Source organism: Choloepus didactylus, chromosome 5 (assembly GCF_015220235.1).
Source record: "Choloepus didactylus isolate mChoDid1 chromosome 5, mChoDid1.pri, whole genome shotgun sequence".
NCBI classification, from domain to species: Eukaryota; Metazoa; Chordata; class Mammalia; order Pilosa; family Megalonychidae; genus Choloepus; species Choloepus didactylus.
Window position 1 is genome coordinate 162,523,747 of NC_051311.1, and position 144,179 is coordinate 162,667,925.

Consider the following 144,179-nt stretch of genomic DNA (forward strand, 5'->3'; position numbering starts at 1 on the left):
AGTGAAACGCCCCCAATAGTGATTATTAGCAGATGAGAGTGCTGAAACAACAAAAAGCAAACAAAACACAAACACATGCAAACATATATATATATACACACACACATAAAACAGAAAAAATTAGATTAATTCTAACATAGCCAGAAATTACTTTGAAGCTGGTAATTGTCAACTAGACTATAGCAATTAGCATTAAGAAGTAACACTGACTCTCAAATGTTTCTTTTATATACACAGTCACAAATTTGGGAAATATGCGTCATTGACAAGAAGAAATGACAGTTTTGTATCATCACATTTTGTCTGTACCATTTAATTCCCTAAAACAAATTGAAACCCAAAAGTTTAAAGAAATTGTCCCTAGAAATTGTCTAGGTTATGTATTCTGAATACAATTTCCTACTAAAATGAGCCATTTCTCCTTAGAGAAATTGCTGATTCCAAATCTGGGGCAGGAAATGTACAGACTGACTAAAAAAACCAGGTTATAATGTGGGATATGACTCCTGGGGATGAGTCAGAACTCAACATCATGGGATTGAGAAAGCCTTCTTTGCCAAAAGCAGGAAGAGAAATGAAATGAAGTAAAGTTTCAGTGGCTGAGAGATTTCAAATAGAGTTGAGAGGTCATTCTGGAGGTTATTCATATGCATTATATAGATATCCCTTTTTAGTTTTTAGTGTATTAGAATAGTTAGAAGGAAATACCTAAAACTGTTGAACTGCAGCGCAGTAGCCTTGACTCTTGAAGACGATAATATAACTATATAGCTTACACAGTGTGACTGTGTGATTGTGAAAGCCTTGTGGCTCACACTCCCTTTATGTGGTGTATGGACATATGAGTAGAAAAATGGGGATAAAAAAGTAAATTAATAAGTAGGGGAGATGGGATGTGTTGGGTGTTCTTTTTTACCATTATTTTTATCACTTTTTTTTGAAGTAATGAAAATGTTCAAAAATTGATTGCTGTAATGAATGCAAAACTATATGATGATACTGTGAACAACTGATTATACACTTTGGATGATTGTATGGCATGTGACTACATCTCAATAAAGTTGCAAGGAAAGAAGCAAAAAAACAAACAAAAAATGTGTTATACTAGAAACCAAGAAACAAATGTCTAACTATCCTTAGAAACCAAGGATGCTATCAAAGACTACTCGGGTAATAGCCAAAGGATGCAGACGCCAACTTGAAGAGGCTCCCACTGCCCAAAGACAGGACAAAGTGAGCATCAAGAAGATTTCAGTAACTGAAACAAACAGGACACCTCCCCGTATGTTTAGAATCACGGGTTCCAAATGGCACCCTCACACACAGGCACTAAACAGATCCCACATGTCATCTTGGGAGGTTATTAGGGATCCAAATTATTGAAATGAAAACTAGTAGATAAATGGAGATCAAGAATGAACCCACCTTTCCTACGCGCTACTAACCAAATAGTTGATAGAGGTTAACTGTTTCTTCATAAAAATATTTCAGCTAATAAATGACAGAGGAAGGATTTCATTAGAATATTGCCATTTTGCAGCTTCTAATGAGATAATAGAACCACACAACATCCATCAATGGGGATCATGTCACAAAAAAGGGAGACAAACAGAATTCCTGATGGACATACCCTCCAGCACGTATGCTGAATTTTTATTATACATTTCAACTTGAATCAGATGTTTAGAAGTAACTGCCAAATTTGTAGGAAATATAGAGGCCACAGTAATATGCAAATTAACAACACAAAGTTGCAATCAGCGAATCTAGACTCTCAGAAACTGTATGATAAACAATCTGTTTTCATCCACATATAAATTACAAGAAGAAAAATAAAATAGAGGAAAGGGAAAACATGTATATTTAAAGAAGCCTAAAGAACATACAGACCTATTGCAATATACTCTTTCTTTTTTCTGAGTTTAGTCAGTTGCGGGTGACTGAGCTTGTACCTCGGCTTACCAGGCCTGGGCCAGGGGACCTGATATCACCCCCTGGGGAGGGTAGTGGGTACGGGCGTTTAGTGCCCTCTGCAGCCCCCCCGAGCCTGGGAAGCGAGGTCAAGGCAGCTCCCTTTTCCTCACCCAAAATGCCACTGGCAGGGGAGGCTTGCCGGAGGGAACCGCCTTTCTCCCAACCGCCCTTTCCCCACTTCCTTATCTTGCCCGCACACTCCCCTGTGCCAAGGCAACTCCTGCCACCGCCAGCGCGCATGCACCGTGGCCAGAACAACTCCCGCCCGCTGCAACGGCTCCTGCGTCCTCTCAGAACCAATCCTAGCCCCTCTCCCTTCAGTATTGCCATTTAAGGCTACTTCACCTCCTTTCCAGCCCTGCCTTTCTTACCAGCCTATATAACCTGTAATCACCCCTGAATAAAGCCTCTTTGGCGCATACTCCTACTGGATGAAGAGTGTCTTGTCCTTATCGCCGCCCTCCACACCTTGTACGCCTCCCACCGAGGACCTGGCCAAGTCCTCCGCCTCGCCCTCGCCTCCGGGAAAGAGCCCCCGCCGCCGGTACCCTTTAAGCAGCCCCGAGAGCTGAGGGCTCAGCTACCGGCCGCCACTCCCCCCAGAAGCAGTAATTGCGACACCAGTCAGTCAATATTGTCCCTTTGAATTTCAGTTTAATTTATGCATCACTTTCTCAATTATAGAGACATCTTGGCATTTATTAATAACCTGAAATGCTATAGTTCTGGTTTTCAGTGTCTGGCTTGTTATGTTATTTGTTCCAAATCCATGTTGAAAACTGCATATGGTTTGGGGCCCACCTTTACCCTTTTGGATGGTGTGAATAGACTTTTATAATCCAGGGACCATTTGAATGCAATGTATGATGTGGAGTTCGTCTTCTCCCTGCTGACTAGCAAGTACAAGGGCAATTTTCTCTCTGAATCTGAGTTGGGGTGGAGACATGTCAGGGACTGCATACATGGTCCATGTCCCTCCATGCAGATTACAGTTCAACAAATCTCACATGGAATTTTTGTTCAGAATGCATTTTTCCAGTAGTAGTTTAAATAAGAAATGGTAATTACCTTCTTATCAACAATGCATGAACCCTTCACATCTAGTCATCATGTAGTTTTTAATTTTGTTCCAGTTATTCTCCTGAGATTCACAATTGGATTCTCGGCCTATTGGGCATCCCAAAACAAACAAACAACATATCCAAGTCTGATGCCATTTTTCTTTGGGGTCTTCATCAATTCAATGCATCAATAGTCCAGTCTTCTCGGTATAAACCCAACATCCTCTTGATGGCTCCCTATCCAACTCTATTTTCACATTCAACCTTCTTCTTCATCACTACAGCCATGGTATAACCCAGTCCCTTGACATCTTTTATGAGACTCATTGAACCTCCCTCCAAATATGTCCTTTAAATTCTAATATTTCATCCCACCCATTATTAGAATTTGTGGCAGTGGACACAAGACAACATTTTGCCCTACTTCCCCACTCTTGTCCTGAGTCTGGTGCTTGCCTACGGCTCCCACCATTCTTAGTGGGACATTCAAACCCCTTCTTGAAGCCCTACTTCTCCAGGCATTCTGTTCTCCAATCGCCAAACAGTCCTGCACTTTCACTCCTCCCTGCCTTTACATAGGCTGTTCACTTTCCCTAGTCTTTCCTTCTACCAAAACCCCATTCAAGCTTCAAATCTCAGCTGGAACAGCCTTCTTTCCCCTTTTCTCATTTTCTTTGATTCCTTGAGGCTTGAACCTAGAGGATAACTTGACTTGTGTTTGTCTACTCTTGGCCCTGTTTGTCTTGACATCAGAGATAAGATTCTCCTCTTTTGTTTTCTGAATTTTGAATTTTGTCTTCCTTTATCCATTGTCTTATTCTAATAACCACAGATCACATGTACTAGGGAAATACCAAGTGCTGAGTCCCAAGCATTTATGTTACTTGACCTTGGTACAAACCTGCAGGTTTGTAATTATTTTTCCATTTTATAGGTGAGGAAGCTGAGCTCTGAGACATTAAATTACTTGACCAACAACATCACAGAGATTACAGATACCCTAAAATTTGAAGATTGTATTCCAAAGTTTTTAAACATTTTATGGCCATTAAAACAACACCATCAATATTTATTGATATTTTATGACTTCTTTGTGCTAATGACTTTTTAGATATGAAATAAATAAAAAGCCATAGAAATCCCAAATGCCATCTCCAAAACTCATCTCCAGGTACATTTTGTTTTTTATTTGTTCATTTCTTTGTTTTCTATTCTTTTTCTGTGTAAACCAGAAACATTTTGCCATAGTAAATTATAGTGTACCGGATTACTATTGGGTGCTTATTTCAGCTCTGCCACTTACTAGGTATGTATGACCTGGGGAAATTGGCTGAATTTTCTGTTTTGTAAAAGAGAAAAGATAATAATACTTCTCTAAAAAGACTGCTGAACAATTAAATGAATTGGCATGCCTAAAGCAGTGCCTGGCATATCTTTCATTCAATAAAAACAGGCAGTCATGGTCATACTGACATTTGTTTATATTATTGAGCACATTGATCAATTTTAGTAATAAGAATATGGGGCAGAGGGAGCATGAGATCAAGTGTATTTGTTCAGCACCAACTAGCTTTTCTGAAACAAAACTCAGAAATTAGTCTTTTAAAATTCATCATGTGCCATTTATTATATCTTTGTCAAATGAATGGTTTACAAAATGTGTTCTCAGGGAACTGGAATTCTATAAAGGATAGAATTTCTTTATAGAAATTCATAAAACACTCTGTTTCCAGAAAAACACACCCACAGAAATTTTTTGTGGAAAAAATATTTTTCAATGATTGGAAAATGTTTTTGAAAACTACCAAGATACATTTTTCCCTTTTATAAAAAAAACTAATTGCAGCAAAAGATGTGCCCTAGAAATGTGACCATTCCCCTTTCTGAGTCCTGATTTGGTGGGGGCTGTGGTTCTCACTGAGCCGTTATCTTCATCACACTTCCTTTCCCAGGAATGGACCATGCTCACCTTAAGCCAGAGGTAAAGGAGTATTAGGAATAAGACTCAAAGAGGACAGCTGGTACCTAAGAATAGGTAACAATCAGTAGCATTTCCATACAACTTATCAGTCAAACCAGTATCCTATGCTGAATCAACAATTTCCTAATTCATTATATCATCATGTAAATTTGAATATAAACATAGATAATCAATTTACTGGCTGCAGTACAGACAGAAGACTGTGCTGACAGGGAAAAGCACCCATATGTTCCCATTTTCACAAGTGATGAATTTAAAAGTTTTCTTTGAAAATCACCAGTGGTCAATATGGGTCCTTGGGAGTTGCACCAGTTGAATGTATTATGTCCCCCAAAATGCCATTATCTTTCATGTAATCTTGTGTGGGCAGATGTATCAGTGTTGACTAGATTGTAATTCTTTGAGTATTTCCATGGAGATGTGCCCCACCCAGCTGTGGGTGATGACTCTGATTGGATAGTTTCCACAGAGGTGTTGGCCCGCCCATTGGATGGGTCTGGATTAAATTACTGGAGCACTATATAAGCTCAGACAGAAGGAGCAAGCTGCTACAGCCAAGAGAGACACTTTGAAGAAAGCACAGGAGCTGCAGATGAGAGACATTTTGAAGACAGCTGTTGAAAGCAGACTCTTGCTCCGGAGAAGCTAAGAGAGGACAAATACCCCAAGTGCAACTAAGAGTGACATTTTTGAGGAACTGCAGCCTAGAGAGGAATGTCCTGGGAGAAAGCCATTTTGAAACCAGAACTTTGGAGCACACACCAGCCACGTGCCTTCCCAGCTAACAGAGTTTTTCCAGACACCATTGGCCATCCTCCAGTGAAGGTACCTGATTGCTGATGTGTTACCTTGGATACTTTATGACGTTAAGACTGTAACTGTGTAACCAAATAAACACCCTTTATAAAAGGCAATCCATTTCTAGTGTTTTGAATTCCATCAGCATTAGCAAACTAGAACAGGAGTATTATCTGAATTACTGGTATTTGTAAGCTGATTCATCACCAAGGTTAAAAGAAAGAGCTGTTTCAGCTCTTCAGCTCCCACAGTTGATAAATCACCCCCCTTCCCCTGTGCACCTGTGTCAAAGACACATTTGCCACCCTATTCTTACCAAACTGGTGCTCCACCTTGCCAGCTCTAATGCAACACTTTCTTAAATCTATTCCACCCTTTTGTACTCCTCTGGTATGGAGGCCTTTCCAGGCTCTCATTAACTGAAAGGTTTAAAGCAATTGCAATTGTCTTAGAACTACTTTATCCTCTTTCCAGTTCACATAAACAAGACTGACAGAATTCTCTACCGAAAGCATGAGTCTCATTAGCCTTTAAAGATTCTCCACTGTCTATAGATTAAGGTTCAAAGTCTTCTCCAATGTGAGATCAATGGCTTCCAAGAGCACCCTCCTTGCTCACAGCCTCCAGGCCCAGGAGAATACTGGCTATAATCTGTCTTTCTGTCCTCGGTGACTTTCACTGCTCATGTTGTAATTCTAGGCCAGAAAACTCTCTCTACCTAAAATGCTGCATTTTCCCTTTCTCTTCAGGATTTAGCCATCGCAGCCCTTCCTAACCAGAGCCCTCATGACCCCTACCCAAGAAGTTGGCATCATCTATCCTTCTTTGGTGCTCTCTCTCCACTCTGGTTTTGCATTTGCTTGTAATAATAAATATCTTAAAGTCATTTTTCTTTAAAAAGAGAATTTCACCTCCTGTGAAAGGGAAATGGATATTAGGACTTGCTTTAAAATTCCTAAACCGTGAATTTTCCATGAGCTCAGAGCTCATGGAACATTTTCTCATTCCTTGTGACTAATTACAAGAGAGAAAGAAAACTAACGAAGTGTTCAGCAGCCACTGAGCACCTGAGCTGTCAGCTATCAAGCTGATTCTGTTTTAAAGACTTACCCATGTGTGGGAAGAAAGAGCCATGCCTCTTTTGTGTCTTTTATTCTGGCAAACATTTCCTTTTGCAAATATGGAAACTCTTGCAAAATTCATGAATAAAACAAGGCTGCAAAGTTTCCATTTCAAATTACAAGCCAATATTTCCTTGGAACTTGGGACCTCTATAAAATCACATGCTCCTCTTAGACTCCAGTTTGAAATCATCTTGCCCCTGTGCAATCTGTGGATGAGAGGTGATCACCTGAGGGGCAGCCAACATTGAAGAGATGTTAGTGGTTTTCCCATATGTACCCAGTTCTCTAATAATCATCTTCAAGGAGATTGTCTGGGGGAGTTTGTTACAAAGGCTGATTCTAATCCCTAAGCACAAAGATTATGATGCACAAAAATCTTGGGCTGGGCCTGGGCCTGTTGATTTTAAGAAGTATCCCAGAGAAAGTGATAAAGGTGATCCATGGTTCAGTTACATGTTTGAAAATAATGGTCAGAGCCAAAGCTTCTTAGTATAGGTTCAAATTTGAACCTAACCTACTGTTTTTGTCTACATTTCTAATCTCATTTGTTATTGGTCCAATTCACCTACTCAAAGAGGGCAACTCTGTGTTTGCAAATTACCTTACAATTTCTCATCCCAGTCCCTGACTTTTGTCCTTACTGTTGTTTGATTTGTAACGCATGTCCCCATGCCTGGCTCTAACTTCCATACCTGTTTTCATACCAGTCTGCAAGGCTCAGATCCCTTACTATCTCTTCTTCAAAATTCAGAAGCGCTTTCAGAATCAGGCTCTGCATAAGTTTCTTTAAGAGTTTCCCATCATAAGTAACAAGTAATATGGAAAGTATACATCTTTGTTTTATATTGCACTAAATATTTGCATAAGATTTCATTTGAAAAGGGCTAAACTGCTAAATCAGAGGCTTCAACCCTCTTGGAATCTCTGATTTGTCATTCTAAGGAGAGAGAGACAGAAGAATGGAAAAAGGAAAAAGTTAAAGCCAATGGAGAACCATATGGGTAGGGCAGTACAATTGTGCTAATGATATCTTCAGAAAATAATATAATGAAATTCAGTAAGGATAACACTCGAATGAGAGATGAAAAATTAAAAGGTAACTAGAGGGTGAGAGTATTTCTATGAGAATTGCTTTCTTCCTGTCTAAAATGGAGTGGGGAGCAGTTAACCTAGATGATCTCTCCAAGTTTGTAGCAAATCTGTAAATAACTGGGGCTCTGTGTCCTAAAGCATGAAATCCACAGGGTGCTTAGTGGGTACAATAGAGAGAATCAGGTTACACCATAATGCCTGGTCAAGGAGGAAGAAAGGAAATAGATTAGAAAATCATGAAACTGTTAATGAATATACTGCCAAATAAGCACAAAGCAGATTGCTGTGAACAGACCCCTAACCCAGAATCCTATACTCCTAAATTGAGTTTCCTGTACAATGGGATGGGGTGCAGATTTGTAAAAGGGGTAGTGTTTGGAGTATGTTGCAAGCTTTAGGAATGACAAATTTAAAGTTAAAAAATCAGAGAAGTAATAACCTGAGATGAACCCAGCTAAATTATCTGGGATTTATGAATTTTATATACAGAGACTAATCTAACAGGGATATAATGAAGCTTAAGCCTCAGGGCTCTTCACTTATGGGGGTACCTCCAAGATCCCATACTTAATTTGGGGTTCAAATTTTGTATTCTTCCTCTTAAAGAGAACTCCCCGAGCTGTATAAGCTCCATGCCCTGCAAAACCTGGCTCAGTGACAGCATGCAGGTGTTTGTTTACAGGAGGCCACTTCCTTTAGGCCTGTGTCCTCTAGTTGTGCCAGTTTGGGGTGCAACACTTCAAGAGAGATTTGTTGCCCCAGCCTCTAAGAGTGTTTGATGGCAAGTGTCTCAGTGTTCTATGCAAGACTTCACTAAGAGGGTGACATGATTACCAGTGAGACATACGAGATACTAAAAAGTTCCGTACAAATTTTCCTTCACTGCATATTTAAAATTTCCCAGAAGAGTCCCTTATCTAAAAGAGATATTGGGTGTTCTTCTTCCTGAAAGCGGAGTGATATAATATCTGATTTTCTAAAAGCCAGATTCTTTTTGTCCAGGTCCTTTTCCCCAACACCACTTTGCTTCCACAATCCTATAATCCCATTGTACACCTGTCCTTTTCCACTAAGCATGATACTTAAAATTATAGTTTTTCTTTTTAATTAAACAATAGCTACTGAGTTTTCATTAATTGCTCACATTGCCTCAGGCACTTAGGGGAAGACAGATAAACTGTGTGAGCCAAAGGCATATGTTTGCTTTTAAAAGAAAACAACACGTAAACAAATGTCTTATATTGTAAAATATAGGGAACCTAGAGATAAACAGCAACTAGTAAAGGGGGAGCAATAATCTAATAAGAACAGATAAGATATTGCAGGTAATCTTAATGATATAGTAATGCTCAGGAATGACTATGGTTCATTAATTTTCTTGGGGTATGGTAAAAGCACATTGGAAGCAATGTAGTTATTTTAGGATATTTGTTTTTCTTATTCCTTTGTTTTGTTTTGTTTGAAATGTTTTTTTTTCTAATTTTTTGATAAAGTTTTAACAGAAAAAAGAAGAACTTATAGACTAGTAGGAAGCTTAGAAACAACAGGGTGTTGACTACAATTGAACACAACTGAACATAAAATTAAATGTCTAGATTCAAGGATGAGCACAATTGTATTCAAGCAGATGAGGCCCAGAGAGTCAGAACACATCAGGAACATGGAAATTCAGAGTTAGGATGTATCCTCACAGCACGATATATTCCAAAAATTATTCAGCATCATGGGTTAGAAATATAGAGTTCAAATGATGACTCAATTGCTTATAAGATGTCACTTTGGCAATATTGCTAGTGCTTCTGTGTCCCACTTTGTAAAAAAAAAAAGTCCTTAGGCTTTGTAAAACATCCCTATATCTTCTTTCAGTTCTACTATTACTGAGGCTTAGGGAAGAGACTAATTTCTCAGATCAAATTCCCATGTAAGTGGCCTCACCTGTTGGTGACAGGTGGCACCCACCTGTTGGCCTCCATCTCAGCCTCTGCAGAAACCTGGTCGATAACTCACACCTCCCGAAGCTGTAGCACAGATGACAGGTTAAGCTTCATGTTGCTCACTTCAATGGCCCAATCATTTATTTGTGTTCCTCTTGGATGCAAGGAGAGCCCAGATGGTCAGGCAAATCACCAGCAGGACTTTGAAACATGGCATCAGTTTTAAGATGAGTACCAGAGATCACATACATTCGGGGCATATTTTGGAACACCTGGAATGAGCGGTGCATGGACCAGGTGCTGGGGAGATGATACAGAGATGGATAAAATACTGGTCCTTCCATGCCAAGTATAGATACAGTTATACACCAGGCGGACATTAGAATAACTGAGGGGAAGTCACTGGTGACTTGGGTTTCTGGGCAAATGATATTTCTCATTGTGATAGAGAATAAAAAAGAGGAGCTGGGTTTGGCAAAGGGAAATGATGCATTTAGTTTTCCTTTGATGTCTTAGGGTTTGGTTGAGTTTAAGAGCTTGTTGATGAATTGAACAAACTGTAATTATATGTGATAGAGTTTTAGTTATTTGAAATCCAAGAAAGGAAGACTTGCTAAGAAGTGCCTTTCTTCTGAGCTTTACATGTTGCTTGTGCCCAACATGTATTGATATGGTATACAGAGGGAGTACAGATAATTTAATTCTTAGCAGGAGTCAGAATTAATATACCCAAGCTGCCATGCTCAGCTGGAATATGAAATAATATACACCAGCTGCCAAGTTAAACTGAAGGTGTTTCTTTGTTAGAAATATGACAGACATAGTCATCATTCTGAAGTAGCTATACTCCAACTAGGAAATCAACACATAACCAAGGGGGCAGCAAGTAAGAATAATAGGATGGGAAAGTATCAACACAGGGAAAGCCTCCAGAAATTCTACAGAATTCACTTTTAAATCCATTATAGAGGTCACCCTTACTCGAAATTATACGGGGAGAGGGCAGACTAACCAGCTTCATAAAAGAGCATGATTTAAATTGATGTTGAAAAATAAGAGGAGTAGAAAGTGTGTTGAACTTCACAAACAGTACCAATATAGGGAAAGGCCTAAAACCCCCTGGTGTCTTTCAGAAGAGAGTGTATAAGGGGGACTGGAGAATGAAAGTGCAACTAGGTTAGTAGAGGGAGAGGACTAGTAAGATAGGGCATCGTCAAACCAAGGGCACTTGCAGGAAAATGAAAGTGAGCAAGAGAAAACCGAATATACCTGAACTTGACTGTACACTGCTGAGAGTTTTGCTTTGAAAAGATAATTCTGTTCTAGACAAGGAGGTTGGATAGGAGGTGAAGAGGCTAATGGGAAAGGGAAGGAAGTAATAATCAGGAGGAGACATAATGGGGTTGGGGACTGGACAAGTTGACTGTGGGAAGAGAAGTTGAAATTGCATTCACAAAAGGTGTTGTAAAGGAAATGGCCCCGAGCAGGGGAGTTAGTGGGAAATGAAGCTAGCTCAAGGTGGAGAGTACGTGTTCTAGATATTTTGTATTGAGAAGATAGCGTGACATTAGAGGAGAATCTTCCAGCTAACACTCAGTGAGAGAGTAAATCTGTGTGTAGAGAGGAGATAGTTATACATCTATCTACCTAGATGCAACCATTGCAAACATAGGAGAGCTTGAGATGACAGAGAAAGGACTGAAAGTTGAGGAAAGCTCACTTTAAAAAAACAAAATCAGAGGAAGCTGTTCCGATGAAGCCATATTCCAAGGGGACACATGAATTCAGGATCATTTTTCACTGCTTGTTACCAGACCGTGGAGATGGACAAGATTTGAGAAACTCTCAGACACCAGTGTTTGGCCTTCAAGACAGCTTAATTGTGTTAGTAGTCAGGTAGGAGCCAAAGGAGAACTTTCTCTATTTTATGGGGCTGTTGGTTTTCTGGACCACTCTGGAATGCAAGCACCACAGATCGTTTGTCTCTTGTGTCATGAAGCCTCTTTTTAATTGGAATGGACACTCCTAAGAATGGAAAAATTCATCTGACTTGGATACGTGTCCTTGAGCATAGAACTGGCTTTGATTTCTCTAAAGGAAAGCCCCCACCAATGATTTCTTTTCCTCCATTATCCCATCTTCTGCAAAATGTTTAACCTCTAGGCTATGACTGAACCTACACATGCTTATGTGTTTTCTCAGATTGTTTACTTCTGTTGATTTCAGGATGCGGATGGAAGAGCCCATAAAAAAGCAAGCTGCTTTTCAATATTCAACCAGTTCAGATGGGATCACAATTAACCCCAGACTTTCCGGAGGTTATAAAACATTCCCGCAAGGGTTTCAGCTCCACTTTGATGCACCCTTCTTTCCAGAGCTAAGGAGAAGAGCCAGCAAAAGAAGTGGGGAATTTGAGAGCTCTCAGTATTTCCAACCTCACTGAGACAGAAGCACTGTAAATCTCTGGGAAAAAAAGCTGTCCTCAGCATGCAGACAGCTCTGCTTCGTTTGCAGACCAGCCGGTTCTCAGTAGTTTAGATAAGAGTAAAGATGCTCATTGCAAGGCCTCATTTGACCTAACTCCAGCTCCCTGCAATGGCTGAAATATGAATTATTGGGAAGCTAGTGGTCGGGGGTACTATTGGCTTTAATTCTACATAAATATGTATGTTTTGTAGTATTTGAAATTAAATGAGAGAAAGTGGAAATAGGCAGAAAAGAGAAGATTTTAGGAAAACTTAAAATAAAAAATGGTCAGTAAAATCAAGGTACTTTAAAACCTGGAAGCAAGCTCTAACAGCATATTTGTGGTAGTGCTATTTTTATGTGAGAAAGCAGTTTCCCATGTAAACATTACTTCCAAGTCTCTCTCGTGTGGATGACCTTAGCTTATAAATCTTTGCAAAACAATTTTCATTTTTATGGCTATTTTTAAGTAAATAGGAAAAGTGAGTCCAAATCAACAAGGGATCCAATTTTTTTTTTCATCAGTGTCCATGACCTCTCTACTTCCCACTTCTCTCTGTATTTGACCATGTGTTCGTTCCCTCTCACTTCCCCCTACCCAGAATGCAAACACACTTAGTTATACTTTCCTAAAACAAAACAAACACATAAAACCTTGCCTGACCCCTCGTGTCTCCTTATCCTTCCTTTAACAAACAATATTCTTGAGAGAAAAGGCTTTTTCCCCCTATGCTTGCACACACTTCTCCCATCTCCAGACTTTGCAAGGTTGAGTTCTGCTTCCCAATTCTGCTCCATCCTCATCATCCTAGAGGAACCCACTTACTTACTTACCTTTCCCACCTGTGAAGGCAGGGATTGTCCTGCACACTGTACTGAAACTGGTGACTTGCACAATGCCATGGTGGTCTCCAATACATTTTGTCAAATGAACTATGATCCTGATAGGCTGTAACATTATTCATTTAATTGTCACAGAGAAAAAGTGTACTCTGGTTCTTTTGTTGTTCTGTTTTCTAAGTGCTAGGCTGTTTCTCTTTCTTGAGCTAACCCCTGAGGAGGAGCTCTAATGCTTTCACACCATTCTTTTTACACAGACATGGTCACAGGTAAGTATCTCCAGATCACAGGCAATTCTCTCCAGACCTACATATAAAAGCTGAGAAAGTGGAATCCGTGATGTGTCCCAACCCACAGAGCCAGCAGGTGGTGAAGTGGGAAATTCCTTGCTTTTTTGATTGCATTTTGCTTTTCCCACTGTTCATGCAGTTAAGTCCCTCTTTGCTCTGGGAAAGTGAGATAAGTCTATCAGGACTGCCCTTTTGTTTCTTCAGGCAAGAACCAAGGTAACGCAATGGCCTAGGATCTATCACCACCAACCTCCAATGGTGTTTTCCAACCCCTAGCCATAGGGGACTCTCCAAACCCTAGCTCAGCACTTGCAAGGCTCTAACCATGAGACCCCAATCAAAGGAAACCTAACTCCTATAGTTAATCACAAGACCCTGTTTCCCTCCTTACCCAAGAAAACCAACCCAAACCAGCTTTAACAGCACATGCAATCAAATAAAATCTTGAACTAGGGTCACCTTAGCTCATTAAAATAGTAAATTCTCCACCTCTGGGTGGGATTTAGATGACATTTTTTTTGAACATGCAATTTATGTAGAAACACGTTTTAGCTTGATTAGAAGCTGCACATGTGCAAGGTAACCCCTCCCTCGGTCGGCCCTTGACACGTCTTCCTAACCCCACCTACCTCTCACTAAAAAAGTCAGTATAATGCTGATACACTGTAACTCAGGGAGACAGATCTGAGACAAGTTCTCCTGTCTCCCGTGAGGCTGCCTTTGCTGAATGAACTCTTTATCTTCTCAAAATCTCAGTGTCACTCAATTGACTTGGTGTACATTGGGCAAGGACTCACTTCAGGTTCATGACAGTAATAGGTCAAGTCCAGAACACTTTTCCATTTGAGTGATCCACAGATTCACCCCCTTTTGTTTTGACTTGGAACAGCAGTGCAATCTGCATTCAAAACTAGAATAATATGAACTGAACATATTATAATGTTAACCATGACTCAACAATGTAGTACAGATGAGTAAACTGAGGTATTGGATGTGAAGTGTTTCTCATGCCACACAGATCAGGGGGCAGGCAGCCAAAACCCAAATCCAGCCTCTGACTCAAGGACAGCTTGGCCCAGAAAGTCAGGTTGCGACCCCATGTGATAGCACATATCGAGTCCCCAGGTCAGCACACGCACACAGTAGGGCCTCAATAACTGGCAGCTCTTATGTTTTGGTCTCACATTGTCCTGTGCAGACAAAGAAGGAAAAGACAGTATCTTTGAATATTGCTTTTGTTTGTAATAACCAAGCTACTTCCTAGCAATACATTTAATTTAGAAAAGCTCAAAAAACCATCTTTAAATATTTTAATTGAGGAAACCACCTGAGATACAGGTCAGTATCTCTGGCCCAGAGATGACTCTGCACCATCTTCTATTTCATGTTATTCTCAGCTCTCTCTGGTAGCAGCAGCTCCTGCCCTCCCTGAACCATCCAGAGCTCCCGTCAGCATGTGCCCTGGGTCCCTTCGGTTGCAATTCCAAATGATCCCAATACCCTACTCTTCCTCAAGAATCAAAAAGGCCATTAGGAAGACCAGGATTCTTAGCTATAAACTATAGAACAAACTCTGGCTGTTTAAAGGAAAAGGTGATATAGCACAGGTTATAAGGGCAGCTCTCAGAGAAATTGGAAGGGTTAGAGAAAGATTTTCCAGGAACCACATCAAAGTCATGTCATACATAAGGAAAGAGTCATTGCCCCTCTCCCACCACCCAGGACTAAATGTCAGGAACTTCACTGCACCTGCAGCCCGCACCATCAGCACTTACACCATTCCTCAAAACCCTGAGAAGCAGCTATTGCTGGTGTTGCTGCCATGGAAAGCCTGCTCTTCTGCCCCAACACTATGTTACTTCATGCTCTCCACTTCAGAACCAAAGTGGAAGGCTTGAATAACTGAGTGCTGGAGCCAGGGTCACAGACCTGCATCCTAGCTGAGCAAGGGAGGCTGAAAATATGGGTTATAACATTCACAAAAAAAGGAATCCATCATCTGGGATGTTATTAAGGCATAATAGAGAAATATAGACAGGTTATTCAAAATGGAAAAAACAATCATGAATATGGCAATAGACCATAGCAGGCTTTGGAGTTGACACATCTGGGCTAGCCCAGAACCCAGATTCTATGTATACTGTGTAACTCAGACATTGTGTACACTCGTCCTGGTTTCCCACCTTTATCTCTGTTGTCTACCTTTCAAGGTGGTAGTGATGGTGAAAAGAGATGGTCTATAAAACCTCTGTTACAAAATTGGTGTCTGATGAATGGTAGTTGGTAGTAAGTATTAATACTTAGAGTTCAGGGCTCTCTTACAATTTCTTCACCTGTCTTGGGATTCAAGGCCACTCTAAGCTTTATTTGTCTCTTTTTTCAGTCTGAAATCCATGACTTGACAGAATAAAAGACCCAGAGAACCAGAGTAGGAAGAGAAGCAAAGTAGAGAGGGAGAAGGCCAAATTTTTCTCTGTCGTCCTTTGATGTTACACCTTTGGAGACACAGAATTGAACATCCTATTATTTTCCTGCCCCAATAATAACCATAGAGTGCCTTTTTTCTTCTCACCATTTTTCTATACTATATATCTACTTTTGTTATTCTTATATAGGCATCAACTAATGAAAGAGGGTTTTAGGCAAACATGGGGTAGATCATGTTTACGCTCCAAATCTACCACTTATTAGCTACATGACCTTGGCAAAATCACTTCCTGCAGTTACCTCATCAGCAGAGACACTACCAAGAGGCCAAAAGATTTAAATAGGATAATTCATGTAAAAGTATCTGGTACTCACAGGAGCACAAAACAGATTGGCTTCATTCATTGATAATTATTGTAAAATTACCTGGTATAGTATGTGGCCTGCAGAAGGAGCTTGCAGCGTGCATAATTAATATGGTGTATTTTAAATTAAAAATGTAAGTATTCTAGGAAAGTGTGCCCATTTCTCTTATGTCTCTTGATAAGTTAGAAGCATCTCCTTTGAAGCATATTGGTTATAAACTTTGTACAGAACACATTCTCCTAAGTCTCTACACTTAATTATAGGAAAGAACTGAGGTTCTAAAGATGGAAACCTATGATCAAGATGGCCATGGAAGAAACAGGAGGGCCTAGGAAACTGTCTGACCTTCTAGGAGTTCATGAGTTATCTGGCAGTTAGAAGATAAACTGTCTACACAAGAGATCGGGGACTTCCACTGAGAGGATATCAAGAATGTGCAATACATTCAATGAAAACCAAAATTTGGGCTGGGGCTTTAACAAGACGTGAGTCTAAAAACATGCAGTTTATTTTGTAAAAATCTCTTCTAGAGAAACACTTATCTAGATATAGATAATAATCTATTATTAAAATTCCAGGAGCCAAAATTGACTAGACAACCCATAGCCAGCATAGTACTCAATGGTGAAACTGAAAGCCTTCCCCCTAAGATCAAGAATGAGACAAGGATGCCGACCGTCACCACTATTATTCAAAACTGTGCTAGAATTTTTAGCCAGGGCAATTCACCAAGACAAAGAAATAAATGGTATCCAAATTGGAAAGGAGGAAGTAAACTATCATTATTTGCAAATGATATGATCATTTTTGATATCAATTTTGATATTTGGAAAATCCTGAGAAACCATCAAGAAAGCTATTTGAGATGATAAATTCAGCAGAGTTGCAAGATAGAAGATTAATGCATATAAGTCAGTAATGTACCTATACGCTAGTAATTATCTAACTGAAGAGGCAATAAAAAAATCCATTCACAATAGCAACTAAAAAAATCAAGTACTGAGGAAGACATTTAACCAAGGATGCAAAAGACCTCTACACAGAAAATTATAAATTGTTACTAAAAGAAATCAAAGGGGATCTAAAGAGGTGGAAAGAGATTCCATGTTCATGGATAGGAAGGCTAAATGTCCTTAAGGTGTCAATTCTACCCAAACTGATCTACAAATTCAATGCAATTCCAATCAAAATTCCAGCAACCTAATTTGCAGACTTGGAAAAGCTAGTTATCAAATTTATTTGGAAGGGAAAGGGGCCTCAAATTGTCAAAAACATTCAAAAAAAGAACAAATTGGGAGGACTTATACTTCCAGACTTTGAAATCTGCTATAAATCCACTGGGGTCAAAACAGCATGGTAGTGGCACAAAGATAGACATATTGATTGAAATCGAATCAAGAGTTTAGAAATAGACCTCCAGATCTGTGGTCGACTAATCTTTGATAAGGCCCCCAAATCCACTGAACTGGGACAGAACAATCACTTCAACAAATGGGCCAGGAGAACGGGAAATCCATATCCAAAAGAATGAAAGAAGATCCCTTCCTCACACTCTTTACAAAAATTAACTCAAAGTGGATTAAAGACCTCAATATAAGAGACAACACAATAAAACTCTTAGAAGATAATATAGAGAAACATCTTCAAGACCTAGTAATAGGAGATAGTTTCTTAGACCTTATACTCAAAGCACAAACAACAAAAGAAAAATAGATAAGTGGCAACTTCTCAAAATCAAAAGCTTCTGTGCCTCAAAAGACTTTGTCAAAAAGGTGAAGAGGCAACCAACTCAGTGGTAGAAAATATTTGAAAACCATATATCTGATAAGAGACTGATATCCTGCATATATAAAGAAATCCTACAACTCAAAAATAATAGTACAAACAGCCCATTTATACAATGGTCAAAAGATATGAAAAGGCATTTTTCCAAAGAGGAAATACAAAGGACTAAAAAACACATGAAAAAAAAAATGTTCATCTTCCCTAGTTATTTGGAAAATGCAAATCAAAACCACACTGAGATACCATCTCAAACAAATAATAATGGCTGTCATTAAACAAACAGGAAACAGCAAATGCAGGAGGGAGTGTGGAGAAATTGGAACCCCTATTCATTGCTGGTGGGAATGTATAATGGCATGACAGCTGTGGAGGACAGTTTGGTGTTTTCTCAGAAAACTAGATATCGAATTAACCTATGATCCAGCAATTCCACTTCTTGGTATTTACCCATAAGATCTGAAAGCAATGACGTGAACTGACATTTGTACACTGATGTTCACAGTGGCGTTGTTCACAATTGCCAAGAGATGGAAGCAATCCAAGTGTCCTTCACCAAACGAATATTTAAACAAAATGTGGTATCTACATATGATGGAATACTGTGCAGTAGTAAGAATGAACAAGGTCTGGAAACATTTGGCAACATGGAAGAACCTTGAAGATATAATGCTGAGTAAAATATGCCAGACACAAAAGGAGAGATATTGTATGTTACCATGACTACAAACTAAATGAACAATGTAAAATCAATGTCTTGCCATGTAGAATATTGGTGATCTAGAGACGGACAAACTAGTGAAGGCGGAACAATAACCTATTATGTTCAGATACATTAATAAGGGCAAATTTAAAGGTGTGGGAATGGATAGGGTGATGATTGTTTGTTAATGAGCTGCATTGAAGGTGAACAGGATGTAAAAGGGTCGTTTAAAGTCATGTATCCCACTGATCAGCACTACAAGTTTAGATAGGTGCTTACATGATATATTTCTAACGTATGACACTGGTACAGAGAGTTGACAGCAGAGTGGTATATGGAAAAAATCTACCCATTGCATACTAGGGACTATAATTAATAGGAATATCTTACTAGTACCACACAAATACTAAGGACAGATAATCAAGGGCCGAAAAGAGCTATGGGGTGTTTTGGGTCATGAGAATAGTTTAAAATGGAGAGTGATGAGGATTGTACAACTAAGTCCTGATAATCTGAAATATTGATTGATTATTGTGGACAGAACATATGCTATGTGAAATTAGGAATCCACTACTTTATAAGCAAGCCCTCAATCTTGAGGCTTGTTCTTGTGAAATTTATGGTTGTAAAGGGGAGGCTAAGCCCACCTATAATTACGCCCAAGAGTCACCTCCAGAGAACCTGTTTTGTTGCTCAAATGTGAACTTTTTCTCTCTAAGCGTAAGTCTGCAAATAAATTCATCACCCTACCCCCAGTGTTGGACAGGTCCCCCCAGGTGAGTGAGTCTCCCTGGTAACATGGGACACAGATTCCAGAAATGAGCCTGACCCTGACATCAAGGGGTTGAGAATGCCTTTTTTGACCACAAGGGGGGAAAAGAAAGGCAACAAAATAAGTTTTCAGTGGCTAAGAGATTTCAAATAGAGTCAAGAGGCAGTTCTGGAGGTTATTCCTATGCAAGCTGCAGCTAGATATCCCAAATGGCCACAGTATGAGAAGCCCAAGTCAGTAGTAGTCCCTCAAATCCTAAAGAATATCCAGGTCTCTATCAGAGACTCTATAAAAAGTTTCACTCACTAACTTTATTCTTCAGAAACTTAAATCCTCTAGAGAGCTCCTATGCCAGCTAAGTCAAAACCCAGAGGCAATAACCTCTTCAAGAACATCAACCATTTGCATCCACTTTTCCCATGATGTCGACACCTCTTTTCAACATGAACAAGTTAGAGTGGTCACTGCCCAGACATCCCTGAATATCAGGAAAGTGATTAAACTAGAGGAAGGGGTAACAACAGACAAGATAGAATTTAACAAAGGATTATGAATACTGAATCTCTATATAATTTTCTTTTTCTTAGTTGCTAGGGTATAAGAATAGCTAGAAGGAAAGAACTGAAATGGTAGAACTGTAACCCATAACATTCTTTGAAATTTGCTATATAACTACTTGTTAAATTGTAATTGGAAAGTTATCATCTTTTTGCATACATGTTATATTTCACAATGAGGAAATAACTGAAACTGTGGAATTGTAACCCATAATATTCTTTGAAATTTCCTAACTACTTGTTAAATTGCACTTAGAAAGTTATCACTTCTATGTAATTATATTTCACAATAAAACATATGTATCTAACAACTATAATCAGCCCAGGACCACATGTTGCACTGAAGAGCTTGCAGCTCTAGAGACTTCCTCTCACCATTGCCTTTAAAACCGAACTTAATATATTAAATTCATTAAAAATTATTCTCATAACCACCTCACAGAATTCCTGCTTACCCCTTATACTATTTTTCTTTTTGTCCAGCAAACTCTTCCAGTCAGCCTTTACTGAATAACTATTATTTGAGCAACAGAAAACAAAAATGAATAAAATATAATTTCTAGTCTAGATAAGCCTATCTCCTATTACGCTCACCAAACTGGAAACTGATTATATAATTGAGTGTCATGTATTTTACAAATGTAGGTGCAGAAAACTTAAATGATTAACACAAAGAGTCAGTGACAATGCTTGCCTGGAATCTTGACTGATGGATCAGCATCTTCTATCATCAAGAAATTTTTTTTTTAGCATGAAAATAATTTATTGATTAGACATCGGGTTTACTGAAGCATTAGGCCTAGTGAAGATAGAACTAACCCAGCTCATGAATAGGAAAGAATTTTCCATCTAGCACCTGCTTCATTTCAAATTTCTTGGGGGACAGACTTTATGCATTCTGTATTTATATCCTCTCTCTAAATCATCTACACGTCCTTGATGTCAATTATTAACTTGAACAGGATATAAGAAACCTTGTGTACACTCAGCTTGGCCAGTTATCATTAGTGATTCAACTTTCAGAAACATTCTTAGGCACAAGAAATAGCACTGCCTGCAGTGAGAGTCTTTGAAAATCAGAGAAAAGAAGTCCATTAAATATAATTATCATCAATAAATTTTAAAATGCCAACATGATGTTCTCACTTTTTTCCAAAGAAGTAACATCAGCATCATAGCAGTGCTATAAGACACGACAATAATTCAAAGTATTGGTAATTGCAGTCATAAATCTAGCAGAAAGGTGAAAATTTACTCCAGTAATGGGGAGAAAGTCAGTTGTACTGAAGTAGGGTGAAACTGTTAAGATAGGAATTATCTGTTAAAATTTCTTCAAGGAGAAATATGAGAAAAGTCTATTTTTTTCTCCACAATAAAAAAAAAAATTGACTTGAGGTCTCCTAACTGAAACGAGATGTGTGAACTCCATCTCTGCTATTCATGGATGGGTGAGCATATTTAGGTTCCTGGTTTGGAACACAGGGTCATGACCAAGGGATGGAATCAGGAAATTTAACCAGGTGTCCCTGGACTGGAGAGTCAATATCACTTTGATATGTGGGATAGGCAACCTGTTTCTCATTAGAAATGAAGCTGCAATATTTCATATGATTGTACATATTTTATTGGTTTCAGTTAATGTGTAAGTCAAATTATCAGTCTATTTCACGCTGTCAGCTCTTTCTTATTAACATTGGCATAAGTCCTAGCATATAAAAATCTTCCAGGCTCTTGGCTATAATGGGCCTCATCCTTTACAGATGTTGTATATATATAAGAGTCACCTGATTTTCAGGAAAACTGAGATTATTCTCAGATGATTCACACATTTACAAATTCTGGGAATGTTAAATAATTGTGAAACAAGTAATGGTTTGGTCATGAGTGCATAACTTAACAAAATGACAGGGTAATTCGTGGGTAAAGTAAATAGGTTCCCAGATTCTGGGTAGGAACAGTGAGTAGCGGTGACTTGGGTGGCCAATGTATGTCTTTATTCATGATTAAGCTGTGACTAAAGAGCCTATTAACCCTGCCTTGTCCCATCTCTCTGTTAGAAGTAGTATTGATGATTCAGCGCAGACTTCAGAAGTTTCCAAATTTAAATCATATTTAGGAATATTTTCTCAATAACCATCTTGATGCTTTAGTCTATGGAAATTCTGTCTCTTAAGTCCACAATACTGGGAACTTGTCTTATCGTCTTCTTTTTTTAAATCCTCTACAGCTGGTTCAGAGTTACTTGAAAAAAAGTAATTAATATTTGTTGACGGAATTTGTGAATCTATGAACTGTATATAACAGACAAAAGCAGACTATGCTGTTTGCATAAAAACTTTAATGTTGATGCAAGTTGATATAATGATGCAAGTTGATATAAGAAACTAAACAAATATTTTTATAAAAGTTTAGGATTTGAGTTTTAAAATAATTCACAATGGGACTTGCAAAACTGCGTATTCAAAATGCTAGGTAGGTGATTCCTGAGATAATATATGTCTATTTCTATAAATTTTACTCCCAAAAGAAGCAAAAATAATTCCAATTTGGCTATTTAAGTTTATTGGACACCAAATAATCTTTTAGCATATTTTGTTATTGCAATATATGTATATATTATTACATTCAAATAATATTGAAATAAAAAACAGAAAGGAAATGATTCCTAAATTTTTCCTCCCACATTCCACCAGAATAATCACCACTCTGACTGATGCAGAATTTCTACAGATTCATACTCTTGGTTTTAATAACAGTTTTTTGCATGTACTGTCCAAAAAATATCTGCCTACTCCAATGCCAAGAAGATATTCTCCCATGGTTTCCTCCATAAACTTTTCCATTGCTCTTTCTTTTTTGCATGGAATAAGGAAGAGGTCAAGGTTCATATATTTTCATGTAGAAATCCACTTATGTTGAAATGACTTTCCTTTCTCTATTGAATTAATCTGGTGCATTGATCAAAAATCATTTAGCTAGTATTGTTTCAGTTCAGATACATAAGGAACTTGTAAGGTTCCAGTCCCATCCTTACAATAACAAAAGGTGAATAAAATAAAATCAATAACTTTTCTCACACCCATGTGAGAACTGAGGTCATATGGCAAAACGCCACCTGGAAATTTGAAGAGACAATTGCTTCTTTAGATATGATGTCAAAAAAATAGAACACACAGAGAAAAAAGAAAAACAGATTCCCTAAATTACACCATATACCCACGTGGAGTCTAAACATGAAATGGAACACAATACAGTCAATAGAAATTAATGTAGGAATATATTTTGACCTACAAAAGAAAGTTCATAAAGCAAAATATTGGTTGATGTGATTACCCCCAAATTAAAGATTTCTACTCAAAATTAAAGAGATGGACCTCCAGTTTCAGCTCTAACATGTAGGTATCTTGGAAGTTGTCATTTCCATCCTGACAAGAAGAAAAAGCAGAAAAAAACAGAAAGCTAAATGACTTTTCTTGGACCCATCTAAGAAACAAGGTTGCAGGACAAATATCTGGAGAGATAGGCACATCCAGCTGAAATCTGCTTATTTGGTATGGACACCATGGGACACCATAAGCCCATTAAAGTAGACGCTGAGTGTGGGGTAGGGTGAGAGGGAGAAGCTCCTGGGTCTGCAGTTGTAGGAGGGTCACCAGACTTTCTCGGGCTTTTCCTTCAAGTACCCACTACACTCTCACAGGGAGTATTCCCTTCTTCTCCTCTCTCCCATTCTCCCTGCCCTGCCCAGCCCTGGCAGGTAGAGGGGAAGAGTAGCCCTTGTGAAGCCCTCCCAGATGCTCCCCCCTTACAATACAAAAGGCTTAATCTCCAGGGGTACCAGAGAGCAGGAGAGAAATCCAGTCCTAGCCAGGAACAGGAAACTGTACCCTGCTCAGGGGAACAGGCTTCAAGGACGCAGACTTCAGATACCTGCTGCAGCTTGGGAAGAGTCTAGGAAGTAGGGGAGCTCTATCCCTGAAGAGGGACAGAAACACTTGCAAAGGTCACATCCCACTGTGCACACTAAAGACTGCAAACTAATGGAAGACAAGAGACTGGCACTCCATCCCCATCCCACTGCCTGTTCTCAGGTTGGGAAGCTTCTAGCAAAAATAACAGTAGGCTAGGAGAACTGTAAGAGACAGATTTTCTCTGGGGATCAAAACAAAGGGAAGTCTCCAAACCAAGAGAGGAGGCAGAAACAAGAACACTAGAAATATTTGAAGTCTCTGGTGCCCATAACAACAACAAACATCAAACACAGACCAACTCCTAAAGTCCTATGTGCCATAGTATCTATTGCCCTATATAACATTTATGGCTTTCATCCAAAAACACACAAACAAAAATCAACAAAGCAAGCCAAAAGGCAAGAAAAGCAATCACCAAAACCAAACTGCTGTATGACATGACTGTTGAAATTATCAGACAGACAGAATTTATAACTATGGTTAACATGTTAAAGAATCTAACGAAATGTTAGCAATAAAAAGACACAATAACAGAAATGAAGCATGCCTTCACCAGCCGCATTGGTAATTCCATCAGAGCAGAGGAGAGAATCAGTGAAATTGAAGAGAGGTCAACAGAAATTACCCATACTGAATGCAAATTCAGACAAAAGGAGGGAGCCAGGAGGGCAGAGTAGAACTTCTAGATGCTGTGGCACCATATCTAATGGTTTGACATCTGCCTGATTGGAATACCAGGAGGAGAACAAAGAAAGCACAGGGCACAAGAAATATATTTTTAAAATAACAGCCTCAAATTTTCTCAAATTAGTGATAGATACCAAACCAGAGTTCCAAAGATGTCACTAAGCAAATTTTTTTAAAAAGTACACGTGCACGCGCACACACACACACATACACACACACACACACACACACACACACACACACACACACACCTGGGGATGTCATATTAAAGATACAAAAAATTTTATTAACTGTATATTTAGTCCTTTTTGGGGATTTTCATTCTGTCTCATTGATCTATTTGTCTATTCTTATGCTAATACCAAATTTTCATGATTATTTTTACCATTATAAGAAGTCCAGAAGTCAGATGGTGCAATCTCTTCAACATTTTACCTTTTCAACTTGTTTTGGCTGTCCTGATTCCTTTTCATTTTCCTTAAACATTTTAGAATTAGCTTGTTGAATTCTTCAAAAAAACCCTGCTAGAATTTTGATTAGGGTTGTGCTCAATTTATCAATCCAATTGGGAAGAAAGGACTAGCACATGCTTTGTTTTCCCCAGGTAGTTTGCATTTTCAATGCAATTACACTACTACTATTATTATCACTTTCTAAACATTAGAATCTTATTTTTTTCCTTTTACTGTTATAGTTTGGTAATTTTCCCATATCAGTACATACAGCTCTATCTCTCTGCTTGTATAAAGATTACAAAACATTGCTCCATATATATGTATCACAATATATTTATTAGTCTAAGGACTCAGAATGTGACCTTTTAGGGGAAGAATTAAAGGAGGAGAAACCTCTACAGACTCAGAAAGCACAGGAATTGTAGTAGGTGATCATTCCCCTCCCACATTCAAGGAAGACTTTGCTTTTGTCATCTTACAGATGGAGAACATCAATATAAGCTTGTGTAAAAAGCAAGTGATTCAATTTCTGGAATACACAGGTTCACATTTCATTTTAGCACTTGCTGATTTACTGATCCTGGGAAAATCAGCTCTTTGAGCTTCGGTTTCTTTATCCATAAAATACTTCATTAGGTTATCCTTAGGGATCAGATAAAATTATGGATATGCAAACTGTGCTCTCTGAGATGTGAATAAGTTGCTAAGGTGAAAGACCATTACTGTTTCAGTTGTGTTTTTGATCCAAGAATTTGTTATGTGATCTTCAGCTTGCTCAGAATCTAAGTTTTGTCATTTGCAAAGTAGAAAAAAACTTTAAACCCAACTCAGTACTCACACTGATGACAGCATGATTTTATCTTATGAAAAAAAATGTCTTTTTTGTGCAAGCTGCTTCAGTGCTTCTATGAATAATAGCAGACAAGCTCCCAGATATCCCTAAGCATTATACACAGAGGAGAAATAAGGCATTGGACATCCAGCACCAGGGCCAGCAAAATATGAAAATATGGAGCCTCTTATTCCAAGAACAGGGGAGAATTATCACTAAAAGATAAAACTTTTGCCTTTATTCACACTCTGTGACTGCTTATGGTGTTTTTTATTTGTTGTTGTTTCTTTTTTTTTGGTCATTGTAGGTCAAGAGAAACTAAAAATTTCAATCGTTAGCATGAATTTTATGGTCCATTTTTATATTGTGCAATACTAGTTTTAAATTTTTAAATGCAAATATAGGAGCACTTTTATGTAGAATCACAGAAATGGCAAAGTTCATCTTTTGTAGCTCATAACACATATGTATTTCTTTCTTACCTCAACAGCGCGAACACTGTGCAAAACTAACTCACATGTTTTTATTTCACCTTTTATTACACGCGTGATCTCCCAACACTCTTCCCTTTGGCTAATTGATGAGGATGAAAGGATTGAAAGGAAAGGAAACTATTGATTGCCCTGTCTTTCCTTTTCATTCCATATTACCATTTTCAGTGTAAGGAGTTGGCTAGTGCTGGGAAGAAATGCAAGTAAGAAAAAATATGATGGTGTTCCTTGGTTTTTTGTACTTTTTCTAATGCAGTTCCTTTCTTTTCTGCATCTGAAGCAAGTTCTAGTTCAGTTGAAAAGCATGGATTCTAGAAACTGTCACTGCCCCACTTACCCCAGTTGTGGATGTCAGACCTTGACCATATAATCATTTTGAGTCTCACTGAACACTCACTCATCACAGTTCCACCAAATTTCTGTATTCATGGGGCACTGAGAACAGCATTTGTGAATGGAGTGGTAAGAAACCACATATCCTATTGAAGATCTCCCTTCTGCTCTCATGCATGCACAATTGTCCATCAGATTTCACTTAAAAACATAAAAACATAAGTTCAAAGATAGAATTACAGGCAGCCCTCATGTTGCACAGGTCTGATATGCATGGCTATCAGTTATCATGGTTCCCCATAAATAGTTCAAATTTCAATTTCCCTGGAACACCAAGTGTGGGTGATTGCATAAAGCACAAACTTCACTGATAGCTGCTCAGTCCACCAATCACATAAATAACAGATACACAGCATGATCAGTGACAAGTCACGTCACTTCTTTCAGAGTCTGCAGGTGATTGGTCACTAAGGGTCTGTTATTGGGGTTGCACACAGGCAGCAAAGCATGTAGTTGTGTTGTCTCTTTGTCCTCCAGTGGTAAACCCACATGACATTTTACAAAATTGGATCAGAGAAAGAGGAATTGTCCAATGAAGGTGAACATGCAGCAAAAAAATAGAAAGCAACAACAGCAGATGTGAAATTCAAATAATACATAAATCAAGTTAAAGGGAAAATAGCCAACCATGGAAATGTTGACACTGTCATTATTCAAAGGGCAAACTTATCGACCTATGTTAGGAAAGAGTTATAATGACAATGAAGATGTCCTAGAGCAAGTAACACTGGCCGAAAGCAAATTTCCCATTAAGGGATCCCTTCGACATATTTTACAGCATTGAAAACACAAATAGGCAAAGAAGAAGGCAGGACTGATGAATATACTCTTGATAAGTTTTAATGTAAAGAAAGGAAACACTTTAATTCTCAGTGTTTCTAATGCTTTAAATGACAGTGTCCTAAGTAAATAGTTTTTTCAATTTACCATACCTTTATAAATCATGTTAAGAGAGATCTTACTGGTTTGACAAAAATTATTAAATGTCATAGAATAACAGTAAGTTTTCCCATGGATAAATTAAGATCATTTTGCATGGTTTCAGCTCCTGCTTGCACAGTTATTTTTATGGTCCTACAGGACTACACAAAGTGAGGGCTGCCTGTTTTATGGATTTCAAGATGGCAAAGAGGAGCAATAACCCAAGCTCAGGGCCCATCTGATATGGGGCCTTTGCAATTACGTCACCAAAGGGGCTAACCCTGATCCTCCCTCTACATGGTATTAAAATGGACTTTTATAAGTAGCAAAAACAGACCCTCCATGATTCTGGCCCTTGCCTCCAGCACCCCAACTTCATTTCTTGTTGCTTTTTGCAAACATGCTATGTGCTAGCTGGCCACGCAGAGAAACTTGCAACTGTCCTTTAATCAGTGCACACCTGCAGGATTGCTAGGAATTAAACAAGAAAATCCCTGGGAATCCCTGACCACAGTGACCTGGAAATTGTCTGGGTTTGTTTATGCCTAACACTCCTCCAAAATATGTTTGATGTACTCCATATTCCACCCCCACTTTTCTACCCTGTAAACAACCTGTCATCCATCTCAACTCAAGGTAAGTCTTCTCCCTTCCTCAAGGCTTTCTCTGGCTTCCCCAAGTAGATGTGATGACTACTTTAGAACTGCTGTGTGCCAACGTGGTGCCACCCACAGGGTTCAACCTCACAGTGACCACCAGTGAAAGTCCATAGAGAGGTGGAAAAATAAGCTCACAATCACAAACACAGTTTTGGAAGCAGAACCCTGAAATGCACTGAGCTTTGTGCTCAAACTTGGTTCCATGTACCACAGCAGCCACTTTGTTTTAGGTGCATTTAGTAGATATTTTAGCATTTTCATTTTAAAGATGAGGAAATTGGGATCATGTTTTGTTAAGTAATTTACCTCAAGTCACATGAGTAGCACTTTAGCTGGTGATAAGGGTGCAATTTATTCTTGCAAGTAAAAATATAAAAAAAGGCATATGGAGTAGACTTGTGGGCAAGATAGCTGTTTTGTTACCCAGAATTTAACGGGTTTCCAGGCTAAACTTCCTGTGACCAATGGTTTGCAGGCTAGTAGTTTAAAAATTTCTATTTAAAAAATTGGGAGTTATGGTGTAAAATGTACAGAGTTTCTAATTGGGATGATGGAAAAGTTTTGGTAATGGATAGTGTCGATAGTAACATAATATTGTGAGTGTAATTAACAACACTAAATTACATATTTCAATGTGGGTAAAGGGGGAAGTGTTAGGCTGTATATATGGTACTAGAATAAAAAATTTAAAAAAAATTAAAAAAAATCTCTGGACTGCAGTTAATAGTACAATTATAAAATGTGCTATCATCAATTGTAACAAATGTACCACACCAATACAAGGTGTTAAAAATAGGGTGGGTGGTATATGGAAATATTGTATTTTATTCATGATTGCACTGTAAACCTACATCTCTAACAAAAATTTACAAAAGGAAAAATTCTAACACATAAAAACAAAACACACAAAAAACTTAAGCATCAGATTATTTTATTTAAATAGCTCTTATAGAGAAGCTAAAAGAAAGCAGACCTTCTGTGTTTGAAGCAGGGTTCCGAAGATCTTTGGAGGGCTGCAAATACCCCTACCACATCACAGCCAGTAGCACTCCTGACACATAAATGCACACAAATGTGTGCTTGCACATACATGTACAAACACATACACTCATGTATACATGCATGCACACACAGATGCATGTACACACTCAAAATATTTTGGCTTCTGACTATTGAAGATAATTTTAGGTCTTTGCAAAAACTAATTGCTACAGTCCTAGCACAGATTTTGAGGCATCCATTGCACATTTATCCTTATATTGGAGCACATCCAAAAAGTTATTTCGAGGAAAATCATGACCAGTTTTCTCAACAACTAGGATGGGGAAGCTTTTACCACCCACACTTATTCATTGATGATCATATAAATTTCAGACATTTTTAAGGAATGCCTAAGGAATATCTGTATATGCCGGAGGTATTATTTCAGTTCAGACCATCAGAAAATCATGTTTCTGGATTGCATCTGTTCCCGTTTCATAGAATAGCATTTTCCGTGTTTCATTTTGGCCTCAGATAATTGTCAGGATTTGAAAAACACTGTGGGAAAGAGCCCCAAGAAACACATTAATTTTATGAATGTAGGGAGGATATGTTGGGTTGATTGGCCCTTATTGAGTGCTCTGTGCTCTGCCAGATGCTTGAAGGTTAATGGTGAAAAAGGTAGACATGGTTCTTCCTGGCGTGGTTGTGAACGAAGATCATTCAGCAGCCACATAAGTAACTGCTTAGCTTTGGTGGTGTTGATTGCCTCATGCTGCTCACGGAAGTTCTAAGAGCAACACTCAACTTGTCTTGGTGGGCCAGGGAAGGCTGCCATGAGGAAGAGGCATGTAAATTCAGCCCCAACGGTGAGTAAGAAATGGCTGGATTGGGGATGGTGGGGGACCTTAGGAATGCTTCTTTATGCGGATTTTATGATGATTTTTATGAGGATGTGTAGGAGATGGTTCAACCCCCAGTGTTAGAATAGCAGAGTTTTGTTCCAACTGCCAATTTGTTGTGATGGCATGGAAACACAGAAATGAGTAATTCTTTTGTGGATGTTGGCTTTTCTTTCCTTTCCTTTTCTTTTCTTTTTTTTTTTTGCTAGTAAATTAGCATAGACTTCCTGTAGAATAGCTCCTCAGATCCTTTCCGAAGAGGGTAGTTTTGACAGAGATGAAAGGGATCAAACATTGTGGGAAAATGGCTGAGTTTCAGGCCTGGGAATTGCCCCAATTAGGGAGGGCTTGACTCTGCGCCCCTCTTCCCCCATCAGAAGACCAGTCACTGAAGTTGCAGAAGCAAGTATTCCCACCATCCACCGCCCAACCAACCATAAGGGGCTCCCGATCCAAAAGAGGCACCCACAAGCAAGTCATGAAAATATAGGAAACCCCCACATTTGGAAGTGGGCGAGATGATTTATTCCATCTGTGCTGGGGTGAGGTCAGGCAAAGCGTCACAGCACAGGGATCAGAGAGAACAATACAAGTTTCCAGGCAGCCAGAGTTAACAGCTAGGCTGGTCCCATAAATGCCGCAAATGCCCAAGAGCAGATAAGTGTCCTGCATTTTTTTCCCCATCACTGCTATTGCATATTATCACAAGTTTAGCAGCTTTAAACAATAGCCATTGATGATCACACGGTTTCCATGCATCAGAAGCCCAGGTACAGCATAGCCCATCAGGTCCTCTGCTTAAGGTGGAATCAAGGTGTTGGTGAAGATTTCACTCCCAACCTCATTCAGGTTGCTGACAATTCATTCCTTGCAGTTGTAGGACAGAAGCTGCTGGTCTCTCCATCTTTTAGCCACCAATGGCAGGTCAAGTCCTTCTCACACTTTTCTTGGACTTCCCCATCGGTCCTCACCCCTCTGCTTTTAACAGCCCATGTGATTACAATGGGACCATCTGGATAATCCAAGATATCCTTCCTATCATGAGAGCAATTTATTATAACTTCAGTTACATCTGCAAACCCCCTTTTGCCGTGTAATATAATATAAGCATGGGCAGTATCCCAGAGGATGAAGGTCATGGGGGACAAAATGCTGCCTGCCACAGGCTCTTTCTTTCTTCCAACCCAGCCTAGAGACCTGCTATCAAAGCAAACTACGTAACCTGTAACCCCTCCTGCTACATCACTGCCAGTGTCAAAATGGGTGGAAGTGAAATTTTCAGAGACAAACTTATAGCTGTCTTGGAAGAATATATATTTACATTATATACAAAAATAAACTCAACATGAATCAAAGACCTAGATGTAAGAGCTAAAACCAGGCAACTACTAGAAGGAAATGTAGAGGAAATATTCATGACTTTGAATTGCACCATGGTTTTTTTTTAATTGGACCATGGTTTCTTAAGCATGACCCCCAAATTACAAGTGACAAAATAAAATTTGATAAATTAGACTTAATCAAAATTAAAAACAAAACAAAACAAAACTTTTGTGCACCAAAGGACACAATCAAGAGTGAAAAGACAAACAATCAAATGAGAAAAAAATATTTGTAAATCTTATGTCTGATGAGCCTAGTATCCAAGATTTTGTAGGGTTCTTTACAGCTCAATAATAGAAAGACAAACAACCCATTTTATAAATGCACAAAGTAATCGAACAGATGTTTTTCCAAAGAAGATACACAAATGGCCAATAGCACATGAAAAGATGGTTAACATTTTAAGTCATTAGGGAAATGCAAATCAAAACTACAATAAGATACCACTTCAGATCTACAGACTAGTTTAATAATAACAACAAAAACAAAAGACAATAATAATAAAACACAAAAAAGAATAAGTGTTGGGGAGGAATGTGGAGAAATCAGAACACTCATATACTCCTGGTGGATGTGTAAAATGATGCAGCCATTATGGAAAATAGTTCGGAAGTTTCTCAAGAAGTTAAATTTGGAATTACATATGACTCAGTGAGTCAACCCCTATATATATACCCAAGAGAACTGTAACATATGCTCACCCAAAAATTCATACTGAATGTTCAAATTGCCAATATTCATCATAGCCAAAAAGTGTAAGCAATCTAATTGTCCATCAACTGATGAAATAATAAATAAAATCTGGTGTATCCATATAAAAGAATATTATTCAATCATAAAAAATGATGAATTACTGACATGCAAGCTACATAGATGAATTTAGAAAATACAGCATGGATGAATCTTGAAAATAACCTAAGTGAAAGAAGCCAGTCACAAAAGATCGCATATTGGATGATTCCAATTATGTGGAATGTCCAGAATAAACAAATCTACAGCTACAGAAAGCTGACTGTGGCTGCCAGGGGTGAAAGGGTGGAGAGGAATGTTATTCCTTATTTGGTATGGAGTTTCTTTGGCAGGAGATGAAGTTAGATAGCATTAGATAGCTGTGAAGGTTGTTCAAGATTATGAGTACACTGGAAAACACTGAATTGTACACTTTAAGATGGTTGAAATGGTGACTTTTATGTCATGTGAATTTTATCTCATTTTTATAAAAAGAATATTAGTTGAAGGAACCTGGTAGAGTTAGCCTAAAGAAGAGAATAATCTAGATGTCCTGATGTTTTCTTCAACCTCCTGATGTTTTCTTCAACCACCTGGAGAGGAAGAGTTATCAACCTCACTTTGAGCAAACTAGATCTAAGACTGGGAACAAGAGAATAGCAGCTAAGGAGGAGAGTCAAAGGAGGGTTCCAAGTTAGTGGCTCTCAGAGGCCAGTCTCCAAACATCAGCACCACTGGGAACTTGTTCAAAATGCAAATTGGATCCTATCCAGACTAATGGAATAATTGTATGCATCTACGTATTACCTGGTTTTCCTTCGTTAAACAACTGATTTAATGAATTATGCTTGTATGCAATATATTTGTACTGTTCACACTTGCATTTGGTAGGTATATATGTGACCATAAACTATATGTAGCGCTGCTTTATTTTGAACAGTTCTAACATTTCCCAATTTGTTATTTTGAAAATATTCAATTGGACAGAAAATTCTAATATCACAGCAATGAACATATGTATACCATTCACTTAGACTCACCAACTGTTAACATTTTGCTGTTTGTCCTCTCTTTCTCCTCTATCCTACTTGTACCCTTTCTTAAATGTGTTAATTTGCTCCATTACTTCCCTTGCTTCTCACTGTGGGTTCTAAGTTTACTCAGTAAACTGGTCTGTGAGCCTTTCTATTTCATGACAGATCTGCAAAGAGCTCACCTGAAAGTGGAATGCAGGCTACTATGTATCAAGGTGATTTCTCACATGACTATCGTATTCCTAAATTAAAGGTCAGAGGTAAAGACAGTAATCATCTAATGACTCTGTCAGAAAGGTTTTGATATTCCAATTGAACATGTATGCATAAAATGTGAAAACGCTTTTCACGAAATATTGTCTTTAAAACTTGACCGCCTGAATTTGAATTGCAGCTCTTTCCCCGATTATTGTGTGAAATGGACTTGCCCTCTCAGCTACTCACAGCATAGAACTGTTGGGAAGAAGTCACAAAATTAAAAAGATAAAACATTTGGAAAATTACATGGCATGTAATCAATGATCAACATATGTCATTCTTACTTTCATATTTAGCTCTGGACAATGTTAGATTTTTTGTGGTTTTAAACATATACAATAATATGTTATCAAACGTTGGGAAATAAACTGTCAGAATTAATTGCTCTCAACAGTTTCAAATTGGTAGGAAATCTTCACATATTTTATTTGTAACAGCTTTATTGAAGTACACTATTAATATTATAAACTACATGAAATTAACTTGTGTCCTTTGTTAAGTATTGATGCACATATCCACCAATTAAACTATCCATCACCCACAAGCTTCCTCTCATTCTTTGTAATCCTTTGTTCCTGCCACTCCCTGCACGCCCCCTGCCCCCAAGATAATCACTAATCTGCTTACTGTTACTATAAATTTGCATTTATGAAAGTTATGGAATCACAGGTATGCACTCTTTTGTCTGGCTTATTTCACCCAGCATAAATATTTTGACATGATTCCATGCTACTATATGTATGAACAACTCACCTCCTTTAGTTGCTGCATAGTACTGCATCATATGGATATACCAGAATTTTTTAAAAATCATTCACCTATTGGTAGGCATTTAGGTTGTTTCTTATTTGGGACTATTACACATAAATCTGCTATGAACATTTTGTACACCTCTTTGCATTGGCATATGCTTTCTTTGCTATTGGGAAAATGCTTGGGAGTAGAATGGTTCATGTGGTAGGTCTCTGTCTAACTTTATAAGAAACTGTAAAATGCTTTCCAAAGTGACTGCACCATTTCACATTCCCACCAGCAGTGTATGAGAGGTCCAATCCCTCCACGTCTTTGCTAACACTTTTAATTTTATTCATTCTAATAGGTATGCCATGATATCTAATCATGGCTTTAATTTCATGATGTTGACCATCTTTTCAGGCACTTATTTGCCATCTATATGTAATCCTTGGAAAAGAGTTTGGTCATATGACTCTTTTTGTCCATGATTATTGAGTTATTTGTATCTATATATTGATACATTGAGTACTGAGATTCATTTATATATTCCATAAACAATGGAATATTTTAACATACATGTATTATGTATGTTACATAACATACATCTATAGAATACAAATAATTTCTCCCAGTTGGTGACTTGGAAGATTTTTACCTATAAATTCTATTTTTCCAAGATATAGGACTATTCAGGATATCTGTTTTTCCTGAGTGAGTTTTCATAATTCGTTTCTTTCAACAACATTTAGCATGTTTTTAAATTTATAGTTATTGATTTGTTTTTAATATTAACTTTTTAAAAAGTACTTTTTTATTGGTGTGTCTGCTAAAAGTTAATCAATTGTATGGCTTTTTCCTAGATCCATATTCAGTTTCATTGATTTCCTCAATTATTTTCTTTTATTTTTCTATCTTAATTAATCATTGATTTTCTCTTAATTATTTCTTACCTTCTCCTTTCTTTGCATTTGCATGGCTCTTACATCTCTAGTATCTTAAGGTGGAAGTTTAAATTAATGATTAGATATGTTCCTCATTTTTTAATATAAGCATTTAATATTATAAATGTCCCTTTAAGTACTGCTTTAGGTGCATCCCATGAATTTTGATATGTTGTATATTCATTTTCATTTAGTTTATAAAATGTTTTAAAATTTCTTTTGAAGTGCCATCTTTGAACATAGCTTTTTAGAAGTGTGTTGTTTAATTTTAAACTACCTTGGGATTTTGCGGCTATTTATTATTTCTCATTTAATTCCACTGTAGTCTTAAAGCATACTTTGTGTAATTTAAATTATTTTAAATTTTTAATGTAAATTTGTATTATGTTACAAACATTTTATGACACATAATTTAGTCTATTTTTGGCAAATGTCCCATGTGTATATGAAAAGAATGTGTATTATGTATTCTGATGTTAGATAGTGTCCTTTAAAGGTCAATTTGTTTAATAATATTGTTCTGGTATTCTATATTTTCTGATTTTCTGTCTTGTTGATCTATTTATTACTGAAAGAGCAGTGTTAAAGTATCCAACTAGAATTGTGGATTTGTGCATTTTTTTCTTTCAATTCTATTAGTTTTGCTCATGTATTTTTACATTCTATTATTGGGTGCATATACATTTAGCATTGTTATGTCTTCTTGGGGAATGAATTCTTTGTTATTATGTTATGCTTCTCTGATAATATTCCTCATTTTGAAATATAATCTGATATTAACGTAATATGGCAGAATTTGCTTTTGTTTATTGTTATATAGTATATATTTTATCATTCCTTTAATCTGTAGCTGTTTATATCTTTATATTGAATGTGGGTTTCTTATAAACAGCACATAGTTGAATCTTGCATTTTCATGCAGTATGAAAATCTTTCTCTTTTAGCTGATGTGTTTAGATCAGGAATCAGAAAACTATGTTCTGTGAGCAAATATGGCCTTCAGCTTGTTTTTGTATGCCTCATGAGCTAAGAATCCTTTTACATTTTAATAGGTTGTAAAAAAATAAAACAAAAAGGAAAACAGAAAAATATGAAACAGGATCATACGTGACCTGCAAAGTCTAAAATATTTACTATCTGGCCTTCTGATAAAATATGTTTGCCAACCCTTGGTTAAAAGTATTTATCTTCATTATGATTAGAGATATAAATGCATTTAAATCTACCATCTTGTTTGCTATTATCTATTTGTCCCATCTATTGATTTTCTCCTCTTTTGCTGGCTTCTCTAGGTATAATTGATGATTTTAAAAATTTCTATAATTGCTGCATTATTTATTTGTCATTCATACCTCTTTAAACTTATTCTAGTGGTTTTCCTGGGTTTACAACATACATTTTTAGTTACTCGGTTTCTAAATTCAAATAATATTACTCTGCATCACAAGTTGTGTAAGAGCCATATGCTTTCCCCCCTCCCATCCTCTGTGCTGTTTTGTCATACATTTCACTTTAACATATGCTACCCAGGATGCTAAATATTGCTCATATTTTTGCTTTAGACAATACATTGCATACAAGCAAATAATGCATAAGAATAGCTATTTTATTTTACTTTCATTCAATCCATTTCTATCACTCTTTAATTAGTGTGTAGATCTAAGTTTCTGCTTTTTGTAGTATTCCTTCTGCCTGAAGAACATCCTCTAACATTTTTTAATACCATAGTTCTGCCAAGAATGGATTATTTCAGTTTTGGTTTATTTCCTTTCCATTATTTTTTATTAAATTAAGTTTTTATTTTGGAAGAATGCAAACTCCCCTGAAATTGTAAAAATAATACAGAGGTGAGGCAAGATGGCAGACTGGTGAGCTGTATGTTTTAGTTACTCCTCCAGGAAAGTAGGTAGAAAGCCAGGAACTGCGTGGACTGGACACCACAGAGCAATCGGACTTTGGGCATACTTCATACAACACTCATGAAAACGTGGAACTGCTGAGATCAGCGAAATCTGTAAGTTTTTGCGGCCAGGGGACCCGCGCCCCTCCCTGCCAGGCTCAGTCCCGTGGGAGGAGGGGCTGTCAGCTCCGGGAAGGAGAAGGGAGAACTGCAGTGGCAGCCCTTATCGGAAACTCATTCTACTGATCCATACTCCAACCATAGATAGACTGAGACCAGACACCAGAGAATCTGAGAGCAGCCAGCCCAGCAGAGAGGAGACAGTCATAGAAAAAAACAGCACGAAAAACTCCAAAGTAAAAGTGGAGGATATTTGGAGTTCTGGTGAACATAGAAAGGGGAAGGGAAGAGCTCAGGCCCTGAGGCGCACATGCAAATCCCAAAGAAAAGCTGATCTCTCTGCCCTGTGGACCTTTCCTTAATGGCCCTAATTGCTTTGTCTCTTAGCATTTCAGTAACCCATTATATATGTGAGGAGGGACTTTTTTTTTTTTTTTTTTTAATCCTTTTTTCTTTTTCTAAAACAATTACTCTAAGAAGCCCAATACAGAGAGCTTCAAAGACTTGCAATTTGGGCAGGTCAAGACAAGAGCAGAACTAACAGAGCTCTGAGACAAAAGGCAATAATTCAGTGGCTGAGAAAATTCACTAAACAGCACAAATTCCCAAGAAAAGGGGGGTGTCCGCTCACAGCCATCATCCTGGTGGACAGGAAACACTCCTGCCCATCGCCAGCCCCATAGCCCAGAGCTGCCTCAGACAATCCAGTGTGACGGAAGTGCTTCAAATAACAGGCACACTCCACAAAACTGGGCGTGGACATTAGCCTTCCCTGCAACCTCAGCTGATTGTCCCAGAGTTGGGAAGGTGGAGCAGTGTGAATTAACAAAGCCCCATTCAGCCATCATTTCAGCAGACTGGGAGCCTCACTACACAGCCCAGCAGCCCAGAACCACCCAGGGGGAATGTCACTCACCTGTGACGTAGCACAGTCATCCCTCAACAGAGGACCAGGGGGTGCAAGGCCTGGAAGAGGGACCCACTTGCAAGTCTCAGGAGCCATACGCCAATACCAAGGACTTGTGGGTCAGTGGCAGAGACAAACTGTGGCAGGACTGAACTGAAGGATTAGACTATTGCAGCAGCTTTAAAACTCCAAGATCACCAGGGAGATTTGATTGTTAGAGCCACCCCCCTCCCTGACTGCCCAGAAACATGCCCCATATACAGGGCAGGCAACACCAACTACACACGCAAGCTTGGTACACCAATTGGACCCCACAAGACTCACTCCCTCACTCACCACAAAGGCAAAGCAGGGGAGAACTGGCTTGTGGACAACAGGTGGCTCGTGGACGCCACCTGCTGGTTAGTTAGAGAAAGTGTACTCCATGAAGCTGTAGATCTGATAAATTAGAGATAAGGACTTCAATTGGTCTGCAAAACCTAAAAGAACCCTATCAAGTTCAGCAAATGCCAAGAGGCCAAAAACAACAGAAAATTATAAAGCATATGAAAAAACCAGACGATATGGATAACCCAAGCCCAAACACCCAAATCAAAAGATCAGAAGAGACACAGCACCTAGAGCAGCTACTCAAAGAACTAAAGATGAACAATGAGACCATAATATGGGATACAAAGGATATCAAGAAGACCCTAGAAGAGCATAAAGAAGACATTGCAAGACTAAATAAAAAAATGGATGATCTTATGGAAATTAAAGAAACTATTGACAAAATTAAAAAGATTCTGGGCACTCATAGTACAAGACTAGAGGAAGTTGAACAATGAGTCAGTGACCTGGAAGATGACAGAATGGAAAATGAAAGCATAAAAGAAAGAATGAGGAAAAAAATTGAAAAAATCGAAACGGACCTCAGGGATATGATAGATAACATAAAACGTCCGAATATAAGACTCATTGGTGTCCCAGAAGGGGAAGAAAAGGGTAAAGGCCTAGGAAGAGTATTCAAAGAAATTGTTGGGGAAAACTTCCCAAATCTTCTAAACAACATAAATACACAAATCATAAATGCTCAGCGAAATCCAAATAGAATAAATCCAAATAAACCCACTCCGAGACATATACTGATCACACTGTCAAACACAGAAGAGAAGGAGCAAGTTCTGAAAGCAGCAAGAGAAAAGCAATTCACCACATACAAAGGAAACAGCATAAGACTAAGTAGTGACTACTCAGCAGCCACCATGGAGGCGAGAAGGCAGTGGCATGATACATTTAAAATTCTGAGAGAGAAAAATTTACAACCAAGAATACTTTATCCAGCAAAGCTTCAAATTTGAGGGAGAGCTTAAATTTTTCACAGACAAACAAATGCTGACAGAATTTGCTAACAAGAGACCTGCCCTACTGGAGATACTAAAGGGAGCCCTACAGACAGAGAAACAAAGAAAGGACAGAGAGACTTGGAGAAAGGTTCAGTAGTAAAGAGATTCGGTATGGGTACAATAAAGGATATTAATAGAGAGAGGGAAAAAATATATATGACAAACATAAACCGAAGGATAAGATGGCTGATTCAAGAAATGCCTTCACGGTTATAACGTTGAATGTAAATGGATTAAACTCCCCAATTAAAAGATATAGATTCACAGAATGGATCAAAAAAAATAAACCATCAATATGTTGCATACAAGACACATCTTAGACACAGGGACACAAAGAAATTGAAAGTCAATGGATGGAAAAAAATCTTTCATGCAAGCTACAGCCCAAAGAAAGCAGGTGTAGCAATATTAATCTCAGATAAAATAGACTTTAAATGCAGGGATGTTTTGAGAGACAAAGAAGGCTACCACATACTAATAAAAGGGGCAATTCAACAAGAAGAAATAACAATCATAAATGTCTATGCACCCAATCAAGGTGCCACAAAATACATGAGAGAAACACTGGCAAAACTAAAGGAAGCGATTGATGTTTCCACAATAATTGTGGGAGACTTCAACACATCACTTTCTCCTATAGATAGATCAACCAGACAGAAGATCAATAAGGAAATTGAAAACCTAAACAATCTGATAAATGAATTAGATTTAACAGACATATACAGAACATTACATCCCAAATCACCAGGATACACATACTTTTCTAGTGCTCACGGAACTTTCTCCAGAATAGATCATATGCTGGGACATAAAACAAGCCTCAATAAATTTAAAAAGATTGAAATTATTCAAAGCACATTCTCTGACCACAATGGAATACAATTAGAAGTCAATAACCATCAGAGACTTAGAAAATTCACAAATACCTGGAGGTTAAACAACACACTCCTAAACAATCAGTGGGTTAAAGAAGAAATAGCAAGAGAAATTGCTAAATATATAGAGACAAATGAAAATGAAAACACAACATACCAAAACCTATGGGATGCAGCAAAAGCAGTGCTAAGGGGGAAATTTATAGCACTAAACGCATATATTAAAAAGGAAGAAAGAGTCAAAATCAAAGAACTAATGGATCAACTGCAGAAGCTAGAAAATGAACAGCAAACCAATCCTAAACCAAGTAGAAGAAAAGAGATAACAAGGATTAAAGCAGAAATAAATGACATAGAAAACAAAAAAACAATAGAGAGGATAAATATCACCAAAAATTGGTTCTTTGAGAAGATCAACAAGATTGACAAGCCCCTAGTTAGACTGGCAAAATCAAAAAGAGAGAAGACCCATATAAACAAAATAATGAATGAAAAAGGTGACATAACTGCAGATCCTGAAGAAATTAAAAAAATTATAAGAGAATACTATGAACAACTGTATGGCAACAAACTGGATAATGTAGAGGAAATGGACAATTTCCTGGAAACATATGAACAACCTAGACTGACCAGAGAAGAAATAGAAGACCTCAACCAACCCATCACAAGCAAAGAGATCCAATCAGTCATCAAAAATCTTCCCACAAATAAATGCCCAGGGCCAGATGGCTTCACAGGGGAATTCTACCAAACTTTCCAGAAAGAACTGACACCAATCTTACTCAAACTCTTTCAAAACATTGACAAAAATGGAACACTACCTAACTCATTTTATGAAGCTAACATCAATCTAATACCAAAACCAGGCAAAGATGCTACAAAAAAGGAAAACTACCGGCCAATCTCCCTAATGAATATAGATGCAAAAATCCTCACCAAAATACTTGCAAATCGAATCCAAAGACACATTAAAAAAATCATGCACCATGACCAAGTGGGGTTCATTCCAGGCATGCAAGGATGGTTCAACATAAGAAAAACAATCAATGTATTACAACACATTAAAAACTCGAAAGGGAAAAATCAATTGATCATCTCAATAGATGCTGAAAAAGCATTTGACAAAATCCAACATCCGTTTTTGATAAAAACACTTCAAAAGGTAGGAATTGAAGGAAACTTCCTCAACATGATAAAGAGCATATACGAAAAACCCACAGCCAGCATAGTACTCAATGGTGAGAGACTGAAAGCCTTCCCTCTAAGATCAGGAACAAGACAAGGATGCCCGCTGTCACCACTGTTATTCAACATTGTGCTGGAAGTGCTAGCCAGGGCAATCCGGCAAGACAAAGAAATAAAAGGCATCCAAATTGGAAAAGAAGAAGTAAAACTGTCATTGTTTGCAGATGATATGATCTTATATCTAGAAAACCCTGAGAAAGCGACGATACAGCTACTAGAGCTAATAAACAAATTTAGCAAAGTAGTGGGATACAAGGTTAATGCACATAAGTCAGCAATGTTTCTATATGCTAGAAATGAACAAACTGAAGAGACACTCAAGAAAAAGATACTATTTTCAATAGCAACTAAAAAAATCAAGTACCTAGGAATAAACTTAACCAAAGATGTAAAAGACCTATACAAAGAAAACTACATAACTCTACTAAAAGAAATAGAAGGGGACCTTAAAAGATGGAAAAATATTCCATGTTCATGGATAGGGAGGCTAAATGTCATTAAGATGTGAATTCTACCCAAACTCATCTACAGATTCAATGCAATCCCAATCAAAATTCCAACAACCTACTTTGCAGACTTGGAAAAGCTAGTTATCAAATTTATTTGGAAAGGGAAGATGCCTCGAATTGCTAAAGACACTCTAAAAAAGAAAAACGAAGTGGGAGGACTTTGAAGCTTATTATAAAGCCACAGTTGCCAAAACAGCATGGTACTGGCACAAAGATAGACATATAGATCAATGGAATTGAATTGAGAATTCAGAGATAGACCCTCAGATCTATGGCCGACTGATCTTTGATAAGGCCCCCAAAGTCACTGAACTGAGTCATAATGGTCTTTTCAACAAATGGGGCTGGGAGTGTTGGATATCCATATCCAAAAGAATGAAAGAGGACCCCTACCTCACACCCTACACAAAAATTAACTCAAAATGGATGAAGATCTCAATATAAAAGAAAGTACCATAAAACTCCTAGAAGATAATGTAGGAAAACATCTTCAAGACCTTGTATTAGGTGGCCACTTCCTAGACTTTACACCGAAAGCACAAGCAACAAAAGAAAAAATAGATTAATGGGAACTCCTCAAGCTTAGAAGTTTCTGCACCTCAAAGGAATTTCTCAAAAAGGTAAAGAGGCAGTCAACTCAATGGGAAAAAATTTTTGGAAACCATGTATCTGACAAAAGACTGATATCTTGCATATATAAAGAAATCCTACAACTCAATGACAATAGTACAGACAGCCCAATTATAAAATGGGCAAAAGATATGAAAAGACAGTTCTCTGAAGAGGAAATACAAATGGCCAAGAAACACATGAAAAAATGTTCAGCTTCACTAGCTATGAGAGAGATGCAAATTAAGACCACAATGAGATACCATCTAACACCGATTAGAGTGGCTGCCATTAAACAAACAGGAAACTACAAATGCTGGAGAGCTTGTGGAGAAATTGGAACTCTTATTCATTGTTGGCAGGACTGTATAATGGTTCAGCCACTCTGGAAGTCAGTCTGGCAGTTCCTTAGAAAACTAGATATAGAGTTACCATTCGATCCAGCGATTGCACTTCTCGGTATATACCCGGAAGATCGGAAAGCAGTGACATGAACAGATATCTGCATGCCAATGTTCATAGCAGCATTATTCACAATTGCCAAGAGATGGAAACAACCCAAATGTCCTTCAACAGATGAGTAGATAAATAAAATGTGGTATATACACACGATGGAATACTACACGGCAGTAAGAAGGAACGATCTCGTGAAACATATGACAACATGGATGAACCTTGAAGACATAATGCTGAGCGAAATAAGCCAGGCACAAAAAGAGAAATATTATATGCTACCACTAATGTGAACCTTGAAAAATGTAAAACAAATGGTTTATAATGTAGAATGTAGGGGAACTAGCAATAGAGAGCGATTAAGGAAGGGGGAACAATAATCCAAGAAGAACAGATAAGCTATTTAATGTTCTGGGGATGCCCAGGAATGACTATGGTCTGTTAATTTCTGATGGATATAGTAGGAACAAGTTCACAGAAATGTTGTTATATTAGGTAACTTTCTTGGGGTAAAGTAGGAACATGTTGGAAGTTAAGCAGTTATCTTAGGTTAGTTGTCTTTTTCTTACTCCATTGTTATGGTCTCTTTGAAATGTTCTTTTATTGTATTTTTTTTTTCTTTCATACAGTTGATTTAAAAAAGAAAAAAAAAGGAAAAAAAAAAGGAAAAAAAAAATATGTAGTGCCCCCTTGAGGAGCCTGTGGAGAATGCAGGGGTATTGGCCTACCCCACCTCGATGGTTGCTAACATGACCACAGACATAGGGGACTGGTGGTTTGATGGGTTGAGCCCTCTACCATAGGTTTTACCCTTGGGAAGACGGTTGCTGTAAAGGAGAGGCTAGGCCTCCCTATATTTGTGCCTAAGAGCCTCCTCCTGAATGCCTCTTTGTTGCTCAGATATGGCCCTCTCTTTCTAGCTAAGCCAACTTGAAAGGTGAAATCACTGCCCTCCCCCCTACGTGGGATCAGACACCCAGGGGAGTGAATCTCCCTGGCAACGTGGAATATGACTCCCGGGGAGGAATGTAGACCTGGCATCGTGGGACGGAGAACATCTTCCTGACCAAAAGGGGGATGTGAAAGGAAATGAAATAAGCTTCAGTAGCAGAGAGATTCCAAAAGGAGCCGAGAGGTCACTCTGGTGGGCACTCTTACGCACAATTTAGACAACGCTTTTTAGGTTCTAAAGAATTGGGGTAGCTTGTGGTGGATACCAGAAACTATCAAACTACAACCCAGAACCCATGAATCTCGAAGACAATTGTATAAAAATGTAGCTTATGAGGGGTGACAATGGGATTGGGAAAGCCATAAGGACCACACTCTACTTTGTCTAGTTTATGGATGGATGAGTAGAAAAATAGGGGAAGGAAACAAACAAACAGACGAAGGTACCCAGTGTTCTTTTTTACTTTAATTGTTTTCATTGTAATTATTATTCTTGTTATTCTTGTGTGTGTGGTAATGAAGGTGTCAGGGATTGATTTGGGTGATGAATGTACAACTGTGTTATGGTACTGTGAACAATCGAATGTACGATTTGTTTGGTATGACTGTGTGGTATGTGAATATATCTCAATAAAATGAAAAAAAAATAAAAAATAAAAAATAATACAGATAGATCCTGTGTACACTTTACCAAGTTTTACTAATAGTAAGATCTTAGAAAACTATAGCACAATATCATAACTAGGATATTGACACCAATAGAGGCAAGATGCAGAACATTTCCATCACTATAGGGACCATTCATTTTTGTCAATTATAACCAAGCCCATTTTCCTCCCACCACTCTCACTCCAGGCAATGAATAATTGATTCTGCATTTCTGTAATTTTGTCATGTCAAGAATATTTTATATACAAAATTGTAACAGTGTGTAACATTTTGGAATTGGCATTTTCTCTCAGCATAATTCTCTGGAGATTCTTTCAGATTATTGCATTTATCAGTAGTTTGTTCTTGTTATTACCAAGCAATAATCCATGGTATGAATGTACCACAATTGTGTAACCATTCACTTATTGAAGGCCTTATGTATGCTTCCAGTTTGGAGCTATTATGGATAAAGCTGCTATGAATAGTGTTGTAATTTGTTTGTGTGTACACAAGTTTTTATTTATCTGGGATAAATGCCCAGGAAAGTTATTGCTAGATTTTATTATACTTGCATATTTATTTTGTTAAGAAACTTCCAGGGGGATTCCAGTCAAGGTGGTAGAGAAAAGACACTCCAGAGTTCCATCCTCCCAAAGAAGCTTTAAGCAACAAACAAGAGCTAGTAGAACCAACTTTTTCAAAGCTCCAGAAAACCATTAAAGGATTGAAGTAAGAGGGCAAGTTCCAAATCAAGGAAAAGGCAATTTAAAAACCATAGGAAATCCTCCTGATAGTGCCCAGGCTAGCCCTTCCCCTTATCCCTCACTGGCTCAAAGCAGAGCTGGCTTGAAGTTTCAGTGCAGGTTTCTGGTCCTGGCTCAGGAGGGAGCAGAGAAAAGTCAGTGCATATACATGCCCAGGGAATGTGTATGCCTGTGCTATTCTGCATGGTGGCATCCTGAAGGACTGAACCGGAACACTCATCATAGGCTTGCTGTCCCAGAACTTGCCTTTTGTGTAGGAGGCAGCAAACAAAGCTCACTTACAGAATGCTGTAGAGGAGCAGTCAAGTTATAAATTCCAAGGGAAAGGGTAGCTACCTATGGGGCATGCAGTGCAGTGCCTGGGACCATAAGGAATCACTGTTTCCAAGGGAAGAGTGGACATTCAGATCTGTTGAAACAGGGGAATTCCCAGGGCTCTGTACTCATGCCTAGGACAACTCACATGTGCACCAAAGACTGGAGAGGACCCTACACTTTTGCCTTAGGTTATTATTTAAATTTATTGTTAAGACAGCTAAGCTCTAAAGGAAAGCACTCACACAGGTCAAATCTACAAATCTTGAGAAAGGAGTAGATTTTCTTTTTCTTTCTCTTTTTTGTCATCTTCTGGCATTTGAAGATATCCCTTTCAAAACACTAGCTGTACACAAGCTTAAGGAACAGGTGCCCCAGCATCTACATTTCATAGGTAACATACTGAAATATTAAAATTTTCAAGTTCAACAAAATATTGCAAAATATACAAAGAAACAGGAAATGATGGCTCATGCAAAGGAGGAGGGAAAAGGATTAGAAACCACCACCAAGGAATATCAGACCTAGGCCACACCAAAGGCTTTGAAAAGGATAGTCTTAAATATGCTCAAAGAGCTAAACATGGACAAAGAACTAAAGGAAACTGGGAAAGCAATAGATGAATACAAAGATAGTGTTAATATAGAGATAGAAATAATGATAAAAAATGAAATAAAGCCGAGGACCAGAAATTTATTGATTGATTGATTGATTGATTGATTGATTTAACAGAAATTAAAAATTCTCTAGAAAGGTTCAGCAGTACATTGAAGCTGACAGAAACAAGAACCATTAAACCTGACTGTAAGAATATTGAAATTATTCAGTCTGAGGAGCAGAAAGAAAATAGAATGAATAAAAGTGAACAGAGACTAGGAGATCTGCAGTACACAATAACAGGTACAAATACACATGTTGTGGGATTCCTAGAAGGAGAGGACAAAAGGGGCAAAAAGAATATTCAAGTAAATAATGGCTGAAAACTTCCCAAACTTAATGAAAGTCATAAATGTATACATCCAAGAAGCTCAACAAACTCCAACCAGGATAAACCCAAATAGAACTACACCAAGACATATGATAATGAAACTGCAAAAATTCAAAGAGAAAATTCTGAAAATTATAAGAGGAAAAAATGTGTCATGTACAAGGGATCCCCAGTAAGACTGGGTCAATGTTTCATGGGAAACCATGGAGGCAAGAAGGCAGTAGAATGACGTATTTCAAGTGCTGAAAGCAAAAAAAAAAAAAAAAAAAAAAAAAATCCCCAACCAAGAATTCTATATCTGGTAAAAATGTCTTTTGAAAATGAGTGGAAGATTGGGACACTTCCAGATAAACAAAGGTTGAGGGAATTTGTTGCCATTAGACCAGTCCTATAAGAAATGCTAAAAGGTATACTTTAGGTTGAAAGGAAAGGGCATGAAACAATAGATTGAAGTTGCATGAAGAAATAACGATTTCCAGTATAGGTAATGACATGTAAATATAAATGCCAGTACAATTATATGTTTTGCTTTTAATCCCACTTTTTATTTTCTACAATATCAAAAATGAACATGTATAAAATGTATTTTTAATAAATGGTAAGGATTATAATATATAAATATGTAATTTGTGACAAGAACTACATAAAGAAGGGGAAATAGGAGGGTATAAGAACGTTATATATATATGCTATTGAAGTCAAGTTGCTATCAAACTGAATGACATTGTTATATACCTAGGATGTTAAATTCAAGCTCCATGGTAACCCTAAAGAAAATGTTGAAAAAATATATATATACAGAAATAAATGAGAAGGGATTCTAAATGGTTCACTGCAAAATGGACAGAGGACTTGAATAGGCTTTACTCCAAGGAAGATGTGCCTATACATGTGATGGAATATTACTCAGCCCTAAAAATTGAAAGACATTTTGATACATGCTACTACATGGATGAAGCTTGAGGAGTGAAATATGTCAGTCAGAAAGGGACAGATAGGGTATGATCCAACTTATATGATGTAGATAGAATATGCAAATTCATAGGGACGGAAAGTAGTGTATGGGTTGAAAGAGTGGGGGAACTTAATGCATAATAGGTACAGTGCTTCTACTTGGGTGATGGGAAAGTTCTGGTAACAGATTGTGGTGAGGATAGCACAACATCACAAGTTTAGTTAATCACATGGAATTGAATGCTTAGGAGTTGTTGAGATGGGAAAGTTCATGTCATATATATATATATATTTCATAATTTATGAGAGAGATTAAAGAGACAATAACAACTAAAGACAATACTGATCCCAGACTGGTTCTGAAAATGAAGGAGAGAATGCCAAAAAGGACTTTATTAGGACTATGAAAAAATTTCTTGAACTCAATAACTATATTTGAGGTTTTTGCAGAAGTGAATATCTTTGTTCTTTGGAAATGTATATGTAAGTATGTATAAAAGTTACTCTCGAATGCTTAGAAAATTGATAAATAGAAAGACAGATGGATAGATAAACAGAATTATATGGCAAATATGGAAAAATGTTAAACATTGGTGGATCTGGGTACCTGGATAGAGGGTATGTTGGAGTTCTCTGCATGGGGTTGGTATTATTTTTACAATTGTCCTCTATTTGTGAAATTGGTTCACAAATAAAAAATAAAATAAATAAACCACCAAACTGTTTTCCAGAGTTGCTTGACCACTGTACATTTCTACACTAAGAGTAGGAATGTACATTGCCAACATTTTGCTTTGTTAATATTTTTTTTTTCAATTTCAGCCATTCTTGCAGGAGTATGATGAAGACATATTGTGGTTTTAGTTTGCATTTCCCTGATGGCAAATAACATTAACCATTTTTTCATGTGTGTATTTGCCATCTGTATGTCCTCTCCTGTGAAATATTTCTTCATGTCTTTTGCCCATTTGCTAATTGGTTTGTTTGTTTTTTTAACTGTTAAGTTTTGAGAGTTCTTTATATAATCTCAGTACTGGTCCTTTGTCAGATAAGTGATTTGCAAATATTTTCTCCCAATTTGTAGATTGTCTTTTCACTCTCCTCATGTGGGCTTTCCTAGAGTGAAAATTGAGGCCCAATTTCTCAATTTTTCCTTTTATGGATCATAATATCAATGTGAAGTCTAAGAACATATGGTCTAGTCCAAGATCCCCCAAATTTTCTCCTAAGCTTTTTTCTACAATTTTTATAGTTTTAGTTTTTAAGTCCATGATCTGTTTTGAATTAATATTTGTATAAGGTGTGAGATGTATGTTGAGATCAAATTTTTGCCTGTGTATGCCCTATAGTTCTAGCATCATTTTTAAAACTCAAGCCCTCCTCTATTTAATTGCCTTTCACCTTTGTGAAACATCAGTTAGGCAATATTTGTGTGGGTTTATTCTCAGTTCTTTGGTCTCTTCCCTTGAATCTACGTGTCTGTCCCTCTGACAATACCACAGTTTTGATACTGTAGTATCAAAACTTGCAATCTGGCAGATTGAATTCCTGCCACTTTTTTCTTATCAAAAGCATCTTAGCTATTCTGGTTACTTTACCTTTCCATATGTATTTTAGAACTATCCTGTCTGTTATTATAAAAAGTTTCCTAGGATACTGTTAGGAATTGCAGTAAACATATGTATCATTTTAGGGAGAATTGACTTCTTTACTATGTTGGTTTCTGCATGTTCATTGTGAGTATATAGAAAAGTGATTTCTTTTGGGTGTTGACTTTGTTACCTATGACCTTTCTGAACTCATTTATTGGTTCTAGGAGTTTCTTATTTTTTTATTTTTGGTAGATTCTTTCAGAAATCATGGTATTTGTAAAGAAGGGCAGTTTTATCTCTTACTTTCTGAACATATGTATTTTCCTTCCCTTCCTTACCCTAATGAGTGGTTAGAACTTCTAGTGTTACCTTGAATAAGAGTGGAGAGAACAGATATCCTGGACTTATACTTATCTTAGAAGTAAACTATTCAAGTATTTGGTCTTTTACCTTAACTATAATGTTAGTTGTAAGCTTTGGCAGGTGATCTTTATCAAGTTGAGGAATTTCCCCTCTGTCCCAAACTTACTGAGAGTTTTATGATGAGTGCTGAATTTTGTCATATGCTTTTTACATCAATTATATTACAGATGATTTTTCTTCTTCAGCTTGTGGATATGGTGGATTGATTGCTTTTCAAATATTGAATCAGCCTTGTAGACCTAGAGTAAAGCCCACTTGGTCATGGTTTACATATATTTTTATATATTGCTGAATTATATTTGTTAATATTTTGTTAAGGATGTTTGTGTCTATTTTAATGCAGAATATTTGTTCATAGTTTTCTTTTTGTACTGTCTTTGACTGGTTTTATCATCAGGGAAATACTAACATCATAAAGTAAGTTGGGAAGGGCTCCCTCTTCTTTATTTTCTGGAATAGAGTGTGTAAAATTATTCTTAATTCTTCTGTAAATGTTTGGTAGAATTTCTCAGTTATAACATCTGGACCTGGAGCCTTTCTTGGAAGTTTTTTAGTTATAAATTTAATATTTAAATAGTTCTAGGAGAGTTCAAATTTCCTGTTTCATATTGAGTGATTTGTAGTAGTTTGTATTTTTCAAAGAATTGCTCCATTTCATCTAAACAGACAAATTTACACATGTAGAGTTGTTTGTAGCATTTTATGCCTTCTCTCTTTTTTCTTTGTCAATTTTACTGTAGGTTTGTCAATTTTATTGATGTTTTAAAACAACCAATGTTTGTTTAATTTTCTCTCTTTTATTTCTGTTTTCAATTTTATTGATTTCTGTTCTTTTTACTGCTCTTTCCTTCTACTTGCTTTGGTTTAATTGTGCTCTTCTTTTCTAGATTCTTGAGGCAGAAGCTGATACTGATTTGGAGTTTCCTTGTTTACTAATGCATGCATTTAGGGCCAAAGATTTCCCTCTCCGCACTGCTTTAACTGTGTCCCACAGATTTTCATATATTGTATCTTCATTTTCATTCATTTCAATATATTTTTTTAATTTCCCTTAAGACTTCCTCTTTGACACATAGCTTATTTAGAAGTGGGTTTTTAGATTCCAAGAATTTGGAGACTTTCCTGTTATGTTTCCGGTATTGGTTTCTTGTTTGATACCATTGTGTTAAGAGAATGCACCCTGCATGACTTCAATCCTTTTAAATTTGTAGCCCAAGATTTGGTCCATAGTGGAATATGCTTTGTGGGTACTTGAATGTGTACATTGCTGTTGTCAGATGAAGTGTTCCACGAGCGCTGATTGGATCTTTTGCTTTGATTCAGCTCTGTCCGTGGAAGAAAGGGAGCCTGCTTTGGCAGAGCACTTTTTTTTTTTTCTTCAGCAGTTCCTTGTCTGTCCTTGCATCTCAGGGGTGTGCTCCTCAGTGCACAGTGCTCCTGCTGCATCCCAACTCTATTTGTAGACCCAGCATGTATTCCTGGAGCCTGCCCAGGGGTCAGGTTTCTGTGTTCCCTTTCACATGCTGCCCTGTGTTCCTACCAGTGCACTCAGCCTGGCGGTGTTGGTTGCCTCGACCCAGATATCAGGCTTTTGTTCCACAAGGGATTTTTCCTAGGAAATTACGTCCATGTCCCTCTTGCATGGGCTGCTATTCCTCTACCAAGGGAAACACTTTCTCAAAACATTCTCCATGCTTTTCTGTGGACATTGGATAGAGTTTGTGGGAAACTGCCGTGTACATGGTACAGATTCCTTCAACTTCTGCAGCACTGAGAGACTTCACACCCTTTCACCATTACGTATTCAGAATAATCCACCAATTTACCAACCATGCCAGCTGAGCTTTTCTCACCTGTGCCTAGGTGTATCGACCCCAGGTAAGCTAGTGATTGCATCTCATCTCTCCCTGCACGTGCCTGTCTCTCCATAGATTTTTGAGCCTTTTGGTTTCCCTGTAACAGCAGCTCACTGATACATTCAGGAAAACTCAAAAATTTTCAGTCTGTCAGATTTTTATATTTGTAAGGGTGAGAGCAAGTCTCTTTTAAACTCTCAAAATTCAATGGTGTTCTTGTTCTATTTGATAAGTTTCATGACATTCAAAATCTTGGGGACCAGAGAAAATTGGATCACCTGACAAACACAATCCTGTTTATAGATATGCATTGCTTTCAACTTGTACCTACTCTGTGGTTGGCTTCTTTAACAAAACATGTTGGCATGCCTATAGAGTTTCACATTTAGTATTCATATGGGATTCATATCCATTATTTGTGTTTAACACTATTTAATGCATCAATGGGCCAGTTTTTATGAAATTAAGATATAGTATATCAAAATACACCAGGGACAAGAGCAGGGGACAAACTCAGGATCTGACAAGATGGCAGAGCTGCCCAAAAGGATTATCAAGGAAATCCAGCATTTTCTGGCAGAACCAGTCTCTGATATTAAAGCAGAAGCAGATGAGAGCAATGCTTATTATTTTCATGTGGTCATTTCTGGTTCCTAAGATTCCCTCTTTGAGGAAGGGACTTTTAAATTTGAGCTATTCCTTCCTATTCTTTAGGCAGGCTCTAAAGTACATTTCATGACCAAAATTTATCACCCTAATGTAGACAAATTGGGAAGAATTTGTTTAGATATTTGGAAAGGTAAGTTGTCCCCAGCACTGCAGATAGGCAGAATTCTGCTATCGGCCCAGGCTTTATTAAGTGCTCCCAATCCAGATGATCCATTAGTGAATTATGTTGTGGAGCAGTGAAGGAGCAGTGAAGCCCAAGCCATAGAAACAGCTAGAGCAGGCACTAGGCTGTATGCCATGGATAATATTTAAATCAAACTGATCATCAAGTGTGCATCACTTCTCCTGTCCTGCCAAGATTTCATCCTTTTTTTTTTTTTTTTTTTTTTGCATTGAATGGACCCAAGTCTTAGAAATATTACTGCATAAAAGCCCAGACACCTTCAGTCTTTGGTAATTAAATGCAAATTAGCAAATCTATGTCTTGTCCTGAATCACTGTTACAAAATTTGAGCAGAGGTTAGAAGTATCATCTGGATTGTTGTGAGATGTTGAAAAGCAGTGGCCCCTCTCCTTCTTTTATTCATTTCCCCCATCATGGTTTAAGTATGAAGTGCCATGAATGAAGGTAATTGTCAGGGTTGGCTGCAGGGGTGGGGGTGCTTTTCTTTATTTTATTTTTATTTTTGAGGAGGGAGGTAGTTGTATTTTATGAGCTCCTCTCACCCTTTTTATGGTGATCTAATTAAATACTTTTGGTTAAAAGCAACTAACCAGTTATTCTTTAGAATATACCTTCTAGCCAAGTCTAAATTTATTTAAATGCTATAGATGAACAAGCTTGACTGTTTGAACCAAAATGGGAACATTAAACAAACATCACAGTCCTCACTAATAGCCTTGTGACTTTATTGTCAACTGTAGAATCCTTCCCTTCAGAAAACAAGCTCATGACCATTTTGAATGGTTTGTCTGGAAGCTTCAAGTCTTATGTTTTAGTAAAATATTTTTTGTTATTCTAAAAAATATATACCAGGGATAGGATTCAGGAAGTTGCTAGCCATCAAAGGTATATTCTCAGAAAACACAATATATAGCTAAAATATTTGTAATGAAAAATTATCCCCATAAGAATCAGTTTAATAATCTAAACATTTCCCTGGCTTCTTAATATCCAGAACATTTAGTGTATTATCATTGTCTTATACTTGTAATATGCTACTTAGATTAAAAGAGAAATGGAATAGAAAAATGTTATCCTTCTGTCTTAGTTTGTGTGAGCTGCTATCACAAATACCACCCAATGGGTTTCGGGGCTAGAAGAAGTCCAAAATCAATATATGGGGAAGGCCTGCTTTCTCCCCTGAAGGACAGTGTTTCGGTCTGGCTGCAAGCCATCATTGGGGTTCCTTGGCTTGAATTCCAGCCTCCCTGTCACAAGGCAATATCCTCTGATTTCTGACTTTCAGTTTCTCCTTATAAATTCTCCAGTAATCTGGATTAACACCAGATTCAAAGTTGCTAGTCTTGGAGATAAAAAACATTTAAAAATTTTGTAAACAGGATCTAATAATGGAGGAGAAAATGTTCAAAAGAACATTAGTGGGACATATGAAAAATTGAAATACAGACTGTAAGCTTTGTATCCATGTTAAATTTCTTGAACTTGATAGCTGTACTCAATGTAGTTACATAAGTTAACATCCTTGTTATAAGGAAATATACATGGAAATATTGTGTTCAAGGAATACGTTATCTACAACATACCCCCAAATGTTTACAAAATTAGACAGATAGGTAGACAGACAGACAGACGGATGACAGTTAGATAGATATAGATATATGGTATAGATACATGATTAGATAGATACATGTGACAAATATGATAGATGATTAGGTAGATACATAGGTAGATAGATGATAGATGATAGGTAAGTAGGTAGATAGCTAGCTAGATAGAGATAGATGGATGGAATGATATGGAAAATGTACAAAAGTTTAAAAGTTGGTATATCTGGGTATCAGGGTTGGAGGTAACATTGGAGTTCTCTGTGTGGGTTTTGTATTATTTTTGCAACTATACTTAAAGTTTGAAATTATTTAAAAATAAAAAGTTTAAAAAACTAGTAAATGAATGAAATGCTCAGAAGAGAAAATAAACAGAGTAGGGACTACAAAGCCATGTTTCTATGAGGTCTACCCTCAAGAGCTAGAGCTCCCTTTCTTAGAGTTGAGAAAACCCATGGTGCATAATCCCTGTTTGCAAATATATCAAGGCCTACTGGGTGGAAAAAATATGAGAGCCTGTTTATATGAGGGAGAAATGTGACATGGGGTTTCGCTAAGAGAGCAAAATTTGGAGGAACATTCTGTTTTAAATGCACATGGCACATATTAGTGAAGGTAAGACCGAGAATCAGGGTACATCTGGCCTGAATACTCAATCCTTTTTGTTTTTGTTTTTCAAAAGAAGGAAAGTAAACATCTATCATGCAGAAAGAATATGTGGAATGAGAAGAGAAGAGAGCCAATGGCTGAACATGGTAAACAGGATTCCAGCAGCACATGGAAAGCCAGGACTCATCAAGGAGGGAAAAGTAGAGCTGAAGCGGGCCATCTCAGGAACGGCTGGAGAAAAAAATTCTAGAAGATGAGAACAGTATTTATTGGGAAGCAAATTCTCCGTTTGATTTGCAATTAGATTATTGGCAGTGGAGGTGGAAGTCTCAGTATATAAGTCAGAGAAAGGGAGGAGGCCACGAAATTGACAGAGAGCTATTTTTTTCCCAAATACCTCCATTATGATGAGACAAAAGTGGACAAAAACACAGAAGGATATAGTGATGAAGACTTCGTTGCATCACATCATCTTAGATGCAGAGGAAATACAGTGGGACAAGGCATGAGACAGAGGGACTGATTATATCTGCGTAGGTGAAAACAAGGCACAGAAAGAAGAGCAAACTTTAATCAGAGAGCCAGGAGAGTAATGCAAAATCTTGAAATGACCTGGTTTCAGGTGATGGTAATTTGCCCTGAGAGGGAATTGGGAAGTACAATGGTATAACAGAAGGCCCCGGGTCTGAAATACTTCATGGAACTTCAGATTTTGGCTTTTGGCTTGGTCAACCACATGTACTGAAATTCAGGGCAGAAGTCAAAGAGCAAAGGGAATCTGAGGGTGTTCCCAAAGGCATGCACCCAAGACAGCTTTCCTTTCCATTAAAACAAACAAACAAAGGACTCCTGGACCTGGCCCAAAGGATTCAGAGCACTTTATCATTTTGTTTTGTAAATAAACCAATAATTGTATCTGAATTGGAGAGAGCAAACATTGTAAATTCTTCCACTTCCTGACATTTTTAGGTTGTTATCTTTTGAGAATGGGGGCTGTAAATGAAGCATTAATAATTACAACACATTCAGGCCTGCTTCCTTCTCCTCATTGAAAGCCAAATTAGCATCAGAATAAACATGGAAACAAGAAAAAAAAAAGAAAATTATAAAGTTCTTTTTTTCCCTAAATAGTCGCTTTGGGGTGCAATTTCCATAATCATTCATTTAATGGGCACTTTGTGATGAAATTCATTTCTAGAGCAGAAAATGTGCAACATGGTACTATGCAGACACACTCATGATTCTGGAAAGGCAGAGTTTCAAAAACTTGAAACACACATGTTTTTTAAAATCCTGAAAAAACTGAGAAAACTATCCATAAGAGAAGTAGGAAGGTTGGTGTAGAATCAGTGAAAGGGATACCTTCTTCAGGTCCACAGCTCTGCGTCTTTGGACAAGTCAGAAGCTCATTCAGGTATGAGAACTCTGAATAGTGTTGTGGCTGGTTATAAGTCATCGTCACTGAATGCAGTGGTTTGAAGCCGTACATACCCCAGAAAAGCACATACTTAAAATTAGTCCATTCCTGGAGGGTGTGGACCTGTGCCAGTTTGGATATATTATGCCCCCCAGAAAAGCCATATTCTTTAAAGCAATCTTGTGGGGGCAGACTTATTAGACTTTTGATTAGGGTAGAACCTTTTGATTAAGTGTTTCCATGGAGATGTGACTCACTCATCTGTGGATGATACCTTTGATTAAATTATTTCCATGGAGCTGTGGAACACCCATTCAGGGAGGGTCTTGATTAGTTCACTGGGCTACTTAAGGGAGTTCAAGAGCTGACATAGATGCTTATGCTTGGGGATGCTTGGAGATGTGGACAGAAGGACATTTGGAGATGCTAAGCTAAGAGATGAAGCCCAGAGATTGCCCTGGAGAAGCTAAGAGAGGACCCTCAGATGCTTAGAGAGAAACGCCCTTAGAGAGAAAGAAGCAAGGATGCACAGGAGCTGGGAGAGAGGAACCCAGAGACATTTTGGAGAAAGCCATTTGAAACACAACCCAGGAGCAAATGAGCAGCAGACAGCAGCCATGTGCCTTCCCAGCTGACAGAGGTATTCTGGATGCCATCAGCTGCTCTTCAGTGAAGGTATCCTCTTGTGGATGCCTTAGTATGGACACTTTTATGGTTTAGCACTGTAAATTTGTAACCTAATAAATCCCCTTTATAAAAGCCAGTCTATTTCTGGTATTTCTCATAATGGCAGATCTGGCAAACCAGAACATGACCCATGGTAAGTAGGATCTTTTTGGTGAGTAGAATCTAAAGTTGAGATGTGACCCACCTCATACAGGGTGGGTCTTAATCCTCTTACTGGAGTTCTCCATAAGAGAATGAAATTCAGATAAAGAGAGAGAAAGCCACAGAAGCAAGAGGCTGAATGTAACAAAACCAGAAAGAAAAAGGAGAGACCAGTAGATGCAGCCATGTGTCTTGCCGTGTGAGAAAAGAGTCATGACCGCTGGCAGCTGGTCCTCAGGAAGAAAGCACTGTCTTGGTGAAGGCTTGATGTGGACATTTTTACAGCTTCAAAACTGTAAGCTTTGTAAGCTAATAAACTCCTATTGTTAAAATACCATTTTATGGTATCTAGTTCCCGAAGACTAGAACACTGAGATACCTGGAGGCTTCACTGCTCTTAAACCAATGAAATTCGGTTTAGTGATTTTGAATAAGCTTTAGCAGAAAATATTTACAGAAAGCCAAAAAGTCTGCATAGAGAACTCTCCACTTAATGAGATATCAGAAAGGCATGGATAAAAGATGAAAATGGAGGGATGCAGTTTGGTGACGCTGAAGCTTGAATAAACATAGAATCAATCAGAAAGGGTCTTAACCATGTGTTTGAGGAATGGCCCATACAGAATTGGGTGATCTAGAGTTGTAAAAACAGTATAATTCTCACAGCAAAAATAAAAGGTAAAGTGCTCTGAGCATTGTTTGATTTCCATTTTAATGCCCTGGCAGATGGTTTCTCAACCTCAGCACTGTTGGCATATTGGGCTGGATATTTCTTTGTTTTGGGGGGCTGTCCTGTGCATTGTAGAATGTTTAGCATCATCCCTGTCTTTTAATTACTAAATTTCAGCAGTATCATGCCAGTTGTGACAACCAACATGTCTCCAAACATTGCCAAGCCTGCAACAGGGGCCAATATTACCAACAACTGAGAACAACTGCACTAGAAGAAGAAATAATTGGACATAAGAAAGGAAGAATGTAAAATGGTAAAAGAAAATTAAAGTCCAACACGATGAGAGAGTAGGAAGAGGTATCTGGCTTCTTCAAAGACATTAAAAATACCTCAGAGCTGAAAGCACACTGTAGATGGAGGTTATTGTAAGGAATGTTTTCAGTGCAAGTTAGGGAGAAAGCCCCAATAACCACATTCCAAATAGCAGGAAATCCAGGTATGGACAGTTGGGGGCATTGAAGGCTTTTCTGTCTTCCTCTTTTCCATCTTTAGTTGGTTGCAATATGGGTGCTGCAGTTAAAACCTTCAGTCCATATTGAAGGGAGAAAGATTGAAATATAGAGCAAGCAAAATTTCCTCATAATACTGACATAAAATCCATTCCCAGAAGAGTGTCCTGCGATGGCTCTAAACAAAGAAAAACTAGAAAATTAATTTTTCCAACTTAATATCACCTACACAAAATGGGGACTGTATTGAAAGAAAAGTGAGACATATTAACAACAAAAGCCTATAGTAAGGTTTAATTGTCCAGACACCTCCACCCCCTCTCCAGCTCTACTGCTGCAATGGGATGAAAGAAGATTACATGTGATGGTCTGACTTCTGTGTCCCCCCAGCAGTGAGACAGATGATGGCTTGGAGAGCTGAGTATGCAGGATACAATTGCAGATCTCCGATGAACCCGGTCCTCTCTTGCTAGAGGAGGATGTATTCTGGAGGCAAGCACTAATCCTACTTATCTATATATTCCCCTCAGCACAAAGGAGACATGTGAGATGGAGACAGGTATTAGAGTGGCAAGTGCCTGGACTTTGGGGTAAACCAGACCATTCTAACTGTACCACTTTTTTACCTTGCAACCTTGACCAAGCAACTTAGATTCTCTCAGCCTGTTTTCCTCAGAGTCCTATTGTGATAGTTTGAAGGTTTTATTGACCCCAGAAAAGATAGTATTCTTAAAGCTAATCCATTCCTGTGAATGTAGTCCTATTGTGAGTAGAACATTTTGATTAGGTTATCTCAGGTGATGCATGCCCCAGGTGGGTCATAATCCTCTTACTGGAGCCCTTTATAAGAGCATGAAATGGAGAAAAAGCACAGAAGCTAAGAGAGAAAGAAGAGAAGCTGAGAGAGGAGTTCTCACACAGAAGCTTAGAAAGAAAGCCACAGGCGGAGAAGCCAGAGACTGAAAGTAATGAAGCTTGGGAGAGAAGGACCAGCGGATGCTTTCATAGGCCTTCCCACGGAGTCTTAGATGCAGCAGCCTTTCTTCAGGGAGAGCGTATCATCCTCTTGATGCCTTGATTTGGACATTTTTACAACCTCAGAACTATAAACTTGTCAGCTAATAAATCCCCATTGTAAAAGCTCACCCATTTCTGGTATATTGCGTTTTGTCAGCTTGAGAAAACTAAAACACATATCAAGAATGACTTAAACATTGTCATATTATTGAGCGTGCTGCACTTTGCCTCTTTCCTCTCAGATCCCATTTCTCCAGCACTTGCCTGGCTCTGATCCTTTTCAGAGAGACTCATATCCAGAAAAGTCTGCCTAATGGGAAGCACTCACAAAAGACTGCGGAGTAGGCGGAGGGGAGAATTTGGAGCATTTCTTCCCCTCTCCTCTGCCTGGAGATGACAGCGTCATTTCTGTAGCTTCAGTTTGCACCAGACGATCCCTGCCTCTATGTTCCCAGCTCTGACCAGGTTCTAATGTCCTCTGGATGGTCTGCTTTTGGATTATGGTCCCACCAAAGCACATCTCATGAATGGTGCCAGCTTCCTGCTCTTGTTTTCCTCTAGTTGCCTCGTGGTCCGCTTTTAGCTTCTCAGCATTTGCATCCCCTGTGTAACCGACTCCTTTCATGGAATTTCCTCTGTTGAAAGACCTAGAATGGTTTCTGATTTCCCACTTTGGATCCTGACTTAATTAAGCCTTAACATATAGGAAGATCTCAGCTAAGAAAATGAGGGAGGAATTTCGCAAATCTCTAAGAAAACAATTATGGGAATTAGTAAAGTTTTACTCTATAAAATCATATACTAGAATCTTGAGAAGCTCTTCTTGATTTAAAATGATATACGCTTTTTTCACTAGTAGCAAAGGAAGTTTTGCAAAATATCAGCTAATGCAAGCATCTCATTTACTTACCAGCACTTTTAGATGAATTACATTTATAAAAAAATGTCCATACCCCCGTGTCCCTCCAACATTTGATCTATTGTAGCTCTGATCATGATTACTCTTTTATACTGAACTTCCAAGAATGTTGGTTAAAAATGCAGAGTCCCAGTTCCCCATCTAAACCAGGAGAAGTCTCACCCTTGGACCAGAACCTGGGAAATCTGTAATTTGAACAAACTGAACCAGGAGGTTTGCATGTCCTCTAAATAAGGGGCTCCACGACCGCTATGGAATGAGCAGATTCAATGCTTCCTTTCAATAGACACGATTTGACCACCCCCTTTAAATTCTGTAAAGTGCCCCAAGATTCTTCTGTTAAAGGACATTCCTAACTTAAGCCAGGTCAAGTTCATACTTTGGCAACTACAGCCCTAAGATTACTAAATAATTTATAATTTAGCAAAAGGGACTTGGAATGTAACAGCAAGGTATACTATAGAAAGGTCATTTAAATACATATGCCAGACATGGGATATCAGAGAACCTTGGTCCCTGAGTCCCTGACAATTCTCGATACCTTCTCTCCTTTATTTTCTTACATTTTTGTCAATTTCTTTGGCAGAAAAATTGTCTCTCATTGTACATCTTTATTTACTTGCTTCCAAATTTGGGAGAATTATTTACCATATGTCTTTGGCCTTTTTCATTTCTTCTCTTGTAACTTGTTTTGCCCATTTTTCCATTAATATGATTGATTTTGTTTTCAATTGTTAAGACCTTTTAAATATTAAGGATATTCAATGTGCAGCTTTGTTTTATTTTGTGTCCCATCAAAATTTTTTTTTTAATTAGTAGCATTGAATCTGTCAGTCTCCCTTATGGTTTCTTAGACATTATATTTTAAGGGGTGTGTCTCCCATATTCTAGTATCCCCAGCAGAAGCTGAATGTTAAAGCCTACAGTGTCGGATGAGAATGCCAGAGCTGGAAGGACAGCATACTTCACCTCATCCATTCACCCAACCCCAGTCTCCTTAGCTACTGAGAAGGACACCAGGCTGGCAAAGAGGAGCCCACCTTCCAGTGGGACGGTTCTTTTTGTTACATCAGGCTGCCCTGTCAGGGCTTGCCAAAAGAAAGTCAGTTCCATGGTTATTAAGTTTTTTAGATAGTGTGTTAATGTCCTGTGGCTGGATAGCAAATTAGCAAACACTGGGTGGATTACAACAATAGAAATTTATTTTCTCACAAGTCTGGAAGGTGGAAGTTGGAAATCAAGGTGTTCTCAGGGCCATGCTCCTTCTGAAGTCTGCTGGGGAGGATCCCTCCTGCCCTTTCCGGCTAAATGTAGGTGCTGGCGAGCCTTCCTGGAGCACCTTGGCTTTCTACTGCGTTACTCTAGAATCTGCCTCCATGCTTTCATGGCGTTATCCCTGCATGTCTCTGTGTCCCTGTGCCATCCCCTAGCCTTACAGGGACATCGGTCATTGGTTTAGGACCCACCCTACTCCGGTATGGCCACGTCTTAAATTGGTCTTCACAGCCTCTTTACAAGGTAAGATCCTACTCACATTTACTGGGGTTTGGACTTCAGCTTAACATCTGAGGGATGCAATCCAGCCCATGACAGCTGGGTATGGATTTAGTCCCCAAACAGAGATGTCCCATATGCAAGGGCAGAAGTCAAGGCAGAGACGATTGACGAAAAACATCTTGGCATCTCTAAGCTTGCCTGAAAAAGTACCTTGTACACAAGTGGAATAAGAAAGCAAAAAGTTGGTTTGTGTCTTTCTATTTTAAGAAAGGGCTTTAGATTCTTCAGCAGCAAAGCCGAGGTAATTTCAAAAGTGCCAGTGGGGGATAATGACCTTTGGAACCCACCTGGAGGGCTCTGCAGGAGAGAAGGCAACTGAGCGAGCATGAAGGGGCAAGCAAAGAGGATGTGTGAAGGTTATCTTACTATCATCTAAGAATTTTGACGTCTCTTCCCCTGTTGGTTCACTCACTCCTCACAATTAAACTATAAAATAAAACACTCGTACCCCAATTGTCAGAATAGAAAATTAAGGCTCAGGGAAGTGTGATTTGTTACAGGGCTGGAAATTGTCAGAATCCATAGTATAGGTTGCTCTCATTTCTGGGGAACGCTGAATTGTGCTCATTTCTTAAGACATCAAAGAACATGATTCACAGACAGGACTCAAGGTAAACCTGAAAAGGGTAAAAAAATCACTTCTGGTGAAAGTCAAAATGCTACTCTGTTTTCGTTTCTTCATTGTATGTAGATTCTACAAAAACAGTACTGTCAATATAATAAACTATTTTTGAAGCAACTACCATAAATGGTGGTGGCATCTTGGGTGCTTTACACAGGTGTCCTAGCACCAGTTAACTCTGAGGACACTGGGCTAGACAGTTTAAGTAACAGCCCAGGGCTCAGGCCCCTAAGTAGCAAATACTGGCTCTTGTTTTCAATGAAATATACACTCCCTGCTGGAGATTATCCCACTTCAAACATTTCCTTGACTCAGCAGGAATGTCGCTCCTGGCTCTTCTTGTGCAAAATAATCGGCTCATGTTTTAAACAGCGTAACTACAGAAGTAGCACAACTTTAACACTCCAAACCTTCTGCTTTTCCAATCAGGAATTTACAAAAGCCAAGCAGATTAACCAGGAACTTAACAATTCTTGCTCCAAACATCCCATCCAACTTACGCTTTCCTTGAGTCTAGGGAAGATTTCCTATGTTACCTTTGGCACTAAAACCTGTCAATTTTTAGAAGATATTTTGCATATAATGCTGGCAAATCAATCTAAAACAATATTGGCATATTGAAAAGTTAGGATGAGAAACTGATTTTTCTTTTTCTTCTTTCTTCCTCTGTTTCTCCCTTCTCTGCCTTCTCTTTCTCTTAAATTTATAGTATAGCAATTAATTTTAAAACAGATGGCCATGGAAACACTACACAGTCATGATATAGAAGCTCTCCTATCTCCAAAGCCCCTATGCATCTTTCCTGATGGCAAAACCCACTCCACCTCTCCCACCTTCTTCAGATAACCTATCTTCTAGAGTAGCCATTTCCTTGCTTGACAGTTTTGCCACTTTGTATGAACCCTGCCTTTTCTGGAGTTTATATAAATAAAATCAAACTGTATATATGTTTGTGTCATGCTTCCTTCCCTCAAAACAATGTTTGTGAGATACATCCATAATATACCACATTTTTTTTTTTCATTTTCCTGGACACACACACACACACACACACACACACACACACACACACACACACCTATTCTACTTTCGGCAATTGCTTATAACACTGCTATGAATATTCTTGTGTGGTAAATACATGTGTGAGCTCCTCTGGGCCATACAGCATCTAAAGTGGGAACTCTGTGTTTTAGGGTCTGGTATCTTCAACCTCAACAGAAAATGCCAAAATGTTTTCCAAAATTGAACTAATTTAAATTCACAACAGCAGTTTATGAGAGTTAAGGTCATGCCACAGCCTCTGTTTAATTTTTCTTCTTTCATTCATTTATTCATTTAAAAATGAATATTTTTAGCATTGTGCTATGTGCTAGAAATAAGGGAAGACATAAAGCATTCACAATTCCCAGCCGTCACAGAAATTTCCTCCACGTATATGATAGAAAGATATGGTAGAGATTCCTAGTTAATCCTCGATACCATTCTTCTCTCCTCTTAGAAGGTAATCACAATTTTAGTTGTGTATAAGTTGTGCCTGGCTTCCCTGGCAGTTAGGTGTGGCCGTGCTTCTAATTTCCTATCATGTAAACAATGATTTAAAGAGATAGAGCGTAATAAGCATCCCCCTCTCACCTCTCCACCATTTTCAGAATGCAGATGAGAAGGCAGGATCTGTAGCAGCCACCATAGATCAAAGGAGATGTTCCCAGAATGGATCTGAAATAAGCCTGGGCCTTTACTTGACATAAAAATAAAATTAATATTTTATTATGTTGGATGTTACTGTTTCAATTAGTGGTCCTATTTTGTTTTTCACTAATATAAAAACCCTGGTCACTGTCATGTCCGTGGAAACACCAGTTTGCCTCTCCGAGCCTCAGGTTCTTCACAGGTGACATGGGGATGGAAACACCTACCTCAGGAAAATGTTATGAGGATTTGAGATATTGCACATAAAAGTTTATTTTTCATATCTCAAAAGGTGCTTTAACCACTTGTCTAGTGTTATACTATATCACTTGAATGGGAGCCTTACTTCTCTTTTAATAATTTAAAGGGGATCAGGAAAGTCTTACTGCTAATACAGGGATTAACTCAACTCCTTCCTTTCAAATATATATATGCCAATATTTCAAACATCTATGTAAATGTAAAAGCTAACGCATATTCTATCTAGCTAGATTTAGCATATTTTTTCTAAAGAATCAGAGGTAACTTCTTCCTGGGCAAATTCTTGAATCTCTCTGAAGCACACACTAAGCTCTCCTCCTTCTGCACCACCCCTTCAGCGTCTTAGGACCTTCCTCCTGTAGCCAGACCAATGAGGTGTCATAAGAGGAAAGCTAGGATATTGACAGCAAGCAGGCATCCAGTCCCAGGTCTAATTGGCTTTGAAACATGCCAATTCTGAAACTCAGGCTCAAACTTTTCACAGCAAAACTGCATGCAGCCATGACTGTTAGTTTGTAATTGGACAACAATGGGTTTTATAAACTCACAGTCATTTGCACAAATGTCATTTATTTCCATCCAATATGCACTAAACAAGCAGGGCATCTTCCCATACCTCTCCCCACACTGATTGTCATCCTTCATCAGGGTAAAATTTCCTTCAGTTTTTATCTTTGTTCCTGCCCTCTCCATCCTGCTTTCCTGTTGACATTTAGGCAGACACAAACCTCTGCCTTCCATCCCACTGCTTTTCTGAGGGCTGCCTCCCTGGCGAGTATCCATGTACCTCCTTCCTTTTGCTCCCCAATTCCTACAAAATTTAGCCTTGACTCCACAGCCCCACTAACTCCTGTAGAGTAAACCCCAGTATTTGCAAAAGGGCCAGTGCTAACGTGGTGTTTTCCAACACCACTGGCTTCTCCTTGTCCTCATCAGCCAAAGAGGTGTTTGAGATTTGGTCCTTGCCTCTTTTCTAAAAGGATCAGTAATCCCCTTTCTATCATCTTCTCTTCTCACCCTGTTCTTCTTTCTTGCCTTTGCAGGCCTGGTACATGGGAATTGTGAGGCTTTTGTTTCCTCCCTAGACTCACCATCTCCAGGTTTCATCCATTGTGGCTGTTCCAAAAATCAGCTGCCCACAAATCTACATCTCCAGCCTTAGCCAGAGCACTGTGTTTCTGATAGCCCCAGATCCTTTCATCAAATGCCCCAATCTCAACTAAAAGTCCAACCCAAGTCCCACAAACCCAGCTCCTTTACCAATGCATTTCCTTTCTGCTTCTAGGAAGAATCATAACCTCAGTGTCCCAGACTGAGGTTAATTTGGAGCCTGCTGGAATTCCTTCTTCCTGCTCAAAGACAGTCAGCCCTTGACCTGCACAGAAGGGGAGAACGGTGAGAGACGTGTGGCCCTGGTCTGAGCCGGCCATGAGCTCTTGACTACGGTAAACCTCTCTAACACTCTAGGTGGGAACTTGGGGAGGTGATTCCTGAGCAGGTGATCTGTGATTGTTTAGCCTCCTTTGTCTCTAAGTTCCTGCAGAAATGACTGGAAGCAGTTGCATAAACCCTCAATACGCAGGTGCATGTGGGACAGCATGGCCAATCATGCTCAGAGGCAATATTCTCAGACTAATCTACTAAATAAGAACAACACTTTTTTATTATTTTATTAAACTAAGTGGCATACAGAGCTGACCAAATGAAAACACTTCCTTGGAGAAGAAGATATGTCTCACACACTGGTAATTGGTAATTTTTTCCAAGTATTAAAAATGACTAATTCAATTTATTAAGAATCCCAAAAGCATTAATTTTTAATTAAATTAGTTAATTCTAAACTTTGACTGAAAAAATTAAATGCACAAACCTAGCCAAAAATCTTTGGAAATAAAGAATAATAAGAGGATACTTGCCAAACCAGATGTAATACTTAGAAAAATGTCACTGTTTTGAATGTGGGAAGTGACATCTTAACTATTGGAACAGTATAGAGAGCACAGAAATAGATTTTTGAATATAGCAATAAAATACAGGGAAGAGGTATTGTGGTGGATTGAACTGTGTACTCCAGTTTAGACTTGCTCTTGGTTTTTGTCCACATTTGGGTGGGTGTGGACCCCTTGTAAATATGATCTCCTGAACATGTTAACTGCAGTTAAGGTGTGACCCACCTGAATCTGGTTGGCTTTAATCCAAATTACTGGAGTCCTTATAAGCAGAATGAAATCCAGCCATAGAGAGAGAAAGCCATGGGAAATATCTGGAAGTCAACCTGAGGGAGATAGGAGAAGACACCACCATGTGACATAAAAGCCCAGGACCAAGGATCACAGCCAGCCAGCCCCAGAGCACCACAGTCTTCAGGGAGAAAGCATCACCTTTCTGACACCTTGTTTTTGGACTTCTTCTAGCTTCAAAACTCGGAGAAAATAAATTCTTGTTAATTAAGCTAACCCATTATATGTTACTTGTTTTAGTAGCCAGGAAACTAAGACAGGTATCATTCCAAATCAGGTAAAAATGATGGATTATTTAATGAATGGGTTGCAATATTTGACTATATGTTTGGTTTTTAAAAAGATTTGTTTCCTTTATAATACAAAATTTATTAGTAATATATTGCATTAAACTAAGTATTTAAAGTGCAACCAAAAACTAAGGAAAATAAAGGAAAACCATTTATAAAACTTTATGAAAGCAATAGCTTTCTTAAACAAGAATCATAATGAAAGAACTTCAGAGTAAAATGAAAAAGTGAATAGTACCATATAAAGGAAGTTAAAGGAAAAGTATCAAATTTTTGCTATTGTTTATATACTCACACTATGTACACACAAACACTACACATACACACATGGATAATGCATGTAACAAAAAGGTAATGTATCTAAAATCAAATGAAAAAAAGCAAATATCTTGTGATAATTATTTGTCAGTTCACTTAGTATTTCCAACTTTCCAAGCTTCAGGTAAAGTTTCCCATCTTTTCCCTCCTTAAAATCAAGTATGGCTATGCATCTTGCTTTGGACAATGAAATAATGAATAGATTAAAATACATCTGCTACATTAAGGCACTGAGAATTGAGTGTTGTTTGTTAGCGCAGCTGATGCAAACAGGCAACTAATAAGAAAGAAATGCCAATATAACACATGAAAAGATATACAACTTTACTAATTTCAGAAATGAATTCTATTCTATATCAATTGCATTGGATAAAATACAAGAGACTGATGACAGTAATTGAGAGAAAATGGGAAAACACAGGAATTGTCATTCATAGTGGTAATATAAATTGGAAAGTAGTTTTGTAGTCAGGATTAACTTTCAAAATCTAAAAACCATGGGAACAGCTATCTACGTCTATGGATCTAGTTGCTGGAAATAATAGTAGGAGTACATTAAGGATAAAGGTGCAATAAATTTCTTGCAACATTGCTTGTAATAGCTTATAGCTATTTATAAATTTTAAATATGCCAATAGAAGTTTGATAAATAAATTCAGAAACATACCATTAGTCTAATGATACGGCATTAAATGAACAACTTGCACATAATATGTTACTAAGTTAAAAAGGCAAATTAAAACCAAAATTTCTTAATATTTTCAAATCAAAACAAAAATGAGAGAAACAGAGTTTGAATATTGAGAGTATCTATAATTATATGTATCAAACTAATAAGAAAATTAAATCTGGGGCATAGAATACGGGGTGGGAGTACAGAGAAAGAGCCCTCAAGAGTTATGTTGCATAATTTTAAGACTTGATGGTATTTGTGGTGATTTCTATTTTCTTAGTTTTGCTTTTCTGTAACCTTCCCCCCCCCCCCCAAGAAAAACATATGCAAGATATAGTTTAAGCTTAATAGCCAAAAGGGAAAAAACTATACAATGCAATGTAATTAAGTCCTAAATTTTACCTTGTTTAATCCAATGATTCCTTAAAAGAAATGCTATTTTGGATGCCATATGTACCATTTTTCAGATGTAGATAGATACAGTAATAAATAGTCTACACATTTAAATATATGTGAAAAAAATTATTTGTGCACTCAATTCAGTCATTGGTAAGATGAGAGGGCTGGGCTGTGGAGATTCCTCAACTTTTCCTCCTTAATGAGTTTGATAGTGTAGAGGATAGCCAAATCATTTATTTCCCATTTGCCTAATTATTTGGATAAGATGTCTGCCATCAATACCCGGGGACTACTCTAAAATCCCATTGATTGGCCAGCAGGTCCCTTGTTCTTCCTCTTCTAGAAAGCTGTGTCTCTGTCGGCCTCCTATTCCTATCAACAAAACTATGGAGAATTTCCCCTTACTTAAGCAAGTTTGATAGGAGAGCTAGAGACAGGACACCCAAGGAAATTAACTCACAAGATAACCAGTTAGCCTGCCATAGTTCCATGAATGCTGATGCAAGGCATGAGTTTCCTGGATCAGAGACAAAGGACTTCATTATTCATTGCAAAGCAAACAGCAGGGGCACCAGCATGTATGCGCTGGTCCCCGTTCCCCCCACATCCCCGGGTAAAACATGATGGGCCCAGATGGATGATACTTGTGAAGTGGGAAGTACTGCAGCTGACACACCCTGAACTTAGGGAATCAGTTGCTTTTATAGTAAGCTGTGAGCAAGTCTGTGCAGCACAGACCTCAGAAATGCATTCTTGAAGGAAGACAGCTCACTTTTCAATACTACCAGCTACATAAACAATACTGAGAAATGGCCTAGGTCAAAGAACAGTCAAGAACTTGGGATTTGAACTTGCTCAACAAGATATATAGGAGTTCAGGAGACCCATGGTAGACTGCCTCCCATCTGTGACTTGATGATTCATTAAGGAATTTTTTTACAAGTCTTAGGGTTCTAGTCAATCAATTATATCAAATGTCCCTTTACATTGTCTTGAATTTACTTGCATCAACTCCTCTCCCCTTGTGACTCAGGCAGTCATTGCTCCATGCCCAGGCCACCAGAGAAGTGCTAAGGTAAGTGCTCTGACTTTTGTCTGTCTATTCTTACCTTCCTTCAACACACATTCCTCACCTGTTCCAGGTTAGGGATAGAGATGAATCAAGTCCTGTCTCTGTCTTCAAGGAACTCACAGTCCAGCATGGAGACAGTCACAACATAGTTGGCACCTCATCCCAGGGAAAGTGGTTAAGTCAGGGAAGGCTGGAGAGTAGCATTTATGAGCTGAGTATATAAAGTGTGGGTATACATTACAATGCTGAAATAGAAGAAAGGATAACACTTGCTTTTATCACTAAAAAAAGAGAGGAATTAGGTTCCCAGTGAGAAGGGAAGAAATTATAGACCTGAAAACTGAAATGCATCAATGGCTTCTCTTTGTGTCACTGCCTGCAAAATGAGGTTGATCATCCTCATAGAGAGCTGAGGAGTCAACAAGTTCTCCAAGCTTATGCCAGTTTCCTGAGCTGTGGATAAATCTGTCATGCTCAGACACTGACTCCAGGCTGGGGTTCTCCTAAGCATTGAATCTGGCTGCCTTTAGGGAATAACCCTAATCATGACAAAGTAATTAAGTCCCCGTGACACTAAATGTACCTGCCTCTCTGCATGCCAATGCTAAAAGAAATAAAACAAAACAGATTTTCTATGGTTAAGGGATTTAAAATGGAGTTAGGAGGTCATTCTGGAGCTTACTCTTAGGCCGGTCTCAGCCAGATATCACAAACTCCCAAAGCATGCAAAATCTCAAGCAGCTGTGCTCCTCAAAACCTTAAGGACATTGGGGCACCATAAGCAAATTCAAGATAAGGAACTCAGTCAACTACCTAACCTGAAGGAAAATTAGAGTACCCCAAACATCACTAACCACACACTACTTGTCTAATCTTCTTTTTCTTTTAAGACACTTGCTGGAAATGCCAGGATAGGACACAACTTGGGTTGCTACCTGAATCTGTGCTCCCAGAATTGCAATTCTAAGACCCCATACAAATGCCTTTATTCCTTGCAGCTTGATTTGTAATTCTCAACTGACACCAGACACTAAACTCCTCTAGGTAATTTTCCAAAAATTGCACTCTTTCTCCAGATAAGTTGCCCTGCAGACATACATTTATTGGTAAAGTCAGGACTGGATAGCAGAGAATGTTCACTAATTCACTATAATTTTTTCCTTTTACTCAGGCCCCTGGTACTTTGTCTTTGGCTCTCAGCACTTGAGTTTCTGGTTGCTGTCGCCTGAGAATTTGTTCCCTGAAATGAATGAGTCTGGGTTCCATGGAAGCCACCCAGAAGAAGTGGTAGCTCTGTTCATTTTGAAGAGTAGAGGCATTGAACGCATGCTTTAATAAGGCAAAATGCTTTAATGTTTTTAATTATTGCTGTTTATTTTTTTCCTCTTCTGGAGTACTTTATGATGTGTTACAACATAGACAGAGAGTTCCGACCCACAAAGCGGAGCTTGCCAATGACAACTTTTGAGAATGGGGTGCTGTGAGGTAGTTGGGTATCAAAACAAAGAATAGATGGAGACCCCTTTGTTAAGGATGCTGAAGTAGACTTTGGTGACCACTGGGCATGTATTTTACAAATGAATAAACTAAAGTTTGTGAATCATAAATTTTGCATATGAAAAAAGAAGTATGGGGTACATACCTAAAGTCACAAAGTTAGAGGCAGAATTCAGAACTCATAGGGCCTCCCACCTGACATCCCAGACCAGGAGTCTTGAGACTTTACCAAAAGATTGATGTTGTGAACTGGGATGAGCAGTGAGCTTCCCTTGGGTACCCAGGGAAAAGCTTCCTAGATGACCATCTGAGCATCTTTAGCAGTCCACATTGGACAAGGCTCTCTCAAGCAAGCCCGCAGATGAATCTCTGCCCTCACCCACTGATTCAACCCAACTGTGAAAATTTGGGACAGAGAAAACCAGCAAATGAAGGGAAACCACCCTCCTTGTAAGCACATTATTAAGCTCAGGATAACTTCCTAGAATAGAGATGGGCTAATTGCCTTATGACCAAAATCTGTGTACAAGCTTTTCAAGGGAAGCATAATAGTATTTGTTCACTCACACAGCAGATTGGAAATAGTCATATTTTGTTGTTTGCCTTTTTCATTGAAAATGAGATTTTGTTCAAACACAGTTTTCTGAGGAGATAGAGTTTAATGATTTCAAATTTCAGCAAAAAGTAATTTCTTCTGGTGTGGGGACGGGGATGTTTATAACTTCTTTGTTCATACTTGTAGCGTAATTTCTGCTGGTGTGGGGAAAGCAATGTTTATCACTGTGTTATTCATACTTGTATCATTAATTGACTCATACGTTTATAAACCAACTGAAGTGCTTTTAATCCTCTCTCTGAGACAGATGGACATAGGACATGCTCTGGAATGAGGAGGCATCCTTCATCTAACTGTTTTTTTGTTAGTACTAGTAGGTGAATTCTGCTACAGTTCTGATTGCACCACCTGAGGGAGGATGATAACCCACAGTTGTTCTTTTTACAAGACAGAATGCAAGCAATTGAATACTGCTGGTGAAACTTACATAAATGTCCTTTCTGTTAACAATACATTACATGTTAACCACCTCAACCTGTTACCAGCAGAGCTCATCGAAATGATGCTTTTCCAGAATCAACTCACCTTCTACTCTCCCCAAGAATGATTTTAATTACCCACTTTGCTCTAAGTTTTTCCCACGCCAACCCACCCAACTCCCACCATCACTCTGAATACACAATCTGCCCTCTTTCTTCATGGAAAGGAGACGCCACAGTACATTCAACAAACAAATTGACCCAACTGTCAAGAAATGATGAGCTTTCCTCAGGAGGTAGTTTACTGATGGTGATAGTAGTGTAGCAACTCTGAGAAGCTATAGTAATCTGTAGTAAGCTGTGTTCTTACAGTAGGGGAGGAGAGAAGAAAATCTGTAATGGGGAACGAAAAGAATCTTGAGGTATTGGTTAAATTAAGCGGATAATGTCAGATTGGATTTATGATTTAATTTATGTATGTATACACATATTTCCCCTAGCTGTGTCTCCCGAAAGGACCAGAAAACAGTGCCAACCTTGTAGAAATGCATATAGAGTCCAGACTTGGAGAAATATGGCTGATTCCATGTATGAGGTAGGAAAAGCTAAATCATCTTATACTAGTCATCTTGTACTAGAAGGCAAGGAAATGCTCAAATAATAATGGGCATGTGTACAAAGGACACTTAAAATGGGTTCTTGCTGGTCAAATTGGGAAAATTTGAGCATCAGGAAGAATAATGAAATAGAGGGTAGAGATGATAAGGGAATTGGGAGGAGGGCTTCTGACGTGATGAGAATTTTCGATTTCTTGTCCTGGGATACGTGGGCATGCTCACGTGCAAACAAATACACAGCAGTGTGTGTATTTTTCTGAAAGCGTGTGCTACTCAGGGACCCTGTGTACTAGTATGCCCTCAGCAGATGAGATCGCTGCCAGCTATCCCAACTGCCTCCATTCACTCTTTGTTTCATTAGAGGAGTTGGAGGTTTACAGAAAAATCATGCAGAAACTACAGTGTTCCCATATACTGCCCCCCACACATAGAGGTGTTTTTTTTTTTTTTTTATTAGAGTGGTACCTTTGTTATAAATGAAGAAACAATATTATTATATTTATACTATTTATTATAGTCCATCATTTATATTAAGGTTCTCTCTTTGTATTGTTCAGGTCTATATGTGTTTGCTTTTTTAAGAAATTTTTGTCCTGGTAACATTTATACAACCTAAAATTTCCCATTTTATCTACTTTCGATTGTACAATTAATTGGTATTAATTGCATTCCAAATGTTGTGCCGCCATCATGATGCATTACCAAATCTTTCCCATCACCTCAAATAGAAACTCTGTGCCAATTGGGCATTACCTCCACAATCCCTACCCCCACCCCAGCCCCTAGTAACCTGTACTCTAGTTTCTGACTCTATAAGTTTGTGTGATCATACGATATTTGTTCTTTGGCGTTTGGTTTATTTCACTCAACATGGTGTCAAGGTTTACCCATATGTCATATGTATCAGAATTTCATTCCTTCTTACAGCTGAACAATATTGAATTGTGTGTGTGTATATATATATGTGTGTGTGTATATATATGTGTGTGTGTGTGTGTATATATATATGAAATTTTAATTATCCATTCATCTGTTGATGGATGCTTGGGTTGCTTCCATCTTTTGGCAATTGTGAATAATGCTGCTATGAACATTGGTGTGTAAATATCTGTTCAAGTCCCTGCTTTCCTGCTTTTAATTATTTGGGGTATGTACTTAGAAGGGTCATATGGAAATATACTTAATTATCTGAGGAACCATGAAACTGTTTGCCATAGAGGCTGCACCATTTTACATTCCACCAACTTTGTGCAAGGGTTCCTATATCTCCACATCCTCTCCAAGACTTGTTAATTTCTATTTTTTTAATATTAGACATTCCAAAAGGTATTTCAATTTTTTAAATATTAGACATTCTAAAAGATTTGTAGTGGTATCTCACTGTGGTTTAAAATTGCATTTCCTTAGTGGCTAACAATGTTGAGCATCTTTTCATGTGATTATTGGCATTCATATATCTGCATATGGTGTGAGGTAGGAGTCCTCCTTTCTGTTGCAAATGGAGATCCACTTCTCCCAATACTATTTGTCAAGAGATTATTCTTTCCCAATTAAGTGGTCTTTCCCACCTTGTCAAAAATCAGTTGGCTATAAATGTGAAGGTTGATTTGTGGGCTGTCAATTCTATTCCACTGTTCTGTATTTCTGTCCTTGTGCCAGCAACATGCTCTTTTGATTACTTTGGCTTTGCAATAATTTTTATGACTGGGAAGTGTGAGTATCCAAACTCATTCTTCTTTTTCAAGATGACTTTTGCTATTGGGGGCCCCTTCCCCTTCTATTTAAATTTTATTATTGGATTTTCCATTTCTGCAAAGAAGGTTGTTGGAAATTTAATTGGGATGGCATTGGATCTATAAATGTCTTGGATAGTGATGACATCTTGACAATATTTAGTCTTCCAACCCATGAGCATGGACCATCCTTTCATTGATTTAGGTCTTCTGTGATTACTTTTAACAATGTTTTGTAGTTTTGTGTGCACAAGTCCTTTACATCCTTGGTTATATTTATTCCTAAATACTTGATTCTTTTATTTGGAATTGTGAATGGGATTATTTTCTTGATTTATTCTTCCATTTGTTCATTGTTTGTATAGAATCATTACTAATTTTTGCATGTCAATCTTGTACCCTGCCACTTTACTGAATTCCTTTATTAGCCCTAGGAATATTGTGGAATTTTCAGGAATTTCTGCATTTAGGATCATATCATATACACATGAGGAAATTTTTACTCTTCCTTCCCAATTTTACTTCATTTCCTTGCCTAATTGTTCTGTAGTGATGCCAGTACAATGTTGAAAAACAATAGCGACAAGGGGCATCCTTGTCATGTTCCTGATCTTAGAGAGAAAGCTTGCAGTCTTTCAACATTAAGTAGGATGTTAGCTGTAGGCTTTTTAAATATGTTGAAAAGGTTTCCTTCTATTCCTAGTGTAGTGTTTTTATAAAAAAAAAGGTGTTGTATTTTTCAAATGCCTTTTCTGCATCAATTGAGATGAATTTTTTTCCCCTCATTTGTAAATGTGGTGGCTTACATTACCAGAAAGCAAGCTAGGATGTCAATGTGGCATTCTAAGTACACAATGAAGAGGCTAAAGGAAGGTTAGCAACTGGGATGATGTGGACAGTGAATATATTCGAGATGTATTTTGAAGATGTAACAAACAGTCTATGATGACAGATTAGCTATAGAATGTAAGGAAATATCAGGAACCTATAACAAACACTGTTAGCGATGGTGTGGGCATGTGTGTGGGCTGCTGTGTGTTCACAATCAGAGCAATGTTCACATATGTCAACCTCATTTTAACTTATCACATGGTCTCACCAGGCAGAACTTAGAGGTTTACACATGCAGAGGTGCGTGATCCATCCCCTGAAAATCACTAGTCAAAGAGTGATTCCTAGTAACCCACAGCAACCACCCTGCACCAAATCAGATTTCTCCTTTACTGTGCTTTCTAGGATTGCCTTATCTCTAGCATCCTCAGTTGCTCACCTTTGCTGGATTTCATAGCAGTAGGAAATACATTTCCAGTGTTCTGGAACGATAGCCTGGGGCCATCTTGGAGCTCTCATATCCACAATGTGAATCCAGTCTGGTAAAGGAAAAAGGACTTTTATTTTTCACAACTGAGAGACCCCTACATTCACCTGCCTTCCTCCCATGACCACACCTTCCCTGCTACCCCACACTCTGCCTGAAAATGAATCTGACCTTCATTTTCCTCAGCCTTTTGATGAATGCTATGGGTTGAAGCAGAAGGCATGCAAGGCACACTAACCTGATTTTCCTCAACACATTTCCAAGAGGTGTTCCAGGACAGTGCCATGTACCCTGTCTCTCTCTTTCCTTAGAACATTGCTAGTCTACACATTGCTCACCACTCTTAGGAGGATGGAGATACTGGTTCATCTTTTTGCCATGGAGTCTAAAAGTCTGTTCAGCACTCCCCCAGTGTCAACCCTAGGAGCCTTATGGCCACAAGTAAACATGGTTTCTCACAGCCATGGTCCCATGGTTTCAAGACAAGCAGATCAGTTTCTCCCCTGCAACATACAACACCACTATGCATATTGCATATTGTGCTAATAATATCTTTTAACTTCAGTTTTTCTGTCTTCTCTTCAGGTTTTCTCTTCCTCCTATGTTTCTATTTATTTGAAGAAAATCACCATCCTCTGCTCACAATGTGCATAAAACCTGGAAGTAACCTCTTCCCTTCCCCCTTAAATACTAACCCACACCTTTAAGCTAGCCTCCTGCTGTCCCTCTCTAATCTGCTCTGAGTTCTCATTGCCTTTGTCCTAAAGGAGAACAGTCTCTTTTGAAGCCAGATCCTCTCCTTCCCTGAGCCAAATTCGTTTTTCCAGGAAACAGCTTGATCTTGTCACCTATCCCCTTAAAAACGAACTAAATTTTCTCTAGTGACAAAGATTACTTCCTTTTAATCAGAATTTCCTTCATGTGATCTAATAATCAGGCAGATGTTTGACATTGCAATTACCCAGGAAAACTGAGGGTGAATGGCCATGTCACCCTTAGCTTGACTGGAATGATGGGTCATGGTGGCTAGAAAAATTGTGGAAGGCCACAAAGTTCAACCAGCCCAGCGAGGTCAAGGGACTTGTGGAAGTTCCCAAGATGGTCACAACCTCCCCTTCCCCCTAACTTCATGGCCTTTCCTACAGCTTACCCACCCAAACGTCCAGTACCTCTCTGCACCTTTCCTGTACTAGATATTTCAGTAAAATACATAAAAAATTGTGCAGTTGCCTGACTCCTTGCCTTTGATTAGGACACTTCTTTCAAAAATGTTTCTCCTACTTCCATTTCCTGTCTAAATCACTCGATTCTTTCCACCGTTCAAGACCCAAGTGGAATATCACCATATATATCCCTGCAACCTTCTGTCTCCTTCAGCCAAAAGTCATCTCCCCATCTGACCATCCAGAGCTCTGTTTCCCTAATCCTCAACTATTTTTCCCCCTTTGCATCTTGTGGCATAGATATTTAGCTGCTTGGTTTACCTCAGATCCTCTCATTTCTTTCTTTACCATACCAAGCACCTCACACAGTACCCAGGGAGTGATCTATAAATACTTGAATGCATGAATTGGCAAATGTCCCATAAGCTTTATTAGGTTCTAAATTTCTCTTGAACATGAAAAAGGGCTTCTTACTTTTTTCCCCTATAGTTCTCTACTCTAATCAGAATTTCATCACATGATCTGATAGTAGAGCAGACATTTGAAATTGCAATTAGCCAAGAAATTACCTTGTCTAATATATTAGACAAGTTTATGTTGACCATCTTTAGCTGTTTTCCTAGGTTCAGCAACTCTAAAAAGGGTAAAATTCATAATCTAGTACTTGTACTGTATTCTTAAAAGAGGCACAGTATTTTTATTTTTCTTGTTATTCTTTTGAGAGCTAGAACTCTTTGATTTGTGCAATTAAAATGTGTATTTTTAGGGACCAATGAATCCAAGCCCTGAGATCCAATCTCATGAGTTACCTGGGGCTTGCCTTCCTGCATCTACTTTTTTGGGAGGCATTTCCTTCAATAGCACGTGCCACTAGGTGCCAGTGTTGTTCTACCAAAATGACCCTCAAAAAGTACAGGTGGTCCCCAATTTTACAGGCATGCATAGCATTCTTGAAAATGGTGGCTTATAAAGGATGGGAAGGGCAAAATCTATCCAGCGAATATACTGTTGTAACTTATGTTTGTACGTATTTGATATCATCACACAAAACAATCCAGTGAACAAAAAGATTCAGTAAAGTGAAGCACGGGTGCTTATTAGGTAGCATTAAGTTAATTCAGAGGAAACTGTGAAGAGTGATCCAGGCTAAAATGCTCTTGACTTTGTAAATCATGGGTGCTCAGTTACTGGTCATTGAGTAAGGGCAGAGTTTTTTTCCTAATCGAACAAATGCAAATGAATTGAAAATTCGTATTCGTTGTATAACCCCATTGCACAAAGAACATTATTTCTCACTCCATTTTTTAAAAATTTGACTTTGAACTTGCTGGTAAAAATTTCCCTGGAGTATATTTCAATAAATCTTGTAACTGAGTAACTTTGTTTAAAAAATTTATCTAATTATAATCAATTAAAGGCAAGCTGATAACAAGCATTTTTGTGTTTCTAATAAATATGTTTTGCCGCTCTTTCTTCCTGTTTCTTGGTACGTACAGAGTACCAAGTTTTGTGATCAATTTGCTATAGACCTTCCTGCAAAGATGGATAAAGGCTTGACATCAGCAGAAACGAAAATGTACAATAATTACCAAAGTTATTTTTTTCAATGTGTGTGAGAATTCATCTTGGCTCCAGTATGTTTACAGATACAGCAGCATAAAAATGTATGTTTTCTGAAAAACAATAAACTTAACAGCTGAATTGTATGGGTCAAAATGTTCATTATTAAAAATAAGATGACTTACTACATTTCCAACAGAACAAGAGAACAGCATGTCACTTTTTTGATTCAAGGTTATTTCTAGAATATATCCTATATTACCAAGCTAAGCAGAAACAGGTTAAAGTTCAGTTTAGTATATTCCCTGCAATTTCAGGGGCCTTTTCAAGACAACAAAAAGCATTTTTTTAAAACCAGTAGCCAATGCTGCAATAACGTGGTACCATTTGCCTGGTTTATCTTTTTCCATCCTTTTACAGGAAACACATTGCCCCTCAATGCAAGGGAACATTTTTCAAACAGGTGATAAAAAAGAAAAGTTCCTGAATTTGAGACTTTCATCAATTCAGAAAAGTTCTCATTCTTACTTATATGTTTTAATATTGTCTTTACTGGTTCTTTCTCTCCTTTGGGATCTAATAAGATTTATATTTAACTTTCTCATTTTATTCCTCATTTACCTTAATCATTTATTGGTATTTTTAATATCTTTATTTATATTATATTCCAGAAGCAATTGTGAACAAAAAGTTTGTAAAGATGTTGGTAATTTATTCAAGTATTGACTAAAAGTAAAATCAACAATAACAATGATTATTTTTGTGGTGAAAATAATTAAAAGTGGAAAATGCTGGTCAAAAATATTAAGTAAGAGGACAAAACACTCAGAGTTAACAATTTCTAAGATTTTGGACTCTTATGTAAACATATAGTTAAGTTTGCATGGTAAAAGAAATAGAATTAAAAGAGAACATAATACAAATATAGGTTATGGTTTCTAAAACAGCAAGGGAAAGATGGAATTGATCAAGCTCAGTTAATAAAACTGAAGACAGAAAGAGAGGAAATATAGCACTTAGAGTCTTATTAGAAAACACCAATAAGCTGACCGAAATAAACCAAACTTCATCAGTAAGCAAAATAAACACATCAAAATTGCTGAAGAAGCATGATTATCAGAATAGATAAAAAAAAGAAAAACAGTTCAAACACTGTGCTGTATATAAGAGAAACACCCAGAATGTAAGAACACAAAAAAAGGCTAAGTTGGTAAAAAGACATACCAGACAAATGACAATCAGAAGAAATCTGGGGTAGCTGTATTGATACCAATCAAAATAGATTCCAGGGTAAAAATTAATCATATAAATGTAGTCAGAATGATAAAAATATTAGTTTCATCAGAAAATATAGCAATTCTAAATTTAACAGTATATTGATAAGCTTAATTGCATGACAGGATAACATATCTTTAAATACATAAATCAAAAGCTCAGAGAAATACAAAATGGAAAGAACTTATCTCCGCAAGCCATTTAAAAATTAAGTAATTAATCTGATCAACACAATTAACAAATTTATATGCAGTTTATATAAAACCATGCATTCAACTATGGGAGAAATCATATCTTAAATAAACATGAAACATTTATAAAAAATGGATCATATAATCATTTCTAAACCAAGTCTCAACAAATTTCAGCAAAGAGCTAGCCACAGTACCACATAATCTGACTTCAGTGCAGTTTGGTTATAAATTAACAATGATAAAATAATTAAGTGGTTAGAAATTCAAGTACTGTGTTTAATAAGAGTGGTGAGAGCAGACATTCCTGCTTTGTTCTGAGTCTTTGGGGGAAATCATTAGCTCTTTCACTATAAAAATTATGCAAGCAGTAGGTCTTTCATAGATGCTCTTTATCAAGTTGAGAAAATTATTATCTTCCCAGTTTTCTGGGATAAAATAATATAGAAACACACACACAACTTACATTTGCAGGGGAGAATCTAAAGAACATATGGGTCAAGGAAAATAAAGTGGAAAGTATAGAACAGATATAATTAAAATAATAGAATTGCTAAATATAAAAATAAGTTAGAGGCAGCTAAGAACAGAAAGTTAAACTCTTAAATTCTTTTATTGGTAGACTGTGAGAAGTTCAGGATTAAACTGGAAGAATCTGTATAAGGAGGAAAAGACAACACTAAGAATAGGAATTAAAAAAAATGTTAAGCAAGATACAATAAGGAGTATCCACAAAGTCAAAACTTGGCTCTTATTAAAGGCTACAATAAAATAAAAATAATAATGAAATAAATATAAGGAAGGAATGAAATATAGAATATAATCACAGAGCAAAATATTTTTCAGTAATCAGAATGATATGATATCTTTTATGTTAATGAAATTTTTAAAGAATTTTTCAGTTGAGATAATATACTTACCTGCAGTTCTAAGAAAGAAAACAGAGCAATCACACATACCCTAAACCTAATTTCTTCCAATAATCACAACTTGGATATTGATATTCATCCAATCCACAAATCTTATTCAGCTTTCCCATTTTACTTACAATCATTTCTGCATATATGTGTGTGTTCCAGACAAATACCTATACAAATATATTTGTAACTGCACCTACCTACTCCACTGCCCCACCCCCTTTCTTAATCCTCAGTAACCTCTAAACTCTATCCCATTTTGAAAATTTTGTCTTTTCAAAATTATTTTGTAAGTGGAATCCTACACTATGCAACCTTTTGGGATTGACTTTTTTCACTCAGTTCATGCAAATTATTTCTTGTATCAATAGTTGATTTTTTTTTTTTTTTATTTCTGAGTAGTATTTCATGGAAAGAGTGCATCACAGTTCATTTAATCATTTACCTATTCAAGGGCATCTTGGTTGTTTCCAGTTTGTTTGTTTGTTTATATTATGAAGAAAAACATGGCATGAACATTCCTGTATAGGTCTTTGTGCTAGTATAAGTTTTCTTTTCTCTGGGAAAAATACCCAAGTTTGCACTTCCTGGATTGTAGAGTAAGCACATACTTAGTTTTGTAAGAAATTGCCAATTATTTTCCATAGTGCCTATGCCATCTTATATTCCCACCAGCAATGTATGAGTGATCCAGTTTCTCTATATCCTCTCCCATATTTGCTGTCACATTTTTTTTTAATTTTTATTTTAGCCATTTTGATAGATGTGTAGTGATATCTCATTATTCATTTTGCATTTCCCTAATGGCTAATGATGATGATCATCTTTTCATCTGCATAACCTGTTTGGGGATATATCTTCATATGTTTTGCCTATTTCTGGTTGGATTGTCTTTTTGTTTGGTTTGGTTGTGTTTTGTGATCCATTTTGAGTTTATTTTTGAATAAGGTTGAGATGGGTTAAGGCTAATTTTGTTTGTTTTGTTTTTGCCTATTGATGTTCAATTGCTTCAACCCCATTTGTTTTAAAAGCTATCTTTCCTCTATTTAACAGCTTTTGCACCTTTGTCAAGAATCAATTGAGCATATCTGTGTGTGTCTATTTGTTGATCTGTCATTCTGCTCCATTAAACTACACTCTTGCCCCAATGCCGTTACCCCATTTAGTCAGATTACTGTAGCTGTATTGTCAGACTTGATGTGGGGTACAGTGGATTCATCCCACTTTGTTCTTTCATCTCATTATTGTTTATTTTAGGTCTGAGCTTTTCCATATAAATTTTAAAATAAGAATGTCATCTTCTTTGAAATGATTTAAAGTGGTATTTGCTTTGATTTTTGTTTCCTCACATTCATTGTTAGTACATAGAAATGTGATTGATTTTTGTGTGCTAATTTGAGATCCTGTGATCTGATGAAATCACTTATTATAGAAGTTCTTTTGTAGATTTCTTGGGATTTTCTACATCAACAGTCACGTCATCTCCAAATGGAGACGGTTTTATTTCCTCCTTTCCAAAATCTGTTTCTTTAATTCCCCTTCTGTCTTTTGTAGCGGTTAGAAATTCAAGTACTATGTTTAATAAGAGTGGTGAGAGCAGATATTCCTGCTTTGTTCCCAGTCTTTAGGGGGGAATCATTAGCTCTTTCACTATAAAAATTATGCAAGCAGTAGGTCTTTCATAGATGCTCTTTATCAAGTTGAGGAAATTATCTTCCCAGTTTTCTGAGAGTTTATATCTTGAATAGGTGTTGAATTTTAGCAAATGCATTTTCTATACCAATTAATATGATCATGTAATTTTTCTTCTTAAGCAGGTTATATGGCAGGTTATGCATTGATTAATTTTCTTTGTTGTACAATTCTTGTGTATTTAGAATAAATCATAATGTGTCATGTCATATAATTCTTTTTTTGCTAATATTTTGTGGAAGAATTTTATCTCTTACTTCATAAGAAATATTGGTCGGTAATTTGATTTTCTGGTTTTGATATCAAGGTAATACTGGCCTCAGGTGGGATTTGTTCTGTCCTCTTCTATTTTCTTGAGGAGATTGTGAACATTTGGTGTTACTTCTAATTTAAATTTTTGGTAGAATTTTCCAGTGAAATCACCTTAGCCTGCAGATTTCTTTGTTAGGAGGTTTAATTAAGGATTTGATTTCTTTAATACTTAAGACACTATTCTGATTATTTTACCTTGGTTGAGTTTTGGTATCATGGTTTCCAAATGATTGGTTTATTTATTCTAAATTGTCAAATTTATGACCATAAACCTGTTTTTACTATACCCTTTTAATATTTTATGTGGCTTCAGATTCTGTAGCCATATTCCTTATTTCATTCATGATACTGGTGATTTGCATTTTCTCTTTTTATTTTTTCAGTCTTTTTATAGGTTTATTAATTTTATTGATGTTTTGAAAAACCAGCTTTTTGTTTCTGTTATCCTATTTCTATTTTATTGATGTCTGCTCTTATCTTTCTTATTTCTTTCCTTCTGCTTGGTTTGAATTTATTTTGATCTTCTTTTTCTTGATTATTGAGGTAGAAATTTAGATTATTGATTTGAGGTCTTTCATTGTAAGCATTTAGGGCTACAAAATTTTCCCTCAGCACTGTTTTAGCTGCGTCTTACATATTTTGATATGCTGTATTTTCATTTTCCTTCAGTTCTCTGTATAATTTTATTTCCTTTGATACATACTCTTTTGCTCAGTGATTATTAGTAGTGTTTTTTATTTTTTATTTTTTTATATATTTTTTCAATTTTATTGAGATATATTCACAACCATACAATCATCCATGGTGTACAATCAGTAGTAGTGTTTTTAATTTCCAAATGTTTAGAAAAAAGTTCTGTGTATTTCTCTTACTGATTTCTAGACTTATTCCATTACGGTCAGAGAACACATTCTGCATGCTTTCAATTATTTAAAATTGCTGAGGCAATTTTTTGATTTATATTGGTGAATATTACATGGGTGCTGCTATTATTGGGTGGAAATATATATATATATATATATTTTAGATCCTGTTGGTTGACTGTGCAATTCAGATCTTTTATATCTTTTCTGAGTTCCTGTTTAGAAGTTCCATCAGATTCTGAGAAGGTTGTTGAGAAATCCTCAAATAAAATTGTTGCTTGTCTAATTCTCATTTCAGCTCTATTAGTCTTTGTTTCATGAAACTGATGTTCGGTGAGCACACATTTAGGATCAATATGTCTCCCTGATGGCTTGATTCTTTTATCATTATTTAGTGTTCCTTTTTACTTCTTGTAATTTTCTTTGCTCTGGAATCTACTTTATTAGATATGAATATAATCACTTCTGCTTTTTAAAATTAATGATTCATGGTATATCTTTACGTATCCTCTTACTTTCACTTTACCTATATTGTTGAACTAGAAGTGAATTTCTTATAAACAACATAAAGTTAGGTCATGTTTTTCTTTTTTTAATCCACACTGGTAACTTCTATATTTTGATTTGTGTATTTAGATCACTCATTTGTAAGGAAAGTAATGATCTGTTATTGTTTAAGTTGACTGCTTTATTATGTTTGTTTCCTCTGGTTCTCATTCTTCTGTTTCTTGTTTTGCTTTTGTTTGTTTGTTTTTTGCATTCCTGTGGGTTTCTTGAACATGTTTTGGGGAATCTATGTTGATTTGTTTATAGTGATTATGAGTGTATCTTTTTGTATATTTTTCATAGTTGTTGCTCTTGGTATTACAATATACATATGTGACTTATATAACAGTCTACTGGTATCAGCATTTTACCTCTTTGACCTTACTTTCATCTAGATCCCTTTACTTTCCCCATTTTTAAATATCATTGTCTTGAGTATCAAATGGTGTTCTAATTTTCGTTCTAATTTTTGTTCTAATCTCTATAATTCTGTTCTAATTTGTATAATTTTTGTTCTGATCTCTAAAACTCATGAAGGAAATGAAAATCTATCACATGTACCCATATTTCTACTCATTCTGCTGTTCTTTCTTCCTTTCTTATGTACCAGGATTCTTTCTTTTAGCATTTCCTTTCTGTTTGAAAAAATTCCTTTAAGGGTAAGTCTGCTGGGGACATATTCTTTTATCCTTTCTTCATCTGATAATGTATTTATTTCCCCTTCATTCCTGAATATATAGAATTTGCAGTTGAATGTTCTTTTCTTTCACCTTAAAAAGAATATATTATGTCACTTCCTCCTTCCAAAATTTCAAATTCAGCTTTCAAAAATTTAATTATATGTGTGTTGAGGATTCCTTTGGGTTTTTCCTGTGTTGGGTTGACTCAGCTTCTTGAATCAACAGGTTTGTGTCTTTTGACAAATTTGAGAAGTCATTATTTTTTAAATAATCTTTCTTTGTTCCTTCTTGGACCCCAATGATATGAAAGTTGTATTTTTTGTTATTGTCTCAAAGGTTCTTATTCTCTGTTTATTTCCTTTTTGAGTCTATTTTCTCTTGATTGTTCAGTTGGATAAATTCCATTGAAATTTTCTGGAGTTCACTGTTTCTATCTGCCTCATTTCCACTCTATTATTGAGCTTACCCAGTTAGATTTTTGTTTATGTTATTTTGCTTGTCAATTCTATAGCTACCATTTTGTTATTTTCATAACTTCTATTTCTTTGCTAATATTTCCTATACGTTCATTTGTTCTGAGAGAATTTCTGATGATTATAGCATTTTTGTTGGCAACTTTTTAAAGTCCCTTGTCAGAAAATTTTAACAATGGGTTCCTCTTGGTTTTGGAGTCATTCAATCGCCTTTTCTCATTCAAAAGGTGATTTTCTGGGTTCTTGGTACAATGGTTAATTTGCAATGTTTCCTGGACTTTCTATCTAGTAAGGAGATTCTGGGTTCTATTTAAATCTTTTGTTTTAGCAGGAAGTCACATGCATATTCTTAGCATGCAGACCCTGGCCTACTTTTGTGGGCTGTGGTCCCAGTGACATTTTAATTTTCAGAGCCTTTGACGTGTTGCTTTAGTCTGCTTGGTATACCTGGTGCCACTGGATCCCTCACTGGCCTGTGTGAGTGCTGCCTAATTGGCTGGAAAGTTTTTCCACTGGGGATTTTTTGCCAAGAGAGTTGAGTCCCTGGCTAATAGCCATGAAAATAATTCAGTGGCCACAGGCTGCTTGTGCTGGGAGTGAGGAGTGCCTTCCAGGTCAGTGCTGGAAAAAATCCTTTTCTGGAGCAGGATTTCCCTTATCAGTCCCTGGGAAGGGTAGGGGAGCCTCAGGCATGTGGGGGAAAAAAATGTCTCTTGGGCCAAGCCATTTATAGTAGGGACCTTCTTGCTAGTTCTACTGGCTACCTTGCTGTATCAGCTGTACCCTGCTGATTCTGTTAGGGGACTGGCTGCCAGGCCCATTGTGATGAGGAGGCCCCCGGTACAGGGTCTTGTGATGGAGGGGTCCCTCTTGCTGGTTTTGCATGGTGACTTAACATCTTTTGGTTGCGGAGGGGAATTGTTGTCCAGTGGGGTGGAATAGTGCTCCCCATCGCTGTGTATTTTTATCAGAGCTCCAGATTGATCACCCTTTCTGGTGCTTCTGGGCCCACTAGAGTTGTCTGATAATCTTCTGTTCACCCCAGGAGAGGAGAGACTCTTTCTGTGTTGCCTTTTGCTGCTAGTTTGGAGGTGTGGAAATGTGGAGTCTGGGTCTCCTTCTTCTGTAGGGTGGGAGAAGGAGGAACTAGGATGCTCTGCTCTCCTTTTCCACTAGTCCTGGAGTTCCTAACCAGTTCCCTTTCTTCTCATTACTTTTCATAGTTCTTTTGCATTATTTCCAAGATTTATAGTTGTGTTCATCAGGGAGGACCAGGGAGAAAAGGATTTAGCCATCTTGCTTGAGTCAGTAGCAGCCTGAAAATAAATCTTAAAATAAATAGATTTGATAATTTCCTAGAGAAATATAACTTTACAAAACTGACCTGAGATGATATAGAAAACCTAAATGGAACTAGACCAATAAAGTCATTGACTCAGCATTAAAGATAGTCACAGTAAAAAAAAAAGAAAAAAAAAATCCATTGCATTCATTAAGTGAGTTCTAGCAGATATCAAAAGAACATAAAATTCCAATTTTATATAAACCTTTCCAAAGAATGGAAAATAAGGAATACTCCCAAACTAATTTTAAGAGATGTGGTGGTTTGGAGCTAATACATACCCCCAGAAAAACATGTTCTTAAACTTAATACATTTCTGCAGGTGTGAACCCATGTAAGTAGGAACTTTTGATGGGGTTACCTCGGTTAACGTGTGGCCCAACTCAATCAGGATGGGTCTTAAGGCTACTGCAGGAGTCCTTTATAAGCAGAATGAAATTCAGACACAGAAAGAGAAAGCCATGGAAGCAAGAATCAAAGTTCAATGGCACCAGGAAGAAAGAGAGAGGCCAGGAGAGGCCGCCATGTGCATTGCCACATGACAGAGAAGCCCAGGACTAAGGATCACCAGCAGCCACACCCAGAACGCCAGTCTTCAGGAAGAAAGCATCACTTTGATGATGCCTTGCTTTGGATTTTCTCCTAGCCTCAAATCTATGAGTTAATAAATTCCCATTGTTTAAGCCAGCCCTTTGCATGGTATTTGTTTGAGAAACCAAGGAAAAATAGAACAAGAGCATGGAATAATTTTAGTATCAAAACCAAATTTTAGGTCTCTGGAAAAGAAAAATTAAACATTAAATCTATTTATGGACATGTTTGCCAATATTCTCTCAAAATTTTTGCAAACCTAAGCCTATAATGTATAGAAAAGATAATGTCTAGGAATGCAAGGCTTATTTAAGATTAGATGACTCACTACTATGTGATTCACTGCTAAAAATATTAAAGAGAAAACCATTTGATATTTACAGTTTATGTAAACTTATTATTAGCTATGCTAATGTTAGGTACAAGTATAATAAGATACACTGGAAGGAAATCAATATAAGGCATCAATACGAAATAGTTGCAGCATTATAAAAGACATACAAAACTACCTGCAAATTTTACAAAGGATATGGTCAATGATATGTTTAGACTCATTAAGCCCTTCACACAGAAAAGGATAAATACAACAACAAAGTGTAGCATTTCATGCACCTAGACACTGAAGGAAACTGACTGCTAAAGGGCAATAGTAATTTCTACCACATATGACCAATTTGGGTAATAATTTGGAAATGTGAATTGAGACCACATGAGATACTCTTTCACAAACATAAGCCAAAATCTTTCAAATTTGAAAAAAGAAAATTGTTGCTGCAAATGTGAAGGAAGGAAATACGAATATGTTGCATGTATTTTTGTAAAATGAAGAGAAATTGGGCAGTGATGAGCAAATTGAAAAATGTAACTAGCATACAACTCAACAGTTACACTCCTATGAATGTATCTACTCTAGAAAGACAAGCATGGGCATAGAGATGTGTACAAGATGTGAATACATGGTAGCTTCTCATGCCACGAAAACAAATGCGACATGCTCTAACTATCCAGCAATAAGAAAAGGTTTAAACAAATTGATTTTTCTCATTCTACAGCATATGATAAGCAATGAAAGTGGGGGCATTTGAAATCCATGGATCAATGTAAGAAACATATTAAAAGGGTAAGGAAAAAATAAAGAAGTTAGAAAAAATATCATAGAATAACCTGAAAGAATATAATTAGGGGGAAAAATAATAAAAATAAGAAGAGAAAAAAGAAAAATTATAAAAGAATACATACACACTAACTTTCCACCAACATAAAAATATGCAAAACTATCCCTTATTTCTATAGATTCATGTATGTGTATATATGTGTATACTGTCATATATGAAATTTTGTAAATGCCAATCCAAGGCAATGATTGCCTCCAGAAAGAAGAGAGGAGGATGTGCTCACCAATTCATACAGGGTGATCTATTTGTAATGTTTCCTTTTTAAAGCAGTTCAAAGGAGTAAAGATCTTTAGCACATTATACTTTGTGCATAATCTGAAATAGTTCAAAATGAGAAAGACAACATTTTAAAGCCAGTCTGCAGCCAATATTAAAAATCAACAGCTTCCCTGTATATGCCTCTAGAAAGTTTCCTCCCACATACACACTGCAGTGGCTCCATTCACTTTACACCATATCTGTCTTTGGTTCCCAAGCTGCTATGACAAATACCACACAACGAGTTGGCTTAAACAAAATGCTCACAGTTTCAGAGGCTCAAAGACTAAAATCAAGGCATTGGCAAAGCAATGCTTTCTACTCAAGGTCTACAGCATTCTGGAGCTGACTTTTCACAATCCTTGGGGTTCTTTGGCTTGCTTCTCCGCCTTCTGTCACATGGCGCTCTCTCCTTTTGTCTGTTCTTCAGCTTTTCTCCAACTTTCAGCTTCTCTGTTACCTCTTTCTGAGGCCTCACTAGCACAGATCAAGAGCTACCTGATGCAATTGCACCACACCTTAACTAAAAATAACATCTTCACAATACCTTATTTATAATGGGTTCACACCAGCAGGGATACAAATTCGGTTAAGAATATGACTTTTGAGGGAGTACATAATTTGATCTTCCATACTATCTCTATCTTTGTAGCTCTAGCTTACTTTTTTCCCTTAGCTCTTTCTCTAGATCCTCATCTACCTTTTAACCCACTTTTTATAAAATTCTATTGGAGACACTGCTCTATATCCTACTTCTGAAAACATTTAATAATATTCCCTTGAGTTCTTTACTTGTCAACCTATCAACTCATTTCAAACTATTTTAATATTTGCCTTTATTTTCATGTAGTGCATAGATCATCTATTTTCCAGTGCTTAATTAATTGTCACCAGGTTGTTACTAGTTTGAGTTTCCTAAGACTATCAACCTGTGCACAAAATTGGTAGGGCAAAGTCAAAGATGCAGAATTGCTGTGTCATAATAGTTTTTAAATGCCGAGAGTAATTAACACTAAATATTATAAAACTTCTTAATCTTTGCTATTGTGGGAGGTAGAATATGTCTTCATATCATCATCCAAAATTCCATTCCTTTATTTATTTATTTTTTTATTGCAAGCATCCTTTCACATACATTTCATTCATTTATAATACACACTCATGAAACTCTCTGGCTTTTTTCTTACTTGGGAGTACATCTGAAAGCTTTTCAATTTTTTCTGTTTTCCATTATGTTTTACTTACTTATCTCTTTTGGGCACATTTTGAACATTTATAATTCTCTAAAATCACCAAGTTTTCTACATTTATTTGCACAGAGCAGTGCATACAATTATTTAACTTCCCCTGGAGCCAGTATTGTTCTTTCATCTCACTTCCAATTCTGAGTATTTGATCATTCTCCTTTTTCTTAGGTTAACTGCAGCTTAACTGCTATAATACTATTGTTTTCCTTACACTTATTTTTTCTCCCTGCCACCCATGATAGTGTATGTATTTCTTGAGGAAATATCCATATCCCACCCATCTATGTACGAAATCTGTCACAAAATAAATGCTTGATAAACCTCTGTGGAGGACATTTAGCATGTGTTTTTAACTCCAATTCAGCAAATATTCTGTTTTCTTTTGTGTTTGCTTTTTCTCACATGATGACATAACTACTTTTGAACTTTAGCTAACAATGGAAAAACATGAACCTCATCTTTATTTGAAACTTCTACAATTAGAGAATTCATTCTATTTGAAAATTTGATTCATTGCTCAACAACTGAAAATTAAATCAATCTTCAGTGTTAAACTCTATCCCGTCACTCTCACTGAGGTTCACAGACTGCGGTTCACATTTGACTCCCACTTACTAGCTGAGTGATCATAGACATATTCCTCAATATTTCTGTGCTTCATTTTCTCCATTTCTGAAATGTGGATTAAAAAGTTGTGGACCTTTGGAAAAGATTAAATAAAGTTTGTAAGCCACAGCACAGTACCTAACACATATTAAGCATTGAGTGCTTGTATTGTTATTAAATTCCTATTATAATAAATAGTGAATGAAACCCGTACCCCTCTGCCATCAGAAAGAGCTTTGCAAAGCACTAACCAACATGGCATTGCCCTGTTCAAAACTCATGATGGCACTTGATTGTCCATGAAGCAATCTAATCTCACTGGTTAGTTACATACATTGAAACTCATCAATCTATTCATTATTTTCAGCCCCATCCCTTTCCACTTCCTTATCAATTTCTTCATAAAAAAATTAAAAAAAAAAAAAAAAAAAAAAAAGCATCTTAAAACAGCCTATATTTATTATCCCACAATTTATGTGGATTGAGAATCCAGGCACGTTTAGCTAAATCCCCTGTGTAGGAGATCAAGTTAACCATGTTTGTCTGATTTTCCCTGTTTTAACAATAAAAACCACGACTCCTAAGAAACCACAGTGGGGATGGTTTACCCAGGGCTGCTCCAGTTTTAAAACTGTAAATCCTGTATTCCAGGCACCCTGAGCTTCAAGGTCTCCAACGGGCTGCAACCAAAGTATTAGCTACAGTCATCTGAAGCCCGAGTGAGGAAGGATCTGCTTCCAAGCTCATGAGACTGAAGTTTCCTCACAGGACTCTCAGTTCCTTGCAGGCTGTTGACGATAGGCTGCCCTCGGTTCTTTGCCACACGGGTCCCTCCAACTCAGTAGCTCGCATCATCAAAGCCAACAAACCAAGAAGGCAGTAGAGTCAATGAGAAAGATGGAAGTTATCACCTCTTAAAGCCTAAACACAAAGCGGCTGGAAACAAGGCACTCTTTCTAGAACACACTCATGAGAAGAAGACTGCATGTCGTCATCAGTACCAGGAGGTGGGGATCGTTGGAAGCCGTTTTAGACATCCCTCAGTGCATTCTGCCAAGAAGCTCAGGTGACAGCCACACAGAGACCTCAGCTTTCCCAAGAGCCTTTTAGGTTTTTACTTATTTATTTTCACTTTTGATTCTTCACTGATACCTGTGATGTAATTTATTCACCCACCATGACTAAAAATTTACTTATTCTTAAAGAATCAAACCAAATTTCATTCCCATTCTTATAAATACCCCTGGTCTTCATGACTTCATATTCCCTAGACATATTTAATTATCATCGTCCCTTTTTCCATAGCATTATGTATGAGTATTAATTTACTATTTATCATCTATGGCAATAAATTGTCTAAGTATTTATGGCCTCCTCTAGCCCTTCAAGTCATTGAGAAAAAGACTGTTTCGTTTTTAATCTATACATCTTCAGACAGCTTCTTTCACATAGCACTTATTCAAGAAGTGTTCCCCCAAACAACAACTACAAAAATATCATGACCGTTATCATCACTTTCTCTGAAATAGTCCTGAAAAAAGAGATATCAGAAAAGGGAGTTGCATATACCAAGTGGCATGAGTAATGTAGAAAAGCTGTCTTCAGAAGTCAAAGGGTGTTAACATCAGTACCTGAGTGACTTAGTGTTGGATCAGCGCTTGGATTCTCACACACTACTATTTCACCTGCTCTCTGTTTCTGGGGAATAAAAATCCCAAGAACTGTAAAGCCCTGTGGGAGATTTCTGAGTAATATATTAATGTAGTCAGTCAGAGTCATATAGTTCATGGGGTGGGGAGATTTTGTGAGTTCTGATATGATATTAATCAGTCAGCGCAACAATTACCCATGAATTTGTTGAGGCCTGCAGAGGATTGTGGAAGCACAGAAAAGACTGATTACATTTCTTCCTCAAGATATGTATTTGTAAATATCTAACCACAGGAAGATATTTTTTGGAAAAAAGCCGTACTTGCGCACATTCCGTCAATTCTTAAAGAGTTTCAGAAAACTTGGAAGGTCAAGCAGACCAGTTGAAAAAATCACTTTTTTATTTACTCCCTGGTTGAAAGATGTACAGATGAAGCCATGCAAGGAAATTAAAAACAGCATATATATATTGCCTTTTTTGTACGTGTCAGATTGTCAAAGTTAAACTTGGCCAATACAAAAATTGGGCAGTTATATATGTGATTATAATATGCTGTTCATGCAATAGTGAGAGAAAATGACCTGAGAAGGTGCCTTTATGAGAAGACAATGTGTTAATGTTTACACACACACACACACACATATCATTTAGAAAATCATCTATATAGAGAGAGTAAACCCTCTACCCTCTAGTGAGAGTAATCTGATTGTAAGGTCAGTGGTAGAGTACTTTTTACCTTATATTATAACACATTCTTCTTATTGTATGTATGTTTGAATGTTTGTCTCTCTGTATGTATGCATTTTGTGTATATGCACATTTACCATAGTCCCCTTACCAATATATATTTTACTATATATTCATTTACCATATACAACATTATAAAATCTTAATGCATGACTTCTATAAATTTATATTACATAAATAAAAATTTAATCAAAAGTTATCATTAATGACATTACATTAAATTTTAACAGTCTATTAATTAACTAAAAGAAATTTAAAAACCTCTTTCTGGCAGTGAGACTTCTAGAAGAGCTAAATGAAGAGATCAGCAAATCATCTCCACAGAAAGCAATGATAAAACTGAAGAAAATTGCTCCAATTGGCATTTAAAGACTCTGGAAATGGATCAAAGGGTGTACAAAAAAATGAAAAGCATTTATTCAAGACAATCTAAATATCAGTAAACACCATGGGCATCTGTGGCGTTTTAGCGAGGCACTGTTCCCACCTTCCCACTCCCCCACCCCTAAACTAGATCTATGGTTCAGAATTCTAACTAGGGTGTAGGACTGGCAGCTCTGCTGCCCTACCCAAAGGGGATGAATTTATTTGAAATAGAGTGTGGAAACCACCATAAACAGGGTCACTGGTGAAACCAATAAATATCCAGTAACATGTAAAAGTGATTATACACCATGACCTATGGTATTTATCCCAGGTGTGCAAAGTTGCTTTAACATCTGGAAATCAATGTAATGCACCGTATCAGTAGAATAAAGACCAAGAAACACATGCTCATCTCAATAGATATAGAAACAGCATTTGACAAAATTCAATGCTCATTTATGATTCAAACACGAAAAAAAACACAGCAAACTAGGAATAGAAGGTGTTCCAGTTTGCTAATGCTGCTAGAATGCAAAACACCATGGATGGATTAGCTTTTATAAAAGGGATTTATTTGGTTACAAAGTTACAGTCTTAAGGCCATGAAGTGTCCAAGGTAAGGGGGTACCTTCACTGGAGGATGGCCAATGGCATCCAGAAAACCTCTGTTAGCTGGGAAGGAACTTGCCTGGCTTCTGCTCCAGAGTTCTGGTTTCAAAATGGCTTTCTCCCAGGACATTCCTCTCTAGGCTGCAGCTTCTCTCCAAAATGTTACTCTCAGTTGCTCTTGGGGTATTTGTCCTCTCTTAGCTTCTATGGAGCAAAAGTCTGCTTTCAAAGGCCATCTCCAAAATGTCTCTCATCTGCAGCTCCTCTCTCAGCTCCAGTGCATTCTTCAAAGTGCCCCTCTTGGCTGTAGCAAGCTCGCTCCTTCTTTCTGAGCTTATATAGTGCTCTAGTAAACTAATCAAGGCCCATGCTGAATGGGTGGGACCACACCTCCATGGAAACTATCCAGTTAGAGTCATCACCCACAAGGTGGGTCGCATCTCCATGGAAACACTCAAAGAATTACAATCTAGTCAACACTGATATGTCTGCCCATACAAGATTACATCAAAGATAATGGCATTTTGGGGGACATAATACATTCAAACTGGTACAGAAGGAGACTTCCTCAACCTGCTAAAGGGTATCATACACAATGGTAAAATAATGACTGTTCCTCTCTAAGCAAGGACATTTGCTCTTTCCACTTGCATTCATCATTGGGCTGGAGGTTCTAGCAAGGACAATCAGGTAAGCAAAAAGTGAATAAAAGCATCCTGATTTGAGAAGAAAGAAAACAGTCTTTATTTGCTAACAAGCTGATCCTCTATGTAGGAAAGCCTGTGGAATTTACAGAAAATACTGATAAATAGACTAATAAAGGAGTTGAGAAGTTCCTAAGACACAAGGACTATACACAAGAATTGTTTCTTTATACTAGCAATGAACAATCTGAAAACCACAAAATATTCCTGAAAAAATTAAAGATGATCTATTAAATAGACATCCCGTATTTATGGATTGAAATATTCAATATTACTGGGGTCAGCTCATCAATTTCTGCTAAGAAAAATCCACCTGGATTTCCACAGAGATTGTGTCAGAGTTTGTGCATCAATTTGGTGGAGAATTGCAATTTTAGTAATATTGAGAATTTGGAATTGTAAAATAATTTTAAACAATACCTATATAATGACTTATCAATGTTCTTGTTAATGGACTAGAATTTTTAAAAGTTTGTCAGAGAAAAAAGTGTTTCTCCATTTTAGGTTTAACACTTGTGATAATGCTTTATTAAATTCTAAACAAAGATATTGCAGGTTTTCAATATTGAGATTTCCAATCCATAAACATAGTATATCTTTCCATTTATTTCTATTTTCATTGATTTCTTTCATCAGTATTTTTGTATCTTATATTTTCATTTCATTTATATATATATATATTTAAATTTACCTTTGAGACTTCCTCTTTAGCCCATGGGTAATTTGGAAGCATATTGCTCATTTTGAAAGTAAACTGGGATATTCCAGATACCTTTCAGTTATTGATTTCTGGTTTATTTCTATTGTGGTCCAGGGACAGAACTTCTGTGATTTCTATTCTTTTAAATCTGATAAGGCAGGTGTGCTGGTTTGAATCTGTTATGTACCCCAAAAAAGCCATGTTCTTTTAATCAAATCTTATGGGTGCAGACTTGCTGCAGTGGGACCTTTTGATTAGATTATTTCCATGGAGATGTGGCCCCACCCATTCAAGGTGTATCTTAGTTAGTTTACTGGAATCTTTAAGGGAGCACAGAGCTGAGAGAGAGAGAGAGAGAGAGAGAGAGAGAGAGAGTGTGTTCAGAGCCAACACAGACCCAGACACTTGGAAATACAGACAGAAGATGTTTGGAGATGCTAAACTAAGAGTTGAAGCCCAAAAATTTGCCCCAGAGAAGCTAAGTGAGAACCCACAGACACTTAAGGAGAAAACCACTGGAATCAGAAGCTGAAAGCAATGCAACCTAGGACCAAAGGACCAGAAGATGCCAGCCACATGCCTTCCCAGCAGATGGACTGACAGAGGTGTTCCGGACACCGTTGGTCTTTCTTCAGTGAAGGTATCCGCTTGTTGATGCCTTAGTTTGGACACTTTTATGGCCTTAGAACTGTAAATTTGTGAACTAATAAACCCTCATTGTAAACACCAACCCATTTCTGGTATTTTGCATTACAGCAGCCTTTGCAAACCAGAACAGCTGGTTTTACAGCCCAGGATCTGGTCTATCTTGGTGAGTGTTCCATGGGCACTGGAGGAGATTGTCTATTCTACAGCACTTCATTGCAATGTTCTATAAGGGTCAGTTGGATCAAGTTGGCAGCTAGCACTGTTCAAATAATCTATATCCTTACAAATTTTCTGTGAACTTGTCATATCAGCTACTGAAAAGGAGGCTATGGCTGTGTTGCCTTTCCACCTGTGGTATGTGATGGAAATAGGCGAGATGGATCTTTGTAGAGCTGTGGCAGTGGCTTTTGGTCCCCTCTGTCAGGGTCAGCTTTCTCAGGATTCTTCAGATAGTAGCATCTTTGGGGTCCCTTGAGTAAAAACACACACGGTGGCAGAGGGGTCAACCCCCTGGGGCCTCACACTCTCACCCTTGCCCATGCTCCACCATTAGCCATTCATTAAGTTTCTGGTTCAGTCTTTCTACTGACTTCCATGGCAATTGGCAGCACTGCCCCAGGTAAGAAAATACATTCACATCTGTCCACATTTCATGCTAGCTGCTTGCCCTGTGACCTGAGCTCTCTTATGGGCTCAGGAAAAGTCATTAATTTGCAGATTGTCCAGGTTTTCTCTCATTGTAACATTAGAAGCAATACTTTTTCCAGCTCTCAACTCTCTCTGGGAGCACAGGTACTTTTTTTGGAAGTATGAAATATTGCATAATGAAGTCAAGACAAAATAGTCTTTCCAATGTATTACTCTTCTAAGGGTTTCAGACGGTCTATTAATGGTAAATGTTATGTGATAGAGCATTGAATTAGAATCAGGAGATATTTTCTCAAGTTTTGATTTTTTATTTCCTAGATTTGCATAATTATATCTTTTGCTCTAATTCTGCAAGTCTCAATTGCCTCATCTATTAAATTATTGCAAGTCCTTATTTTTGCATTACAAAGAATTTCTGCAAAGCCCTTTGAAATTCTCATTTCATTTAGTTTTCCATGTAATCCTAAGGTGCAGGCAGAAGAGAATCGATAATTCCCAATTTTACTAAATAGAAAAATTATGTTAAGTGAACTCAGGGGCTTGTTCAACAGCATTCAGCCCCAAAGTAGCCAAATGAGGAATGAGAAATCAGACTTCCGCATCACAGCTTAGCACTCCTCTACTTAAATAAGACACTATTTTTTAATTTTACATTTGTGCCCTAGTGATTGCTTCAGCACAGAGAACACTAGAACATTCTTTAACTTCTAATAAGGACCCCTTGAGGAAGAGAAGGTCTAAATCCTTTAGTTCTACCATCCAATGAAGCTCAAATAGAAAACACAGCAAGGCACTGGTAATTTGAGCCACACATGGTGGCAGTTTTAGTTTGAGTCACTGTTTCCAACATCCCTATTTGTTTGTCTGGAGTTTACAACCCAATGGCACATTTCTTTATTGTAGTTATAATTAGGAACAAATTAGTTTCTAACTCAATTTTTTTATCTCATGGAAAACAGCCTATGGATGTTTTTCAAAAATAAAAATAGGAAGCAACATTTCCAGGACGATTTGGAGTCAAATTAAGGTAATTTGCTGTGTTGATGAAATAACTTCTCTTCCTTTTTGTGAGATGAAAGCATTCATTTAACTTTTTGTTACTCTAAGTATTTCGATGGGCTGAGCGAGATGCAAGGATTTAACCCCAGATGGAGTGGTTCAGAGCTCTTTTCCCATCCTCTGCTCCCGCCCCCTGTGCCTTCAGCGCTCTCTTTTGTGCTTTGAGAACGGATTATTAGACATGTGCATAGGCTGGAGCCACAAAGCATTCTGCTGCAGCATCTGCATTTGTATCAGCTTTTCCATTTGCATTTCTATCAGCTTTTCAATGATGAGGTCATATGGGGGGAGGTAAAGAACTCCTCATTAGAAAACCTCTATGATCCTATTACCTAAAGAATTGTACCAGGTAGTGAGCTGAGCTTACATAGTAAATGTTTAATAGGCATAGTTCTCTTTTTAAGAATGTACATTAATTGATGTCGTGTCCACACGCATCTAAATGCCAGTTTAGCACAACTGTTATTTTAGTACCACAAAATACTTTTGGTGGCATCTCGACAAAACTCAACAACAAAAATGGTAACAGCAAACTAGTGTTTGGAAGAATTTTAGAAGCAGCATTTTTTTAATTCCTAAATAGTATAGCTAACAAATACCACTTAAGCTGTTAAGTTAGTAACAAAAACCCACTTAAGTTGGCAGGCTACTATTTATCAACCCCATTTTATGGACAAGAAGTTAAATTGCAGGTATTTTGCTCAGTGTCTCAAAAGTAGTAAACACCAGAACCAGGTTTTGGGTACAAGCGTCCAAAACTCTGACTAGAACTTTTCATTCTCTGGTGCAATTCAGATGAAAGATGGTAAATTTTGGCTTTATTTTCAAAAACAGAAAATTTATGGTGAAGTTTAGTTTCCTTAGTTACATAAGAACACAATTATTTATTTGCTTTATAAGTTTGTTCATTTACATTGGAATTTATGGCTCAGATGTTTTCAGTCATATACTAAAAATTTGATACTAGGTCTTGGGTAGATGAAATAGAACATTTGCCCAAAATTCCCAAACACTTTGGAAATTGATTTATGAATTGTCCCACAAAATGTTTATACTGTGCATTTTAGCCTTTAGCAGCTACACCACAGCCAACCAGCAGGCTCCTTTTAGTACACTCAGTGGGGTCCTACATCCTCTCCCAAAATGCACCACATCCAAAATCTCTTTGCAATCTTTCTACTCAAGTTCTGTAGCGTGGCACACTGAACACTCTTATCTACATCTCAGTGTTTCTCCTTCTTTCCCCTTCACCACACCACTGCACTCTTGGAATTCTCCTTTGTTATTGCTTCTATCCCTTTTTCCAGTTCACTCCTAAATGAATGCCTCCTCTAGGTTCTGTTCCTACCCTCTTCTTTCTTGGCCCTCATTCCCTCTGTTTGCTTTACCCTCTGTGCACCTTATGTGTGACCTACACCTCTGGTCCTGACATTTACCCAGAATTTATGAACCGTAACGTCAGTGGCCCATGGACATTTCTGTCTAGCTCTCCATTAAATTTGCATCCAAATTTGAACTGATGTTCTTTGCCAGCATGCTTGTCTTACGTTGGGTTTTCCTTCCTCCCCCATGTCCTAGAAGCATCCAAATCTAAGCATTTTCAGGCAAGGTGACCTTTATTTAAGATGTACATTGAGCCGCACTAAAGAAACGCATCCGGGCGAGAGGGGGTGGGGCGGCGTGGTCCAAAGCTTGGATTATCCGGGAGAGGCAAGTTAGGGTCAGTCAGAGCACAAGAAGGAACCAGTAGCCAGAGATGCCGAAGGACTACAGGCAAAGAAAGAGAAGTGGGAAGAGGCATCTTCTCTAGAAGAGCCCTGAGGACAGGGAAGTTTTCAATGGTGGGCTTGGAACTGAGGTCAGATTGCAAAGGGCAGGAAGGAAATGTAAGGAAGTAGAAACAACAACTACAGGAATTTAATTCAGTAACATTGGCTATGAAAAGGCAAGAGAAGAGAGAAAGAGACTGTGGAATGTAGTCCACCCCCACCCGGTAAAAAATAAGGAATAAAAAATCCTTAATTATATTTTGGTAAAATTTACAAAAATGGGAACCTCCCTTTTTTTAATCTTCATTTTTCATCTTCATAACATATTTCAAAAATCTATTACAGAGCATGATATTTCATTGAATGCATAATCTGAGTATTTAATTAATTTCCAGATTTAAACAGTTCATTTATTTCTAGTTCTTCCCCTTACTTGAGCAATGTTGTCATGAATGAATTCATATGTTACATCCTTAGGATATACAACTAGAAATGAAATTATTGACTGAAAGAGGAAATTTCGGTGGAGTGTGATATTGAAAACAGCTCCCTTCAGAGTTTATATCAAGATACTCTCCATAATAGTCCTGCATTCTGCCTAATCTTGAAATTAACATTTAAGCATTTTTACACAATTGATTAAACAAATATTTTTGCTTTAAATTGATTTTTTTGTTATGAATGAAATTACACATCTTTGTTATTTTTGTCCATTTAGATTTCTCTGAATTTTCTTTGCAGGCTCTTTGTTTGTTTTTCTATAGGGAGTTTACTTTTGAATATTGCCATGAAAAATCACTAATGGATACTAACCCATTGTATCAATTAGTAATCTGGTTTTCTGCATATGTCTGAAAAACTTGAAATATGAGGTGGTTCAACAAAGACAGAAATGTAATTCTTTGTTAAGTAAAAGAATGCTGGAGGAAAGCAGTCAAGTGCTCCTATGATGGCCATCAGGGGCCCAGGTACCAATCTTCCTGCACTGCTAAGTGGCTTCCACATTCATGGGCTCCTCATGGGCCAAATCAGCTGCTGAAGCTCTAGCCATCACATCCACCATCCAGAACAGCAGAAGAAGGAAAAGGAGTGATGAGAGGTGGTAGAGAAGCCAAGGGAGCCTGCATCCTCTCTGTGGGGGAAGTATGCCCAGCACACCCACATGCCTTTCAATGGAGAGTGCTTAGAAGCCCAGGGAATGGAAACTTTTTTCCTAGATGTCTATGTATTCTGCTAGAAATTAGAGTTCTGCTACCAAGGAAGAAGGGAGAATGAATGCTGAGAAGTCATGAGTGGTCTCTACTACTCCATGTTTCTCATGCATATGATTTAGATGTTTTTTTCCATGTGTAAAGAGTTTCTACCTTTATGTTTCAAGTACACAGAAATGTCATTAAAAAAAATTTAGTCATGTGGTTAATCTTGCATCTTTTGATATACAGTGATTCTTGCTTAAGTTTTCATATCCATATTAAAATTATATTAACATGTATTTTTCTCTTGCTGTTTTGTAGGGGGTTTTTTGTTTTTGTTTTTCTTGTCCAGATTTGGATCTTAAATCCATTTGGAGTTTATTTTGGTGTACAGTGTATTATAAAAAAGTATATGTAATAAATTCCAGAAAGGCTAACCATTCTCTCCAGTGACATGGATTAGGTAATTCTCCTATTCATTTAAGCCCTTCTCTCCACATCCACCACTGACGCCCTGGTCCAGGCCACTGTCAGCTCCATAGGCTCCTGCAATCACCCCCAGAATGTTCTCCATTTCCACTCTTACACTCCTGAGCCAGTGATACCCACACCCAAACCAGAAAAACCTTTAAAAGGAAACTTTCATGTTGAATGCATTCCAGGTCCCAGTTGTGCCTCTTTCCTCTCCCTGCCACCGCAATGACGCCCTGCCCAGCACAGCCCACTCTGACAGAAGGCTCTTCTTCCCTCAGTTGGGCTCCAGCCAAGATCCAGAACGGGATGTCCAGAACCTCCTCTGGTTTATTGGACTTAGCAAGGCTTATAATTTTATTCATATAGGTCCTATATATTTCTTAAGAAATTTACACTTGTCTATTATTTATCTTCTCTGATGCTATGAGGATGCATTTTATTCTATCATTTTCTGATTATGACTCCTGCATTAGAAAGTTATTTATGTTTGTGTATTTACTCTTAATTGAGCACATTTCTGAATTCAGTCATTACTTGTAATAGTTTACAAATTTTTCTCCATGGTTTACCAGGAGGGAAATAATAATTTTTCTTTTTAGAATTCAATTCATTTGGTTATTGTTTTGGTTTTATTTCATTTGCTATAATTTTCAAATGATGCTGAAAACCAGTGGTGATGGAGATTCTTCTTGCTGACTCTGGTGGGGACGTGAAGGCATCAGAGACTGCCTGGCTCCACACTGCTCCAGATTGTTCAGAAATCAAAATGCAGAAGCAGCGTTTGATTCCTAACTTTCTGAGTCCTGCTCTAGAATAGCTAATCAGTCTAATGCCTTCTTGGTAAAAGCAATTTCTCATGATTCCTAGAATCCCGGAAACAATGAACTAGTAATACTGTAGTTCTTTTATGAGCAATAGATTTTAAGCTCTGACACTCCTTCAGGGATGTTTTGGACAATCTCTTATTCAGTGCTTGAAACCTCTCCCCAACCTCCAAAGTACATCAACTCTGTTGACCGAGAAATAGCAAACTGAGCTTCAAGGTAACAAAGGTGTTTATTTGGAGTCTTAGAATTGCAATTCAGGGATCACAGATTCAGGTTGCAACCCAAATCATATCCCTTCTTGGCACTTCCAAGCAAGGGTTTTTAGAGAAAAGAAGATTACGTAAATTGTTGTAATTGGTGGATATTTGCGGTGCTCCAAATGTCCTGCAGTTTAGATAGTTTATCGAATTCTTTGTCTTGTGGTTTGTTTCTGGTGTCTGGATGTCCTTAGGGTTTTGAGGGACATTGTTGTTGAGGCTTTGTATACTGTGGCAATTCATAACATCTGGCTGAGATCTGCCCAAGAGTAGCCTCCAGAATGACCTCCCTATTCCATTTAAAATCTCTTAGCCATAGTGTCTAGATTTTATTTCTTTTTACAAACCCCACCAGAGTTGCTGTCATTCATTGATGAACCATTCTAGAACTTACCTAAGAGTTGATAAAAAAGACTTTATTCATTCAAGCAGGCTAGAGTTTCAGCTACTTTTCTTAAGTATGCTCCATGGGAAGTTGAAGGGTGTTTCCTGGCAAAAGAATGCAATATTAAAATAAACTCAGGAAATGCTAGTTGATGCTGAGTTAAATTGTCCCTTTTTCAATGGCAGAAACCTGAAAGGGTTCAATGGACAATGTTCATTGTGACTCATTGAGAGGGAAATGCTGGATGCAGCCTTCCCACATTGTTCAATTAAAAGAACACCTTCCACCACCTCTGTACTGACATATCTCCATCGGGAATAACTGAGGGTGAGAAATTGACTGTGAAACTTTTAAAAAACAGAGGAAGGCGGGTAGAAAACTCATGTATGCACTCACAGTTTCCAAAGCACTCCCCTAGAAGATTTCACATATACTGCCTCAATTCAATGGCAAACAGTCCTGGAAGTTCAGTATGTTCGTTCCACCTTATTGACGCCCGGAGTGGTGAGGCAACGAGGCCAGTGTCACAAAGCTTACAGGTACTAGATTTGTGTTCCAGCCCATTGTTTTTTCCCAGGCTCTCCCACACCCAGTGTAGCAAGCCCTCAGTATGACAATTATTTATCTGGCAACATTAGAATTCCTCAAGGGAAGGGATTTTTGTTTTAAGTTTCTTTTTATCCCCAGTAGTGAGCGCTATACCTAATCCAGAGCAGGCGCTTGTCACCTGTTTTTCTACCTAACTAAATGCATGCTTGAATTAATCTATGATTTACTTGCATCACCTATCCCAGAGTACTGCAGCTGCCCGATTTTACTTCTTCAACAATACCATCACAAAAGGCTTTGCTACCTCCTCCCTAATCTGAGCTTTTTGTTGAAAAGTGAAGTGGGAACATTGGAGCCTCACTATGGTTAAGATATCACAGGTGTTTGCAGGAAATCATCAATGACTCTATATATGTGCCAGTTTGGATGTAATATGTCCCCCAAAACAACATGTTCTTTGTTGCAGTCTTGTGGGGGCAGAAGTATTAGTGTCAATTAGTTTGGAACCTTTGAACTGGATTGTTTCCATGGAGATGTGACCCACCCAACTGTAGATGATAGCTTTGATTGGATTATTTCCATGGAGGTGTAGCCCCACCCATTCAGTGTGGGTCTTCATTAAATCACTGGACCCCTATAAAAGTTCAGACAGAAAGAGCTCGGTGCTACAGCCAAGAGAGACATTTTGAAGACGGCCATTGAAAGTAGACTTTCGCTACTCCCAAGTTTGCCTGGGAGAAACTAAGAGAACATCCCCAGATGCCTAGAGAGAATGTCCTGGGAGAAAGCCATTTTGAAACACAACTTGAGATCAAAGGAAGAAGATGCTAGCCACATGCCTTTCTAGACAACAGAGGTGTTCCAGATGTTATTGGACATCCTTCAGTGAAGGTGCCCTATTGTTGATGCCTTACCTTGGACACTTTATGGCCTTAAGACTGTAACTTTGTAACCCAATAAACCCCCTTTATAAAAGCCAATCCATTTCTGGTATTTTGCACAAGGGCAGCATTAGCAAACCAGAACAATATGCTGTAAGGGGATGGGTCTTAATGAATGTAGTCAACTCTCTTAAGCAAAGATCCTGACAGATCAGGAAAGCTTCTGATGTGTGATTATCCTGGAGACGGATGTGTCTTGCTATCTACTGCATGATTCTCTGCAAAGGAAAGCCCTTTTTTTTTTTTTTTTTTTTTTTTTAATGTTCTTCACTATGTTAGCTTTCATAGGCAGACACTGTCTGGCTCCAGAATCCTCTTTCTTTGTGTTCCATTTATCGACTGTTTCTTAACCAATTACATAGCTTAATGCTTAAACCACCTCCTAATTCTGTGGGTTGACTGGGCTCAGTCAAACACTTCTGGCTTGGGGGAATCTCTCATCCAGTTGTAGCCAAATGCTGGCTGGCAATGCAGTCACTGCAGGCTTGACCAGGCGGTGTATGTGGGTGGCTCATCACACATATAGCAGGTGGTACTGGCTCCCGGCCAGGGTGACTACCCTTCCTGGTTTCCCTGGATTGTCCCAGTTTTAATATTCATCCTGGGAAACCCCTCCCCCAAATATGAAACTTCCTGTGTTCAAAGATGGCTGCAGAAAAGTACAAAATCTAAATGGCTGTCCTTAAGATAGGAGCTGAAATAACTCTGTTTTGGGTGCCAATCAGTTTCATATGTTGTCTGCCTTACATAACTGTCATCACTGTTTTTCACTCTGGCTGCTGATGTTGACAAGCATGATTCATAGTTTACAACAAAAGATCGTCTGCTGTCATTTCATGTCCAGTGATGTGACTTGTAAGTACAACAAACTGTGCTGTAAGCTTGTTGTGGATTAACTGTTGTGTTTTGTATCAAGTTAGTGCTCATTTAATTTTTAACATTGTGATTATTGTAATTGTTTTCTAAGAGCAAGGTAATGAAAATGAGAACGGCTACAACATGAGTGCCAGTGTACCCACACATCACAAAAAAAGGCTAAATGACTGTTAGTTAAATAACAGATGGGAGGACAACTAGATAAGAGAGATAAATAACCAAGGTCAATGGCATATTGCACAATACACAGAAAATACCTTGAGATTAGGCATGGTGGAGAAGGGATGATGAACAAGTCTCCCAAGGATGAGACAGGCAAGTCCTTCTAAATCAATCAAAACTTTGTTTTTATCTCTCCCCCAAAGACACAAACACTTAGTGGAAAATGGTGGCAGCTGAATTTGTTTAGACATATGACATGAACACACTTGTATCATTCCATTGATTGCACTATGAAACTGAGTAAAGTTATGTTTCTTGATTCAGAGGGTGCAATTAAAATGTTTCATGGGTGAACAAATGCAGAAACTTTGTTAGCAGATGTGTCAGGCCCTTTTGTTAGAGCTGTGTCTGTTACATCCCACCCAGGAGCATGGTTTCTACACAGTATCGAGTGGTGCCTCAAATCATAGCAACAAAAAATTGTTCCCCTGACTCTTAGGTATTTTGAGTCGGAAAATGTAGTTTCAAGTCATCCTTTTCATTCCTATGAAGATTCTAATGAAATTGCAGAAACAAAATGAAAGATTGTTGATATCTTGTCCAAATACAAACCAAATGTTGCTAATGTATGTGCAGAGCGAGTAGACAGTCCAAAGGTAAATTTAGGCAAATTCCATTCAGTCTATAAACTTCTTAGCAAAGAAAATGAAAAGATCTTACCTGTGAAATGCCCAGTACACATGTATACAACATTGTTAAAGAAGAGAGTGATTTGAATCTTAAGTCCCTTCTTAAAGGCACACATTTGCAGGGAGGTGACAGCAGAGTATTCCACAAAGAGAGATGAAACAGAATTACGATGTTGACTTTGCATATGCTGACAGTCTGCTCAGAACTTTACATATTTTATCTCATTTAATTCTAATAGTAATTCTCATTCACAGATGGAGAATCTGAGCTTCAGGAAGAGTAGGTAACTATACAAACTAAACTGTAGGCTTGCAGCTACAGTGGGGCAAGTCTGGTCCCAGAACCTAGTTGTGATTCCAGAACCCGTGTGTTAATTGCTAAACTACACAAACACAGACACACACAGCCCACCTGTGTACCACAGACACACATACCACATACACTATACCCACTCCCACACCACACCACACACATATCACACATGCAACACACATATGTAACTCACAATACACACACACCAAACACTCACCACACCCCCTACACCCATACCATATACACTATACCCCCCACACCACAAACCACACACACCACACTCCCACATCCATGCCATATACACTATACCCCCACACCACACACACCTACCACACACAAAACACACATACACACCACACACACATTCACCACACACCCCCACACCCACACCATATACAGTACACCCCCACGCCACACACACACACCACATAGAATACACAAGCACCACACACACACACGTTCCCTACCTGCAGATACAGCATCACCTAATATTACGAGCACTGTTGGCAAAGTTAGATGACTCCAAGAAGTTATTTGTAAGGTCGATGAAGTTTCTATTCCTTCCTGTAGCCAAAGAATCACCTTCTTCACAGAGAGGGACACACGCACATTTAGCAGTGTAGACACCTTTAAAAAGCAGGAAGATTTCATTAAGAATCTTTTATTATGAGGAAAATGAGAGTAAATTTAAATCCGTCAGTCACATCCTAGGGAGACAATACGCCTTTCCATATTTAACAGCAAGGGCAGAAACCATTTGAAAATTTAATAAATTTGGCCACATAAAATTCAAAACTCCTGTGTGTTAAACTCACTCTAAACAAAGGTAAAAGAGAAGGTGGAATTCAAAGAAATTTGCATATGACACCTAGAAGGCAAATGGTGGGTATCCTTGATCCAGTCACAGTTCTGACAAAACTGTCAGAAAGACAAACATATCAAAAGAAACACTGGGGAAAATATACACATGGAAGCAACCGGCAAATGATGATACATAAACAGAGAATAAATACAAAAAAGATGATCAACTTCGCTTATTTTCAAAGCAGCAGCCTGAGTGTTCCACCTCTCTGAACCCATGTCCTCGTCTGTAAAATGACTCATTAATACTGACTTTATAGACCCAGTGTGAGAATTAAATGTATTAAATTTAGTGAAGAATGAACAATACTCAGCAAGGTGCCTGGTGTACGGTGACATTGACTTAGTAAGGCCCACACAAGGTGAGTGTGTTGGATTGGCCAATATTTTGATCAAATCCCCTGGATTGATCATCTGTGATACCCACCATCCCTTCTTGTCCTTCAGGGCTCATCCTGGAAGGCACAAGGGGCAGGAGGTGGTACAAGCTCCATGACCACTGTCCAGAGGAGACAATGCAATTGCCAAGACTCCATGATCTGCAGCCATCAGGCTCGTCTGGCTTCTGGAACAATGCCCATGTAAGGGGATGAGGACAGGAGGGTGTGGATCAGGCACAGTTACAACAGAGTCATCACCGTGACAATTCGTACAGCTATCAAGGCACATTTCAACATAAGAAATGTGCAACTTGGTATTTTTGTTTCCTAGACTACTCAAGAAAATATAATGAAATGACTTGGCTAAAACAATAGGAATTCCTTTGCTTACAGTTCTGAGGCCTGGAAAATTGGCTCCTCTTTCACATGGCAAGGCACATGGCAGCATCTCCTGGGCTCTTCCTTCTCTTCTGGCTTCCATTTTAGCTTCTTGCTTCCTTGGCTTTCTCTCTGTGTGTCTGAATTTCATTCTCTTATAAAGGACTCAGGTAAGTGGGTTAAGACCCATCCTGATTGAGGTGGGCCACACCTTGATTGAAGTAGCCTCATCAAAAGGTCCTACTTACAATGGGTTCACATCCAGAGGTATTGATTAAGTTAAGAACATGTTTTTTCTGGGCTACATCCAGCTTCAAACTACCACACTGGGCATGAAGGCCAGTGCTGTCAACAAGCATAAAATGTTGCTGTGAGCTTGAGTCAGCTAGGCAGATTTAGTGGAAAGGACAGTGAGTTTGTGCTGGTGCATCTGGGGTTGAATCTCAGCTCCACCGTATAATTGTTACATGATCTTAGACAATTTAATTTGACTTCTAAGTCTTAATTTTCTCATCCATAAATGGGTGAATCCCTTCACTGCAGAGTTATTTAAAATTCTTCAAAATGATCTGTAGCTGTTTGGAGAGATAACAAGATTGGGAGTAAAGAGAACTAGGCTTGATTACCAGATCTGTCTACCTTGCAAGACATTTACTTTCTCTACCTGACTTTTTGCCTATATGTAAAGTGAGGAGGTTACATTTTGGTCTCTCATCCTTATATTTCTACAGGGCTGAAGAGTTTGCATTTTCTCAATGTTGGGGTGAATATGAGCAGGTCCATAAAGTCACCTGTCCCAAAGGCATAACCTATAACCCCTTTTAGTGGCAAAACGGACATTGCAGCTCCACAGATGAACCAAGTACCATCACGGAAATTCTGACAAGGGCTTAGATGGTGCCAAGAGAAATATAGCAAGCAATATAGGAGCCAGATGTGTGTTGTCTAGACAATTTAAGATCATGAACAAAATCCAGTCCCACAAATCAAATTATCTCCTGCTCTCCATCCCACATTTTCAGACACATAGAGAATCACTTAAGAGTAGACATTGTGTCAATGCTTTCCTGCCCCGACATCCCATCCCATTCATGGGACTGGAAAGTCCAAATTGGCTTCAGACATAATTGCTGAAATAAAACTCAACCTCAACAGTACACCCTGTCATAAAATGAATGAATGGCATTCTGAGGAGAGGGACAAGGGAAAAACTCGCCTTTCTGTGCCTCTTTGGGACAATGAGATACAGGAGCTATGAAGGACCCTGACTGTACTCTAAGTATGGCTTGCAGCATTCTTCAGTGCTGAATCAAATGAAAAGGTGAAAGCTTTAGGAGGTTTCTGACGTTTCTGTTGGTGTGAAGTTCTAGGATGCTTCTGACATATCTGTTCTTCCTATGGCAGACTGTCACAGGGATGTCTGGGAAATAGCCTTAAAATGTGATATTTGGGATCCATGTAAGAATCTAGGCTTGTAGAGAAGTAGAGCCTTAGAAACAACTGGGTGGCTGTGAAAAGAGCTCTTGGACTGGATTCTGGTTCTGATATCTCCTAGTTATCTAGAGGAAATGTAGCTTTTTAGCTGGCCCATTGCTACCTGAAATAAACAGGGTGTTGTGTTTATGAAACAAAGAGGGAAAATGGAAATTAGGCAGCAGCTAAGAATTTGGGTTAGGAACATCCCAAATTCTGCTTATCTGAAATAATAGATGGTGTGATGGTTGGGTTCATGTGTCAACTGGCTAGGTGGCACTGGCTTGACAATTGCTGTGAGGATATTTGAGGCTGGTTAATAATGCAACGGGCTGGTTTGTCGCATCATCAGTCAATTGACTGCAGCTGACTGATGACTCATCAAGGGTGGTGCTTCCACAGTGAGAGAATGCAATTGGCTGGATTTGGTCCGGGTGATCAGTTGGAGGCTTATAAGCCAGACGGTTAGAGAACCTTCACTTCTTCAGCTGCTCAGTGAAGCATTTCCTGGGGAGCTTGTCGAAGTTGCCAGTTCGTTTCCTGAGGTGTTCGTCAAAGTTGTCGGTTCGTTTCCCGAGGAGTTTGTCGGACATCTTCCTTGGAGTTGACAGCTTGTTGACGGCTCTGCAGAATTTGGACTTGTGTGCTCCTGCAGTTGTGTGAGTCACTTTTACAATTTGATAATCAGAGACATCTCTCATTGATTCTGTTTCCAAGGAGAACCTTAACTAACACAACTTGGTACCGAGAGTGGTTCTTGAGAAACAGAATCTTAAAATGGGCTTTTACAATTTGTTTTCTACTCTGATTAGATTCAGAGGCACTAATGACTCTATTTCCAATAATCAAGATGGTACTAACAGTCCATGGCAGGAGTTGGCAAAGGAAATACGCAAAATAGCACCATTTGATTCTCCTAATTGTGCTCTAGTACGAAGCGAGGCTCTGGGAGACAGTGTTTTCACCACATTCACGGAGTTTTGCAGTATTAAGAAGTATAATGATGTTGGCTGGCTGCTCTTAGATACTTTGGATACAGTTGTAAGAGACAGGGATGAGCTAAAGGCTTCGAATTCAAAACTTGAATGCCATATGACAGATGTAAAGGGTTCCATCTGTGCCCTGAAAGAAAATCTTATTTCCTGTGCCTGCAGACTGGAGGTTTCTGAAAATCAGATGCAGTCTCTTATTGTGCGAGTAGCACATTTACAACGTAAACTAAAATCTCAACTTCTCAGGGTGTCTGTTGTTAAAGTAAAGGCATTGATTGGAAAAGAATGGGATCCAGAAACTTGGGATGGGGACATATGGATTGATAATAATGACAGTGAGGAAATTGGAACCCTGGATTCTGCTGGGTCATTGTTAGATTTACCTGTAGAGGGCTGTCCTGGGGAAACAGCTTCTCTGTCTCCAGTCTGCCCTAAGGAGCCTGCCACCCAACCCGCACCTAAGGAGATTAGCCCTTCAATGCCTGCTAATCTTGTAATCACCTCCCCTGAGGAAGCAGCCCTCACTCTTTTGTCTGGAGAGATTAATCCTGTTTTAAGAGATGAAATGCAACAGAGTGTCCTGAGGTGAATGGCATGAGGGATAATTCTAACTCTTTTCATGACCCACCCCCACCACCAGTTTTTGCTTCAAGACCTATAACTAGGCTCAAATCCCAACAAGCCCCAAAGGGTGAGGTACAAAGTGTGACCCATGAGGAAGTAAGCTATACTCCAAAAGAACTGTATGAGTTTTCCAATTTATACAGACAGAAACCAGGGGAATATGTGTGGGAATGGATATTGAGAGTGTGGGATAATGGTGGAAGGAATATAAGGTTGGATCAGGCTGAATTTACTGATATGGGCCCACTAAGCAGAGATTCTGCATTCAATGTTGTAGCTCGAGGGGTTAGAAAGGGTGTTAACAGTTTGTTTGGGTGGCTGGCTGAAACATGGATCAAAAGGTGGCCGGCATTACCAGAAGTTGAAATGCCAGAACTGCCCTGGTACAATGTGGAGGAGGGGATTCAAAGGCTTAGAGAGATTGGAATGTTAGAGAGGATTTATCATGGAAGACCTGCTCACACACCCCTGGAATGTCCAGAGGACACACCTTTTACCAGGACTGTAAGGAATAAATTTGTGAGACTAGCTCCATCATCCCTGAAGAGCTCTGTAGTCGCCCTTCTCTGTAGGTCAGATATTACTGTAGGAACTGCTGTCACTGAACTGGAATCCTTAAACACAATGGGGATAATCGGGTCCCGAGTCAGCAGAAGCCAAGTGGCTGCAGTTAATCGCCACAGACAAGGTGAGCATGGCTACCATAATGGAAAACAGGCTCAAAGCAGCAATCAAAATAATATGACTCTCAGAGACTTCTGGCGTTGGCTAGTGGATCATGGAGTACCAAGTAGTAAAATAGATGGGCAGTCGACTAAATTCTTGTTTGAACTATATAGGCAGAAGAATTCTAGGTCACGTGAACAAAAGTCTCCCTTGAATTACAAAAACAGAGAGTCACGGCCCCTTAATCAATTCCCAGACTCGAGACAGTTTACAGATCCAGAGCCCCTTGAATGAAGGGAAGGCCGGGTACCCTTGGAGAAGGACCCTGTCACACTGCCAAAAATTTATACTGTTAATCTTCCTCCCAGCCTTCCCCAGGGGGACCTACAGCCTTTTACCAGGGTGACTGTGCATTGGGGAAAAGGAAATGATCAGATATTTCGTGGATTATTAGACACTGGGTCAGAAGTGACATTAATTCCCGGAGACCCAAAACGTCACTCTGGTCCACCAGTTAGAGTTGGGGCTTATGGAGGTCAGATAATTGATGGAGTTTTAGCCCAAGTCCATCTCACAGTGGGTCCAGTGGGTCCCCGGACCCATTCTGTGGTTATTTCCCCAGTGCCAGAATGCATAATTGGAATAGACATACTCAGCAACTGGCAGAATCCTCACATTGGTTCCTTGACTCCTGGAGTGAGGGCTATTATGGTGGGAAAGGCCAAGTGGAAGCCACTAGAGCTGCCCCTGCCTATCAAAGTAGTGAACCAGAAGCAATACCGGATTCCTGGAGGGATTGCAAAGATTAATGCCACTCTTAAGGACTTGAAGGATGCAGGGGTGGTGATTCCCACCACATCCCCATTCAACTCTCCTATTTGGCCTGTGCAGAAAACAGATGGGTCTTGGAGGATGACTGTGGATTATTGTAAGCTTAACCAGGTGGTGACTCCAATTGCAGCTGCTGTCCCAGATGTGGTATCATTGCTTGAGCAAATCAACACATCCCCTGGTACCTGGTATGCAGCTATTGATCTTGTAAATGCTTTTTTTCTCAATAGCTGTTAGTAAGAACCACCAGAAACAGTTTGCATTCAGCTGGCAAGGCCAGCAATATACATTCACTGTGCTACCTCAGGGTTATATCAACTCTCCAGCCCTATGTCATAATATTGTCTGCAGGGATCTTGATCATTTCTCCCTCCCACAAGACATCACACTGTTCCATTATATTGATGATATCATGTTGATTGGACCTAGTGAGCAAGAAGTAGCAACTACTCTAGATTTGTTGGTAAGGTATTTGCGTGGCAGAGGATGGGAGATAAATCCAACAAAAATACAGGGGCCTTCCACCTCAGTAAAATTTCTAGGTGTCCAGTGGTGTGGGGCCTGTCGAGATATTCCTTCTAAGGTGAAGGATAAGCTGTTACATCTGGCTCCTCCTACAACCAAAAAAGAGGCACAACGCTTAGTTGGCCTCTTTGGGTTTTGGAGACAACATATTCCTCATTTGGCTGTGCTGCTCTGGCCCATTTACCGAGTGACTAGAAAAGCTTCTAGTTTTGAGTGGGGACCGGAGCAAGATGAGGCTCTGCAACAGGTCCAGGCTGCTGTGCTCTGCCGCTTGGACCATATGATCCAGCTGACCCAATGGTGCTGGAAGTGTCAGGGGCAAATAGAGATGCTGTTTGGAGCCTTTGGCAGGCTCCTATAGGAGAATCACAATGCAGGCCCTTAGGATTTTGGAGTAAAGCTTTACCGTCCTCTGCAGATAACTACTCTCCATTTGAGAAACAGCTGTTGGCCTGATACTGGGCCTTAGTAGAGACAGAACACTTAACCATGGGCCACCAGGTTACCATGAGACCTGAGTTACCTATCATGAGCTGGGTGTTATCTGATCCACCAAGCCATAAAGTTGGGCGTGCACAGCAGCACTCCATCATAAAATGGAAATGGTATATACGAGATAGAGCTCGAGCAGGTCCTGAAGGTACAAGTAAGTTACATGAGGAAGTGGCCCAAATGCCCATGGCCCCCACTCCTTCCACCTTACCTTCTCTTTCCCAGCCCACAGCTATGGCATCTTGGGGAGTTCCTTACAGTCAGTTGACTGAGGAAGAGAAGACTCGGGCCTGGTTTACAGATGGTTCTGCACGATATGCAGGTACCACCCGAAAGTGGACAGCTGCAGCACTGCAGCCCCTTTCTGGGATGTCCCTGAAGGACAGTGGTGAGGGGAAATCCTCCCAGTGGGCAGAACTTCGAGCAGTGCACCTGGTTGTTCACTTTGCTTGGAAGGAGAACTGGCCAGAGGTGCATCTGTATACTGATTCCTGGGCTGTTGCTAATGGTTTGGCTGGATGGTCAGGGACTTGGAAGGAACATGATTGGAAGATTGGTGACAAAGAATTCTGGGGAAGGGGTATGTGGATAGACCTTTCTGAGTGGGCAAACAACATGAAGATATTTGTGTCCCATGTGAATGCTCACCAGAGGGTGACTTCAGCAGAAGAAGGTTTTAATAGCCAAGTGGATATAAAATGACCCGTTTGGTGGATACCAACCAGCCTCTTTCCCCAGCAACTCCTGTCATTGCCCAATGGGCTCATGAACAAAGTGGTCATGGTGGTAGGGATGGAGGTTATGCATGGGCTCAGCAACATGGACTTCCACTCACCAAGGCTGACCTGGCCACAGCCACTGCTGAGTGTCCAATTTGCCAGCAGCAGAGACCCACACTCAGTCCCCGATATGGCACCATTCCTCGGGGTGATCAGCCTGCTACCTGGTGGCAGGTTGATTACATCGGACCACTTCCATCATGGAAAGGGCAGCGATTTGTTCTTACTGGAATAGGCACATACTCCGGATATGGGTTTGCCTTCCCTGCACAACATGCTTCTGCCAAAACTACGATACATGGACTTACGGAATGCCTCATCCACCGTCATGGTATTCCACACAGCATTGCTTCGGACCAAGGAACCCACTTCACAGCAAATGAAGTGAGGGGATGGGCACATGCTCATGGAATTCTCTGGTCTTACCATGTTCCCCATCATCCAGAGGCAGCTGGGTTGACAGAACGGTGGAATGGCCTATTGAAGACTCAATTACGGCGCCAACTAGGTGGCAATACCTTGCAGGGCTGGGGCAGTGTTCTCCAGGAGGCTGTGTATGCTCTGAATCAGCATCCACTCTATGGTGCTGTTTCTCCCATAGCCAGGATTCATGGGTCCAGGAATCAAGGGGTGGAAACAGGAGTAGCACCATTCACTATCACTCCTAGTGATCCACTAGGGAAATTTTTGCTTCCTGTCCCTGCAAGCTTAAGCTCTGCTGCTCTACAGGTCTTGGTTCCAAAAGGAGAAGTGCTTCCACCAGGAACCACAACAATAATCCCATTGAACTGGAAGTTAAGACTGCCACCTGGCCACTTTGGGCTTCTTATGCCTCTGAATCAACAGGCAAGTAGGGGGATTACTGTACTGGCTGGGGTGATTGATCCTGACTATCAAGGGGAAATAGCACTGCAACTACACAATGGAAGTAAAGAAGAGTTTTCCTGGCATACAGGAGATCCCCTGGGGTGTCTCTTAGTACTACCATGCCCTGTGATTAAAATCAATGGAAAACTGCAACAACCCAATCCAGGCAGGACTACCAATGGCCAAGAAACTTCAGGAATGAAGGTTTGGGTCACCCCACCAGGCAAAGAACCATGGCCAGCTGAAGTGCTTGCTGAGGGTAAAGGGAACATGGAATGGGTAGCGGAAGAAGGTCGTGATAAATATGAACTACGGCCATGTGACCAGTGACAGAAACGAGGACTATGATGACATGAATATTTCCTCCTCATTTTGTTATGATTATGTTTGTAAAGAAAATATTTTTGCTTTCTTCTCTGTCTTATCCCCTTATCATAAGGCATAAGCTGTAGCGTTCATTTTGAAGGTATGGTTTTAGGTAATGTGTACAACTGCCAAGTTGACAAGGGGTGGACTGTGATGGTTGGGTTCATGTGTCAACTTCGCTAGGTGGCGCTGGCCTGACAATTGCTGTGAGGATATTTGAGGCTGGTTAATAATCCAACGGGCTGGTTTGTCGGATCATCAGTCAATTGACTGCAGCTGACTGATGACTCATCAAGGGGCATGCTTCCACAGTGAGAGAATGCAATTGGCTGGATTTGGTCCGGGTGATCAGTTGGAGGCTTATAAGCCGGACGGTTAGAGAACCTTCACTTCTTTCTTCAGCTGCTTGGTGAAGCATTTCCTGGGGAGCTTGTCGAAGTTGCCAGTTCGTTTCCTGAGGAGTTCGTCAAAGTTGTCGGTTCGTTTCCCGAGGAGTTCGTCGGACATCTTCCTTGGAGTTGACAGCTTGTTGACGGCTCTGCAGAATTTGGACTCCTGTTCTCCTGCAGTTGCGTGAGTCACTTTTACAATTTGATAATCAGAGACATCTCTCATTGATTCTGTTTCCAAGGAGAACCCTAACTAATACAGATGGTATCTATTAAGTTCAAGAATGCATGCTACAACACAGATGCACTTTGAAAGCATCATGTTGAGGGAAATAAGCCAGACACAAAAGGATAAATACTATCTGATCTCCCTTGTATGAAATAATTAAGATAGGCAAATTTCTTAAGAGTCAGAAACTAAAATATAGGTTATTACAGAAAAGGGTGGGGGCAAGAGATGGTAATGGGGAGTTAATGCTTCATTAGTATGGGATCTCTGGGGTAATGGAAAAGTTTTGGTAATGGATAGTGGGAACAGTGGCACAATCTTGAAAATGTAATTAATTCAGATATACACTAAATCGTACATCTGAGAGTAGATAAAAAGGGAAATTTTAGATTCTTTATTTGTGATCAAAATAATCCTTTTTAAAAAACATGGAACTGGACAACACAAAGAGTGAACCCTAATGTAAACTATAGACTATAGTTAATAGTGTAATTGTAATAATGTTTCATCAATTGTAACAAAGATATCAAACTAATGCAAAGTGATAATAATGGGGAAAACTGCATATGTATAGGGCATACATGGGAACTCTGGACTTCCTGCATGGTTTTTCTGTAAACCTACAACTTCTCTAATAAAAAATAATAACAAAATGCAAAAAGAAGTATGATAAGATGTCCTTGATGATCAGTGTGTTATGTCATAGTAATTGATTTATCATCAGAATAGCAAATTGTGACAAGTTGTGGCATACAGAGGAAAGACAATTGAACCATGCTGCATAAAGGAAGGGGTACTAGACCCAGCTTTGCCACTGAGTGTGTTCCTCAAAATGGTCATTTCCCATTTGCCTCATCTGTGAAATGAAAAGATTTGACCGACCAGCCCACAGATGGCCAGTATCCACCACATGTTGTGCAAGAGTCATCATCAACTCTGTTCTGGTTTGCTAAAGCTTTCGAAATGTAAAATACCAGAAACTGATTGGCTTTTATAAAGGGGATTTATTTGGTTACAGATTTACAGTCCTAAAGCTATAAAAGTGTCCAAATTAAGGCATCAACAAGAGGATGCCTTCACTGAAGAAAGGCTGATGGCATCTGGAGTTCCTCTGTCAGCTGGGAAGGCACACAGCTGGCATCTGCTGGTCCTTTGCTCCTGAGTTGCATTGTTTTCAGCTTCTGACTCCAGTGGCTTTCTCCTTAACTGTCTGTGGGTTTTTGCTTAGCTTTTCTGGGGCAAATTCTGGACTTCATCTCTTAGCTTAGCATCGCCAAACGTCTGGGTCTGTGTTGGCTCTGAGACTCTCCCTCTCTCTTAGCTTCTTAAGGACTCCAGTAAACTAATCAAGACCCACCTTGAATGGGTGGGGGTCACAGATCCATGGAAACAACCTAACCAAAAGATCCCACTCACAATAGGTCTGCTCCCACAAGATTGCATTAAAGAACATGGCTTTTTATAGGGTATGTAACGGATTCAAAACCAGCACACACTCCAACATTCTTTGCTGATGAACTTGCCCTCAGAATCTTTCCCAACACAGGGTTCCAGGCACCCAATTATCAATTCTGGTATCAAAGTTGTCTACCTTTATCACCACTTACCGCATGACAAGCAGTGTTCTTAGTGCATTATATAGAAAATGTCTTTTTAATTTTTTTATAGAAACCTTATGGATGGGTCATTATTACCATTCCTCTTCCAATTTAAAGATTTGAAAATTGAGCAGAGAAGCATTAAACATCACAACAAAAGCCACACAGACAGCATGTGGCAGGGCTGGAGCTCCACCCAGGTCATCCGGTTCCAAAGCCTGACTCAGAAATTCTGAGTTTTAGTGTCTACATCTTATCACTGTACTGCATGAAGCCCTGGGCCCTTTTGGGGCATAATATTCTCTCGCTAGTATAAATAGCCTTTTTGCAGTATCTAATGTGAGGTATACAGAAACAAAAACTCCTCATACACACAGAATGTCTGGTTATAACCTTGTGATCTGTGAAACACTTCATCTCCCTGAGCCTTGGATTCTGATTGGTCAAATGGAATTCCAACAATACCCCACTCCTGAGGAGGCTGCAAAGAAGCTGACAGTGTGTGCGAAAATATTTCATAAATGAGAAGGCGTTTATAAATGGAGGCAGTATTTTGTAGGGAAATTAACAAGGCCTTGGGTTGAAACAGTGTCCACTTTGAATCTTAGCTCTACCCTTGTTACAAGTGCAAGTATAAATTAGCATCTCCTAATCTCCATGTATAAAATAATGAAGGCAACCACATACTCTTGTCAGTGCTGGCATAAAAAAAGGTAGATTACATGTGTAAAACATCTAGAATAAGGCTTGGTACACTGCTTTCCTTTTCCCTTCACCATCATCCTCTCCTGAGCTAGTTTGTAAGTGTCATCTTAGAATTGTTCTTTTAACAAAACATCACATATTTGTGGCCAAAGTTATATCTCATACATTATAAAACTTTTAATCTCATGTACCACTGATATAATCTGGTGTTCATAGGTGGAATTCAATAATGTTTGTTCAATTAATGCATTCAAGCTTACTGGAGTGACCTCACCAGATGTTAAAAGAATAATGGGTAAATTTCTCAAACTAAGATTTCAGAGGTAGGTCCAAATATATCAGAAATCCAGATCTAGGAAAAACTTGCTGTGTAGACAAAACGAATACAGTCCACTAGCATTTATAGGCATTGATAAAGATGATAAAGTTAAAAGTGAAAGCACTTCACCTGCATCCCACAAACTATTTCCCTCATCCTATTTACTGCAGCAGATGTCTCCTTAGTTGATGAGACTGTTTATCTCCCTCTAAGCCTACATATCTTGAATGGTCTGTCATTGTCTGCCTTTAAATCCTCCCTCTTCCTCTATTCTCTAAATAATGATGGGCTAAGTTAGACCCAAAGCTCACCCTACAGACTATTTCCTCAGTACTTTTCAGAAAGCACTAAACAAAAATACCATTTTCAAAGAGGTGTATTTTTTTTTCTTCTAGAATGTAAGCTCCTCGAGAGCAGTGGCAATGTTTTCTGTATGTTTTATTGGGCCTAGTACACTGTAACTTCCCAATAAATATTAATTATGGGAGGCAGTGAGTCTTAATGATAAGGGTGAGAAATGAAATCCCAAATAACATACTATTATGACCTCAGATTAAATTGGGAAATATTGGCTATTTTGGAAAATTGTCCCAACTATTACATTCAAATAAAGGTGCTGAGGAGGCCTCAGAGTTTTACTTTCAAGGAGAAAAGATCTCTCATGTTTGTATTTGGGACAACATAATAATGCATCTTCACTTACAGCTCTTTATTTTACCTTGTCTATTGATTTCTCCTGACCTCCAGGCCAAGGAGGTGAAATAATTATTTCATGGCTAAGGAAAATTAAGTTAGACTGAGGAGATGGATCTCATTCAAGTAAGTTATGAATAAAATCTGAAACTTATTTAAAAAAAAGTGAAGGCATAATATATCTGTTTTCAGAAATTTGGTAGGTTAGATTATTTAGACCAACTTTTCCATAAAAACAACAAAAAACACTGGTAAAGTGCTAAGATATCTTAAACAAGCCAAGGAGATAACAAGAGAGTAAGAAATTATTAGGCCAAATTTGAAGAAAGTTGGGATCTAAAGGTGTAGGAGTAGCATTGAGACACTTTTGACTTGAAGACTTGTTTATTCTGACAAACTTACGCTTCACAATTGACCCCTCACAGAGCAGCCTCATAGACCTCAAAGGCCAAGGCCTACCCAAGATGGGAAGCCCATACTTCTAACCAATATCACAAAAGTCCTCATCCTTTAGATAAAGAAAAGTAGATCGTGCCCCCATTCTTACCCGCAGAGGCCCAGAGCCGACAGGTCAACCTCCCCTGGACAGTGAGAGCTATGTGTGTGTGTAGCCACACGCAGTCTACACAGTTCTATTGGCACACACAAAAATTCTTCATTCCGAGAACCTAATTTAAAATATCCCCACCCCAATGGTATTGCTCTTAGGTAATTAAGAGAAGTAAATGCAAGTCTTTCAGGAGGAGCAATTACATAGAGAAGCTGAGAGACATGGATAATAGACAAGGCTTGCAGGAACCAAATCAGAAGTCCAGGAGACGATGATAAATGGAATGAGTAAAGGCAATATTTTATTGGACGGAGAATGGTTGAGAATTCTTCAGAACTGATTCAATAGGCCCATCAAATCCCAAACAGGATAAATAAAAGCTATTCCCACTTAGATAATCCTAGTGAAATGTAGATCAATGAAGAGAAAGAGCAAATCTAAAAAGCAGCCATAGAAAAGTCAAATCACCATCAAAAGAGTGAGGCTTAGTCTGAGCCGACTTCAAAGGAGCAGCAGCTGAAGCCAGAAGACTATGGAATGATATCCAAAGTGTGTTGATAGGAAATAATTGCCAAACCAGAGCGCCTAACCCAACAAAAACATCTTTTAAGAGTGAGGACAAATAGTCTTTTAGACAAACAAATATTAAGAGTTTGCCTAGCAGAGTCACTAAAGAAAATTCTGAACGATATACTTCAGGCAGAGAAAGTAATGCCAGATGGAAGTTCTAAGGCACAAGAAAAAAGTAAGGAACAAAGTGGTCAATGTATGAAATAATCTACATGAGTTTTGACTGTAGTAGACAATAATATCACTGAACTTGTGAGGTTTAAAAAAGAAGGTAGAGTTTAAATGTATGTGAACAGTAGCATACAGGTGTAGAGGGGAGTAAAAATAGTTACAATGTCTTAAGGCCTTTGCATTATCTAACGGGAGGATAAAGAAATTAATTACCTTTAGACTTTCTTAAGGTATCTTTGCATGTTGTAAGTTCTAGGGCAACAGAACCAGAGAGTATAACTTGCAAACCAATGAAAGAATAAAGTATGAAATAACAAAGTGCTTAATCAATTAAAAATACACCTTGATTCCAAATCTCAATGAAAATAATACTTGAAAGGAATATTAGCAAACTGTATACAGCAATATTTACAGTACTGACAGTAATAATAATAATTAGCCATTAGAATGGCTGCTATTAAGAAAACGGAAAATAAGTGTTGGAGAGGATGCAGAGAAATAGAAACACTCATTCATTGCTGGTAGAAATGTAAAATTGTGCGCCCACTATGGAAGACAGTTTGTTGGTTCCTCAGAAAGCTAAGTATAGAACTACAACATGACCTGGCAATGCCACTATTAGTTATACACCCAAAAGAATTGAGAACAGGGTTTCAAACAGATGTTTGCACACCGACGCTCATAGCAGCATTATTCACAATTGGCAAGAGATGGAAGCAACCCAGGTGTCCATCAACTGATGAATGGATAAACAAAATGTGGATCCTAGGAAATGACTGATGGAAAGGGTCTCTTGACTCATTCATTCATTTGTTGATACATTCCTTCAGTCATGATTTCATTCACAAGCATTTGCTGAGCCACGCCCCTCAGCCTCTTGACTCAGCCCCAGGGATGTCACAATGAGTCTGGTGGGCCCCTTCCTCCAGGGGGCGCACTTCATAAACCAGAGAGATGTTATCAGACCCAGCCCATCACCATGCAGGGAGATGGGTGCTGTTTTAGAGGCTTTCCCTCATCACCTTAGAGTTCCTTCAGAGGGCACATGGAATCTTGCCTGAGTTAAAGGGCATCCAGCAATCGGAGAAGACAGAGCAGCCTGGCATGGCAGTGGAGGGTTTTTCAGGGAGGTCGCCCGCTGGATGGAGCCAGATGGTGAGGTGTCCTATCATCATACCCCAAAATGTTTTCCTCTTTCAATTGTGACTTCTTTCCTGAGCAGGATCGTCCGATGAAATAAAGGATGCACCATTAAATTTCAAGTTTAGATGAACAACAAATAATTTTTAGTATGATTATATCCTGAATATTTAGATCCATTGGTGATCTAAAATTCAAATTTAAAATGGGGCATCCTGTATTTGTATTTGATAACTCTGGCAAAGTACAACTGAGGTAGGTGGGGGCACGTTTCAGTACATGCGAATCTCCACAGAGGCTCCTTTGATGAATCGCCTCGCCAGGGGTGTCTCTGCTTAACTGAAGGTATCCTTGGAGGCTGGGACCCTGCTGGGAATGCCATTTCTACAGGAGGAAATTGAGTCAGAGCTCAGTGATGTCACCTTTTAATTATCCTCTCCAATATGAAATCAAAGCCCAGCACCCCACCTGGCCACTCAAATGCTTCTCCTGAAGCTCGATTGTCACAGCCCACAGCTCTCCACACAACACATCTTTATCTCTGGATGGCATTTAGCAACTGTAAACCACCATTTCCTTCACTGAGACCACAGCACTTTCCCTGGGTCCTGGCCCATCACATCTTCTATTTCCATCAATTCAGAGAACCCCATTCTCCTATATCCCTTTGTCATCTTGTTGTCTGAGATTTTTATCTTATTGTCTTCTTATACACACATTCCCTGGGCAAACATAAATTCCCATGGACTCACCTATGACCTGAAGAATTCACAATGTCCACATCCGATAATGATTGGACACTCCCATTGACATGGCCAAAGGCCCTTCCAGATTAAACCATTACATCCTTCCCCAGCCCCTGAAATATCATCTCTAGTGTTTTGAGAAGTCTGCTAGAAATATAAATGAGGAGCATGAGACTGGCATAGCCCTAATGAGTTTTGTTTCTTTTTATTTATAGAGAAATTGTAGGTTTGCAGAAAATATCACTTACCTTATACCCCACAGTTTTCCATATTAATACCCTACATTAGTATGCTAACTTTGTTACAATTGATGAAACAATATTATTACAATTATACTATGATCTATTGCCCATGGTGTCCATTAGGGCTCACTATTTGAGTTGTACAGTCCTATGTCTTATGTTGTTTTTTTTTTTCCTACTAATGTATATCCAAACTAAAATGTCCCTTTTAACCACATTCAGTTGTATGATCAGTGGTATTAATTATATTTGCAATGTTATGTTGCCATCATCACTATCCATTACCAAAACCTTTCCATCATTGAAATGGAAATTCTACACCAAATAAACATTAACTAATCCCCGTTTACCTACCAGCTGGTCCCTGGTAATCTGTATTCTAGTATATGATTCTATGAATTAGCTTATTCTAATTATAACATATCATTGAGATAACACAATATTTGACCCTTTGTTTCTGGCTTATTTCATTTTGGCATGTATAAGAACCTCGTTCATTTTAATGACTAAAGAATATTCCATTGCATAAATAGACCACATTTTGTTTATCCATTCACTTGTTGATGAACACTTGGGTTGCTTCCACCTTTTGGAAATTGAATAGTTCTGCTGTGAATGTTGGTGTGAAAATATCTGTTCACATCCGGCTTTCAATTGCGGGGGTATAAACTTAGAAGTGGTATTGCCAGGTCTTACAATTCTATGCTTAACTATCTGAGGAACCACCAACTATTTTCCAGAGTGGCCTCACCATTTTACATTCCCACAAACAATGAATGAGTACTCCTATATCTCCACCACCTCTCCAGCACTTGTTATTTTCCATTTTATTTAAATAGTAGCCATTCTAGTGGATGTGAAATGGTATCTAATTGTGGTTTTGCTTTGAATTTCCCTGATACTTAATGACATTGAGCACCTTTTCATGTGCTTGTTGGCCATTTGTATACCCTCTTTGGAGAAATGTCTTTAAAAGGCTTTTGCCCATTTTTTAATTTTCATTTTGTTGCTGAGTTATGAGATTTCTTTACAAATTCTGGATATTAAAACCTTATCAGAAATGGATTTCAAATATTTTCTCCCATTCTGTAGGTTAGTTTTTACTTTCACAAGGCAATATTCTGATGAACAAATTTTTTTTTAATTTTGATGAAGTCCAATTTATCTATCTTGTTCATTTATCCCTCTTGGTGTAAAGTCTAAGAAACCATTGCTTAACAAAAACTCCTGAAGATGTTACCCTTTGTTTTATTCTAGGCGTTTTATAGTTTTTGTCCTTATATTTAGGTCTTTGATCCATTTTGAGTTAATTTTTTCTATATGGTGTGCGGTAGGGCTGCACCTTCATTCTTATCATATGCATATTATTTTCCCAGAACCACATACCCCATTGAGTGGACTTGGCACCCTTGTCAAAAATCATTAGGCAATTAAAAAAAAAAAAAGATTCTGTTCTTTCACAGAATCTTTGGACATTTAGCAAACACTAGCAGGACCATCTTCCTCAAAATTCTGAAAAACATTTAAAAGGTATTAGTAACTGGACAAATGCTGAACCAAGAAAATACAGCTTTAAAAATGGTGGGCAAAACTCATAGCTCCTTTGCTGGTCCCTCCCTCACCCCCTTCCCAGCATGGTATGGAGCCAGCCTGCACTCCCACTGTGAGTTCCTGGACCTGTTCTAGAGGGAACAGAGAAAACTCCTTATGAGCATACTGGGCTGCAAATATGTTGAGGATCCAGCAGGGGGAAGCCTGAAAGACTGAACCAGGAAACTTGTCTCAGGCTCACCCTCCCAAACTTGACCTGAAGCAGCTTGCAGACAGTTAAAGCAATGTAAGAAACAATGAGGCCAAAGCAGCCCAGGGCAAAGGATTAACTGCATTAAGTTATATGACTGAGCACCCAGGAAGGGGAAAGTGTATATTCATAGGAACTAGAGAGGATGTACAATTATGTGTAAGTGTGGGAATCCTAAGGCTAAGGATAATTGCACGCCAAAGACAAGAAGGAAGCTCAGGTAAGATAAAGACTACACTGCCTGTGTAGTGCAGTTCCATGGATTTTTTTAAAAAGTTTTATTCTGTTACCATATATACAATCTAACATTTCCCCTTTTAATCACATTCAGATGTATATTTCAATGCTGTTAATTGCATTCACAATGTTGTTCTGCCATCACCATTGTCCATTTCCAAGACATTTCCACCATTCAAAATAGAAACCCTGTATATTTTAAGCCTTAACTTCCCATGCTTTATTCCCTCTGTATACATTTTGCAGATATTTTCTTTATGGTTGTCATTGGGCTTAATTTTGTCATCCTAAACTTGTAACCATCACATTTGAATTTATACTAACTTAACTTCAATACCGTACACTTACACTTTTCCTATATGCTTCCCATCCCCTTTATTATTATACTTATTACAAATTATATCCTTATATATTGTATGCCCAGAACCATAGATTCATCATTCCTTTCTGTGGATTTGCATTTTGGAAACCATAAGAAGTAAAAAGAGGAGTTGTATACCTAGAAATGAATCACAGTAACACTGAGATTTATAATCTCCCATATGGTTACCTTTACTGGAATTCTTTCTTTATGCTGCTTTGATCCACTATCTTCTGTCTTTTCCCCTTTCAGGTTGGAGAACTCCCTTATAGGGCAGGTTTAATTGTGATGATTTCCCTCAGCTTTTGTTTATCAGGGAATATATCTTAATCTCTCCCTCATTTTTGAAAGACAATTTCACTTGATATAAAAGTCTTGGTTAGCAATTGTTTTCTTTCAACATTTTAATTGTTTTTTTCCCACTGCCTTCTTTCCTCCATGGTTTGCAGTAAGAAATTGGTTCTTAATTTTATTGGGACTCCTTTTTGCCTAACACATTGCGTTTTTCTTACGACTATTGGAGCTCTTTCTTTTTCCTTGACCATTGACAGTTTGACTATTTTGTGCCCCAGTGTAGTTCTTTCCAAATTTATCCTGTTTGGGGTTTGTTTGGGAGTGTACATATTGTTTTGAGTGTACATATTCTGTCTTTTGTTAAATTTGGGAAGTTTCCTGCAATTATTTCTTCAAATATTCCTCTGAACCCTTTCTCTCTTTCTTCTCTCCTGGGACTCCCATAATGTATATATTGGTATGCTCCATGGCATCTCACAGGCCTCTTGGGATCTATTTGGTTTTATTTAATTGTGTTTTCATCTACTCCTCAGCCTGAATTACTTCAATTATCATCTCTTCGAGATCAGTGATTCTTTCTTCTGCCATCTCTAATTGGCTTTTAAATTCTCTTGGAATTTTTCATTTCATTTATTGTGAAACTCTACTCTGGTATTTCTATTTGGTTCCTTTTTAAAAGTTCTATCTCTTAGGCTCAGAATTCTGAAAATCTAAGATAATACACTGTGTAAGACTTCAAAGAACACACTTTACATGTTGGAATTTAAATTTTATTCCTTTTAATTTTCTCATTTCAACATTTCTGTGCTTTCCATTCTATTTGAATGGAAGGTTTTAGTGAAATAATTGTAGATACACATGCAGTTGTATTCAATAACACACAGGTCCCATGCACAATAAAATCATAAGGTACAAATAAAACCATATGATAAATAATCTTTTGGAATTCATTTTTTCCCTTACCATAGTTCCCTATATGCATATATATATAATTAATATATCAATAATATATAAATATAACAATGCACATAAATTTACTAATATATGCATAGTGATTGCATATATTAATAAATAGTTCATTCATTTTTAATGCTAAATGTTGTTTAACAATTCACCTGTTGAAGGACACCTGCGTTAATCCCAATATGGTTATTATAAATTAACCTGCTATAAGCATTCATGTAAAAGTTTTTGGTTGAACATGTGTTTCATTTTGCTGGGATAAATGCCCCAAAGTGCAACTGCAAGTCATATGTTAATTGAATGTTTAGTTTTAAAAGAAATCAGCAAACTGTTTTGCAGATTGGCTATAACATTATACTAACCCCACCATAAATGTATGAGTGATCCAGTTTCTCTGCATCCTAACCAGCATTTGGTGTTGTTGCTATTTTTATTTAGTCATTCTGATAAGTGTGCAGTGATATTCCTTATTTGGTTTTGTACTATACTGGCTTCATAAAATGAATTGGCAAATGTTTCATATTCTAATTTCTGGAAGTGATTCTTTAAAAATTTGATGCCAATTTTTCTTTAAATGTTTGGTAAAATTCTGCAGTGAAACTTTCTGGGCCTGGAGATTTCTTTTCCAGGAACTTATAATTACAAATTCAATTTCTTTAATGACTATAGGCCTATTCAGATTTTCTATTTCATTTTGGTTTGTTTTGGTAGATAGTGGCTTTTGAGGAGTTGGTTAGTTTATTCAAAGTTGTTGGATTTATGAGCATAAAGTTGTTGGTAATTTTCCCTTATTATCTTATGAATTGCTACAGAATCTCTACTGTTATCCTCCACTTCATTCTAGATACTGGTGACTTGTATCTTCCCTTTCTCTCTCTCACCTTTCTTTTTTTTTTTTTTTATTTATCTTTGACAGTGTTGCTAGAAGTATCAACTGTATTGATTGCTTTTAAAGAATAAGCTTTTTGTTTCATTTTTATTTTTCTTTATATTATTTTCCAATTTTCAATTTCATTGATTTCTTCTTTAATCTTTATTATTTTCTTCCCTCTGCTTACTCTTATTTTTCTAGTTTCCTGAGGTAGGAACATGGATTATTCCTTTGAGGACTTTCTTCCTTTCTACTGTAAACATTAAATGCTATAAATTTCTCCCTCAGTACTGCTTTCACTGCATTCCACATACTTTGATATGTTGTATTTTTGTTTTCTTTCAGTGCTGTCTGTATTTTTAGTTCTTTTGAGACTTTCTCTTTTACTTCCGGATTATTTAGAAGTATGCTGTTTTTTTTTTTTTAATTCCCATGGGTTTCTGTTGTCTTTGGTTATTGATTTCTAATTTGATTCCATTATGGCCAGAGAAAACATTCTATAACATTTCAATTCTCTTAACTTATTGAAGTTTCTTTAAGGGCCAAAGATAGTGATTATCTTGATGAATATTCCACAGGTGCTTGAAAAAAAAAATGTCACTGGGTGGAATATTCTTTATACACCAGTTAGAGCTTGTTGGTTGATTCTGTTTTTCAGATCTTGCTGGTTTTCTTGCTTGTAGTTCTTTCAGTTGCTAAGGGGAGTGTGTTTAAGTCTCTAACTGTAATTGCTGATTTATAGATTTTTCTATTTAGTTTACTTCTTCTTTAAAAATGTCATTGAGTGTTCTTAATCTTTTTTTGTTTTTGGAGGTCAAGGACTCTTGGTCCTTCACTATCCAAGCATGGTTGGAGGCCCCAAACCCTGTAAGCACTCAACACCATTTAAGGAGTTTCTATTGCCTGGCTCCAAAATATACAGGTACTGGGTTAATTGGAGGAGTCTTCTCAAGTGGAGAGTTCCATGTCATCTTCTTTATTTTTTCACCCCACTGACAGGTGATATTTATTTATTTATTTATTTATTTATTTATTTTTATTTCCAAGTGGCAAGCCAACGTCATGTTCTGGATGTTTCTTCATTCAGATGCCTTCCTCGACTTTGTGGGTTTTTTTTTTTTTTAACTTTTTATTGTAGCAACAAATACAAAACTCAAAATTTCCTATTTTAGCTACATTGAAGTGTACAGTTCTGTAGTAATAATTACATCTGTAATACTGTTCAACCATCATCAATATCCATTACCCCTACTAGTTTATCACCTGACATAGAAACTCTTTTCCCATTAAGCCATAAGCCTTTTCTCCTACCCCTCCTCCACCGGCCACCAGTAATCTAGGTAATCTAATAACTGCTGTCTGTCTATCATGTTTGCTTCTTCTTGATATTTCATATAAATGAGATCATAACAATATTTGTCTTTTTGTGTCTGGCTTATTTCACTCAACATGGTGTCTTCAAGGTTCATCTATTTGTAGCACTTTTCAGAACTTCATTCCTTTTTAATGCCCAATAATATCCCATTAAGTGTACATGCCACATTTTGTTGATGGACACTTGGGTTGCCTCCACTTTTTGGCAATTATAAATAATGTTGCTGTAAACATTGATGTACAAATATCTGTCCAAGTCCCTACTTTCAATTCTTTAGGGTATATACTGGAGAACATAATTGTGAACTGTATATCTGAGAAGAGTTTGATATCAGAATATACAAAAAAATGGCTGCAACTCAACAACAAAAGGACAAATAACCCAATTAAAATATAGGCAAAAAACTTGAACAGACATTTCTCTAAAGAAGATATACAAATGACTAAAAAGCACATGAAAAGATGTTCGACATCATTGGTCATCGAGGAAATGCAAATCAAAACCACTATGAGATACCACTTCACACCCACTAGGATGGCTATTTTTGAAAGCAACAACAAAAAAAACAAGTACGTGTTATGAGGATGGTGAGAAACAGGAAGCCTTATACATTGTTGGTGGCACTGTAGAATGAGGCAGTCACTAGAAATCAGTTTGGCAGTTCTTCAAACACTTGAAAATAGAATTACCATATGTGCTGGTTTGAATGTATTATGTCCCCCAGAAAAAGCCATATTCTTTGATGCAATCTTGTGGGGCAGACATACTAGTGGGGATTAAGTTAGAACGTTTGGATTAGGTTGTTTGCATGGAAATGCACCCCACCCAACTGTAGGTGATAACTCCGATGAGATAATTTCCATGGAGGTGTGGCCCCATCCATTCAGGGTGGGCCTTGATCAGTTGAGCCATATAAATGGGCTGACAAACAGAAGGAACTCAGTGCAGCTGAGAGTGACATTTTGAAGAGGAGCTACGGCCAAGAGGGACACTTTAAAGAACACACTGGAACTGAGCTTCAGCTTATAGAGTTATTTTGGAGATGGCCTTTGAAAGCATACTTTTGCTCTGGAGAAGCTAAGAGAGGACAAACGCCCCAAGAGCAACTGAGAGTGACATTTTTGAGGAACTGCAGCCTAGAGAGGAACATCGTGGGAGAAAGCCATTTTGAAACCAGTACTCTGGAGCAGACGCCAGCCACGTGCCTTCCCAGCTAACAGAGGTTTTCTGGACGCCATTGGCCATCCTCCAGTGAAGGTACCCAATTGCTGTTGTGTTACCTTGGACACTTTATAGCCTTAAAACTGTAACTGTGTAACCAAATAAACCCCCTTTTATAAAAGCCAACCCATCTATGATGTTTTGCACTCTGGCAGCATTAGCAAACTAGAACACCATGTGACCCAGCAATCCCACTTCTTGGTGTGTATCTTTACCCATTTTGAGCTGGTTTAAAAATTAACAGTCTTCCCCTTGATTGCAATAGTAATTTAACAATAGTTGCTTATATGATTTTTTCAATAATTAAAGCAATGGGAACATTTGTTTATTTTTTGTCTACAATATTTGAGTTCTTAGAACTAATAGATAATGCCTCTATTTATTTTTGGTCTTTTTAATTTTTAAATTCAAGCCCAAATAGCAAACTCAAAGTTTCAGGAATAAATCAGTACCATTAACTACAAATAAACACAACAACAATAATAGATATGAAGAAACAAAAAGAAAAAGAAAACAAAACCAAACAGCAACTTGCACATTCTTCAAGCCCCTGAAACCACAGTTCTACAATGGATCCTGATAATCTTGTTTGGGGCTCAGGGACCTGTTTGATGATGCTTTGAAAACTATGTATTTTCTTCCCAGGGGGTGGTGAAATGCACTAAGTCCCTTAATTCTACTACTTTTTGTAAAGCCTGTAAGACAGCTGCTGTCCTACAGAACCTAGACTATGAGCCTGGCTGACAGAGATGAAGGGAGACTCTATTATGGACAGGAATGTTACTTAACAGCTGAAGATTGGTAATCCCTGACGCTTAGTAAGACACAGTTTGTTCTTTGTACCAAGGAATTTACTCTTAAAGCATTCCTGTTATTTTTAGATTCTAAGCCTTGAGGCATTGACTATGGTTGGCTGACTCAGTATTCCTTACAACTATTAGTTTATCACTATTGCACATCAGTTTTTCATATTTAATGGTTAAAAATGACACTGATAATAACTTGTTGGTTTTGTTAAAGAGATGGCTAAGCGAGAGGGCAATTCTTTATCCTTCCAGCAGATCAAATGGATACAGGATGCTCCAATAGTCTTTTAAGGAAAAAGGAAGCAATTCATCACATCTTCTTTTTTTTTTTTTATTCATTTTTATTGACATATATTCACATACCATATAGTCATACAAAGTGTACATTCAATTGTTCACAGTACTATTATATAGTTGTGTGTTTACCACCAAAATTAATTTTTGAACATTTTAATTACCACACAAACAAAAATAATAAGAATAAAAATTAAAGTGATAAAGAACAGTTAAAGTAAAAAATAACACTGGGTGCTTTTTCTTTTTTTTTACCCCCATTTTTCACCTCATTCATCCATACACTGGACAAAGGGGAGTGTGGTCCATATGGCTTTCCCAATCACATTGTCACCCCAATTCATCACTTCTTAACAAGCCTGCTTGCTTGCTTGCTTTTTATTTTCTCCCTGTCTCCCCCAACTCCTCCCTCTCTCTCTCTCCCTCTCTCTCTCTCTCTCCCTTCCTCTGCTTCTCTCTCCCACTTCTTCTATGAGAAAATAGCTCCCACCAGAAAGAACATGATTGCATAAAATAGTCTAATAGGAAAAATAGACATGTAGGCGGGCAGTAAAAAAGACGCTATGATCAGTAATACCCTGTGTCATCTTTTCTCACCACCCACCCACACACACACACACAAGAAGCAGAATCCCTGCTCCAAGCTCCTTAAGAGATGTCATACAGATGAGACATGTGAAACCACTTGGGTGTGTTGCCTGTGATCAGGAGCCTCTGTCTGGGAGAATGCTGTCTGCATGACTTGAGTCAGGCCTGGAAGCTGTGGTTGAAGGAGACTGCTGTGTTTTCCCCTTCTCTGAGTAATGGTGGCCTGGGACCACTCCCGCTGGGTGGAGTTGCTCCTTACGTCTAAAGCAGGAGAGGAGCTTTGTAGTTTAAATCAATACCTTGCACCACACCCCAAAGCAAACAGAGCTATTTCCAGTGGCAGCTTTGGGGTGTAATGGGCTGACTGAGCCCCAGACTCCCAGTTGAGAGCTTTCGGGGGCCATCACCAGAAATGGTAGGTGGGCTTCCATTGGACTTCAAAATACCCTGGAGTCTGGACTTCTCTGAGAACTGTTTCTCTCCTTAACTAGTTATCCTTGAAGAGCAAAGCTTCTGTTTAATCTATAAAAATGGGGTACTGATACTCGTGTAACATGGCAGGTGTTCAATAAATATTAGACCTTCTTTATTTGAAGTTCTAAACCTTTGGGTAATAGAAATTAGAGGCACAAAGTCCATCCAGCTGTTTGTTGAATTGGGACTATTGCTACAAAACAGGCAATGTGAGATATCTTCCCACTGGTTGGTACCATTTAAAAATCTAGAGGGTGAAAAACATATCTGCTTTCTCTTAATTACAAATGTAAAGGTTGAGCCTTTCTCTGTGAAGAGAAATGCTAACCACCCAAGCGATCTCTAGTCTGAGGGATTGGAGGCGAATGTTCACACGGTGTAAGTGGAGCAAGCCACACACTTAGTATCAAGAATACCAGCAAAATGGAAAGAAATTGATTTAGAAGCACAATCTTGGCTCTTTAACCCCCACCCTTAAAGCTACCAGGACAATGAATTTGGGAGGCAGCTATTTAAGATTCTTCAGCAGAAAAAAGGAGACCTGCAAAATCTTGGAGGTTTAGCAAAAAGGAATCACAAAAAAATTGGGGTCATGAGCAATGGTGTACCAAGGGTAGTGGGGGGTGCCCCATCTCAGGTGCAGGCAATGGGGGGGTTCCTTGTCTGTAGAGAAAGTGAAAACTGTAATAGAACTAACAAAAAATGCCTGTATGGCTTATATTATCCTCATTTACCAGAAATTCTGAGCAACATCAGTGATAAAATACTTCTCCCCCCAAAATACATTTTTGGTCTAAGATCTCAATAATTGATCCTACATATATAAATGCCAGATTCAGCCACACATACTCATTTCTCAAGTACAGTTGCGCTTGTTGGAAATCCTTCCAGTTTGGAGTGCAGTTTGCTTCTCCAATCCCTGAGGTGCCAGATGAATTTTAAATAGCACATTCTAAATGAGCAATGGTAGCACAGGGATTGTAAAGACAAAGAAACAGCTCCTGACTTACTTTCATTCCATGGGGACACCTGAAGATTTTCTTTGTGTTTAAAATTGAAAAGAGTGAGCAGAGCACCAACTGGGATGCCTAATCTATTTGTTTTGTAAGAGCAATTTTTAGTTCATAAGGGAAAATATTTTACCAAGTTTTGAATAACTGTTTTAAATGAAATTTACTTATCTTAAGTTAATTGTTTTATCATTAAAGAATGAATCTAAATGGTCATTAGCAATTATTCCATCACTGTTACTGAAAATAATTTTGATATATACAAGAAGGGAATATTAAAAAAGTAATCTGCTTTTGTTGCCCAATCTGAATGGAGTGCCACAGGTTGCGTGGTTGGGAGTATTTTTAAAGATTATTTTTACAAGGTAATTATGGCATAGAACAGGGAGATAAATTTCCCAGAATCATCCAGAAAAAATAGTTGTAGAGAGGGCTCAAATCCAGGTGCTTTCACCCCACAAAGAGTGTTCTGTCTACTACACAGAGGTAAGTTCTTAAGAAATATGCCAAGGGGAAAAAAAAATGCAACAACATTGAGTATGTTCTCTGTTTTCATGGTGTAAAAAGAGGGCTAGTCTTGGAATTATGGTATCTGAGTGCAAGTCCCAGTTCTTCTATTTTACTGAATGGCCCAGAGCAAGTTAATTGAGCTCTGTGAACCTCAAATTTCTAAATTCTAATATAGGTATTATTTAAAAATGGCCAGCCCTCCACTGGTTGTGAGAGGGTGGGTGGGATTTTTCCCTTTGCCTTACCCCCTTGCCTGGCTCAGGCTCCAACCAGCATCTCTCAAAAAGCACTGTCAAAGGCACACAGGTGACACCCACAGGGGAAAGGCCTTCCATAGCAAGATGAAGACTGGGTGCCCTTAAAATTCCTTCCTTTGCATTTTCATGTTGCAATTACAACGTTCTAAAACAGGCAGGCAGGAAGCAGGTCTTTTTATTTTATTTTATTTTATTTCCAAACAGAAGCAGTTGAATATAAATGAATCTAATGTCCTAATTGACAAAAGTGTAGGAGATGGTTTTTTGCTGTCATGTTCATACAAGCCAAAATGTCACAGCAAAAATAGAGTTTCATTGTGCTGTTCTAACAGCACTCAAGCATTTAGTCTCTGGTAGTGCTTTGCACACACAGAGAGAGAGGTAAGTTGCAAGACTCAACATCCAGTGGTGCAGACATTAAACATGCATATTAGAGTAAAAGCTACCCCGCCACCATAATTTTTTCTCGAAGTTACTCTGCTCTCATAGTAGTTTTTATTTTTTATCAGAGCAGTTGTAAGTTTACAGAAACCTCATTCAGAATGTAGAGTTCCCGTATACTCCCCCCATGCAATTTTCCCAATTATGAACAATTTGCATTTGTGTGGTAGCTCTGCTACAACTGATGAATCAATACTAGCATAATTTTCTTATTAATTATAGTCCATTGTTTACATTAGGTTTCAATCTTTGTTTTGTACAGTTCTATTTTTTTTATTTTATTATGTTAACATATACAAAGTAGCCCGTAATAGCTACTTTCAAGTATCCAATTCAGTGTGCTGATTGCACTGACAATGCTGTGCTGCCGTAATCACCCTCCATTGCCAAAACTTTTCCATCATCCCAAGCAGAATCTCTTTTCTCTTCAGGCAATGACTCTCCATTCCCCAGTCCATCACAGTAGTCTCCACATAGTTGTTGTTATTCTAACGGCAATTATACGCCCCTAAAAATAGCACTATAGAAGAGTCATCAGCACCAGATGTACCTCCGTGTTCCTGTCTCCACCCCCCACCCCCGCAACCCCTTCTGGGCTGCCTCTCCCCCATTTGCTCTCCCATCAATTACTCCCTTTTCCCAAACTACTGACTATACTTTGCACAAAGTCTCTAGCCCCAGGCTTAAACTGTAAAACCTAAAACTATAAAACCTCTAGAAGAAAACATTGGAGAAAATGTTTTTGAGCTGAGGTTAGGCAAATATTTTTATAGACAACATTGAAAATTTAATCCAAAAAGAAAAAAAAAATGGTAAATTGGATCTTATCAGCATCAAAATCCTCAGCTCTTCTCTCAAACGAGCTAAAACAATAAAAGAATGAAATTATGAGCTAAAGTAATAAAAGAATGAAAACAGAAGCCCCAGATCAGAAAACAATATTTTTACATTTTGTCTGATAAAAGCCTTGAATCGAGTATATATAAAGGACTCTCAACTCACTATCATAAGGAAACAAAAAACCCAATTTAAAATGGGCAAAATACATGAATAGACAATTCACAAAGAAGACATATGGGTGGTAGATAAACACCTGAGAAGATGTTTTCCATCATTAGCCACTAGAGAAAGGCAGATTGAAACTGCTGTGAGATATCATTATACACCTATTAGAGTGGTTAAAATTAAAAATACTGCTCCAGGTATTGGAAAGAATGTGGAAGAAATGGAACTCTCATACATAGCTGGTGCAAACACAAAATGGTATAACAACTTTGGAACAGGATTTTGTAGGTTCTTCTGAAGTTAATTGTGCAACTACTATATGGCTAAGCCCTTCCACTTCTGAGTATTTACCCAAGGAAAATGAAATCATATGTCCATACAAAGACTGGTAGCTTTATTCATAATACTACAAACTATAACAGCCTAATGTGCATCAATGGGTTAATGAATAAACAACTGTGATATATCCCTATAATGGAATACTACTCAGCAACATAAATAAATCCCAAAATAATTATGCTGAATGAAATAAGGCAGACAAAAATGTATGTAGAGTATGGTTCTAGTTATGAAGAATTCTGGAAAATACTAAGCAATAGATAGTAACAGGAAGAAGGTCAGTGGTGGCTCCCAAAAAGGAACAAATCTACACGGAAGAGGAAACTTTCTTTGATCTGCAATTTAGGCCCATAGGAATCCACTATCAAGATTAAGCAATGAGTTTGTAATCAAAATTCACAAAATGCAGAAGAAAGCAAACCACTAGGACTGAGAATCAACAAAAACAGCAAATAACATCAGATGCCTAAGGATTACAGATGTAGGGATTTTCAGATACAGAATATAGAATTTGGATAAATATAGACTACTTAATAATAATGGCAGCCAGAGAATATTAAAATAGTATTTTCAAAAGAAAGTGAGGGCAAATAACTGTCAACTTCACAATTAAACATGGAAAACTACCTTTCCAAAGTGAAATAAAGACATTTAAACATAATCAAAAAGTAGAGTTTTTGAAAAAGATGAAACTTCTAATACAAGTGCTTCATGAAGAAGGAAATTATCCCAGAATGAAAGTCAAAAGGCAAGAAAAGAATGATGAGCAAGTAAAATGTCAACCTATATAAGGATCCAAACAAATTATCATTTTTGTAACAATAGTATCAATGGCTCATTTGGGGTGATATTTTTTAAAAAGGTAAAGAGTTAAATACTCCACAGGAGTGGTATTTGCCTCAGGGAGTAGGTATTGGATTTTAAGTTTCTCATATTCTTTTATTGTTCAGAAGAAACCTAATATGCTATTTGAATTATGATTTATTAGGTTAAATGTATAAGGTAAAATTTTGACCACTAAAAATAGATACAGGGAGTATAAATTCTGAAAGAAGAATAAAATAAAATTTAAAAATCAAATGATTAAAAATTAAACCAATCCAAATATGGTATGACCATAGAAAATAGGGACAAATGGAATTAAAGGTAAGCCTGTAAAAAACAAAGGTAAATACACATAACAAATGCAGAAGGATTACACAAAAGAGGACATTGAGATTGTCACATAGAATTTCTAAAACATATGACTATATTCAGTTTACATGCAACAAGTTGAACTATTAATTGACCATACATGGAATTATCATAAATAAAAATTGGAAAAAATAAACTAAGAAAATAAAAAATTAACACAATATATGTAATATATTCATACACATTAATACATTGATATATAATACAACATACATTATATATTTTAGATAATATAATATAATATAATGTAACTTGGCATATTCTTTAAGATCAGAATGTTTTCTTAGGGATATAGAAGATGTTTATATATGGCAAATTTTTCTATGAACCTAAGAATCTAGCTTAAAAACGTATAAGTTGAAAATTACAATAAGGAGAAATTGACAAATCCATCTTCAGATTGAGTGATTTCATTATACTTTCTCTATCATTGAAAGATTAATCATAAAAAAGACAATAAAAACCTTTATGGTTAAAAGATAAACAATAAGCTTTATCTGAAAGAAATATACAGAACTAAGCAATTAGGGAACCAAATAACAAAATAATATGTTTTTCTCTTGTCTACTCTGTTAATACCTAATCTGCTCATTTACTAAGGTCAATAAACTTGCATTTCTGGAATAAACTTGGTCTGGTTATGACAAATTACCCTTTCTCATATTGTAGCACCAGTGGAACAATTTTTTTAATTAGAAATGTGTTGCTAGGCTTCCAGATGGAGTTCCAACATGTAAAGAGCTTGGAACTCATCACCTGTCTTACAACAAGACAAAAAAAGTAAACAAGCTGAAATTCAATGATTTTTCCATCAGAGAATTAAAGTCACAGTGAAAACTACTACCCCAGAATCTGTAGAGCAGAGCAAATAAAGATAGGCAGAACCAAGATCAGATTACCAGGATCAAAAAGCCACTGGAGACATAAACTGGTATGAACACATGTGTCTTATTACTGACTAGTTACTGGGAGTGGAAATAGGCCAGTCAACAGAAACTCCTGAGGGACACAGTCTTAGGGGTGCTCACATGTTTGTGGGTTTTACCTCCAGGACTCCCACCAAGTTGTCCCATGAAGATCCAAAACAAAAATCTGGTGTTTGCTTCCAGCAGAGGGGGAGAGAACAGTAACCATTTTGAAATATCCCCAGGGCATTTTTCCTTAACAAAGACCTACCTATCAAGGTAAAACTCTACCAGAGCACTATCTGATGTAAAGGAGGAGAAATTACTCCATTTCAGCTCTCCTCTAGCCTTTCTGTCTCACCAAAAGTAGTATAAAGAATGTGAGAACTACTTAAGAAAGTCACAGCCCAGCATCACAGATCCACTAAAAGACAGAATTAATCACAGAATTATAGAATGCTTCTGCTCTCCCCACCCCTTGCCACCACTTCACAGGTTCACTTTTTCCACTAAAACCCTTATCATATTAATGATATCATATTAATGAGAAAAAAAAAGTGGGCCAGAACATTTCAGAACTGTGAGAAAATAACAAAAGTTGTAACATTCACACCATGGTGAAATACCAGAAGGAGAACAAAGAGATAATGCATTGAAAGAAAAATTGGAAGTAATATTGGCTGAGAATTTTCCAAAATTAATGATAAACAGCAAATTATAGATCCAGGAAGCTCGGAGAACACAAAACAGGATAAATACCAAACAATCTGTACCTAAGCTTATCATATTCAAACTGCAAAGAAACAAAGAGAAAGAAAATCTTGAAAACAGTTGGAGAAAAAAAATACTTTATCTACTATAGAAGAACAAGGATAAAAATTATATTAAATTTCTCTTCAGAAACTGACAGTTTGAAAGTATTATGTCTCCCAAAATGCCATTATCTTTGATGCAATCTTGTGTGAGCAGACATATTAGTGTTTATTAGATTATAATTCTTTGAGTGTTTGTATGGAGATGTGACCCACCCAACTGTAGGTGATAATCCTGATTGGATAGTTTCCATGGAGGTGTGGCCCCACCAATTCAGTGTGGGCCTTGATTAGTTCACTGGAGCACCATATACGCTCAGACAGAAGGAGCGAGCTTGCTACAGCCAAGAGGAGCATTTTGAAGAACACACAGGAACTGAGAGAGGAACTGCAGCTTACAGAGATGTTTTAGAGACGGGCTTTGAAAGCAGACTTTTGCTCCTGAGAAGCTAAGAGAGGACAAATGCCCCAAGAGCAACTAAGAGTGTGACATTTTTGAGGAGCTGAAGCCTAGGGAGGAATGTCCTGGGAGAAAGCCATTTTGAAACCAGAACTCCAGAGCAGATGCCAGCCACGTGCCTTCCCAGCTAACAGAGGTTTTCCGTATGACATTGGCCATCCTCCATTGAAAGTACCTGATTGTTGATGCATTATCTTGGACACTTTATGGCCTTAAGACTATAACTGTGTAACCAAATAACCCCCCTTTTATAAAAGCCAATTCATTTCTGGTGTTTTGCATAACGGCAGCATTAGCCGACCATAACAGAAACCATGCAAGCAAGAAAGGGGAGTGAAATATTTAGATTATTGAAAGGAAAATATCTATAACCTAGAATTCTGTATCTAGTGAAATTATCCTTCAGATGTAAAAAGAGAATTAAAGGCTATCTCAGATAACCAAAAAAATGAAGGATTTCAATCACCTGCAAACCTGCACTGCAAGAAACATTATGCATTTTTTCAAGCAAAAGGAACATGATATAGGTAATAAATTTGCCACTTTATAAAGAAAGGAAGAGACTGTAAGAGAACAAATAATGAAGGTAAAATGTTTTATTTTTATTTTTCTTAACTGATCTAATAGATAACAGTTCAAAATAATAACAAAAAAGTAGTGATTGATGTCCTAGTGTTGGATGAAAAGTAGAACTGTAAGTGATGAACTTGGATATTTGGCTGATGATATTTCCCAGCAAGACTTGGAAGGTACAGCCTGGGTACTCCCTGCTGCTTATGGTTAATTTGCAAGAAGAAAGAGATGCACTGAGGAATGGACTTTTAAGCAAAAATGAGCCATCAATTGATTTGGAAACTTCTCAGCCTATCCTGATAACTGGGTTTGGAAACAACACTGAGAGTGTGCCTGTTCTAGTTTGCTAATGCTGCAGAATGCAAAACACCAGAGATGGATTGGCTTTTATAAAAAGGGGGTTTATTTGGCTACACAGTTACAGTCTTAAGGTCATAAAGTGTCCAAGGTAACACATCAGTAATCAGGTACCTTCACTGGAGGATGGTCAATGTCATCCGGAAAACCTCTGTTAGCTGGGAAGGCATGTGGCTGGCATCTGCTCCAAAAAGGTTCTGGTTTCAAAATGGCTTTCTCCCAGGATGCTCCTCTCTAGCAAGCTTGCTTCTCTTCAAAACGTCACTCACAGCTGCACTGAGTTCCTTCTCTTTGAGTCAGCTCATTTATATGGCTCCACTTATCAAGGCCCACCCTGAATGGGTGGGACCATGCCTCCATGGGAATATCTCATCAGAGTCATCACCCAAAGCTGGGTGGGGCACATTCCAAGCAAATCTAATCATACCAAAATGTCTGCCCCACAAGACTACATCAAAGATAATGGCGTTTGGGGGACACAATACATTCAAACTGGAACAGTGCCTATTCAATGATTTGATAAAGAAATTAGGTGTGTGACATGGATCGAGTCAACCTTCTTAGAAGAAGCCAAGAATAGAGATGTGTTTATTTGTAAAATTTTCATGGAAGCCCCTCTTGTGTGATGGCTTGGTCCCTCTTGACTTGTATGGAATACCAACTAAAGTTTTGAGAATTTTGTATCAGCAGAAGGGACAGGGAGGACAAAAAGAAGGAAGGGCAAATTCCAAGGGCAGGGCCATGGATGTGAAGGTCTAGATCAATGGGGCCTCCTTGGGCTAAGTGGGTGAAGTCACCACCCTGTGTTTAGAAAGCGCACAGCCACCACTTTAGAGGGCCTGGAGTCCTCAGCATCTATCCAGACAAAATTACCCTCAGTCCTTGAAATCTACTAGAGTTTGCCTGCTAGGTTTCAGACTTGCTTGAGACCTCAGACCCCTTTTCTCCTTTCAGTTTCTCCCTTCTGGAATGGGCATGTTTATCCTTAGCCTGTCAAACCATTTCATTTTTGAAGCAGATAACTTATCTCCTAGGTTTCTCAAGTCTACATATGGAAAAGAATTTTTCCCAGGACGGACCACATCCATAATGACTTAGATGAGATTTTGGACTTAGTGTTGATGCTGAGTGGCTTTAATCTTTGGGGATGTTAGGATGAGGTGGGTGTATTTCTCAATACATGAAATGTGCAAAGTCATGAATTTGGGGCAGGAAGGGGAAAGACTGTTTTGGATTGAATTGTGCTGCTGAAGAGACATGTCCAAATCTTAACCCATGGGCCTAAGAATGTGATCTTATTTGGAAATACGATCTTTGAAAATATTATTAGTTAAGATGAGGCCAAATAGGATTATGGTGGTCCCTGATCCAATTTAACTAGGAGAGGAAATTTGGAGACAGTCAGTAGGAGACAGAGAGAGAAGACAGGTAGGTGAAGGCAGCAGAAATTGAGTTATGCCACGGATTAAGGACAACCCACCACCACAATCCTGAAAACTTCAGAGGAAACATGGCCTTGCCACCACCTTGATTCAGACTTCATGTCTCCAGAACTGTGGGACAATACATTTCTGCTGTTTTAAGGCATGCACTTTGTGGGACTTTGTCATGGTAGCCCTAGGAAATTAGGATAGGTTTTGTCATCTCACTCTTCAGCTCTCCCTGAGTTCTTTAAGAGGAATGACTTCCATTGAATCCTATTTTAAGGTCCTCTCTGGATATATGTCATTTCTTTCAATGAAACCCAACCTATATTAATTCTTGGAAGAAGGGGTTCTATACCACTAGGCAGCCTCCAGCTCTATCATTTTCCACTTAATATATATAGAAAATTAATGTTTCTTCCTTTGTGGTTATGCCTGGTGTGGAATTCTCATATGTACACCAAGAGCCTGGTAAATAATAAACTCTCAATAAATCATAGGATTATATTTTTATCCAATAAATAAGTCATTATTTGTCATGGCCCACCATGCTTATGATCAGCACCTACAGAGCCCAGGGCCCCAGAAAACAGAAGGGATACATATATTCTGTCCAACTAATTCAGGAAACTCAGTCTTACATCAGGGTCTTTATGATTTCATTTAACTCTCCCAATAATCTTATGGGATGGATAGCATTATTTCTACTTAGATGAATTAACCAACCCACACAAAGTTTCAAAACATGGATGAGTACATAAGAGGTACTAATAAGACAAACTAATAAAAGGTAGAGCTGAGTCTCAAATCAAGGACTGATTAACATTTTTTCCAATCCATGATGCATTTCACAGTAAAAGAAAATGAATGTGTGCTCTCCTTTCTCTGAGTCATCCAGAATGCTCAAGGGCTTCACAGGTGATTCACTTCATGCTCACAGCAATCTGGTGAGGCATTCTACAGATAAGGAGAGCTAAATACCACAGTCGGTAAGCAGTGCAGAGCTTCAACCTACATCTTTGGATCTGAAGTTTCATGTACTCAAAAAAAAAAAAAAAAAAAAAAAAAAATATATCCTTTCAACTTCTATGCATTCACTTTTATATTATGTAATCATCTTACCAAATGGTATGCCAAAATGTATTCAACTTTTGACATATGATTGGACATTTGAGAATTTAAACATGGAATTTAAAAATTGTTGCAAATGCAATGCAATTATTAATGGATTGTGCTTGGAGCTTGTTCTATATATGAGGTTAATACCTAAGGCAAATTAGAAGCTCAAATATTTTTAACTCTAGGGTAGCTACTGAAAATGTTAAAAAACTGAATTTATAAATAGTAAGTCAATGGAGAAGACAAAATGAAAGTTTACATATTGTATGGTTCAATTTATATGTCCTTCTGGAAAAAGTTTATAGGGACAGAAAGCAGATGAGTGGTTAGCAGGGGTTGCAGGACATGGGAGAGGTTTATTACAAAGGGGTCACATGGGTATTTTAGGGTGATGTTGTTACGTGTGGTTGTGCAGTGTTTGACACATGGTTGCATGTATTTGTCTAAACCACAAAGATTTAACCTAACTGCATGAAAGTAACAAAACTAAACAAAACAAACAAAACACAGTATGTCTAGGGACCCAGGTTGGGATACGGTAAATGGCAAATGAGTATAAATATATTACAAATGTATGACATAATCGCACTGAAGGCATAGAGACCTAAGTAACTTCTGGAATATAGTTTTGAGACAAGGTAACTTGTATCCTAAGGCTATGAACAAAATGAACTATATACAAACACTCTCATTTATTGAATTTGTTTCTCACTGGTCTATTGGTTGACAATTCTGAAACAACTTTACATGTAGACTAGATTTGAACAAAATGAGTCAATATATTTTAGATAAAGAGAGCCAGGTTTTTCACTGTCAGACAAAGAAGTTACAAAATCAAGGGGAACAAACCTTGAGGTGCTATATTTGTTTTTATATATATGAAATAAACAAATATATATTTAAAGGTGATATACATGTATATATCAGTTATATTGGTCTGAACTCATATTTATATATATATATATATACATACACATATACATATACATGTAGATACAGGAGAAAATACAGATGTGGGTATACCTGGGTTAGCACATACTTGCATATTTCCAGCTCTGTCTTTTGAAAGGCCTAGAAGCAATGACACTGCATAACAACCAGCACATGTAGCTCCCAGATTTGGATTTCTAATGCCATTCTCCATTAAATGGAACCAGAGCTCCTTGGAGCAATGGTTGATTCTAGGGCTAGGGCAGAGAAAATACAAGATGAACTTTAAGCATCATGTGGTACCAGAAAGTAAAGATGTGTGCAAGCAAACACAAAAGGATAAGGTATGTGAAAAGGACACAGAATCCTACTTGAAATACCTCCTAATAGCCAAAGATTGAACAATCCAAGCAACAAAATGAATAATAACAATATTGGATTATAATCCAAACAGTAAGTCCCATGAGTCCACACTGATAAAAAGAAATGGTTTGTGATATAAACAAATGGGAAGAATAGACAAATACTCCTTACATAAAATTCCAATTAATAAATGTAGATAGAAGGAAGGAGGGAAAATTACCATTAGGACATCACACTAATGATACTCTAAGGAAGACCCACTGATGAATGCTAAAAAGTAGTGTGTAGTGGTTTAGAATTGTATGTTCCCAAGAAAAATTACTGCATTCCTGTGGGTGTGAACCCATTGTAAGTGGGCTCTTCTA